At 37.8% G+C, this 144,179-nt stretch overlaps 1 protein-coding gene and 1 pseudogene across 1 annotated transcript; one reads left to right on the top strand and one right to left on the bottom strand.

The window, feature by feature from the left end:
• Positions 1-24,546: 24,546 nt before the first annotated feature.
• LOC105191819 (uncharacterized) lies at positions 24,547-139,222 on the top strand. The gene is made up of 15 exons (XM_025308070.1): positions 24,547-24,775; positions 26,990-27,129; positions 27,233-27,406; positions 27,845-28,144; positions 28,247-28,373; positions 31,812-31,972; positions 45,154-45,381; positions 45,896-46,001; positions 46,060-46,320; positions 46,545-46,701; positions 130,634-130,831; positions 132,249-132,391; positions 132,496-132,717; positions 134,285-134,623; positions 139,127-139,222. Exons 1-15 carry the CDS (start codon positions 24,683-24,685, stop codon positions 139,151-139,153), a joined length of 2,676 nt encoding a protein of 891 aa, XP_025163855.1. The 5' UTR covers positions 24,547-24,682; the 3' UTR covers positions 139,154-139,222.
• Positions 139,223-144,032: 4,810 nt separating this feature from the next.
• Positions 144,033-144,179, bottom strand: part of LOC112590707 (uncharacterized) — a 520-nt pseudogene continuing 373 nt past the window's right edge.

Raw genomic sequence — 144,179 nt, 5'->3', positions numbered from 1 at the left:
TCAAAGTCGACTCTCCAACGTTTGGTAGCCAAATTCGAGACGACCGATTCGGTAAACGATCAGCCAACACCCGTACATCAAAGGAACACCAGATCGGCCGAGAACATCGCCGCTGTAAGTGAAAGTGTGCAGGGGAACCCGAGGCAGTCAATTCCTCGCCGTGCACAAGAACTCGGCCTTTTGCAGACTTCAATTTGGCGAATTTTTCGTCGGGACTTGGGCCTGCACCCGTACAAGATCCAACTGGCCCAGGAGCTCAAAGTTAATGACCATAGACAACGCCGTTTGTTCGCTGACTGGGCTTCGGAGCATTTGGAAGAGGACCACAATTTTGGCCGAAAAATCATCTTTAGCGACGAGGCGCATTTTTGGATGAATGGCTATGTTAACAAGCATAATTGCCGTATATTGCACGACGCCCACACGAGGTTCAACAGGTAGCAATGCATCTACAAAAAGTTACTGTTTAGTGCGGATTTTGGGCCGGCGGCGTCATTGGTCCGTACTTTTTCGAAAACGACGTTGGTGAGGCCATCACCGTCAATGGCGAGCGCTACAGAACGATGATAACCAATTTCTTTTAGCCCAAATTGAACGATATGGACGTGGACGACATGTGGTTCCAGCAGGACGGCGCTACGTGTCACACAGCGGACGCCACGATGGACATTCTGCATGAATGATTTGAGGGTATGGTTATCTCTCGCAGAAGTGACGTGAATTGGCCACCAAGATCGTGCGATTTGACCCCGCTAGACTTTTTCTTGTGGGGTTTTCTGAAGTCTCAGGTCTATGCCAATAAGCCGTAATCGACCGATGCCCTTAAAGTCAACATAACCCAGGCCATCGCTCAAATTCCGCCGGATCTATGCGGCAGAATCATTGAAAATTGGACCACTTGGATCCGTGCCACCGTGAGAAGCCGCGGCGGACATTTGAACGATGTTATATTCCACACATAATGGCATACATGGGCCTTTCAAATAAAAAAAGAATTTCGTTAATACCTCACACACAGCTTGTTTTATTCCATTGCAACATCGACCCGCCCTTATTGAAAAACCCTTTATTATCGTCTCTGTCCACATCGATACGTTTATCACCGAGCATCGCTCCATTGTTACTAAGACGTACGCCGTAAACATAATCTATAGTGTTATCTTTTCCACTACTTAGCACAGCTTCCATATATTTTTGACCCAACGGACCAAAATGATCATGTAAAGTTTATTGTCCTTTGTACGTTCGCAACTGACGTCTAACGGATGTCACTACCGGTTCATCGGGGGTTTCGGAAACATTCTCATCATCATCATCATCATCATCATCAGTGAGATTGTCGATCGATGAATGTTCATGTGACATTCCATGTAGTTCCTCATATTGTAGAGCTCCCGTCGATGTAGGAACTACCAGAGGATTGTTTAATAGTTTCCGTTTCGGTGTAGTCAATGCGACTGGTGAAAGTTTTGCCTTACGCTTTATCTTCTTTTCGGGTTTTAATATTACACTCTTTGTTTTTTCGCTTGTACTCATTGATAGTAGCTCAATTTTACTATTAACGTTACTTTCCACATTAGCGCTGCTTCCAGCGATTTGCTTGAGAGGTTCAATAATAGGTTTAAAGTGTCTCTCCAATGCAGCATTTTCCACCATTTGATGTTGAAGATGTTACCACGTTGAGGTTACAATGACGATTGTGCATCTCACAGCACAGCAAAGTCGTTAAATCCTTTCCTGTGTCGTCCGTCGGTCATTGAGTTGTCCTTATCAATTACTGTGAAACCATATTAATCCTCCCAACATTTACAACACAATGCACTGAAATCCTCATATGACATGTCAGTGTTCACATGATCGTTGTACACATGTTTCAAGTTGGTACCATCCTGTTTAAAGAGAATCAGAAAATTTGCATTGTCCCGTGTAAGATGCTTGGGTATTTTTGCGTACGTCTGATAGAGATAAAAACAGTCAACGCTCGAATGACGATCCATTGCAAAGTATTCTCTTATCGTATCTTGTTTGTCACATGCAACGTCATCGAAGATAAAAATGGATTTTTTGAGCGCTTCGGTCGTTGGAATCACATCGCTGTTATTGGAGAATGTAAAGTATCCAATTTCATTTATCGATTTCAGCAGATTTTCCAGGTAACGATATTTAGGTTGTTGCAACGATTTCGAGTACACGTACAAGTTTTCGAAACGTAGACCGTGCGGACTTTCCAACAAGCTGATGAGAACGTTCGTCTTGCCGCAATTCGATGGACCGCATATGATGCCGCGTATGGTGTTCGGGAGCATGTTTCCATGCCTGTGCGCCTCTTGCTCAAGCATTGATTCCGTTCTATTGTCGAAATTTGTCACGCATATCGACGTCGGTTGCTTCACGAACCGCATGTTTCCCCTGTGAGTCGCAAAATGGATTTCGTTAACGGATCGTTGCTATTTAATTTAAATGTGACGCTTTAACTATATATAAGCGCGTCGATCTTGGAAACAGTTTAGAAAATGTTGCTCCTGTTGACAGATACTCATGATATTCGAGAGCTAACCTCCGAACAACTGAAATATATACCGAAGATTGTTCTGTTACGCGAATTTGCAAATTATATTAACGATTTGTAGGATAGACTCCCGGAACATTTAAGAGTCGATCCAGAGGTTCAGCAATATCGATGTTTGGAACATTATAATCGTCCGTGGCAGCAAACGCATATCGACGGTCCAGCACCGCTGATTAGGGACTGTAGTGAATGTCGTCGACAAAAGTCAAAGTCGGGAGTGGTCTATTGAATCGCGCGATACGTGCACTTTCTATCGAACTGCACATTCCCAGATATCAATTTTGTGGTCCTGGAACTCGCTTGGTAAAACGATTGGCCAGAGGTGACCAAGGCATTAATTCATTGGATGCAGCGTGTCGTGAACACGATATAGCCTATTCGCGCAGCAACAATCTCACCGATCGGCACGCGGCGGGTGAGATTCTCGCTGCGAAAGCGCGGAAACGCATAACTTCGAAAGAATCAACTCTAGGCGAGAAAACTGCTGCTGCAGTCGTTTGGGCTGTTATGAAAGCCAAAACGAAAATCGGCTTGGGCATGGGCACGAAGGAAAAGAAGTCGTCCAAGAAAGAAATCCGAAAATGAGCACTTCCAGTATCAAAACGGGGTGGTATTTTACCAGTTCTACCATTACTGGGAGTTTTCGGATCACTAGTCGGTGGAGCGGCGAGTGTCGCAAAAGCGGTGAATGATGGCAAAGCCGCGCAATGCCAGCTAGAAGAATTAAAACGTCTTCATTGCGCAATGGAAGGTCGTGCTATGAAAGGTCGCGGAAACTATCTTGCTCCGTACAAGCGCGGGAAAGGCGCTGCAAAAAAAAACGTCAAAGGGACGCTAAAATTACACACGGGTGCAATGACTAATGTACAGTTGGAAAGACTAGCGAGACGTATGCATATATCTTTCTTTCGAGGTGTTTTCATGCGTGACGCCTTACCGATAGATGGAGTACGTCAAAACGAGAGTGGTATTGTAAATTTAGGCGACACAGAGGGACCAGGTACTTACTGGGTAGTGTATGCGAAAAGGGGAAATCGCGCTGTATATTTTGATAATTTTGGTAATCTTCGACCGCCCAAGGAATTGATTCGATACCTTGAAAGAGATGTAGTGAAAATTGTGTACAATCGCACGTCTTATCAACATTACAACCAGAGCATTTGCGGACAATTGTGCTTGCAGTTTCTCCAAACAATAGAGGATCAATTTAAATGATGATGATGACATTCCACTAACAGCAGTCAGTATTCGTTCGGCAGTTTGCAAACATGTCGCTAACGCTTACGTTGACTGGCAATAGTAGCATCCTTACAGTGAGCTACTTTCTCGCTATAGATTTGAGCGATGGTAATTACGAGCTCGGTTTAACGGATTTCGAAGCATACAATACGATACCAAACGTAAATTCGTCGAATAATAAATTCTACTATGGTGCTAACGATGAAGAAATTATGATTCCTGAAGGATCGTACGAATTGCGCTCCATATACGAATATCTAAAACGTGCAATTTCACATTCTCCAAAAGCAGTGCATTCCAAAAATAATCCATATAGAGATGACGAGAATGAATATCCTATAATAATTCGTGCCAATAATAATACGATGAAGAGTGAAATAAAATGTGATTATAGAATAAATTTTAACAAACCAAACAACATTGGCTCGCTTTTGGGATTCTTATCGAGTCGTATATTAGAACCGTACCGATGGTACGAATCAGACGCACCGATTAAGATTATCAACGTGAATACCATTTGTATAGAATGCAGCGTTGTCAGTGGTGCGTACAGTAACAGTATGCGTGTACATACGATACATGAATTCTCGCCTAATGTGCCACCAGGATATAAAATATCGGAAACACCGACACATGTCATTTACCTTTCAATCATCGCACGGAACATTACAGATTTAACGGTGCGTGTATCAAGTTGATCAAGAAGAACAATCGCTCGATTTTCGAGGAGAAGAGATTACCGTTAGATTGCACATACGGCGACGATAATAAACGTAATCTATGAAATGCTTGTGATGAATCAAGTGGAATAGGTGAAACAAGCTGGAAATATACTTTTTATGAGACGCGCGTCTCATATAAAATCCCTCGAAAGAAACTCAGCGTGTTGAACGCTGAATTTTTGAAATCTCTGGGATTCATTGTACGAAACGATTGAGAAAGATGATTAACATTTTGAACATTGGAAGTGAACCGGTCTTTGACGACCGCATCGTCAAGATTGAGACATACGTGCAATCCATACGCTAACATAACGTTTGGATATAGCGACGAGATACGAATACCCATATAGCAGCAGGATTTATACATATTACCATGCGAGAGTTATCTCTATGTCGAGAGGAAGGTGACGAAACAAGTTGCAGTCGATGGTGCGACTGTAACGTTGGGATATAATTGCATTGCATTCATGTTTGATGAGATCCGTTATGAACTGGATGGTGTGGAGATTGATCGTAACAGAAACGTGGGAATAACTTCAACGCTCAAAAACCATGTAGCGGTATCTTCAGACAAAATACTATCAAAATACTATCATGAAGAATGCCGCGTGGGATACGACTGACACTATTTCGCCGGACGGATACTTCAACTTTTGTGTTTCAACCACTCAGCGTGTTGTTAGGATTCTGTGAAGACTACAAGCGTATAGTGAATAACGCGCGTCACGAATTGATTCTATTACGATCGTGCAGCGACAACAACAGTCTACTAGGATCTTCAGCGCTGGATCCTAAGATTGAGCTATTCAAGATACAATGGCGAATGCCTCACATAATCTTGAACGATATCAATAAACTTTCCATGCTGAAAACTTTGAAGAACGGACGATACTTGAGTATGAGTTTCCGATCGTGGGATCTGTATGAATTTTCCCTACTGCAAAGCACGACCAAACACTTGTGGACCGTTAAAACTGCTACTAATTTGGAAAAACCTCGATACGTTGTCTTTGCGCTGCAGACTGGCCGGAAGAATGTCATGTCGGAAAATATAACTCATTTCGATGACTGCAAATTGATCAACGTGAAGCTGTATCTGAATTCAGAGTGTTATCCGTACGACGACATGAATTTGGATTTTGCAAAAAATAAATACTCCATACTTTACGATATGTATAGACGTTTTCGTAAGTCGTATTATGGATGCGATAGTGCTGAGGTATGGTTAGGAATTACAGACTTTCGGCGGCTTGGTTCTTTCGTGGTTATCGATTGTTCGCGTCAAAATGAGTCCGTCAAGAGTGCCACTGTGGATGTGCGGATAGAATTTGAGTGTACGGAGAATATACCGGTGAATACTACCGCGTACTGTCTCATCCTGCATGATCGTGTAACTGAAGCCCGCTAACCAACATAATGCGCAAACTCAACTAACTTGAAAAAGTGTGTACAAGAAAAGAATAATACATGAAACAAAGTGCTACAAACGGCATTTCTCTCCCGGACGTGTCAAAAAATGGTTGTTTCACCATGGTTGTGCCGACGTTTGTAGACTTGCAAGGATTCATGGTTGGAAAGAGATTTATTGTAAAAGAAGCGGCGATACTGAAGAATGGAACTATTCTTTCACACTACATCTTCACGAGTCCAATGCTATGGCATCTGCTCACAAATGATCAGACGAATCGAGAGCATACTAGTTAACAGCTAATCATCATGGATTACGATGGGAAGATGGAACCGTCAAATACTGTAGAGCTGAACATTTGATTACTACAGTTGTGGTGGGTGATATGTATGGCGAGCTTGAAGATGTAGCATCTCAACTTGTGTATGTAAAGGGGCATGAGAAGTGGGAATGGTTGTTACACCTTCTGGATGACAATGTGAGAAGCAACGTAATCATTAAGACCGTGGACACCGATTACGATAACATGTCTTCTCTGCAAAAATTGAATAATACTTTTCGATGTAATAATCATATGAAAAATTGTGCCTTACAGAATGTACTAAACATTTTCAATTGGTGGTTTTGGAGAGAATTGTACGACGCTTAATAAAACATTATTTCAAATGTACAGATGTTTTTTCCAACACGTTTATCCCCTTTCACCTCTTAGGATTTTATATGATAATTGTGTTTGATAAAAATACAGTTCTTTATTTGCGGTATGATGATTATTAGACGTCCGATAGACGTTCGAGAGACGTTCGATAGATGTTCGATAGACGTTCGAAAGACGTTCAAAAGACGTTCGACAGACGTTAGAGACGATCGATAGACGTTCGATAGACGTTCGATAGACGTTCGAGAGATGATCGATAGACGTTCGATAGACGTTTGAAGGACGTTCGATGTGGCACAGTAAACGAAGGGTCCGGGGTGTGAGTCTGGCCTAGTTTCGACTTTGTTATTCTTTTGGCGCATCCGTGACGTCATCATACACACTGTAAGAACCTTCACTAGGCGCCTACTGGCAATAGGCAACAATGGTTTAGGAGGTTCGAGCGCTCGATAGCAACCGCGGAGCCCAGGTTCGAGTCTGGCCTACACCGCCGCCATGTTTTTTTTTTACGTATGCGTGACGTCATCACACATACTTTTGAAACAAAAATTGTTTGGTTTCAAAGGACATGTAAGATGATGATCTTTATTTGACCTTGAAAGTTTCTTTCAAGTCCTATGTACGTCTCCAGCGCAATCAAAATAAGAATTCCCCCACTACCTCTTGAAGCGCGGGTGTTGCCTCTGAAATCAGTTCGCGCTGTTCACTTTATTGCTAGCACTGCACTAGTGCGCTGGAGACGTACATAGGACTTATGCTGCCACCGTTTATGTTGATGCGTCCACTGTTCTTGCCTTCATTGGCCGGGATATATTTTAAAATAAGAATTTTTAGCGATATTTTCTTATTTTGATGTTTTTTTTATGATTTCTTATTTTCATATAAGACTCGAATTTTGTTTATAACAATTAGCTTTACGCGCATATATACTGATAATAAATATTATAATTTTATAATAACTTCTTGTATATTTTCTTTATGTTTTCGTGAATTACATTGCTAACAGAATATTCCAAAAATGGAACAAATTAATATGTATAATGTTTTTAAACAGTTACAGGCAAAAATGTATGAATATCCTGAAATAGACTCGCCTTTAATTCAATAAGAAATCGAAATTGCTGATGTTTTATATGAATTTTTTATGGAAGTTGCAAATATGGAAGAAAACTTAATACAGTATACTCTTGATTCTGAAGATGCTGCTGTCGCTGAAGATAACGAACAGAGCTCTTTGAATATTACTGAAGATGCAGTATCACAATATTATGAGTTAAAAAAATTAGGTTATGACATAGCCCACATAGCACCGCAGTATTGCAGAAATATTATAGAAATGTTGCAGGAATATTACTAAAATATTGCATAAATATGACAACAATATTGCAGAAATATTTAATGTCCTAGGCATAAGTCTCGCAGAAATATTGCGGGAATATTGTTATGATGTTGTAGGAATATTGTCACAATATCACAGGACTATTGCCACAATGTTGTTGAAATATCGCCACAATCTTGTAGGAATACCTATGAAATATAGCCATAATATTGCAGTAAAATTGCAAAATATTGCCGAAATATTATTGCAATCGTGCAGGAATGTTGCTACAATATTTCTTAAATGTTGCTGGAATATTGCAGGAATATTACTGAAATATTGTATAAATATCACAGCAATATTGCAAAAATACTTAATGTCATAGGCATAAATCTCGCAAAAATATCTCAAGCGTGGTCTACAATGGCAGTAAGCAGTAAGAAGTAAGCGTAAGCGGTAAGAAATAAACCAATCACAGTCGATTATGACAAAAATAATCAACTGTGGTTGGTCCATTTCTTACTGTGCACGCTTTCTTCTTATTGCTTACGGCCATTATAGACCACGCTTTAGAAACACTGCGTTAAATAAAAAAATGTTTCAGACAAAAGTTGTTTGACTTAAAGGGGGGCATAAGACAGCGATAGCATTTTGTTAATAGATGGCGCCACTTTCAAGATATTCACTGACAATCAATTTTTATAAATGAAAATCCCAACTTTTGATTATATCTTCTTTTTCTACCAATTAACTTGAACAACTTTTGTCTGAAACATTTTTTATTTGCTTAATATTTTTTTGAGATATTTAAGGAAAACTTGGTGAACTTTTCCAACATTTATTTTATGATATTTCGCTAACTATTCGTCCACAGAAAAAATAGTATTAGACTTTTTTACTTTATTTAATATCAAGAATATATTAATAGTGCCCTTAATTAAATAATTTTGAAATTTCCAAAGGTCGATAAGTTAACAAAAGTTAGGGCACTATTATAATAATATATTCTTGATAGTAAGTAAAGTAAAAAAGACTAATACTATTTTTTCTTTCGACGAATAGTTAGCGAGATATCGTAAGTTAAATGTTGAAAAAGTTACCAAGTTTTCCTTAGATATCTCAAAAAATATTAACCAAATAAAAAAATGTTTCAGACAAAAATTGTTCAAATTAATTGATAGAAAAAGAAAATATAATAAAAAATTCGGATTTCCATTTATGAAAATTGATTGTCAGTGAATATCTAAAAAATGGCGCCATTTATAAACAAAATGCTATCGCTTTCTTGTCCTCCTTCAAGCCAAACAACTTTTGTCTGAAATATTTTTTTATTTAACGCAGTGTTTTTGAGATATTTGTGATGTGACATTAAAATGGGACACCCTGTATATAAATTGTTTCACACTGTAGTATTACGGCGATAATCAGAAATATTACGTGGTGGTCTGTCATGCTGGAATATAGCGACAATATTTTTATGATATTGCAATGAGATTTATCATCGCGCAATAATGTTGTAATATTGCCACTATGTTGCCATACAATAGTCACATTGTAACATTGCAGTAATATTCCAGTGATATTGTCTGATATATCGCTCATCTGTTAAGTCAAAACGCAAATATAATCATAGTTTCAGAATCATAAATTTTATAAGATTTGTAAGATGCTATAAACCATAATCGCTAAAAAGTTTTTATTAAAACCAGTATCTTATCATTATCATTTTTATAATAAAAATACAGATGTAATATTAACGTATATATATAAGACAATTTTCAATAATAGAAATATAAATATAATAATAGCATAAAGAATAATGTTTATAGAAGTTCTCAATAAGAACTTTTCGCAAATCGAAAAAATTTTATGTCTTATTCAGTAAAGGATTCTGAAACTGAGTACAGCAACCGTCAACAGCGTGACTATAAACTTTGAGCTAACAGATATTAAAGAAATCGCTAATAATTCTTTTCGGGAATAATTTTTTTAAGAGTTTTCGGGTAAGCTTTTTACAATTTGAACATTTAGATCTAAACAAAACGGCGTATTTTCTTCAGTCTGTCTTTTATGAAAATCATTGATTTCTTAAAAAAAATTGTTATTTTATACCGGAAACTACAAAGATCGCGTTATTAACATTTGTACCTTAAAAATATGTGGGTAGTTTTTTTTCTAAATTTTTTTTCAATATGGCGGACTCAACATTGCAGCCGAAATCATGAATTTCATCTTATATCGATTTTTCTAACGTTTTTTCACTTTATAATGCTGATTTATTCAATCTGTCTGATATATCACTTCGCAACATTGTTATAATATTCCTGCGATATTGTAGATTGATATATCACATTGAAGTGTTACTGCGATATTCAGAAATATTACGTAGCGGTCTATCATGCTGGAATATAGCGGCAATATTCCTGTGATTTGCAATGAGATTTATCATCGCGCAATATTGTTGTAATATTGTCACTATGTTGCCATATAATAGTCACGTTGTAATATTGCAGTAATATTTCACTGATATTGTAATCTGATATATCATTCTGCAATATTGTTATAATATTTCTGCGATATTATAGATTGATATATCACATTGAAGTATTACTACGATATTCAGAAATATTACGTAGCGGTCTATCATGCTGGAATATAGCGGCAATATTCCTGTGATATTGCAATGAGATTTATCATTTCGCAATATTGTTGTAATATTGTCACTATGTTGCTATACGATAGTCACATTGTAACATTGTAGTAATATTCCAGTGATATTGTAATCTGATATATCACTCTGTAATATTGTGATAATATTGCTGGAATATTATATAATAATCTTGTGATTTCGTAATATTGCTACGATATTATAATATTGCTTCAATAGTGCTGCAATATTGCAGTGCTGTGTGGGAGACGAGTTCCTAGAACCTCCAGAATTCGAACTCCCAGATGATATACCATTAAAACGATCTATGTTTTACGTAGATTACGAAAAAAAAGTTAAAGCAGTTAATTACTGGCGAGGAATAAACGAGAGTTCACCTTTAAAGAGAAAAAAATGTCGCACTTTTGAGCAAGTACAAAATAAATTCAAATTTGTCCCAAATCGAATGATATTATATAGATGGGAAAATCAGATAAAGGAAAATGGCTCCAATAATAAAATAGATAAATTGAGAAAAATTTGGGATTATGTTCGCGAAAAGTTTCAAGTAAGTAGAAGTATAAAAAGGATAATCCATGACATAGATTTAAAAAGGTGGGCCATGGAAAAGGCAAAAGAATTGGAGTTTACTGCATTTTCAGCGTCTGATAGTTGGATTTACAAATTTAAATAAACAGAGCGCATTGTAAGTTGCAAAATATTGCATTTTGTTACGTCTAAAGTTACCACTAATGGGCATAACATTATACAAGAAGGTTCGGATTTTGTAAAAAATACTATTTTATCAATAGCGAATGAGAGAATTTCAGATGATTTTGTGTTTAATGCAGATCAAACTGGCATACAAAAAGAAATTCATGCTGGTAGGTCTCTTTCTTACAAAGGAGAAAAAATAGTAAATGCTAAAGTTCAATCACTTCATTTTATGACTCTTTCGGTTACGCTGATGCCTATTATTAATAAAAAAGGAGAGTTACAGAAGCCGATTCTACTTGTTTTAGAGGAACCAAAATGGTCCTTAAACAATTATCTCCAAGAATAATTATATAAGCCAGAAATGTTATTTGTTACTGCAACAACATCTGGCAAGATGGGTAAAAAGGAATTAATACTCTTTCTAAAAAGTTGTTTTTTTCCTAATGTTACAAGCGGAAATAAAAGTGCTTTAATAGTTGATTCTTGGTCGTGCTATAATAATACTGCAAGTATACAAGAAGGTACTCCAGAAGATAAAAATGTAAAAATATATAAAATACCTCCCAAATGTACTGGTATTTACCAACCATTAGATGTATATTTCTTTCGACCTCTTAAAAATTACATTCGTGAAGATAGGATTATCATTGATGATTTAAACTTCGATATATACAAACGAAATAATATAATAAAATTATTTGATGTAATAATGAATCAAGTTGCATCCCCACGATTTAAAAATTTACTTCTTTACGCATGGTACAAAGCCAAATGGTCAAATTATAAACCTGAAAATTTCGAAACATTTGTTCAATTTTGTTTAAGTTCCGATTTAACTAATTGCGAAGTACCTTCTTGTAATATGCCAGTGTTTAATCGTTGTAGTTGGTGCAAATTATTATTATGTGCAAATCATTTTGTAATTGAAGATATTCATATATGTAATAATTATATTGAATAAGAATACACGGGAAATAACTTTTCATCTGATATAATATCTGTTCAAACAAAAATATTCATTTTACTATTGGAACAATAATAAGAGCTTTCTTTATTTTTATTTTTTTTTTCTTTAGTTTTAATTTTCTCTTTACTTTTAGATTTTTCCGTTTTAGTTCAACATATTCCATCAGCTGCATACAATTGGTTACATGAGCAACTGGTGAAATAAGTGGTATAATAGGACTCCGGGTGAAGGATCACTTCAAAAAAACCTAACGCGCCATTAGCGAAACCTCCAAGGTGGTGTGAAAATTCGCTATTGGGTATTTTATTATCCGCTTATATTTCAAGATATATATATATATATATATATGTGTGTGTGTGTGTGTGTGTGTTTTTACTTATCTTTTTCATACAGGATTATGACATAAATAAAATCTCGCGATTCTATCGAAAACGTTTGTAATGACCTCATCATGACCTTGAAAGAGACTCTCAAGGTCAAACAAAGATCATCATCTTACATGTCCTTTGAAACCAAACAATTTTTGTTTCAAAAGTTTCTCCTTAAAATCTCTTGTTTGCGAGAAATATTGTATCATATCTTCCTTATTTTCTTAACTTGCACCTTTTGTATAAATGGTCTAAACAATATTAAGCTAATTTTTTTTGCACATTTTATCTTCTTTTTAACTCCTGAATCAGATTTCAAAAGATGAAAACAATCGGCGTGTAATACTTGGTAAAGGTTACTTGTGAGCCCGACGAATTCTGTCATTATAGCTCCGTTATTTTCGTCTTTCATAAGTCCTGGAACTTTTTTGTCCTTAAGCGGTATACCGTATATGTTATTTTGAGAATAATCGCTCGTATCAAACCTAGCAATGTCACGTCTCATGAGCTCATACATATAGTCGGACATTACATGGTAAATTAAACTATCTGTGTCTGTATACACTTTACAGTATTTTATATTTCTCGCGATACAGAGGTAACATGTACTCATGGTGAAATTCATACAAGCAGGTCTTAGATATGTCGAGAATACACATACTCACATAGATCGGTTTGTTGAATTTCACTTCGAGTTTTCGCAATTCAATTGCAATTAAATTTTCTGAAAAGATGCTCCTGCTATGAAAATTGGGCATTGCGACCATTGCCTCTGCACCGTATCATCCATCCCATTTTGTCAAAAGTTTTACATCGACGTGATTGCGAACATTTTCCATTGTTTTGCCGAATACCGCGTTATTCATCAATTTGTATAAATTTTTCTCAAAATCGTTTGTTGCATATGTTCGAAACTGCGTATTTAATTCTATGTAGTTGCGTAGCCATGAAGATTGTGTGAATTGGAGTATGCGGTGAATCTTTCCAATACGAAGACCATGGTGTATGCACTGCTACAGGTTGCGATAATGAATAATATAACACTGCTTATTATATAAAGTCGCAAGGAGTTTTTCTTGCCGTTTGTTCGGGGGCTTCGTTCGCGTCGGACAGAACGGTAGATCTGCGTGTGCATCATGCAAGTGTTGGGGATACTCCAAATCAACCTCGAGAATATAACCTGTGAGCGAATCTAACGGGATTGATGATACATCAAAATTCGACGTATCATCAACCCACTTAAATTCAGCGTATGGTAACGGTTGACACATTGCCCAGCCATACAAATTATTTATATCAAAGTACATGAGGTATGAGGATGGCTTCGATGGGTCGTACGATTGCATGTATTAGTTATTGGCTTTTGCGTATCTACCGGAACACTGACTCAGACCGCCACGTATACCACGTTCGATAAACATTACCATATCAATATCTGTGAGTTTTCAATCTGTGAGAATTCAAAATTAATTTTTGTATGTTTTAACATTGCGTCCCACGTGAAACCTGGCAATGTGTAATAATGCGCGATGCGGGATCTAGACCATAACTTTTGATACAACTATCGCGGAAATTTTCGAAAATATCAGCCAATAACAAAACATCAGTCTTCAGGTACAAATCGCTATATTCGCTTAAGGTTTGAGTAGAAAACCTTTCCCATACGTTCACGGTGTGCGTGTAATCGCTCTCAGATACTGCACCTGTCAGCGAACTGTAGAATAACTCGCGCGGTGGTAAACATTGATCCTGCAGCTTGTCATTGCAATCCACATATTCGTACGGAAAGACACCTTTTCGCGTTAATAAATCAAAATCTTTGTCGGATAAGTTTTTAAATTCAGATTGAACAATTTTTAATTTTGTCTCTAGTGAGAAACGATGCTAATTTATCGAGACTGGTACTGAGAAATTTATACGAATCGATGAATCGCAATTTAATATGATTTGGCCAGTCTGATGTTTTACTTGTTGTATCTTTAATATGTTTAGTAAATGAAATATATTTTTCTTTCGTTATTATCTAATAATGAAATAATAGTAATAGATCAATGGAGCCCTCGAATGCGGTGGTTACTTCCTTAATAATAAAATGAGCGTCATAACCTGATAAGTTATGAAAAACTATCGGAATATAATAGGAATTTAAATTACAATTTGAATGTGCCGGACCCCTGTATTGTCCGATTAAATGGCAATGATCGCGTACGCGTATATCCCCCACTGCGAATGATTTTTAACATATATGACAGCGTGTCGCACTATAAAATGCTGCACACTGTTCTTGTGATAAAATTTCCATAGGGGTATTATTATGCAAAATAACTTTTATACGATGCGCCAATTGTTTAAGTTCCTCGACGAACCACGAAATGCATTTCGGATCGCGACGATACTGATACGTGGATAATAATTCATCGTAGGAACATCGTATACGTAATAAGCTATACTATGTACTTTATGATGTTGATATACATACGATTTTTTTTCTTCGTTTGGCGTTTTCTCTAAAATGTATTCCAGGTCAGTGTACACCACGAATGGAATCCGTTCCCTTCTGCTGTAATTGGTAAAACTGAGCCACTTGTTGGCCTCTGTTGGCAGGATGACACAGTCATTCAACTTATTGCAATCTATGATATGATTCTCCAGTTTTTCGTTGGAATAAAAATAATGCAAGCAACTGAAAAGAAATGGATATTACGAGTTATTCTTTTATATCATATTTGTTATATTGTATTTATGGTGAATATCTCCTTACCGATCGCATATATATTTCTTGCATTTTTTCTTACTTAGTTGCATGTCCACAAGACGTGACAAATTCTTGATCCACACGAAATGTCCCATGTTCTCTCGTGGATCTTGCACATATAACAAATTTACATGCTTTTCCTTCTTACTGGCGAGACGTATCGGAACGATCGTACATGTTTCTTCTTGCTTCTTTTTATCTTGAATGGTATATATATTGATGGATATGTTGTTTAGCTGTTCAAACTTGGTAATTTGTTTAATCGTCATTGGAAATTCAATATCCTGAAGATTGAATATTTTGGTGTAACGTGGGTACGAAAATTCCCGGTCTCCATGTCTTTCAGCTGGATATAATGCCGCGACCACAGACCATGCAAAACATGCATTGTCTTTAGTTCGTACGTTTATCACTGCTTTCTTTAATTTTATTTCGCGCGGCAACTCAATGTTGCACCCTGCATGCAGTGGTATTTGTTCACATTGACTGTGAGATTAAGTATGCGCAGCAGTGCCCACCCACTATCACGTTCTTGAAATTCTTCCAAAGATGCCAAAATAGGCTCGATGACGCGTTGCTCGTACCATTTTTCCAAATCTAAAGTAGAAAAGAGTTCACTGTTTCTCGTGTTAATGCTTTTGAACGCATGATTGTCGCCTGCGATAAACTCGCCATTGAACACAGTGTTCACCTTAAGATTGCCGTGCCTTTCCATAGCACTTCGCACGTGCTCGAGCACCGTACTCTTCGCATCTTGGAGAAATCGAAGAGGTGCGATATGGTTCACGTTAATAACTGCATCAGTTGATATGCGACTTTCGAACGCTGTATCAATTTCTCTCCATACCAATTCTGCATCTCTTGATGCGTCTCCCGTACCCACATATATGAAGCGTTCTTGCACAGAAATTTTCAGTCCCTCGAGTCGTGCAATACGAGCCACCACTGATTGCGCGGCGCCAATCAACAGTCGCGGTCGTTTTGCTCGACTTTGTTCTTCCAAACATCTGATACACTTGTCGAACTTTTGCACCCACGTGTCGTAAGCTTCTCGCGAATTCAGACGAGTGGATTGCTCCAACAGTTCTCGTTCGGTTTGAATAAAGTCTTCCATTTATTTATTAACTACAGAAAATACTCTGCTCTTTGGAATCCTTTACTTTATATTCTCTCCATTAGAAAACACGTTCGGACATGCGCGAGTCAAATGACAACCGTGAAAGAAGGAGGGTGTATTAGGCAATGGGAGACGCCGTGCGGTCGGAGCCTGCTTCTTATTTCGTTCCGAAGAGAGAAAAAATATCGTAAGCGCGGTAGTCGCAAGACCGGGAATTGAACTCGGGTCTCTCGCTTGCAGGGCGACTGCTCTAAACCCACTGAGCTACTTGACGTTCCATGGTCAAGACACTCTCCTCTCCCCTGATATCATTAAAAGATGTCGTTCAGAAGCGACATCTCTAATGCTATCCCGAGTCTAAACCAAAGATAGCTGTATCTTATTTACTTTCCTGTTTTGAAGAATGTATCTGCGCATGCGCTGCAACTCCGAAGAATAAGAGAAGGGATGCCCTATAGTAGTTATAATATTAGGCTTCGGAAAAAAACTTCTGTCTCTCAGTCGCTCTGTGAACACGTGATTCGTCGGTTGTGTGTCTACATAGTAAAGTTTGGGTGTGTCTACATAGTAAAAAATGTATGCTGCCGGTGCTGAAGTGAACGCTAAACACGCAAATTATTATATGCCTGCTCAACATGAAGACGAGGCTCCACGAGCAAGAAAATGTGCAAGAGGTGAGTGTCATAATGCTGTTTCTTTTAGTTTATCCGTAGTAATTTTTCCAAGATTCAGACATGTAAATTTTCTATATCTTTTCAGCGTTCCACGACCTCCTGCTATGCATATCTTAGGACGCCGATACGCTTTGACTGCAACTGTTTATAAATATTTGAATATCGGAATAAACATAGGAGCTGAGCCCGTCATAGACATAGTCATTGATGATAATCGTAGCAAACAACTGCTATTGCCAATCAAAACTTGGAATGCGCTAATGGGGCAACGTGCTGATATCCAAAGATTTCTGTAGGCCAATTTTTATAAGTCAGCGTCTCCTCCGATGCGTATAGAAGAATTAACAATAACGTCATGTAAGATTTACAACTCACAAATTGTGAAACTTACAATTTTTAATAATTGCTTATATGTAACACCAGATACGTTAAATGTATTATTTACATTTGAAAATTGCATCAATCACATGTATGGATGGTTATCAGAAAATATCTGTATGGTATAGTTAGTATAAAATTCAAAAGTTTTGTAAATATTCTTCGTGAAAAGAAGAATTATATTACTAATATACATACTGCAACAAAAACAATACAAGAAAGCAGCGACTTTGACCGCGAGTCGCTCATTGATTGTGAATTGTTAGCATGCGCTGTAAAAAATATAATGTATGAAGCCGTGAACAAATAAATGATATTCTGGAAAACATAAAATTATGTATAAATTAATTCTATATATCTCCCATTTTACTTCCCTTCCCCCTCCTCAAAACGATGAGGATAATGTCCTGCGCGAGTCGGCATGGTAAAATACTCTTTCGACGAACGTTTCGTATTTCTTCCCAACCTAACCTATGGTGGTCTAAGTAGTAGGACCATCGCACAGTAAACGAAGGGTCCGGGGTTTGAGTCTGGTCTAGTTTCGACTTTGTTTTTCTTTTGGCGCATGCGTGACGCCATCATACACACTGTAAGAACCTTCACTAGGCACCTACTAGCAATAAGCAACAATGGTCTAGGACAGAGCTCGGCAAAATGTGCACGCGACGGCCGATTTTCGACTATCTCCGCCCACCGCTATTCCCTTTACCTCGCCGTTCTGCGCGCTGCCCATAAGCCGCTCGAGCCTCAGAAGCGTGTTTCCAATAGTTTTCACATTACCCATAAGATACTATTGTTGACGCGTTTTTTTTTAAGTGGTATCCCCAGTAGGCCTCTTCATTTTTCAAAAATGAAGTTTATAAAAAATGAGAAGTGTTCTTTTTTAAGCGACGATTCCTTATCACGTCTTATGCGATTCGCTACATGCGATATCCAAATTAACGTTTCCACTCTTACCAATAAAAGACGCCGAAAATCGAACTGAATATTCTTCATTTAACATATTTTATTTCGCTTCTGTTCAATTAGTTACGGGTTGTTACAGTCATCAGTGGATTAGGCTTACTGGGGACACCACTTAAAAAAAGACGCGTTAACAATGGTACTTCATGGGTGATGTAGAAAACTATTGGAAACACGCTCCTGAGACTCGAGCAGCTTGTAGGCAGCGCGATGGGGTAAAGGGAATAGCGGTGGGCGGAGATAGTCGAAAATTGGCCGTCGCGTGCACATTTTGCCGAGCTCTGGTCTAGGAGGTTCGAGCGCTCGATGGCAACCGCGGGGCCCAGGTTCGAGTCTACCTACATCTCGACACGTTTTTTCTCTCGTGACGTCATCATGCACACTGCAAGAACCTTCACTTAGACATCTACTAGCAACAGGCAGCAATAGTAGGAGGTTCGAGAGTCCGATAGCAACTCGCGGCGGGGCCTAGGTTCGAGTCTAGCAACACCCCGGCACGCTTTTTCTTTCGTGACGTCACGGCCGCCATCTTGCTTATAGAATTAAAAATTCTGGGGAGGAGGATGGTATCAATAAAGGGGGGAGTATCAATAAGGGGGGGTATTAATTAAAAAATATTAATTAATAAATGTCTTTTGCATAATTTATTAGCAATTTGGGTTAGAATCTCCCTTGTTTATATACTGTACTCGGCCGTCTCTAGCCTTTACCCGCCGCCCCGAGTCAGGGGTTCGTCCGTCGGCAAACTCCGCTGAGCGTACTCAACCTCTGGGCGATCCGTCTAGCGACCAAGGGCCCGGGACGGTGCGTCCGCCGTCTCCGCTGAGTGTCCGCAGCACTTGATCGCTCTCCGCCACGAACGTGAGGAAAAGGGAAAGTGTGTATGCCTTCTCTGTCGAGAGTCTTCGGCCCCGACGGACGAAATCCTTTCGCATCTTTCGCGACTCGCGTGCGAGCGTTCGACCGAGAGTCGAAATCTCCGGTCCGGCGACCATCTTTGCGCGAGCGATTTCGAGCCGAATATTGAGAAATAATTGTTCGAGACACCCAGCGTTGCGAGGCGAGACTAATCACCGCGCCGTTACCGTCTTTGCCGTCTACACGCGTCGCGCAATAGGCCCTGCCTATCGCGCGGCCTATCCGTCCGTAAACCCGCGTGTACTGCGCATCGCACCGCACCGTACCGTACCTATTAAACGCAATCCGCGACATGACTTCGGAGCCGAACTCTTGTACATCTTTGAATATCAAATGAAACTAACATATTTATATTTATTATTATCAAACGTTTCGCTGCTTTTCTCCTCACTGAACCCGGACTCCGATGAGCCTTATAAAACGCGTAGCGACGACCGAACCGCGGAGTTTGGCCGTTACAATTCTTGTTATATTTTATATAATAAGACAGATATTACTGTATATGTGTGCATTATATTTTTGTCCTATAAAAAATAATAAAAATATTAAAAATATTATAGAAATGTTATAAAATATAGTAATATATAATATTATAAAACAAAAAAAGTTGGCATTGCGAGGACTCGAACATTCCTCGGACGTAGACGATAAAATATTAGCACGCACCTTAGCTTCCGCAACTACCGCGCTTCGCGCTTATTGATTCCAAGTTACTACACTTAACATGTAGCGGTTTTTTAATTGCAAATTTCTCACAAACGAAGGTCCATGCACGCAAACCCTTTTAGGGTTTTTATTACTCAACCTTTTATTACTCAACCCCATTCGAATGAAATATGACTAATTCAGTTATCTATAATATTTTATATGTCTTGCCATCTCCTTGACTGAAATGGCTACTTTTAAACCGTCTAAATCAAAATGCATACACAACGTACGATACAACACCGTCACCAAGAAAGGATCAAACCAATTCGCAGCATTTTTTCCTTGTTGGAATTCGTAAAGAATGCACTGTCGGATATATACCTTATCTGCTTCCATTTTTCACTATACTGAACTGAATAATTTTTGAGGTTGTATTGAGCCTCACGCCATACTGAATGTAATTTTTAATAGCTACGAGGGTAGTTCCAGAAGTACTTGATCTAACAAAGAAAACACAAAAAATTTGGGAAAGAATATCTTTATTTCTCCTTTTAGCTCAATACACTTTTCCCAACGATGTTCAATGGCTTCGATACCCTGTTTATAGTGGGAATCGTCGAGCTCCTCAAAATAGCCATCAATCGCAGACTCCACCTCTTCATTGTTGGCAAATTTTTTACCACCGAGCTATTTTTCAAGTTTGGGAACAGGAAATAATCCGAGGAGGCTAAATCTGGCGAATAGGGTGCGTGAGGAAGCAATTCGAACTTTAACTCATTGATTTTGGCCATCGCAATAACGGATGTGTGAATTGGTGCATTGTCTTGATGAAATAAAACTTTCTTTTTCGCCAAATGCGGCTGTTTTTTCTTGATTTCATCATTCAAACGCTGCAATAAATTCGCATAATACTCGCCGCTGATTGTTTTTCCTTTCTGAAAATAATCAATAAAAATTATCCCATGCGCATCCCAAAAAACTGACGTCATGACCTTGCCTGCAGATGGAACTGTCTTCGCCCTCTTTGGAGCCGATTCTCCCCTTTCAGTCCATTGTTTTGACTGTTCCTTCGTCTCAGGTGTGAAGTGATGGACCCATGTTTCATCCATGGTTATGAATCGATGCAAAAACTCGGCTTTATTGCTACGAAACTTCGCCAAACACTCGATTGAAACATCCTCACGAAGCTGTTTTTGTTCCAATCGCGGCACCCATCTTGCACACAGCTTTCTCATATCCAAATTTTCAGTCAATATGCAATGTACAGCACTTTTTGAAATGCCTACCATGTCTGCTAACTCGCGCACTTTCAGTCGACAGTCATCCAATATCATTTCGTGGATTTTCTTCACCATTTCTGGCGTGGTCACCTCATTTGGTCGACCACTGCGATGTTCGTCTTGGCTGCTCGTACGGCCTTGTTTAAACTCTGCCATCCAATATTTTATTGTTGTAAACGAAGTAGCAGACTCCCCCAGAGTAGAATCTAGCTCCGCTTTGATATTGGTTGGACTGAGGTCTTTCAAATGAAAGTATTATATCACATAACGATGACCAATTTTTTTCATGTTTACAAATTCATTGAGAGCGTTCACTATTGATGGCTGCCAAACAAATACTATATAACGTAGCGTTGTCAAACTTAAGCTTTATAAGGTTGGTACTTTCTACCATAATCATTCTTTTCAAACAACAACCACCACCGTCAGGTCAGGTACTTCTTTTCTTTTACCAGTTTCCCTTTAGGACGGGTACGTCCTAAAGTTTTTTAACCTCTTGCGCTGAAAATTAATGAACATTGCTCAGTTAATTTCTAGTGTAAGAGGTTAAAAACTTTCTCCTTATTTGGTATTATTTACTCCTGCATTTTCTTCGGCTTTTTCTCTGTTATGTCGTTGCTTTGCAAAACGGAACCATTCCGACACAATGTTATTATAGTCTGCCTTTGTTAACGCTGAATATCGCGATGTTGGTTCTCCTTGAAAAAAAAATAATACATGATATTAGTAAAAACATGATAACAATAAATGTAGATTGTGCATTTATTGCCGATTAGACATCCGTTCGAAAAACGAAAAGCTGTTTTGCAAATGACTGTACACATATTTCGCATGTATAAAATTATGATAAAAATAATTTTGTGCATGCAAAATACATATCCTAGATAGCACACAATATTTACAAAATATTTTAGAAACAAAAATATAAATGTTAAATATTTTATAAATAATTTAATGACAGATTTTTTACAGATATAAAAAAGATTATGATAATTACCCAAAAATATTTATGAAAAATATATTACTTATCTGTAGAATAAGACTACTTTTCATTTTTATAAATACTCACTTAATAATAATATGCTGTTAATATGTTGATATATTCCGTAGTACAGTTAAAAAGGAAAGACTACTGCAGTGTTCAAATAGAATGTAACTTATTTCAGATGCAATAAGATGTGTAGTTGTTTTATCCCGTCCTATATATAAACAGATATAAAATATTTATTATATTTGTTTAACATCTTATAGCAGACAAGTTAGAAAGGTATATGACATATTTGTATAATATATTGCTGAAGCGAACAAGTTGAAGAGATATACCATATATGGCATACTTAAGTATATTAATTATATAAATTATAGGAAACAGCAAGAAGACGGGGTAAAACAATTATGCATCACATTACCTCTGGAATAAGTTACATTCTGCAGTGGTCTGTTCTTCTTAGTTGCACTACGGAATTAGTGCAGTAGATTAAAATGAGAAAAATATTGGTCTGTTCTTTTTAGCTGCACTGCGGAACTAGTGCAATAAGTTAGAATGAGACAACTATATTTTTTCTCACTTTAACTTGTTGCACCAGTTCAGTAATGCAGCTAAAAAGAACAGACCATACATTTGTCTCACTCTATTCTATTATACTAGTTCAGTAGTACAGCTAAAATGAACAGACTACAGGTGTCCCCCTTTTATTGGACATTTGACATTGCTTTTATATTAACTCTTTTCTTTTTTATTTCATCAAGTATCAACGGTATAACTCTTTTTCTTTCTCTTTAAGATTCGAATGAAGTTAAGAATGCGGACTCAAATGTATCCATAATAGCTATCATATCCCACGTAATTCAACATTAAATATTTACTCTTTAATAAATATGTTATGAAATATAACTCCTTTGTAATATTTATATATTGTATATAAAAAATGTTAAGTAATATGATAGTTACTTTGATATAATATTTGCTATATAAAACATAACATTTAAATTATATTGCTGTTCCTTTCTTGTAACCAGTAAATAACTGACAATATAACAATTTTATTTTAATATTATATTGCATAAATAAAAGAAAGTTACATAACTTCTACATTAATAAAGTGTAACATGCGTTATATTAAATGTTATTTCTACGTTATACAGTTATTCTGTATTTGTTGGGATAGATATGTTAATTATCTTGCAAGAAGACAGTAAGATAATAAGTCTCTCAAGTGCCTTACAGATAATATTTAAATTATCAACATTAATAAAAGTAATTAATATTAATATTAATTAAAATTTAATAATTATTACATATTTATACACATTTACAATACATATGTGTGTATATGTTCATAATAGACTATAAAAATTATAAAAAATGACCACTTGTAAGCATTATAGTGTCATGACTAGAAGTCATCTGCACGATCACGAAATATCTTTTTCCGAATTGCGAATAGTGCATTATGTAAAAGAAGAGAAAAGGCGGGACAAGAATGTTTGCTTAACGATAAGATCGCCGCTGATTCGCTTCATGTTGGTTACACGGTCCGCTTATTAGTAGTGAGATAAAGACGAGCGCTTGGGCGTTTGTCTGTTTCTAAATAAAGTCAGCGGCATACAGTGCTTGTTTTCGTGCTAGATTGTTTGCTGAATGAAAATACTGCGTTCTGTTTGGTGCATTTCCGAAGATGGATGGAAATGCACCAATCAGAACGCAGTATTTTCATCCAGCAAGTAATCCAGCATGAAAACAAGCACCGTGTGCCGCTGACTTTATTATCTTTATATGGAAGTAGAGTAACCGAGAATCATACATGTTCTGCCGTTATCATCGGGGATAAAATCAGGATATAATTTACATACACTTCCTTAAGGGGTACATTGAGAGAAAGTATCCCTTGAAATCCGGTCTAGTGGCCGTTCTCAGTTCTCTCTCTGCTGGTAGGTATTCACTGAGCAAACGAACAAATATCGAAGTGTAGAAAGAGTCCTAATTCGATACAGCACGATTAGATACAACCAATTAGTGCAATGCTTTATCTAGTGAATTACTAGATCCAACCAATCATCTACTTTATGTCCAATCGTGCTGTGATCGAATCAACACTTCCTCGAAGTGAAGATTTAGTTTTTGATATATCTTTTCATGAGCAGACCGAAAACGAATTGAATGCTGACGAACGTTCAGTTCATTCGTGTTTGTTGTGACGTAAACATTTACTGAATTGACTGTTTATTATCATTATTTGTTCGCTAAATATATACATATCTTTATCCACAATCATTTGGATCATATGCGCGAAACGGTCATTGTTCGTGCTGTGTGAAATATTTTCGTTAATCGCAATGGAACCATCGTTCGAGTTATGTTCAAATGATGTGAACAGCCTACTGCCACACTTGAAGCAGAGGTTACTGTCGAGTACGGGGAGCGCACAGGTGAGTGCGGTTAACTCGTATTTGCGTCTGCCTGTTCGCGCATTATTGCGCCTTGCATTGTCAAAAATAGCTGCTGTACGATGTTTTTCTGGTATATTGAATTTAAGAATGTGCCTCGATCGTTTGAATGCCAAGAAGGATGATCGCGATCTTCCATTTTCATACTCGTGAACAACACCAGCAATTATTTATGACGTCTCAGTGTTTTGTTTCAAGCGAGGAGATTTCTACAAGCGTCATGCTTTTATCTTTTGTTTCATGATTTGGCATCATTATATGATCGTTGTTCAAGCCTATGTTTATTGGTCGCTTCTTGAAAGTTGTCTTATGTGAAACTTGAACTTTAGAATTGAATCAAAGTTTTTTGGTTAGATCGTACAATATATGTAAGACGTGTTGTATCTTGTGATTGCGGTATGACTGAAACATTCATATTCGACTTGAAATTCAGATCAAAGTATCTTTCATAAGACGAATTTTAACGGCCAGGAATAGAAGTCTTAATGTTTGAGAATAATTATTGTTCGGAGTTATGCGGATTGATTTATCTATCGAATATATTAATATGTGTGGCATTTTCGGTTGTGTATTTTTGTAGTCGCAGATGCGGTCGATTTTTAAGAAAAATTTAAAATTATTGATTGCGTTCAGCAGAAAAATGCTTTGCAATTGTTGTAAAATTCGTGAATGTAATTGGCGTATGCTCTTAAATTTGGTTAAATCCAAGAGCATGCACCGATCAAATTCATGAATTTTATAACAGTTGCAAAGCAGCTTTCTTTGCTGAACGTAGCCACTGATATACAATACGTTTTCTTTTTCAATTGAATTGTTCGCGTGCTTTTGTATTGGCTATCTTATTGATCATTTTGCTGGAAATTATGTTTATACGACCATTCTACTTTATTTTCGTAATTGATCTAGTATTATATGACCACTCTACTTTATTTTCGTAATTGATCTGGTGCTATGATGACTTATTATCAAAGCCAGTTAGAACAGAGCTCGGCAAAGTTTGCATACTTCGGCGATTTTTAGTTTGCTTCGTTTAGTGCTATTCTTTTTATGTTTTCCTCCGCGCGCGGCCCATGAGTCGCGTGAGTCTCAGTAAAGGCTATCACACACAAATGAACATAAGCAGTAAGACGTAAGCAGTAAAGAAACTGATCAATTACAATCAATTTCGTAAGTTTTAAAATGGCGTCCTTAAATTTCGATTGTGATTGGTCGATTTGCTTACTGCTTATGTCTTACTGCTTAAGTTCGTTTGTGTGTGATGGCCTTGAAGACCATCATGATTGATCAAAACCTTACTGTTACATCTTACTGAATATGTATATACCAATGGAGTTTTAACGTGTACGACGCATGAACTTATTTTTAATAATTTTTCCAAAACTATTGGAAACAAATTCACGCTTCGTACGCTACTGAGCTTCACGCAACTCAGACTGCGCGCGGAGGAAAATATAAGAGAAATAATATTAGGCGGAGCGAGCTGAAAATTGACGAAATGTGTAGATTTTGTCGAGCTCTAAATTAAAACATTGGCTCAAATTATCTTTGGTAATAAATATATTTTTTACTTTAAAATTATTTTTCCGAATGAAAAGAAACAAAAAATATAATTACATACAATAGCAGGATTATGTTACAAAATATTTATAACTAAATTATAGTTAATTTCTACGTTTTTCTTTAATCTATAATATTTTAAAAGGTTGCAAAATTATAGTCGTGCTGAGTTTTCTAAAATCACAGATTTATTTAAACATATAATTAATAGTTTTTTTTCTACAGTATAATACTGATATTCGATAATTAAAAATAATGAAAGTATATTTTTTTGATGATGTATTGGCTTGCTTCATATTATTTACTCAATGCTAATTCAATTTATTAAGCATAGTTGAATTTTAGTTGGTATAGAAACTTGTATCGTGTGAAGCCAAGCCGACAATACAGCCAATAATACTATTAGTACTATTATCTTCGTAGCAGCAAATACGTAAAACCAGTTAGCAGTCCATTACGAAAAAATGTATAGCAGTGGCTTCAAAAAGAAAATTAATCAGATTTAGTACTGAAAATAATGCAACATAAAAATACTATAAAATTATGAGAGTTAAATAATATATGAAAGTTTCAATATTACTCCCAATATTATTTCATAATTTTAATTTTATTAATTGTTATTTGTTGCAATAATACTAGATGACGATAGAGTTCATATTATCTTTGTTGAAAAATACGACCGAATCTATTCAGGACATTATCGTGGAGAAACTCGTTAATTTCGACGTAATATCCGTTATGTGCGACGTTATGCAAACGTTGGATGACAATTTCGTCAAGTATGCCATCTTTTTGTATTCCGATATAAACATTACACAGTATGTTACATTCAACTTTATTTGTTGAGGGAGGAAAACGTCTTTGCGGCTTTCTTTTTCGCAGAGTCGTTCTCGAATGCTTCGAGCTCGCAAGTACGCACAAGAAATTTTATGAGAATCATGCCGCCATGAACGCTGTAGAATCGATGTTACGACTCACTTATTGTGTAAATAAGTCACTCAAAGACTTAACGTTGTTCGAAAAGCTCGTACAAGGCATTTGTAACGTGCTCGTTAGGTACGTAGACATCTCTTTATGATCCTCGTTTATTGTTAAGATATTAGTTATTATCACTCTTCATTCTTATGTCAATAATTTCGCCCAATAATCATATTCATTTGAGAATTTGTAACATTTAACATAGTATTATATATTTTGGCAATTCGTTATTAAAAGCTAGTGGATATTTCGAGGATTAAAAATTGTCCAAGTTTTCAACATTATATATTTTATTTTTCAATTATTAAGATATATACTGATTGACTAATACAATATAACAGGTTGCTAACACAGTATACATAATTTTGAAATGTCTGAAATATCTGTATTGTGATGTTTATTTGAGATAGTAAAACTTTTATAATCGAAGACTTTAGGAACAAACATTATCGTCTTTTCCGTTTCGAGATAAAGACAACGGTTGTCTATGCTTCATTTCATATTTGTACTTTGCAGATCGTCGGAATTGGCTGTAGATTTCGACGACGTGTGCGTTTCGCAACAAATCTTGCTGCTTGTGAAAAACCTAGATATGAGCGACTTGCAGCGAGACAAGTTGAAGTTTACGGTCGTGACAATACTAAACGTTGTACTGCAGCGCACGGCTTTCGATGAGTTCACCGACGAAAACATGGTCATTGACCTATGTCGAGACGCCCTAAAGTCAATGACGGAAATTGTGAAATATGGCGAGGACGACAACATGATTTTGCTCGCTGCAGTGATACTATGTGGCACTTGTGCCGGCGGCTCCCGGTAGAGATATATCAACCTATTTTTAAACATTGGACTTGTACCCTACTCGCTCAGCGTCAATATTCCGAATTCTTGTTTAACTTGAGCACTTCTGTTTAATAGGTTCTGCTGTGCCAATCTTGCGCGGGATGATCAGATTGATGATAACCTTGTGGTTCGCCAGAAGATGTCCGAGTTATCAGACTCCATTTACCATGTGACGATGACAATAATTATACCCTACGTGAAAGTACGTTTGGAAAGTTGTTAGAAAGAGTTAATTATTAATTATTAATTATTAATGAAGTCAATTATTAATACTTTTTTTCTGAAACGCAATCGAAATGGCAGGATTTTGAAAAAGAATACGTTATACAATGGCAACAGTATTTATTTGTTTCCTCACTACTTTTATTCAACTTTCATTAAAAATATAAAATGCATCGTTATGCGTAATTCGAGTAATTTATTTAAGAAATCAGTTTGACTTTTTCGTTAGTTTTAACGTTGAACGGAAATGCATACAGGATGTCTTAAAAATACCGGAACCGCCGGATAACTTTGCAGGATCAAGTTTTCATGAAAAATTTTAATACAAAAGTTATAGAAAATCGAGTAACGGACTTGATGGTGACCTTGAATTTGATCTCAGCCATGATTTTGAAGGTCATTTTGAGATCAATTTGCGTTTTTTAAATGGGAACCCTTATTTTTTATTACATTGTTTTTTTTTTACCAATTAATTTGAACAACTCTTGTCTAAAACATTTTTTGATTCGCCTAATATTTCTTGAGATATTTGAGGAAAACTTGATAACTTTTTCAATATTTAACTTATGATATCTCGCTAACTATTTGTCGGAAGAAAAAGTGGTGCTAAACTTTTTTGCTTTATTTAGTCTCAAGAATATATTGTTACATTAGTGCCCTGATTTTTGTCCATTTGGTGATTTTGAAATTTCCAGAAGTTAGTAAGTTAACAAAAGTCAGGGCGCTATTGTAACAATATATTCAACAATGTATTCTTGAGACTAAATAAAGCAAGAAAATCTAGTATCACTTTTTCTTCCGACAAATAGTTAACGAGATATCGTAAGTTGAGTATTGAAAAAGTTATCAAGTTTTCCTCAAATATTTAAAAAAATATTAGGCAAATGAAAAAATGTTTTAGACAAAAATTGTTCAAATTAATTGGTAAAAAAATAGTATAATAAAAAGTAAGTATTCCCATTTAAAAAACGCAAGTTGACCTCCAAATGACCTTCAAAGTCATGGCCGAGGTCAAATTCAAGGTCACCATCAAGTCCATTACTCGATTTTCTACAACATTTGTATTTAAAGTTTTTCATAAAAGTTTGACCCTGCAAAGTTATCCGAGGGTTCCAGTATTTTTAAGACACCTTATATACAGAGTGTCCCATTTTAATGTCCTACCTCAACTAACTCTTCAGTATTAAAGTTTCAAAGAAAATGATCTGAATAAAAGTTGTAGGGATTTAAGTGAGTTATCTTATGATGACCTTGACTTTGAACTTAACCTCTATTTTCAAGGTCATTTGAAAGTCAATTTGCGTTTTTTAAAAGGAAACCCTTATTTTTTATTACACTGTTTTTTCTACTAGTTAATTTGAACAACTTTTGTCTAAAATATTTTTTTATTTGTCTAATATTTTTTGAGATATTTGAGGAAAACTTGATAACTTTTTTAATAGTTAATTTACGATATCTCGCTAACTATTTGTCGGAAGAAAAAGTGGTACTAGACTTTCTTGCTTTATTTAGCCTCAAGAATATATTGTTACAATAGCGCCTTGACTTTTGTTAACTTACTGATTTTTGGAAATTTCCAAATCATCAGATTAACAAAACTTACTAATTTTTGGAAATTTCCAAATCATTTGATTAATAAAAATCAGGGCGCTATTGTAACAATATATTCTTGAGACTAAATAGAGCAAGAAAGTCTAGTACCACTTTTTTTCCGACAAATAATTAGCGAAATATCGTAAGTTAAATATTGAAAAAGTTATCAAGTTTTCCTTAAATATTAGGAGTACCAATAAGTTTCCGCCGTTTGATAAAAGATGGCCCCACCAGAAGGTTATGTTGAAATTGTCAGATGTAAAACGTAATATCGTAAGTTTGGACATCTGGTAACAACATAACCTTGAAGTATTAGTGACTCCGTATCAGCATCACATAATATTTTTTGTGCGAAAATGTCAAGTTTTGTGCCGAATAAGCGTCATTTGCGGGAACTTTTGATTTACTTCTTTAATTTGGAGAAATCTGCAACTGAGACGCATCGATTGCTTATAGAAGCATATGATGAGACTGCTTTAAGTGAGAGAAATTGTTGTGAGTGGTTTCAAAAGTTTAAAAACGGTGAGTTTGACGTGGAAGACAAAGAACGTAGTGGAAGGCTGAATATGTACGAAGATACGGAATTGGAAGCATTATTGGAGGAAGATTCGTGCCAAACGTAAGAAGAACTTGCACTTACATTAGAAGTGACTCAACAAGCAATTTTACATCGTTTAAAATCGTTGGAAATGATTCAAAAACAAGGAAATTGTGTTCCGTATGAACTGAAGCCGAGAGACGTTGAACGCCGATTTTGCACGTGTGAAATGCTGCTTGCTAGGCATAAAAGAAAAGGTTTCTTGCATCGTATAGTCACTGGTGATGAAAAATGGATCCACTACGATAACCCAAAGAAGAGAAAATCATGGGGAGCACCTGGCCATGCTTCAACATCGACAGCCAAACCGAATATTCATGGAAAAAAACTCATGCTGTGTATTTGGTGGGATCAGCTTGGTGTCGTATATTATGAGTTGCTAAAACCGAGCGAAACCATTACTGGAGCTCTCTACTGAACACAATTAATGATATTGAGCCGAGCTCTCAAGGAAAAACGCGCCCATTACTACTCCAGACAGGACAAAATTATTCTGCTACATGACAACGCTCGGCCACATGTTGCAAAACCGGTCAAAACCTATTTGGAAACACTTAATTGGGAAGTCCTACCCCACCCGCCGTATTCACCAGACATTGCCCCTTCCGATTATTACTTGTTCCAGTCGATGGCACATAGCCTGTCTAAGCAGCACTTTACATCATATGAAGATACTAAAAATTGGGTCGATTCGTGGATAGCCTCAAAAGATGAAGAGTTCTTCCGACGTGGTATTCGAATACTGCTAGAAAGATGGGAAAAAGTAGTGGCTAGTAATGGACAATACTTTGAATAAAACGTAATGTACCGTTCTTTCACAATAAATTCCTAATTTTTTATAGAAAACGGCGGAAACTTATTTGTACTCCTAATATCTCAAAAAATCTTAGACAAATAAAAAAATATTTTAGGCAGAAGTTGTTCAAATTAACTAGCAGAAGAAACAGTGTAATAAAAAATAAGGATTCCCATTTAAAAAACGCAAGTTGATTTTCAAATGACCTTGAAAATAGAGGTCAAAGTCAAAGTCAAAGTTATCATAAGGTAACTCACTTAAATCCGTACAACTTTTATTTAGATCATTTTCCTTGAAACTTCAATACTGATGAGTTATTTGGAGTGGGACATTAAAAAGGGGGCACCCTATATAATATTATATAACTGTGGAGTTAGACGTGTTTAAACGAATATTCGAAGTACTATTATGACGTATATTTTTTTCGACAGAATGCGGTCTTGTCTCGCATAGACCCGGTCGTATTTCATCGGGACTTCGTTTCCTGCTTGAACAACCTGTATCAGCTGAAAAGCTGCAATCATGACTTGTCGAACCATTTGGCCGCCAATGGTTATCTCAAATATTTCCTGTATTTGACCGTACAGCTGCCGTAAGTTGCGTCAGTTGCGCGTTCTTAATATCGTTTAAGATTAACGAAATTATATATTGCGGTATTTGAAACAACTTATAAGTAGTAGCGTTAACTTAGAGGGAAAGACTAATATCGTAAAAAGATTGTTTAATGACCCTCAAAATGTTTTGAAAGTATTTATTTGTAATTTACATTTGCTTCAATGTCAGATATTTTAGATCTAGAAACTTTGATCATGTTTGCATATACTGGAAAAAAGATTTAGCTGGGAAGCAAGTATTCAATATTTGTAACTATAATTGCATAGTAATGTAATTATCAGTCGGTAAAAACATTTTTGTTACAAATTAGTATTATTGATAATAATCTTATATATAAATTGCCGAATTTACTTTTCTGCTGAAACAACAAAAAAATAATTGTCGCTGGGAAATAATTGTAATTTTGATCAGATTAACTGTTTATATTTTCTCTTGCAAAAAGAAGCGTATGCAGTTTTAATATATTGCATAAATAAGAATATAGATTTCAGCAAATTTTTTATATTCCATGTTTGTCACTACGGAAAAATCTTGAGTGACTTAAAAATGCACGTGAGAAAAATTTTTCCCTTTTGCCTTTCCGCCTTTCATGTATTATTATCTTATCTGAAATATTCGATGCAAAAGTGCCCCGTCTTCTAACAAGGAGAGTGTTACAACTGTCTTTCACCGATTTGAATGGGCTTCGAATATGTTGTAGAGCATAAAAAACTAAGGGATACATATTTTTTTATATCGGCTTCGGAGCATGTTTAGGGGCTGAAACCATCCCTTGAAAAAAATAGCCGTTATCGTTTTTATCAAATATTTTCTAAATTATGAGTCATATGAAAAAAAGTTTCAGACAAAAGTTTTGCAATATTTTATGCTCTTTGCAACCATGTATTCAGTTTTTTAAAATTTCAAATGTTGAACTACCCCCCCTCTCGTTACTCTGGCAAAATTTTTAAGTTTTTGTAAGGACAAAAATTGTCCTTACAAAAACTTAAAAGAGCATTAAATACCAAATCCATCCATATATAATGTTAGAAAATGGTATGTAATATTCTGGACAAAACGCAATGAGAAAACTTCATGGTATATGTGCCGCTCTGTCCGAGTAGATAGATACTGTAGATAGATACGCTGTGATATTTCTCTACAATTGCACTATGCTTCACGACTGCTTGTGCAAATTTTCTTATATTACAATTCATCGTAATGATATGATATATAATATTACACGAAATAAAAATGCTTGATGAAAACGTGAACAATAGAATAATTTGCATATACAGGGTGCACGATTTATCTGAAGACATTGAAATATCTTGAGAACTATGCATTGGATAAAAAAAGTGGTTAATGAAAGTTGTTAGTCTCGAAGGGGGACATCCAATGATACAAAATTCGACCTCCCACCCCACCCCCTGGGGGTGGGGGTTGGGGGCAACTTTGAAATCTTAAATGGAAACTCCAATTTTTTATTGCTGATACTGATTCTACGCCACAAAATATGTAAATTTTGTCCGAAACTTTTTTTTTGATTCGTGATAGATGGCGCTGTAATCGCAAAAAATTATATTTTCCGCAATTCTCCAGAAATGATCATTGGATTGAGAAATAAAAAAATACCTGTTCAATATTTTTAAAAATATTTTTAAAAAACATAATAACAGTTATTCCCCCCCATCCCCTTGGGGTAGGATAGGTGGTAACGGCTATGGGTGTATGGCGAACTACGGCTTATAATAAGCCGTAGTTCGCCATACACCCACAGTGGCGCGTCGAGCAGTTCCCTCTTCGAGTCGGGTTCCCATTTGAGATTTGAACGTTACCACCCACCCTACCCCGAGAGGATGGGGGGGGAATAACTTTTATTATGTTCTTTAAAAATATTGAACAGGTATTTTTTATTTCTCAATCCAATGATCATTTCTGGAGAATTGCGGAAAATATAATTTTTTGCGATTACAGCGCCATCTATCACGAATAAAAAAAAAAGTTTCGGACCAAATTTACGTGTTTTGTGGCGTAGAATCCGTATCTACAATAAAAAATGGGGGTTTCCATTTAAGATTTCAAAGTTGCCCCCAACCCCCATCCCCAGGAGGTTGGGTGGGAGGTCGAGTTTGGTATCATTGGATGTCCCCCTTCGAGACTAACAACTTTCATTAACCACTTTTTTTTATCCAATGCATAGTTCTCGAGATATTTCAATGTCTTCAGATAAATCGTGCACCCTGTATAACAGTAGCAAATGTGTGTGCAGCATCGCTATTTGTACAAAAGCTCCAAATGTATATTTTCTCCATTTAATGTGTAAAATTTATGTTCACTACAATCTGAAAGGTATGTCGATTAAGGATAATTAAAATAATTAAAAAAGTATTTCATGCAATGCACGTGAAATAATGAAACACATTATCATCAGCCTAATTAGAAAACCTCCTAACTTCAATTTTTGACAAAATTAAGATATTTATTTTGTTCGATTTATCTCGTCGACTTTGATCGAATAAAATGAGCCTCATTTTTGTCAAAAATTGGCATTAAGAAGTTTTCTAATTAGGCCGACGTTATGTAACATCTGCAAGCGTGTAGTGTGACAATACAATATATTTTATTAATTGCTGAATGAAACATAACGAAGGGCTTAACAAAAATTATGGAGTAATAATTTATAGGATAGAGAGAAACAATACAATAAATTATAGAAGAATAACACGTTATTATATATATTTCACAATAGTAATAAACAAATCAATACAGTATTTGCATATAAACGAAAAATAAATGTTACATTTATGGCACATATTCGTTGCAAAGGTGGTGATCATGGAAAAAATGTGTGATACAAAGTGATTTTTTGTACCAAGAGCAAATAATTATAGCAGTTTCGCCACAAATATCGCATTTTATTTTAGAATCATTTTGGAAACAAAACTCAATCGGTGTTTCGAATTCGCCTGGCCTACTCTGTAAATATCTACTTTTAAACCACGCATATTTAAATAAATTGTGAAACCTGGGTGACGAGAATTGATAGTGCGTTAGTGACTGCAGTTTTAAAATATTGTTTCTAACATGAAGATCAGTTGCAAGGTCTAATAGCATTATCAGAAAAATCAGAAAAAATCAATATCAGAAAAAAAAGTTTAATAAAATTTTTCCATAATCGAAAGTCATATACATCTAATGGTTGTATTTTTCCCGTTGTACCGGCCGGAATGGTTAGGAAAACAATATCTGATGCAAAATCCGATCTAGTTTCCTGAATTACATTGGGACAATGTCCACTCCATGAATCTAATAATAATACGGATTGTGGCCCGACATTCGAAAAAAATATTTTTCTCAACCAGGTTTTCATATAATCTGATGTCATTTTACCTGATTTGGAAGCCATTACAAAAATATTAGGAGCATTGAATAAATTTTCCTGTACTCGTGGACCGAACGTCCCTGTTGGTTCTTTTAATATAATTAACAGAGGCGACAATAATCTATCATCAGCGGAAATAGTTGGCTGTATGGTATAACTATGCGTAGTTGCTGATACAGGTTGCACTACGGATTCTATTTTCTTTGTACCTTTTTGTACTAAGGTACGACCGGTGTGAAGTTCTAATTGGAACCCACTCTGATCTGAATTGTAGATATTTTCCACCCCGTATCGATCAATATAATATTTGACATTTGTAACAAATGTATCGCATTTATTTTCTAATTCTGATTTGGATAACAAGGATTTTTTCGTGACAAATTTGGTTATTTTTCTAGACACAATATTATGTTTTTTTTTGAATCTTTGTACCCAGCTAGGTGATGCTATGAATCCAAGCATATTTTCCTCTTCTTGTGCTCCATTAGCCCATCGAGCAATGTTAATATCATGAATAATGACTCCTTTTTCAAGTGCTTCAGCAAAACGGTTTAGTGTATATTCAAAAATTGCTTTTAATTTTTCATTTCTGCTACCGCCTGCATTGATGTAGTCCTCCTATTGTCGTAATTGTCGAATTGATGTAACTTTTTTGTACCTTCGTCTAACTCCTTCAATCGTTCTTGGTCTTATTTTACCGCTCTTCCAGAATTCCACAGTTTTCCTTTTATAGTCACTTAATATTTCTGTTTCAATATCAGTACAAATAACTTCTTCTGGAAGATAATCCTCATCTTCTTCATGCTCCAATAAATTAACTCTTTCCGCCTGTGGGATCTCATTTGTATCATAGAAATCAAGTGTTTTCTCCTCTTCTATTAGAATGTCCATTTTATTTTCCATGTCTGTGAGCATATTTAAAATCTTCTCCTTCACTTCCATTTCTTCCGAAGTTACCGGAGTTTGTAGAAGGTTACGAACAATGAATGTTGCGTATAGCAACAGTATAACATTGCATGGGTTAAATGGAATCATTCTACAAAATATTAAAATTTAACTATTGTTTAATGCTGCTCCGGTCTTCCGTATATTATAATATTAATAACTCCACAAAGTGTATATTAGGTGTACAACTTTGCTTCCGCCATTTTCCTATAGATAGCTTTAGCGGTAAGTAATGGTCGAAATAAATAGATCATAGACGTCATGCAATAAACTTGGGCATCTGTCAACATAACCATAGAAACATTAGTCGATTTGTGTCTGTATCATAAAGTTATTCTTGATTGAAAATGTCAGTTTACGAGCTAAATTCTCGTCATTTGCGGGAGGTTTTAATTTTCTGCTTCAATATGAAGAAATATGTGGCTGAGGCTCATCGAATGTTTTCAAATACTTATGGTGAGGCCGCTATTAGTGAAAGAACGTGTCGTGAGTGGTTTCAACGCTTCAAGAACGCTTGAAGGCCGGTTTTCACATCGAAGATCGGCATAGCGGAGGAAGAGAAGGTTTTCGAAGATGCAGAATTGGAGGCATTACTTAATGAAGACTCGTGTCAAAGTCAAGAAGAATTGGCACGATCATTGGGACTGACTCAACAAGCAATTTCAAAACGCCTGTCAAAGACATGGGAATGATTCAGAAGCAAGGAAATTGGGTGTCGTACGAGTTGAAACCGAGAGATGTTGAACGGCGTTTGTTTGCTTGTGAACAGTTGCTTGAAAGGCAAAGACAGAAGGGATTTCTGCATCGCATTGTGACTGGGGACGAAAAATGGGTTCATTACGATAACTCCAAGCGCAGAAAATCATGGGCATATCCCGGCCATGCTTCCACATCGACGGCCAAACCAAATATTCACGGCTCCAAGGTCATGGCTCTATATTTGATGGGACCAGCTCGACGTAGTGCTATTATGAGCTGTTAAAACCGACTGAAACTATCACAAGTGATCGTTATCAAACGCAATTAATGCTTCTGAGCCGAGCATTGAAAGACAAACGGCCGCAATATAACGAGAGACACGATAAAGTGATTTTGCAGCATGACAATGCTCGACCCCATGTTGCGAAAGTGGTCAAGAAATACTTGAAAACGTTGAAATGGGAAGTCCTACCCCACCCGCCGTATTTTCCAGACGTTGCTCCCTCTGACTATCACTTGTTTCGATCAATGGCACACGGCCTGGTTGACCAGCACTTCCGGTCTTATGAGGAAGTAAGAAATTGGATCGATTCGTGGATTGCTTCAAAAGATGACCAGTTTTTTCAACCCGGGATTCATACGCTGCCTGAAAGATGGGAGAAAGTAATGGCCAGCGATGGACAATACTTTGAATCATAAATGTATAACCAGTTTTTTACAATAAAGCCTCGAATTTCGGAAAAAGAAATGGCGGAAGCAAAGTTGTACACCTAATAATAATTTAAATAATATAAATATGAAGAGTGACAAGCGTAAGACAATAATACAATACAATAAATACTTACATAATTTCACAAAATTATAGTCTATAACATACTTCTTTACACTATGAACTCATGAAATGAACTGCCCGTTTTCAAATATTACAGACATTTTTATAGTCTGCATAGTGCGCAACATGATCAGATGAGCCAATTATAGTGCACATGACGATCACATGAGTCTGTTTCATGCGAAACGAAAACAAAATTTATTTATAGAAATAAAGTATAAGTAAATTGTTTTTGATGCACTGCGACATAGTTGACTTTGCTTTGTATACACGGCATTATAAATGCTCAGAAATAAATGTACAACTTATAATTATATATAATTTATAATTATATATAATTATATATAAAATATGTTCGCATATTATTATACATAAAGATATAAAATTATATATAGTCATATATAATTACACATATATATATATAAGATGTTATAATTTATATATGAGATTATATATATAACCATATATAATTATGTCAAATTAAATATTATTTTATTCAATTATATTTAAACAATTTCCCGGATGATAGGGGAACTTGGGGTATAATAAGACCACGGGGCATAATGGAGTATGGTCGAAAACTTTTTACGGAGATGCTGTCATGCAATAAACTTTAAGTTTATTTACTTAAGTTTAAGCAGTAAATTTTTAATTGAAAGATGCTACAAATTGGTTAATACGTTTGCTATGTTCTCCGCATCTCTATTACAATTTGCTACGTATATTTACACAAGTTAAACTATGACAAAATTCTTTTTCGTTTTCGTATGAACATTAACGTTATTAAACCATCTTTTCTCGTCATTTTAATCAAATTCCTGTACAAACATCGATTATCTCTAACGTTTTATATTACATAATCCAAACTTACACATGTTTGGGCATAATGAGATTATACCATTATGTTCTTAAAACATTAAGTTATATTATTTCTGATCGTATGCTTGTTTTATTTTATATAATGAATTATATATATTTTTTATATATTATATATATTGGGTGAAGTAAAAAGTTCTGAGCGTTTTTTCTCTTTATTTCGACAATGAAATTAATAAAGTTAGGATTATCGGGTTTAGATCAAATATGCGCCGTTTTGTTCGATAACTTTTGTCCATTTTGAAGGCAATTTCATAATTCCGCGATTGAAGAAGTCCTCGTCCCTATTGGTAAAAAACTTGACCAGCTCATTTTCACAAGGCTCTCTTGAGGCCAGTTTTGTACCATCAAGAAAATCTTGCAAATGGTTGAAAAGGTGATAATCGCTTGGAGCCAAGTCTGGGCTATACGGCGGGTGCGACATAACCTCCCATCCAAGCTCTCGGAGCTTCTGGCGCGTCGTCAAAGATGTGTGCGGCCTGGCATTGTCTTGATGGAACACAACACCCTTCCTATTGGCCAATTCTGGCCGCTTCTCGTTGATCGCCTGCTTCAATCTGGTCAGTTGTTGACAGTATAGGTCCGAATTGAGTGATTAGCCCGATGGGAGCAGCTCATAGTGGATGATTCCCTTCCAATCCCATCAAACACACAGTAAAACCATCTTGGCCGTTAATCCGGGCTTGGCGATCGTTTGGACCGGCTCACCGCGCTTGGACCACGATCTTTTTCGCCTGTTGTTCGCGTATGTGACCCATTTTTCACCGCCAGTCACCATCCGCTTCAAAAATGGGTCGATTTCGTTACGTTTCAGCAAAGAATCGCAGGCATGAATTCGGTCCAAAAGGTTCTTTTGCGTCAATTCGTGTGGCACCCATACCTCGAGCTTCTTCTTGAGACCAGCCTTATGCAAATGGTTCCAAACGGTTTTCTGGCTAATCTTCAGTTCCTGGGCAATCGAATAAGTGCTCGCATGCCGGTCCGACTCGAAGATTTTCATGATTTTATTGACATTTTCGACGATTGGCCTACCAGAGCGTGTTTCATCTTCGACGTCCATATTACCAGGACGGAATCGTTGGAATCACTGCTTTGCTGTTGCATTCGATACTGTGTTGGGTTCATAAACAGCACAAATTTTTTTGGCCGTCTGCTCCGCTTTTTCCCTTTGGTCGTAGTGGTACTGAAGAATGTATCGAATTTTCTCTTTTTTTACCTCCATTTTGGAACGTTCTAACACACAACTGGCCTCACCAAACACAAAACTGTCAAAGAACTTTTTTTAAAGCGTTATGTCACCTTTAAGTCGCAGTATAGAATGACCAGATGCGACGTATACATCGTAAGATATGACCTCACTAAAGCCATCTAGCGGAAAACGCTGAAAACTTTTTACTTAACCCAATATTTTATATAATGATTACGAAATATAAAAGCTGCACGCTAGCCAGCTGAAAGTTGGACGTTATCCAACTGAAAGCTGGACGCTACCCAGCTGAAAGCTGAAAGTTGGACGCCAGCTAGCTGAAAACTAGAAGCTAGGCGTTTCAAATTTTAGGAGACAATTTTTTTGTTAGTAATTTATTTCTGTCAAATTAATGACCGAATACGTTTTCATACGTATTGATTCAATAATTTTTATTAATATTATATAAAACATTTTTTAGTTTAGTTATACGCGTTTTACAATTGTCGTTAAAATTTTACAGGCCTCTAATTGTATATATAATTGTCAATCTTAAATTTTATAATATATTATTAAATTATATTATGCGCTAAATAGGTGAAATCATATTTGATAACATTTAAGCGATAATATAAAATTCATTCACACACATACATAATAATGTCTTACAATAAACATATTAGTATATCTAGTTAATATTTTTTTAATTTTGTGTTATATTATCATATTCAATGCATTTCATGCATAATACGCTTGCCCTTTTTTATTCACTTTGACTTTTCTGTAAAATTGCAGTATAAACATATATTTCACAAATATGTGATTCAGGAAACAAACGAGAATAAAGACAATTGAGCTAGTACGCTGTTAATCGTGCATCAATTATTTACTTTTAATAATCATAGTTAAAATCTACAAATATCCATACGTATGTTCCAGTCGTAATTTTTTGACTTTTTTCAATAGTAAAATATAAAAATTATAATTCGTGACATTTGTGTGATAGTTCATTCGGGAATCGCGGAGATAACATATTTGATTGTATCATGCATATACAGGGTCATCGAAAAGTACCGGACCCCCTAATGTCTTCAGTTAGAATGCATTTTGGAGAAAATGTCCAATAGCAACGTTGTATGATTTCAAGTGGGGAGTAAGATGATGACCTTGACTTTGACCTTGACCATGTCCTTCAAGGTCATTTCAAGGTCAACCTTATTTTTTTGAATGGAATTCCCAACATTTTATTGCATATTCTTATAGCTTATCTCGAGAGCTTTCCAAAACACTATAATAAAGCGTTTTTTCATTAACTACTTTTTGTTATAAAGGTTTGAAGTTAACAATTTGTTAAGTGGTGTGTGATTCCGGCCAGTTAAGGCAAGAGTGGTGTATGATTCCGACCAGTTAAGGCAAGAGTGGTGTGTGATTCCGACCAGTTAAGGCAAGAGTGGTGTGTGATTTCGGCCAGTTAAGACAAGAGTGGTGTGTGATGCCGGCCAGTTAAGACAAGAGTGGTGTGTGATTCCGGCCAGTTAAGGCGAATTTCATTCCAATTGGTCAGCTTGGGCAAAATATTCAATTGTACCAAACAATTCACAACAAATGTTTAAATTGTTGCCCTTCAACAGCCTGGTAATGTGCCAATCTGTTATAAACAGCTGAAACCGCATTCCGGAACGTTTCCGGCGGTATTAGTTCTATCTCTCGAGTTATCCTCCCTCTTAAATCATTTAAATCTTGAGGCTTGGTGGCATAAACTTTACTTTTCAAGTAACCCCACAAAAAAAAGTCAAGTGGGGTCAAGTCCGGAGACCGAGGTGGCCATTCAATATGACCCCTTTGCCCTATCCACCTGTCCTAAAAGACCTCATTCAAATATTGACGGACAATGACACCATAATGAGGTGGAGCTCCATCCTGTTGGAAATAAATTTCATCCATATTTCCACCAGCTATGTCTCGAAAGCTGGAACAATTTGTTCGCGAAGCATGAATGTGTATACCTGTGCTGTCAAATTGCCTTCAATGAAGAAAGGGCCTACCATTGAAGAACTGGTCTACCATTAAGAATACCAGCCCATACGTTAACTTTTTGTGGATATTGGGTATGATTGTCTCTTTTCCAGTGAGGATTAACGTCGCTCCAGTATCTACAATGGTGTCTATTTACATTTCCAGTCAGTTCAAATGTTGCCTCATCAGAGAAAATAATATTATTAAGTAATAGAGAATCGTCGACAATCATCTCCATCATAAGATCACAAAATTCGATGCGTCTATTAAAATCGTCTTCGGACAACTCTTGGACCAAATGGAATTTGTATGGATGCTATTTATTTAATTTCAGAATTTTACTGACAGATGCATAACCGATTTCGTGTTCTTGTGCAACGCGATTGATGGAAATGTGGGGACTTTCAACGAAAGACTAAAACATCTAATGCCTTATCATTATTTGTTGCTGTTTTATGTCTACCAGATCTTGGGCGGCTTTTAACGCTATCAATATCCTCGAAACGTTGAATAGTACTTACACAGGATTATAGTACTTTTGGAGATCCTATTATTTTCATTCCGAAAATTTTTATTAAATAATCGCGTTATTGTTTTATATCCTCTTTGTTGATCTCCGCATCCTCGCATCATTAATAGTGTTATTCGATCTCTTTCAGAAAGCTCTGTCATTCTTAATTAGAGCAAAGAAGAATTAATCAGGTAAGTGATAGGAAATTGATCTAAATAATTAAGTAGAGAAAAATACTAATTATTAAGTGTTGGCCCAACTATCGATTTGTTTATTTCAACCAGCACTACCAAAAAGCTCGTTGAGCAACTGAAAATCGAATAGATCAATTAATAATATTTACGAAAATATTCTGGGCTATTGGAAACAAAATGAAGATGTTTGGGACAATCAATTGAAGCGCAATGGCTTCTTTTGTTACAGAAAGAATTTTTGGGGCTGTTCGTTTTCATCCACGAGATGACTGCTGCTTGCTAAGAAGAAGACAGCACTGCATCAAAGATTCAAATCAGTGATCCGCATTATTTGCTCAAGAGCTCGTATTACTATTGGTGCCTGCGAGAGAGACAATAAAGATCGGCCCTGCCAACGCTTTCGGGCAGATTCCCGCTAACGCTTTCGGACATCACGCATTCGAGCAGCTTCTCACGATCACCTTCGGGCAGTTTTCCGCCATAGCCTACTAGCATAACCGCTTGAAGCCGTACAACTTTGCTATTGGACATTTTTCCAAAATGCATTCTTACTGAAAATATTAGGGGGAACCGATACTTTTCGATTAATGTATTTTCTTTAAACCAATTAATTGATCTCATTATTTCGCGCACAAAAGTATTAAGGTTATGATTAATGAAAACTAAATAATATTTTACAAGATATTTTATATTTTGTGTCAAAAAATTGTTAACTTCAAACTTTTATAACTCAAAAAGTACGTAATGAAAAAATGTTTTATTATAATGTTTTGGAGAGCTATAGAGATAAGCTATAAGAATATGCAATAAAATGTTGGGGTTCCATTTAAAAAAATAAAGTTGACCTTGAAATGACCTTGAGGAACATGGTCAAGGTCATAATCTTATTCCCCGCTTGAAACCATATAACTTTGCTATTGGACATTTTCTTCAAAATGCATTTTAACTGAAGATATTAGGGGGGTCCGATACTTTTCGATGACCTTGTATGTAAGTTTGTGTTATTCGGAACTTGTCTGTGTAGAGTTCTTATTTGTAACAATGAAGGATTTATAAAATATTCCGTCAGCGAATCCGGTCAACGAAAGTTGAGTGTTTTCATGACTAGATAAACGTTACTCACCAACAGTAAACGCCGAAGCCCCGCTATTTGCAAGTATTATGTGTGAAAAGTCAAAATCCTACAGCGCCCAATGACCTCGATAACAAACGTGATTCACCTGTAGGTTAAACAAAAATAAGGAGCAACGCAGATTCGTCAAGAAAAACAACTTCAACAAAGTAATCGTTCACCAACTGAATCAAACATAGACAATCACAATGAAATCGAACATGTGGTTCAATAATAAACAATAACTATTATTGGCGTGCGATAAGAGATATAATAAACATTGACTATTATTGGCATGCGTCCACGCTCAAAAATCAAGGACGAATGACGAGTACCAGACGGCAGAAAGACTTAAAATATATCTCGAAAACTCTGTTTGTAAACAGGATGGTACATTATAATCTATCGAGTATTACATTTGAAGTACATTTGAGTAATACATTTGAAATTTCTGTACAAATAGCGCGCCCCACACGCATTTGCTACGTTGTTATATATGCGATTTATCTCTGCTCACATGTTTATTTTGTGTAAAGAACTGGTCTCACGATTGTGTTAATAATTTTCTATACGCTAACTTTTATGAAGTTGCATATAGAACATTATATGACAACGTTCATGATTTTGAATTGTTAGTGTTATTGTTTTTGTCGAAATCGTGAAGGTTGCCATGCAGAGCTCCGTGCACAACTTCATAAGTTAACATATAGAAAATCATTAACACAATCGAGCATCGTGAGGCTAATATCATATCATTACGATTAATTATAGCATAAGAAAATATGCACAAGTAGTCGTGAAGCATAGTGCAATTGCAGAGAAATATCACAGCGTACCTACTTACAGTATCTATCTACTCGGGCAGAGCGGCATATATACTAGGAAGTTTTCTCATTGCGTTTTGTCCAAAATATTAAATATCATTTTCTAATATTATATATAGATGGATTTGATATTTAATGCTCTAAAATTTTTGTCCTTACAAAAACTTAAAAATTTTGCCAGAGTAACGAGAGGGGGAGGGAGTAGTTCAACATTAGAAATTTAAAAAAACTGAACACATGGTTGCAAAGAGCATAAAATATTGCAAAACTTTTGTCTGAAACTTTTTTTCATATGACTCATAATTTAGAAAATATTTGATAAAAACGATAACGGCTATTTTTTTCAAGGGGTGATTTCACCCGCTAAATATGCTCCGAAGCCGATATAAAAAAATATGTATCCCTTAGTTTTTTATGCTCTACAACATATCCGAAGCCCATTCAAATCGGTGAGGGACAGTTGTAACACTCTTCTTGTAAGTCCTGCAGCAATGAATTAGTTATTAAAATTTGAGTGTTATTATGGAAAAATAATTGTGCGTCGAAACTAGCGAGAAAGATACAATGAAGGATATGTCGAAATAATATTTTATGTTATAGGGAAAATTTAGGGAGGAACATTTGCATATTGCTATCGCGGATCCTAAACATCCTCGGCAAAAAGATATTCTCCAAAGAAGCGAATATGTTCACGAATATTTTGCGCCAAGGTCTTCTTGAGTTGCCGAAAGATTCCGTGGATCAATGGAATAATGCGATAGCGCGTCACGGGAAAGCTGGAACTGCGCTTTTGATCTTGCTGTACTATCATTTTCACGGCACTCGAGAGTATGATGTTATCTTCTCCTCATTATTATATTTTTCAGTTTGTTTGTTTATTATTTGTTATATCACACGGATCCTTGCTTTACGATAGATAAGGAAAAATATTTATTATTATTTCTGCTTTATCATATTTCTGCATGTCGAAATAATACAACGACCGTTGTCTGATTTTGTCGGTTTTCAAAAATCTCAGAATTTGCAAATGGTTTTAAGAGTCTCCGAATTTATATTACCACAGTATGTTTTGTTGATTCATTTCTGAGTTATTCCGGATATTCCAAAATCTGAAAATTCTCTAAATTTAATTTTGCGAATTTCTTATTCTTCGGTTGTTGAGATATCAGCTGAATGACGTTACTAGTGCACTAGCGATCATTTTTAAATGTTTACGAAATATAAAAGTTTTGCAATTAAGAAACGACAAGAGTGAACACATCATGCTTTTTTTTCCTTAAAATTTTTTGTTAAGATGCAGATTCAAAATCGAATTGATTGCCACTTGCATGCTTCTTTTTAGAAATGACATAGTGTCTCTGCAGTCGTTAATCGCCCGAGTTATGCTACTGTCGCCGTCTAAAGTGATATCAGTCTCTGTTTTAAAACCGTTATGGTTCTTGTTCGCTGTAAGTATAATTCATCACTTGACTATCTGCTATGCTTTAATTGTATTGGATCTCGCAGGTGACGTCTATATCATATCCGTGTCCTAGTTCGGTAAAGTATTATGATAAAGCGGTTGTTCATTTGACGAGAATCCTACATAATTCGCAAATCAACGAATTTTACACTCACCATATTGATCTTCTGCACCATTGTCTCGTATGTCTTGAGTTTCCGCAATATGTGCTGAAACAAGTCTTAGACTTGTGGTTGAAGGAGTCTGACGGTGATATAAAGCCGTTGTTGGCGTTTAATTGCGACAAAGTGGTTCGTCACTTATTGGCAAGTACAAAGCTTATATATTTTCTCTTTTGCAAACGATACCGAGCATGAAATTGAAATTATTGTGTGTCCATGTCATTCGCATTTGACATGAGCGCACTTTGCCGAAAGGAAAAAATTATTTAAGCATTCATCTTTCGTTAAGTGATATTGTAATATTCAACGACTTCGTTAAAAAGTAAGCCGTGATAGGCTCACAGTGATCATTCTTTGCCTGCTAATAGGTCATTGTGCAGGCTGGTCGCCCGCAGAGTCTTATGAACTTAGCTGCGAAAGCACTTCGTCATTTGATTCAGATCAGTGATCGCTATGTCGAACAAATTGCGGATATCGTGTGGCACGTGCTGCCTAATATTCTTTCATCGTACGAGTCAAATACCGGTACGTTAATATTGAGTTATATAATCTTTTTCATTGAATTTTGCGTGAATGATGACGCGTTTGATGACCTTCTATCAGAGAAACTTTAGGGGGTGTTTTTTGTCGAAAGTTAAGAGGGGAATCTTTTATAAATATATATTCTTATATCCTTTATTGATAAATTATACTTCTTCAAAAAAAGGGAATAAAAATTAGGTGTTTATTTTCATCAATTATTATTATATTCCTCAAATGTTGGAATAATAAAAGAAATGAAAATTGTTGAACATTCTCCACTAATAGAAAAATTATTTATTAATATTTTTTAATAAATAGTATTTTCATTAGTGGAAAATTTCTTGTACAATGCTTCTTTTCTAGGAAAAAAAGGTTCCGGCACTCAATTATATGCTATCGGTCACATAATCGGTGAGATAATTAACGACAAAAATTTAATATAATTATATCAACAAAATCATTATATATGCATTATATTTTTTAGTTTTATCAAAAAAAATAAACAGAGTGCACTCACACTTATACACTTATACACTTACAGTGAAATCATTGCCTGAAAAAATCATTATGCTGAATGTTCAGTAAGGAAAGTACCAACGTAATCATCACTCGTCTTTTCGTAGTGTATTATAGTGTATATCTATGGGCATTTTACAATTTTCTCAGAACTATGTAATTTTGAAAAAAGAAATGAACGGCTGAGTCAGCAAAAGGTACCAATATAACGTACCGTTGCGTACCGACAGAAAAAAGTACTGCTTTCGTATCATTAAAAGAAATAAAACTAGTAATCTCCCTCCCCCCGCCTTATTCAGTTTTTTATTAAAACTTTTTAATGGGCCGAAATGTGATCATTTAACAAAGAAAGGTATTCAGCTTCCAGTTGTCTTCACTGATTTGAATGCGCTTTGAACATGTTGTAAAGCATAAAAAATATTTTCTTTTTACACAGGCGTATGTCGAAGTCTAGGAGTTGAAACAACCTTCTGAAGAAAATAACCTTTTTCATTTTTAGCAGATATCTTCTAAAATACGAGGAAGAAATGTTTCAGACAAAAGTTTTGCAGTATTTTATTCTCCTTGAAACGGTGCATTCAATTAAAAAAAAATTGTCAAAAATTGTTTTTTACTCCTCCCTCCCATTCATTACCAAAATTTTTATGTTTGTGTAAGGACAAAAATTATAGACCATTGAATGCCAAATCCATCCACTTATAATATTAGAATGATGATATGATATTTAATATTTCGAAGAAAATTCAATATGAAGGAACTTCATGATAAACATAAATATCGCGCTATCCGAATAAACAGATACCGTGGATATATTATATTATTTCTCTGCAATTGCGCTATGCTTCATGACTGCTTAGGCATATTTTCTTATACTACAAGATTAAAACGAATTCATTGTAATGATATGATATATAACATATTATACAAAATAAACATGTGATCATAGATAAAGAATGGGTGTCAATAAGACCGTTTTTTGAACCCTCTTCGATTAGCTTGATACTGTGCGAAATTATTACTGTTAATGTATCTCATAACCCCTGAAATCCGTTTTTCGATCGGTCAATTAGAATCGAAGATAGAGCAGTTTGAAGATTCTCGATTTGATACACTTAATTCAGAACTCGTTATATTTCTCTAAGTTATTAATCAATTTCGGCCATCAAACTTTTTCAAAACTATGCATACGTATGACGTTGAATATATGTATGTAAAAGTCGTTGACCTAGCCCCTTAGATTAACCTTAAAAATGTCCTCGTTTGAATAAGAGCAGTAATATGATTTTCGCGTACTTTTTTATGTTTCTGGGAATCAAAAGTAGCTTTTCTATTCTGAAATCTTTAGGCGTGGTATGTAATATAAGTACAAAAAAACATTTCTGCATCATCAATTCATACGCTATGAACATGATATCTCAAGATGTGATTTTCATAAAACATAAATAGGATTAACACTTCAGAATGATAGAGCAGTAGCAACAGGATACAAATCAGTTTTATGAATCGTAGCATATTCTTTTTCTGATATTTAATTCTGACTAAATAACTGTCGGTCTTAGCCATTTAGCATTGTAAAGGATGTGGTAGCATTGTAAAGTACGTGTGCTTTTGAACTTCTTTTTGATCGATCCATTCTTAATGTAGATTTTGTGAGAAAAGATAACATAATAGTGTATCCAAACAATTGATAATTACTCGGTGCGAGTGCCGACATTTTGTAGCAAAGTCGAAAAAAAAGCAACAACTGATTTTTCTTCGAAAAAGCACAATAACGAGGCTAATGTAGTACTTACAATGTCAGAATCTTCAGAGTTGCAGGATATTCCGTCCGCATCTGCAAAAGTGATGATAATTATTAGGTTGTTCGGAAAGTTCGTTTCAAATTTTTGAAATAAATTAAGAGCGCAATATTTTACACAAAGAGGAACTTTATTGAAGCAAATATGTACCGTTTTGTTCAACGACCTTGGCTCATCTTTCAGGAAGCTGCATGATGCCTTTGCTCCAAAATAAAGGTTTCTTATTGGCGAAGAATTTATCAAGATGACTTTTGAGGACTTTCAAAGACTCGAATTTCTTGTCTCGAAGAAAATTTTTTAAAGAAAGAAATAGATAGTAGTCAGATGGGGCAAGGTCGGGAGAATATGGAGGAAGAGGAAGAACGTCTCATTCGAAGTCTAACAGCTTCCTACGGATAGACATTGCGACGTGAGGTCTGGCGTTATCATGATGGAAAACAATTCCATGCCTGTTGGCCAATTCAGGGCGCTTCCGTGCGATGGCAGTCTTCAGTTCGTCCAGTTGAAGGCTGTACTTCGCCGCGTTGATGGTTTCGTTTGGTCGAAGAAGCTCATAATATACCACGCCCTTAAAATCCCACCAGATACTCAGAAGAACCTTTTTCGCGTGAAGCCCCGGCTTGGCCACTATTTGCGTAGACGCGTCGCTGGTTCCCCATGACCTCTTGCGGCTAACATAATTGTATAGGATCCAACTTTCATCGCCTGTTATGATCCTCTTCAAGAACGGTTCTTTTTGGTGCCGTTGAAGCAGCATATCGCAGACGTTCACACGTTCCAGCAATTGCCGTTCATTCATTTCGTGTGGCACCCACACATCCAGTCGACTTGAGAATCCTAGCTTCTTCAGATGGTCATGCACGGTGGAAACAGACTTGTGCAGAGTATCGGCGAGTTCTCTAACTGTCACTCGAGGATTTTCGTGCACGAGATCCATAAGAAGCGTTTCATCAACCTCCTGAGGCCGGCCTGAGCGAGCTTGATCTTCCATGTTGAAATCGCCAGCTTCGAATCTTCGATACCATTTTCGAACTGTCTGGTGAGTGACGCAGGCATCTCCATATACTGAGAACATCTCATTCAGGGTCTGCGAAGCCGTGAAGCCACGTTTAAAGCAATATAGCATCACATGACGAAAATGGACTTTTTGGTTCTCCATTTTTCAAACTGATTTCTGACGAAATAGTTGCACTTAGGAAGATCTGTGAAGTTTCCTTAGCGGGCTCATAGATCCGGGAATGTTTGTTGACAAACATAAAATCGTTTAGAGCGCCCTTGTTCTTAATGATTACATAGAAATGTGGAGTGCGCGAAATTTGAAACAAGCTTTCCGAACAACCTAATACATATAAAAAGATGTATTATATCTGAGAAAGAATATATGGTTTGTAAGAAAAATGGCAATTTCGTACGCGTTTCATACTATTATGTTTTCTTTTCTCACAAAATCTACATTAAGAAAGGATCGACCAACAAAAAGTTCAAAAGCACTTTTTACGTACTTACTACATCCTTTACAATGATAAATGACTGAGGTCGACAGTTATTTAGTCAGAGTTATAAATATCAGCAAAAGAATATGCTACGATTAATAAAACTAATTTGTATCCTATTGCTACTGCTTTATCATTCTGAAGTGTTAATTCCATTTATCTTTTATGAAAATCACATCTTGAGATATTATGTCCATAGCGTATAAATTGATGATGCAGAAATGCTTTTTTGTACATTACATTACCATGCCTATAAAGATTTCGGAACAGAACAGCTATTTTTGATTCCCAGAAACGTAAAAAAAGTTCGCGAAAACCATATTACTGGTCTTATTCAAACGAGGACATTTTCAAGATCAGTCTAAGAAGCTAGATCAACGACTTTTACATATATTCAACATCATACGTACGCATAGTTTTGAAAAAGTTTGATGGCCAAAATTGATTAATAACTTAGAGAATGAGTTATATAACTTATGATGAGTTCTGAATTAAAGTGTAGCAAATCGACAATCTTCAAACTGCTCTATCTTCGATTCTAATTGACCGATCGAAAAACGGATTTCAGGGGGTTGTGAGATACGTCAACAGTAATAATTTCTCACAATATCAAGCCAATCGAAGAAGGCTCAAAAAACGGTTTTATTGACATTTATCCTTTTGTGCACATGTTCTATCTAGTGAAAGTTCGGAGAATGAAGAATGTCCTCCGAAAACAAGATCAAAAACGATTGCAAGTATAGAAACAGTAATTGCACTGGTTATATATCTAGAGTTTCCACCAACATCTGACATTATCGGATTACCACCTAATAGTAAAAAAATTATGATAGTTATATATATTTAAATTATAAACAAATATGCACTAAATACGAACTATTATTTTCATATTTTATGTTTCCGCATATATATAGCCCAGTATCAAGCTAAACTGTGTACTGTATAACGTTTACATTTAACCTGATACTGGAACATAAATGTTCCATACATAAATGTTATGTACATACTTTGTGTTATTAGGTAATATACTGTGACCAATTCTTTTTTAGCACATTAGTTTAATGTGCTATTTTTGCTGCATTTTTGTTTGAAATAAAAACAGTGTGGGCTAGATAAAGATAAGAGAGGGACTTTGGATATCTCTCTCTCTCTCTCTCTCTCTCTCTCTCTCTCTCTCTCTCCCTCTCTCTCTCTCTCTCTTTCTCTCTCTCTCTCTCTCCCCTCTCACATCCTCCAAAAGCAAAGTGGCAATGTTCTTTCTGGTTTAGTATATATTTCAGTGAATATATCAAAAGGCATTTATATTACATGTTTGATGTTATTTTGCTTCTTGGAAAATGTATATTATAAATCAAATAAATGAAATTATGTTATTCATTTATATTTAATGATTATCACAGGCAACTAAATTATATTGTCGAGGAAGAAAAAATGTAGAAGATGCTGCGATTAAAATGCGATTAAATTGCTTTGTTTTCGAATTTTTTTGTCAAAATTGAAACATGAGATGGTTTTTATGAGTTTCAAAACATAACTAAAGTCAAATAAGAGCTGTGAACTGCTTTAGCAATATGCAGGATTTACCACGTGGAGGTATAGCCCGCTTAACATCCCTTGGCAGAAATCAGGACTTCACAATTCATCATTCCTGTACTTAGACTCCAAGATTATATGAGGTGTTGTTTATAAACGGCCAATTAATAATGTCCATGAGCTGAGGCAAAAATGTGGCTAATGAATTTGAAAACATTAGGAAAAATCCGGAAATGCTATAAAGAGTTCGAGATTCCTTAGAAATAAAGCTTAAAGTCTGTATTCATGCAGAAGAAAGTCATTTCGAACATATAATTTTTCATTCATATAATCATATAATTCTCACACACACACACACACACACGGTAGAGAGGGTTTGGAGTCACTAAATACTATAGGAGTGATGAATTGTTTAGTCATCTTTCGAGCGGTTTACTTCGGCTTACGGAACACTCTGTATACTAGCAACATATGCAACTGGAAACATTGTGTACAATACGATTTAATGATTTAATTTGTGTACGCAAGACTATGAAATAGAAGTTATGTAAGCGCGAACTTTGGTTGTTGTCGCATTTCTATGCGCTATTTTTAACACTGCTTGATCATGATTTGTACGCTCGGCACTTTGAAATCTGTAAGAGTGCAATTCGATAAGAATATATGAAGAAAAAATTTTAAACATCGGTGGTTCTGTTTCAATTCTTCTTGATGGAGCTACTTGTAACATTGTATTAAAAGCGTGTTTCATATCTATTTAATTATGAAAATACACTTCGGAAAGCTCTAATTAATTATACGAGCAACGTAGGTTTGCCAAGAAAAATGATTTCAATAAATTAAATTAATCGCTCACTAACTGAGTCAAACATAGACAATCATAATCGAATATATGGTTCAACAGAAAACACAGATGACTATTATTTGCATGAGATGAATGATATGTTCAAATTCATATAACAACAACGAATGTGACGAGTATCAGACATAGCGAGTTTAAATATATCTTCTAGTCTAATAACCCAATAAATTTAATAATCTAATAAATCTTTAATCTAGTAAATCTTCTGATCTAATAATCATTTTTCTTGGCAAACTTACGTTGCTCGTATAATTAGTTAGAGCTTTCCGAAGTGTATTTTCATAATTAAATCTAACATTATAAATTTAACAAATTTCGAAAGATCTGATTGTAAACAAAGTGGTATGTTATTATCTATCAAGTATTTCGATAATGGATAGATAATTCAGGACATATATATTTGAAATTTCTATACAAATAGTGCGTCACACACGTATTTGCTACGTCGTTCTACAGGGTATCTGTAAAGTCCGACCCCACCCCTGGATCTCGAAAACGGCTTTAAATATGGAAAAATGTTCCAGACGAAAGTTGTAGGATATTAAGAGGGATATATGATAAAAATATGGACTTGACCTTGAATGACTTTATCAAGGCCAGTTCAATGTGATCGATGTTTTTTTAAATGGAACCTCTTATTTTTTATTGCATATTCTTGTAGCTCTTATCGAAATGTTTTCAAAACACTACCTGTTTTGTTTTTCGCGTAAGTCATTCCCAAGATATGAAGCTTCAAAGTTGACATACCGCCGGCGTTCGCATTACTCAAGGTGTACCGCGTGGAGGTTGCATGATCGGATTTATGCCTCTTGTGTGTACGTGTGTACGTGTGTGTATGTATGTGTGTGTATGTGTGCATGTGTGTGTCACAATAGAGATAAGGACCCCACGGTTCGTCACTCCCGTAGTATTTTTTGACTCATTTTGAGCATCTTCTGCAGTAACGGCAAGAAAATAATGTAAGGGGAAGGAGAAGAAGAATTGTGGAGAGAGACAGTGAGAGAGAGAGAGAGAGAGGGGGGAGAGAACTTTGACTGAAGAAACACATTCACACAAAATTGGTCTTTTTTAGGGTCACAACACATGCACACACACAGTGGAGAGAGTTTGGAGTCAAAAAATACTACTGGAGCGACGAACCGTGAAGTACTTATCTCTACTGTGACACACACACGCATACAGACACACATACACATGCACGCACGCACGCACGCACGCACGCACACGCACACGCACACGCACACGCACATGCAATATGATGATTTTAAAATTTCCAAAATTCAGTAAGTTAACAAAAGTCAGGGCGCTATTGTAACAATATATTCTTGAGATTAAATAAAGCAAGAAAGTCTAGTACCACTTTTTCTTCTGACAAATAGTTAGCGAGATATCGTAAGTTAAATATTGAAAGAGTTATCAAGTTTTCCTCAAATATCTCAAGAAATATTAGGCGAATCAAAAAATGTTTTAGACAAAAGTTGTTCAAATTAAAAAAAGTTGGTAAAAAAAAAACAATGTAATAAAAAATAAGGGTTCCCATTTAAAAAACGCAAGTTGATCTCCAAATGACCTAGAAGATCATGGTCAAGGTTAGATTCAAGGTCACCATCAAGTCCGTTATTCGATTTTCTACAATTTTTATTTCAAACATTTTTTTCTATCGAAAACTATGGTAGTTATTCAGGTGGCCTGTTTTAGATGCCCCACCCTGTATATGTCCATGAAGCTACCACGCGTTTACTCAATACGCATGCGCGACTTTTTCCTATGACTTGTCATCACTGCTCTATATATACCATAAAGTTCTCTCGTTTTGAATTTTCTTCGAAATATTAAATATCATATTCTAATATTATACAGGGTGATCCAGTAACTATTCGCACCTTGAATATTTTCGAAACTATGAGTATCAGAAAAAAATTTGTCCAACAGAAGTTTCATTGTACAGAAAGGGTCATCAGATGGTAGTTAGGATATTTTTGTAAGTGGTGCTTCCAAGATATGAAGCTTATCTTTGTTTTTTTAAATGGAATACTATGTTTTTATGTCTATCATCTGATAGACATTTAAGCGACTGTTAAGATGAATACAACGACTTACAACACAAGGTCATTCAAGATCATTAAGGTCGCTTACGTTTACAGAAGGTGCTTAAAGTGATGACCGTCGGCATCGAGGCAATATTATAGTCTTTCTATCGCCGATTCAGTTACACGTCTTATCACTTAGAACTTATTGAAGTACATGCTGTAATATTAGGAGCGCAAAAAAGTTCTGAGCCTTAGATTTCATACTACTGATACCACAATTTAAATTGCATTAATTTTCCCGCCTTCTTGCGGTTTTAAAGCAGTGACATTTAGTCTTTCGAAACATCGTGCGATTTGGCGTTTAATGCACATAACCTTAAAATCAGCAGTGTTCATGATGGCAATAACAAAAGAGCATATTCGATTTTCCATCCACTTCGCGTTCCATCTGAAGAAAAATGCTGCTGAAGCCACTGAAATGATCTGTGTTGCATATGGAGAGAACGCTGTAAGTTATACTACGTGTAAAAGGTGGTATCAAAAATTTCGCCAAGGAGATTTCAGTCTTGAAGATGAACCGCGTGCTGGACGCCCTCAAAAGATTGAAACGGACGAACTGCAAGCAGTGTTGGATATAAACTCTGCACAAACTGAAAAGGAGCTTGCAGAGCAACTTGGCGTTACGCGACAAGCCATTTCCACACGTTTACATGCAATAAGAAAAGTTCAAAAGGAAGGCAGATGGGTTCCGCATGCACTGTCCGAAGACAACAAAAATCGACGGCGTGACACGGCACTCACTTTGCTTTCAAGGTTCCGGAAAAAGGATTTTTTGCACCAAATCATTACAAGTGATGAAAAGTGGATACTTTATGATAATCCGAAGCGTAAAAAATCATGGGTTGACCCTGGGTTCAACCTTCGACATCGACGCTAAAGACCAATATCCACGCCAAGAAGGTTTTGCTTTGCATATGGTGGGATTGGAAAGGTGTATTGTATTATGAGTTGTTACAGCCGGGTGAAATAGTAACGGCAGATCGCTATCAGCAACAATTGAGCAATTTGAGCGATGCGTTTGAAGAAAAGAGGCCATTTACTGGCAAAGGACGTCGTAAAGTGATACTGCTTCATGACAATACCCGACCACATGTTGCGAAAGTGACTCAGGACCATATCTTTGCGTTAGGCTGGGAACTGCTCCCGCACGCAGCGTATAGCCCAGACATGGCGCCTTCCGATTACTACCTATTTTGATCTCTGCAGCATTTCTTGGCTGATACACATTTTGTGACACTTGAAGAGATACGAAAATGCATTGATGACTTTATCGCCTCGAAGCCGGTGAGCTTCTACCATCAGGGAATTCGCAAGCTGCCCGAAAGATGGCAAAAGGTCATCGATGCAAACAGGGAATATTTCGTTGATTAATATAGTTTTGTTTGTTTTTAAATAAATTTTGAATTTTGCAAAAAAAGGCTCAGAACTTTTTTGCGCTCCTAATAATTTGTTGCCGCATATCTCCAGGTGTAGTTAATGCTTCTTTGTACACAATATCTTTTATGGTTTCCCATAAGAAAAAATTTAAAAGTGTTAGATCCGGGGAACGAGCCAGCCATGGTATAAACCCTCCGCGTCCAATTCAGATTTGGAAACCACATTGTTTGTCGTGCATCTAATGGTAAATTTTCCAGCAAAAGACCTAATATTTCTCGAATAAATGTAACGTACATATTGCCATTTAAATTTCCTTCAATGGAATAAGAACCAATAATTTTATCAGCAATGATTCCACACCATACATTTAGCGACCTTGCCTCTGGTTTTGGACTTGCAGTAGCCATTTAGAATTTTCCACTGACCAGAAATGCATGTTATGTAAATTAACATTACCATGATTCGTAAATGTTGCTTCGTCCGTAAATAATATCGAATGATAGAATAAATTGTTATTCTGTATCTAATGTAGAGTCCAAAATTCTACCCAATTCATAAAATCCATGCCGTTTAATTCTTAATGGAGACTGAGATGGTATGGTTGATGCTTATGACAGCGAAGAATGCAGAAAACACTGCTCTTGCTAATGTCAGACTCAGGTGCTATTTGACGCGAACTAATGTGAGGATTTCGAAACACAGCTGCGAGAATACCGATTTCATTTTTTTCGTTAGTTATTGACTTTTGGCGGTCATCTTTATAAAAGAGGAAATTTCTAGTCTGTCTCAGCTTATTGCATAAATTTTTGAACGTTTGACGTGAAGGATGAGAACGATGAGGATAACGCTCAGCGTATAAAGTTTTAGCTCTCACTGCGTTTTGTTGATATTCTCCATAAATAAGAATCATATCTAATTGCTTTGCGAACGTCGTGCACGATCGATCGATTCATTGATACTAATGTTATTATGATTATCTCGTCATGTGAACTTGTAGTAAATGAATTCTAAGAGATTCCAATATTGGAATCTCTTAGAGGATTCAAACATAAACATAAACATTGCTGTGTTTCAATAAGTTCCGAAGTGATAAGACGTACGACTGAATCGGCGATAGAAAGATTACAATATTGTCTCGATGCCGACGGTCATCACTACCTTCTGAAAACGTAAGCAACCTTAATGACCTTGAATAATCTTGTGTTATTGGTCGTTATATTCGTCTTAACAGCCGCTATCAGATGATAGACATAAAAGCATAGCATTCCATTTAAAAAAACAAAGGTGAGCGTCATATCTTGGAAGCAACTCCACCTATAAAAATATCCTAACTACCATCTGATATCCCTTTCTGTACAATGCAACTTCTGTTGGACAAATTTTTTTCTGACACTTCTAGTTTCGAAAGTATTCAAGGTGCTAATAGCTGTTACTGGATCACTTTGTATATGAATGGATTTGGTATTCAATGGTCTATAATTTCTGTCCTTGCATAAATTTAAAAATTTTGCCAATGTAATGAATGGAGGGAGGCAGGATAGTTAAAAATTTGACATTTCTTTTTTAATTAAATACACCGTTCCAAACAGCATAAAATACTGCAAAACGTTTTGTCTGAAACGTTCTTTCATATACTTCGTATTTTAGAAGATCTAAAAATGAAAAAAGCCATTTTCTTCAAGAAGTTTCAACCTTTAAAACTTCGAGATGTGCTTATGAAAAAGAAAAATATTTTTTGATGCTTTACAACATATCCAAATCGGTGAGGAACGGGGAATACTTTTCCTTATAAGAATATGCATTAGAAAATTTGATTTCGATAGAAAATTTTTTATTTGTTTTATTTGTTTCTATAAAACCAATAATTCAAATAAAAAAATAAAATACATTATCATGCACAGTATCGTTATTCAGCAAAATATATGCAACAGATGTATACATTAATTCGGCTTTTTTCATGAAATGTATAGTTTATTCGCAAAAAAACAAATATTACATATTTAATAGTCGAAATAATCTCCATTATTTTGGATGATTTCACTCCATGTTTCGGGTAATTGACGAATGCTTTCGCGGAAGAAACTTCACAGTTTTGACTCGTTAAAGTCATCAATGTTTTCTCGCATTTCATCAACTATTTTAAAATACTCATCAGCCAGGTGATGTTGAAGTGATTGAAATAGATAGGAGTTCGATGGGGCGAGATCTGGTGAATAAACCGCGTGAGAAAGAACTTTCCAGCCTAATATATAGATATACAGAGTGGTGCGGAACAATCTCTTATCTTTAACATATCATGTTCTTGAACAAATTCTAAGACTATTTTTCTTCTTGCAAAATGTTATTCGATGCTTACTTACTGACAAGGAGATGGCAAGACATGTAAAACGATAATTGAATGAGACATATTTCATTCGAATGGGGGGGGAAGTTGAGTACATAAAAACCCTAAAAGGGTTTGCGTGCATGGGTCTTTGTTTGCGAGAAATCTGCAATTAAAAAAACAGCTACATGTTAAGTATAGTAACTTGGAATCAATAAGCATGAAGTGCGATAGCTGCGAAAGCTAAAGCGCGCGCTAATATTTTGTCGTTTACGTCCGAGGAGTGTTCAAGTCCTCGCAATACCAACTTTTTTTATTTTATAATTTTATGTATTACTATATTTTATAATATTTTTAATATCTTTATTATTTTTTACAGGACAAAAATATAATGCACACATACAGAGGGTCTCATTTTAAAGGACCCACTTAAATATCTCAGAAAGACTGCGTTAAATCGAGAAATGCTAAGGACAAAAGTTGTTTAGCTTGAAAGGAGACATAGCGATAGCATTTTGTTTATAGATGGCGCCATTTTCGAGATATTCACTAATTATCAATTTCTTTAAGTGGAAATTCCAGTTTTTTCTTATATCATATTTTTCTACCAATTAATTTAAACAACTTTTGTCTGAAACATTTTTTTACTTGTTTAATATATTTTGAGATATTTAAGGAAAACTTGGTAACTTTTCCAACATTTACCTTACGATATCTCACTAATCGTCACTATTCTCACTATTCGTCGAAAGAAAAAATAATATTAGACCTTTTTACTTTATTTACTACGTATCAAGAATATATTACTATAATAGTGCCCTAACTTTATTAACTTATCGACCTTTGGAAATTTCAAAATTATTAAATTAATAAAAGTTAGGGCACTACTATAGTAGTATACTCTTGATAGTAAACAAAGTAAAAAAATCTAATATCATTTTTTCTTTCGACAAATAGTTAGCGAGATATCGTAAGGTAAATGTTGGAAAAGTTGCCAAGTTCCTTTAAATAACTCAAAATATATTAAGTAAATAAAAAAATGTTTGAGACAAAAGTTGTTCAAATTAATTGGTAGAAAAAGATGATATAATATAAAATTTGGATTCCCATTTAAGAAAATTGATAATTAATAAATATCTCGAAAATGGAGCCATCTATAAACAAAGTGCTATCCTATGTCCCCCTTCAAGCTAAACAACTTTTGTCTTAAGCATTTTTCGATTTAACGCAGTGTTTCTGAAATACTTGAATGGGTCCTTTAAAATGGGACACCCTATATACAATAATATCTGTCTTATTTATTATATAAAAATGACAAGAAAACGTTTTAATTATTTATTATAAAATTCAGACATTGCCATACAATATTGTGGATAAAAATTCACATAAAAGTATGTAAAGTAATATCTTTTATGCACCTTTAATGTTTACAAAAATATAAAAAATATTTACCTCGAAAATGTGCGATACTGTCATGTTACGTCTTGGAGGAGGAACGCAACTTGACGCTTGCTTTCACAAGCTTCAACGTACTCGCAAGTCTGCGGTGCAGATCAAGGATCGGAATGACCCCTTTATCTGGCGCGGACGTACGTCGGTAGTCCTTTATTTAGGTCAAGGAACTGAATTCTTTTACCTGGGATAGGACCATGAGCGACAGTTGTGGGAAGGGAGAATTTTCTGTTGAGAATAATTAGTTGGAAAACGTAATTGGCTTACAATTACAAACAACTTGTTTTATTGATGATTAAGCGGAAGTTCACAATGAAAGAGAATTTGTAAGATTTATAAATGTGTACGTATACATATATGTATATACAATCACGGTCTGAACAAAATTCCGTGTTCGTTATGCCCGACTGTGATCGAAAAGATTGGGCCATTGGCATCTGATTTAACAATTAAGGCGGAATGCCAAGGGACTAGAAAAAAGGAAGCAAAGGAAAGGAAAAGAAAAGAGAGAAGGAAAGAAGAAAATGAAAAGACAGGGGTCACTCAGGCAAAAGAAAGTATAAATAACTTACTGCTGGATCTATGCTATTTGTCGAAAATGAAGAGTGTAATTAGGCGTGTCGGTGAGGATGGATGATCCAAGTTTGCGCCAAGAATAGGAAGCTGGTTTCCGCTGGATAGCTCACGATGGTCCTAAAAATGCACGAGGTAGTTGCACGGAATAATTAATAACTGGCGAAACTCTGATCTGTCTAAGCCACTAGTAGGCTTGGTTGTGAACTTTACTATGAAGGCAGAAATGTATTAGTTGTGCCATTTTTGTGTTGGAAAAAATACCCACTTTCATAAAAATCCGATTATTTTTATAATTTTGACTCGCCATGTTGGATCCGCCATTTTGAATTTCGAAATTTTGATATCAAATTCGAATTCAGCGACTCCAAAAACATATAGATACCCACCTGTATGCAAAAAATAATAGTTTTACTATTTTTTTCTTCGATGCATGTATACACATCATCTATACTGGTGGCACGACTTTTTCATGCTGCTATACGGATAGCTGATTGGTGTCGATATTCTTCATGGCCATTTCCTAGAATAATATGTAAAGATAATTTTGTAAGATTAATCGAATTTTAGTTTTGGGAATTTAGATTGAAGGAGTATGCAGTTGCCTCCTCTTGTGGGAGAGAAGGATGAAGACGTAGATTTTTAACCTGGTTGGTAGAAGGAGGCTGTAAAGTAATTGCAGGGGGTTGATTAGACTCGACGTTGAATGCTTGTAACTCAGTGGAGTCTTTACTTTGGTTGGCGACCTTCCTTCCGCCAATTAGAAGTAATAATTGTGTCCAAAAATCCTAGAGTGCTCCTATTAAATATGCGGAGCAACCATATACGTTGTGTAGGGCAACTCCCTGTAATACTGTATCCAGTATCAGTTTGATTATTCTGAAAATTACAAATATACCGAATATGCCAGCGCTGATATTACCGAAGGTCAAGAATCGATTCCAGATTCGGTTTCATGTTGAAATAGCTATTTTTTCTATCGATGCTTCGTCTAGGAGATTCGTAATTGAACCGTCGTGGATAGTTGCAGGTTGTCCCATCATTCCTCTTGCAAGGGTGTTAAGAACAGAAGGTCGTTCTGCTGGAAATAAGATATGATCCTTGAATTCGTCCAGATCCGATTGACTAAATTAGAGCTGACGATACCTGGGTACCCTTTCACTATTCGAAATTCACGGGAAATACCCGGGTACCCGGGTACCCGGGTATTACCCGTATTACCCGTATTACTCGTATTATCCATATTACTCGCATCATCTATATTATTTGAATATCCATATTATCCGTATTACTCGAGTGTCTATGTAATAAAAGATTGTCAGAAGAAATGATGCAATCGGACTCAAAGAATGGATAATCACATCCATAAAACGAAGTTGTTGCAAAATATACATAATTTAGAGTGAGGCCACACACTTTACATTTCGCCTGCATTCTATCTTCTGACGGAACAGCATATTTCTATACCCAACTTTTTGGACGCGACATAATTAATAGCAAACGCAGTTATTAAATGCAGGTTATATCTGATTACGAAATTAAATTAACGTATGTCATCGAGACGGTCAGAAGTTTGACATGAAGTAGGCAGATAATGTAGGATTAGGTTTACGAGCATATAAGTAAGTTCGAATAACGCGGCTAAATGCGGCGAGTCGTGGCCAGGGCGGCACCGATAACACAACGTTAGGGTAAGCAGCGCCAGCGAGATGACGCAAGAAGCGGGAATCAGTAGTAGGAAAAAAGAACGCGAAGGAGGAGGAAGCTAGGAAAGAGAGTAGGAAGTGTGTGATTTTGGAAGCCGATTTTTACATCCGCCTCATGTATTCTTATTGTAACCCAACAAAATAAGCTGATACATAATCTAGAAACGAGTAATAAGGAAAGTTTTTCCTACAATAATTTAAACAAACACGAATAACAAAAGTACGGGTAATATGAGCGGGTACCCGGGTACCCGGGTATTTTCAACATATTTCAGATAATGAGCGGGTACTCGGATACCCGGGTAATTCATTATCCGATCCAAATCATCAGTTCTACTGTAAATGCCACTGATGGTTAGTGCTCCCGGACTGGTATATTTCCATTCGGGCTTAGTCATGTGTTTCAAGATAGTTGGTGAGATGGATTCTATCGGATTTGGCATCATTTTGTACCAAGCTTCTCCTAATTGGTACATCACAGGTGTTAAGGGATTGCAGTTGACCTGTGTTCCTTGACGAAGCAGTAAGTGAGTTTGTGGTGCTAAATAATAAGTTTTGTTTCCTCTTGTCACCGGAAGTTGAGTGTAGCAGTTGAGCGTTAGAGCCACTTGAACTTCCACTGGTACACATTTAATGATGTGTATTACCTCTCCGGCTAATATCGAAATGTAACCCGGTGCTTTCATGAAATGATATGCAAATATATTTAGAGATTGAGTTGCTATCGTCAATGCGTTCTGTAACGTTTTTTGCTCGAGATAACATTGCTGATATAATATATTCCTATAAAGCTGGTTTAGTTGTGTGCGGAAATATTTTTCTATATACATAAATTTAGAATTCATGTATGTAAAGATGTCTGTGTTTGCCGGGTTGTGTACCTTTTTAAAGATGCTCAGGTCAGTAAAAGTTTTAAAGATGAATAGTTTCGGATGCTCAGTTTTTACCAAGGGATAACCGTACGACTTTACCTCGCCTCTACTTGCTAGAGCAAAGATAGTATCTTGTGTAGAGATGGAATATATTGTTTGGGATTCGGCGTCATTGCTGTCCTGCATTTTGATTGTATATTCATCAAATAAAACTCCGTAACTGCTTCCTTTGCACGAATCGGGGATGGCATCCCAATAGGTGTTACCTCCCACAATGTCAGTACAGTAACCTGATTTTAGTTCACAGTGAGTTCCTGATCGGAGTATAACTTGATTATTGTTGATCTTCATAGTAGCTAGGTATTCTTGCAGTGTGATTTTTATATTTGCTAATACCACGACGCTTGTCTAGCTTCCATAATCGTCAGTGAAAGTGCTTTCGTAACACGTACGTTTCGTCGTTCTCGACTTTTCCAGCCAAAGTTGCTGGCCTACTTATGGTTTGATTAATTTTCAGTCCTGATATATATGTGGTTTCTATCCTAGCTGTACCATACCAATGAATATGTAAACATGCTTGTCGAGATGTTTCCTGTATATATGCGTATTTGCCATTTGTTACGTCCATAGTATGAGAGTGCATTCCACATCTTTTTACGATACGGTCTATTTCCATCTTGCATTGGCTTACCATTACAAAATGAAAATCATTAGCTTGTAATAGTTGGAGTTTTAACTTGGTGGAATTGACTTTTTGTGGTGGTATGTCACATTCTGCAATGGTTAAAAGTGATACAGTGGTGATGTTTGAAGAAGCAGAGCTACAGTCATATTCGATTATTCCCTTGCCAACCGGAAGATGTAGTAAGTACAGAAAGAAGATGATTGTGCTGAATTTGCGATACATAAAAAAAGTTGTAATTACTTGAGTAATGAATGTTGAAAATTTTCCAGGTGTTTCAACTTGCTTTTGGAGTTAGGGTAATATAAGATACTCGAAGTCTGTTCGGATGTACGATACGACTGTTTTTCTTCAGTTTGAGTTTGATATTGTTTCTATTTACTATTTCTAATACTTCATGCGGTCCCGTGTATTGATCTCCAAATTTCCCAGGTTTGGGGCCTTTTAACAAAAATACCTGATCTCCGGGTTTAAATATCTGGGAATTAATTTTTTTATCGTAACCAATTTTTGGTTTTTCTTTGGCTTCTACTAAATTATTATTTGCTCTTGTTTGAATTTGATGTAATCTAGTAAGTAATTGTATCAGATAATTGTCATATGTCCTAATTTCGTCGTCTTCAAGTAGTGGTTTGAAGGTATTCGTGCAGGTCTTCCGATAACTAATTCGTATGGTGTATGTTTAGTTCCTTCATGTATGCTAGTGTTATAATTTTGGATAGCTAAGTCTACCCATTCGTCCTATTCTTTTTCGTCACTGGCATATTGCTTCAGGTACTCTCCCAATGCGTGATGAGATCTTTCGAGTGAGCCGTTTGATTGAGGATGAAAGGCGGTGGTGTAAAATTTTCGTATTCTGTAGTATCTGGCCAATTTTCTCATTAAATCAATGAAGTTTCTGCCTTGATCTGTAAGTACAGCCTTGGGTGGTCCAAAAATGGTGATAAATCTCTTCACAAATTTGTCGGCTATTGTAGCGGCGGTTTGGTCAGGTAACGGCACAGCTAGGCAGAATTTGCTTAATTGATCTTGCATTGTGAGTATATATTCGTTACCTGTTTTAGTACGAGGCAGCGATCCTACGATGTCCATTGCTATTTTGTCGAATGTTCATCCTGGGGTATCGGTTATTATCATGGGTTTGTTTTGTCTTTACTCGAACCAATTTCTTTAATTGACACTGCAAGCATTGTTGAATGTATCGTCGGATTTCTTCCTTCATGTTCTTCCAGTAGTAATTTTGGCGGATTCGGTTGTAAGACTTGGTTACTTCTCTATGTCCTCCCACTGGAGTGCAATGCATCTCTTGGAGTGTAGCATCTCGTATACCTTTTGGCGAATATTTGATTAGCCCCTTACAGATAATTATTTTTGTGTTGGAGCCTGAAAATGCAATTTGAAATTTTGTTTTAATGTCATTCCAAGGTACATTTAATATGTGTTCATTTATAGCGATACTGATGCTCGCGAGATTCAGTTTTTCAGTTATTTTCTGTAAGTTGATAGCTGCTTTGCTTATGTTGGTTAATATCATTCGGTCCTTCGGTCAGATCTTCGCTGATGGGGAGAATGATGTGATATCGTTTAGTCTTCTTTATTAATTTAGGTACGCTAACCGATAAATCTGCCAATTTCGATATTTCTTGTCTTTCGAATAACTTTTTAGCACCGGCATCGATAAGATTTCCTGAGGTATTCTTAAGGTAAAATATAGCAAATTATCCCTTCGTAAAAAATGGGCATCTCTAGACTCAATTAAATTTTTCCTTTTGGTTTGGAGGTCGGTGTCCTGCAAATTTTTTATAATAATCATTGGCGGTTCAGCGTCACTGTCATCGGTATCCTCAGGTAAAAGCTTCGGCGGTCGTCGCCGCTTTTTTGCGCCTACAAGTTCTTTATCTATGACCCCGGTTTTTTGCTTAGCTCGACTTCGGGTTAGCATAGGCCGAAAGGTTTCAGCGGATTTCTTTTCTAACTCTTGTTCTTCAATTTGTTCCGTAGGCGAATCGGATGCGTGAACTAGTGCGTCAGTTACATGTACACTCGGAGATTCAGCTAACTCTTCAGGCGAGAAGGGTATAGAGTCGGTGGGGGAGTTGTCAGTTTGGTTCTTCGAGCGGATAGGTTTCATACGAATTTCTCGTATGTGGGCTATCAGTTTGTTCGTGCCGTGTGTTTGTGCTTGTCTTCTTTGGTTGTGATTGGTTATCAATTGAATTGGTTTCGTGTATTCCCTCTTCGTTAAAGTTTTCGATTCGAACGTGATCCTCTGACAAGTACGTCATATTGACATCATCCTCGTCTGATTCTTCAGGATTATCATCCTCTTCTAAAAGGCGTCTGATGGCTTCGGCATCTTATGGATTATTCGGATTAAATTTACTTCTAGTGTTAATCACTTTGCAGTCCGTTAGAGATGAGTCTACTGGGTTTCTCGATAAGGCGTCTGCGTTTACATTTGTTTTTCCGGTTTTATAAACTATTTCGTAATCGTATTCGACTAATTCTAGTTTCCATCGAAGTATTCGCATTTTCGCATCCTGAGCATTTTTAAACCACATCAATGGTTTATGGTCCGTTACAAGTGTGAATTTTCTCCCGTATAAATATGGTCTAAAATGTTTAACACAGTATATAATCGCTAAGGCTTCTTTTTCATAAGTGTCGTATTGTACTTCGTAATCGCTCAGGGTACGAGGTGCGTAAGCTATTGGTCGATCTGCGTTGATTTTCCCTTGTGACAATATTCCTCCTAGCCCGAAGCGTTGGTGGTTAAAATAAATGGTTTTGAGAAATTTGGATATTGTAGCACCGGTTCTTTACATAGTTCATTTTTTAATATTTCAAATGACTGTTGTTGCGCATCATTCCATTTGAAAGGCACTTCTAATTTTAATAATTGCGTTAGAGGACTAGCTAATTTAGAAAATTCTTGTATAAATCTCCTGTAATATCCAGCTAATTCCAAAAACTGTTTTATATTCTTAGGTATTTTAGGCGTTGGAATTTCGCGTACGGCTTCTAATTTTCTTTGATCCGGTTTAACACCTTCGCTACTAATTGTATGTCCCAAATAATTGACTTCCTTGCATAAAAAGCGACATTTATCTATCTGTAATTTTAAGTTGGCTTCTTTAAGCTTTTGCATAAGTTTTTTAAATTTGAATTCATGTTCTATTAAAGAAGATGCATATAGCACGATATCATCCAGATAAACAAATACTTCTCGTCCTTGAATTCCAGCTAAAACTATGTCCATTAATCGTTGAAATGTAGCGGGAGCGTTTTTTAATCCGAAAGGCATGCGTGTAAATTCGTAATGTCCGAACGGCGTAGTGAAAGCCGTCTTGTGGCTATCGCGTGGATCCATTTCTATTTGGTGAATTCCCGAAGCTAAGTCAAATACCGAAAAATATCGTGCGCCGCCAAGTTGATCAAGGATGTCACTTATATTCGGTAATGCAGAGCTGGCCACGATCTGCACATTTCGGGCGAAATTCAGTAGGTGACGCCTACCGTCCCTCTCGCACCGCTCCGCGCTCAGCGGTCGGGGCGACAGTCGCGGTACACTCAGGCCCGTCGCTGTATAAGAAATCAGCTGGGACGTCACATTATCGTTAAAATTGTTTCCTCGTTTAATAATTACTTTAAAATATATATGCTTACGTGTTTAATACATACATATATACATATATATATATGCATACATATATACATATATAATGCATAAACATATATATTTTAACGTGATTATTATTAACGTGAATATATTTAACGTGAATATTATCACCTACTGAATTTCGCCCGAAATGTGCAGATCGTGACCAGCTCTGCGGTAATGGGTACGCATCTCCGATAGTTTTGTCGTTAAACATGCGAAAATCCAACATCATACGCCATCGCTTATTACCTTCTGAATCCTCTTTTTTAGGCACTATCCAGACGGGAGTATTATACGGCGAATGTGAGTACAATACCACCATCCAGTAATTCTTGTACTTGTAAATTTATTTCCTGCTTATGAATTTGAGGAAATCTATATTGTTTTGTGTTTATTGGATAGTTGTCAGTTGTCGGTATGCGATGTCGCAATATGTGTGTTGCGGTCAATTGTTCGTCCGGTAAATGGAAGCATTCTTGATATTGTTTTATTAATGCGATTATACTATTGGCTTTAAGTGCGTCTAAATGATTTAAAGCAATTAGATCCAATAGTTTGTTTGATCTATTTTCGTCATAGACAGTTGAATTTACTTGCAAGACGCTCAATTGAGGAGTTGAGTCATTTAAGCAGATAGTAATCGCGTCTGTGACAGTGTCAGGTAGGTTCTTTTCGTCCGGCCGTTGGGCCACGTTTGTGTCGTGTTTGTCAGTAAGAGGTACAATAGCTGTAATTGAATTGTTATTAGTTACTGAATTAAGAGGAATTGAAATATCGTTTTCATTAGAAGAATAATTATAGCTCTAACTGTGTATGTTATTTATATCATTTGATCGCAAGGGACCATTAAAACTTAGGAGATCAATCTCTGACACGCACTCGGTACTTTCAGTCAAATTTTCAATCTCTAATATAGAATTCTCATCATATCCTTTAATTTTAATTTTTTGCGTTTTAATATTTTCATAGGAAACCTTGAATACTCCCTCTTGAGTTTCATTAAATTTTGTACATATCTTTTCAGTTACATTTGAGAAATTATATTCTGGGTAATGCGATTGCATTTTATCGTGTGACTCTTCTTCAATGATATATATATTTTCTTTAGTTTTTAGAGTATTTTCTTTAGAGTTATATTTTTCAAGAGATTTTTCCTCCTGATTACCCACTTTCTCCCTTGGATGAGGAATTTGGAAATTATCCCCTTGGCTGGGAGGATCGTGGTTTGGATAGGAGAATTGAGAATTTTCGCTTGAAATCTTGTTTAAGCCTTTACCTAATCCTACAAGAAGAGTTGATTCGAACTTTTTACGTTGATTAATTTTTTCTTTTTGTTTGATAGGAGCATGGAAGGTCGTTCCTTGTTTTTCATTTTAAGTTTCCGTTATTCGACGGGGAAGTTGAGAGTCATTCCCTTTCCCAAAATTTCTGTCTTCAAAATTTCTTCATTCAACGGAGGTTACGAGATTTTCCTCCGGTGAGTTAATATGTATATGATTGAATGTACCTTGACCGTCGCATGATGCTGCATTTCGTGGTTCTCTTTCTTCGCGGTCAAGAATATGTTTCCCATTATTTTTAGATTTTTCGCAATTGTTATCATTATTATCTTTAATTTTTCCATCTTTAATATCCTTCTCGTTATCCTTTAAAATCGCGGGTCGTATATTAATAGTTGGTATTAGAATTCCTATCTCAGTATCCAAAGAATTAATTACGTTAGTGTAAGCCTTACCGTCGATATATTTTATTAAGCCGGTTGATTCTACGTCTACACCTTTTTCTATAGTTATTTTGGGTAAATATCCCTCTTTAATATGCGGATTTCCAATGCGCACGAAAAACAATGCTTTTGAGAGCGCAGGAATTATTACAGATTTTTATGAATAAAAGGGGATTTTAGTGGTTAAAACTTCTAAGTGACCTTTTGAATAATCAATTTTAGCTTTAATTTGTTGAAAAAAGTCGTTGCCTAATATCCCACATGATTGAATAGGAAAATTATCGGTAATTACATAAAAATCAACAGGAATTCCCAAAATTATCTTGGTAATTTTTCCGATAGTGTATACGGGTGAATTATTGATTCCGTTTAATATATGTGTTGGATCTAAATCTGGAGTTCCCGAAATGCGAGCTTCTTTAATAAGGTTAGGTCCCGATCCCGTATCCAACATAAAAGTTTCAAAATAACTATTTCCGTTTAAACTTAATTGAACAGTAGGAACGCAGCTTTCTTTATTCAAATTAATCTCTACCGGTCGAATTATTGGAGTTCGATTATTGTGTTCTCTGTTAGTGCAGTCATCACTGGGCGTCTCGATCCGTCGGCTTCCCGATTCGCGCTCGCCGTCGGGGACCCTTGAAAGTTTTCCTGATTCCTACTGTTTCTTTCAAGTCATAATACGCAATTCTCTATTAAATGTCCCGTTGCCTTACAACATCTACAGTGATCCGACGTATTCTGTGCAGTCCGATGATTCTGATTATTATTCGATGGCTGATCTTCGTGACAATCATGGGCGTTGTGGCCGGATTTCCCACATACTTGACATATTACTGGTCGCGATTGATTCTTAGCAATTTGTCTTTCGCGATATTGAGATGCTAAGTGTCAGCGTCTATTGCACTATTGACATATTTCTTCACTGAGCGTAATATTATAGTTTGAATTAGCATAGCAATTTCGAGTAATGTGACCCATTTTATTACAATTTCGACAAATCAAAGTATTTATATTTGACGAGTTACTTCTGCATTCTCTAGAGCTATGACCAGGACGTTGACAATTTTGACAAATGATATTTGGTTGATTACGATATAATAGACAATTTTGTGCGGTATGACCGGTTTTGAGACAGATTTGACATGAAATAATATGGCTTTGAACTATTTTCACGGGGTTACGAGTATTTGGGTCTCTAAATCGACATCTATCAGCATTATGTCCGCGTTTTTTACAAATTTGGCAAATTAAAACTTCGTTGCTTAAATTCGGTGTCGTTACGTTGTGCAGAGATGATCGACAATTGTCCTCGGTATATCCGGTCTTTTGGCATGTAGAGCAAAAATTCATAGCAGGTGAAAAGACTGATGGGCTACGAATATTTTTAATTGCTCGTAATTCCTTTTCGATTTCCAACGCGTCTCGTATAGTATGTTCGACATTTAAATTTCTAGAGACACGATGCTCAATTTCAGGTATTAATCCTGTAATATAGCTATGGCATAATTGTTTTTCTAGTGAAGTTGTATATGCCGCATCGGCGGACCCGATGTTAGTGCGATAGGATTCTAAAATTCGTTTCCCCGTGGACTTTACTCGATTTGTGTACGCGATAACGGACTCTCCAGTTCTTTGATGTATGCGTCTTAATTCGCCTTGTAATTCGGGATAACTTTCAAATGATCCGAAAACGTTCTTCAAAAATTTCATTAATTGGCTGACAAGCGAGAAATCTTGATCCTGCATTGCATAACGAGCTTCTCCCATTAGACGCGTGTAGAGCACTCTCGTTAAATATCTTTCTTCCTCGGTCGGCGTCATGGCTTTTGCTAAATTGCATCCTTCTATAAAATGTTCTACTGGAATATTTTGTCCGTCAAAGAAAGGAACGGCACCAACGGGGTAATGCAACATATTATTACTCATTTTTATTAATTTTGATTTATTTTTTCCTGAAACTTCAAAGTTTTTTATAAGAGGAGTCTCGCTTCCTTTATCGCCGCTGGTTCTTTATCGTTTAACGTCTCTGTTTTGCTTATCGATACTATTTCTTTGCTCTTTGAAATTTCTAATCTTTCCGTCGGTGGTTTATCGCTTGACTCTCCTGCGGATTCGGTAACAGCTAAGTGGAAAAAGTACAGAGATTCACCAAGAGGGCGATATAAGATAGGTTGTGCTTCGTTACAGTGCTCTATCAGTGATGTAGTCTGTTCTAGACTTTTATCTGGAATAGGACTAAGAGGGTTATCAAAAGTTCGCGGTTTTAATCCAAATGGAGTTTCTGAAAGCGGACTGTCACTCAAAATTCTCCGAATTTCAGGAGTAGTGGGCTCATATATAGATATAAGGATAGATGCGAGGGGAGCACTTGGAGACTCAGAGGATACAATAGGTACCTAAGGTGTCGATGTACGAAGGTGGTCCGATAAGTACTTAGCCTACAAAAGAAAAACGAAAATTTTAGAAAAGTGGCGATTTATTTCTCAACATAGTCTCCTTTTAACTCGATACACTTGACCCAGCGATGCTCCAACTTCTTTAACCCGTCTGAAAAATACGTTTTCTCGAGGTCTGCAAAGTAGGCCTCCGTGGCGGCGATGACCTCTTCATTCGACTCAAATTTCTGCCCGGCGAGTGACTTTTTCAAATTGAAAACAAAAAGAAGTCGCACGGGGCCAAATCTGGAGAATACGGTGGATGGGGCAGCAGTTCGTAGCCCAATTTGACCAATTTGACCGTGGCGAGGGCGGAGGTGTGAGCCGGTGCGTTGTCATGGTGGAAGAGCACTTTTTTCTTCGCCAAATGGGGCCGTTTTTTCTGCAATTCGGCGTCGAATCGGCCCAATAATTCGGCATAGTACAGCCCTGTGACCGTTTTGCCCTTCTCCAGGTAGTCGATGTAGATCACATCTTGTGAATCCCAGAAAACGGTGGCCATCACCTTTCCGGCCGATAGGACAGTCTTCGCCTTCTTCGGAGCACGTTCGCCGGGTGAAGTCCACTGTTTCGACTGTTCCTTGGTCTCTGGTGTGTACCAATGGATCCATGTTTCGTCGACGGTCACGAAACGACGCAAAAACTCCTTCGGATTGCGCTTAAACAGCGTCAAACACTGCTCTGAAGTGGTCTCACGGTTGCGCTTGTTGTCCGGAGTGAGCAAACGCGGCACCCATCGCGCCGACAGCTTTCTCATGCCCAAAATTTCATGCAGGATATGACCCACGCGGTCTTTTGAGATGCCTACTGTCTCAGCTATCTCGCGCACCTTCAATCGGCGGTCTGCCAATACGAGATCGTGGATTTTTGTCATGTTATCCTCCGTGGTAGCCGTTTTCGGGGCACCTGGGCGTGGCTCATCAAAAACCGACGTGCGACCACGTTGAAACTCGTTAAATCAATTTTTGACGGTCGCCATCGAAGGAGAAGAGTCACCGTACACAGCATCCAAGCGCTCTTTGATTTCGCTGCGCGATTTCTCTTCCAAAAACAAGAATCGAATCACCGATATTGCTCTTTTTCCATTTTTCTAAAATCCGCGGACACGTCCGCTTCCACACGCGGTCAAAACAAAACTACGAGTCCGATTTGGCTGAAATTTCGACAGTAGCCGTCTACGAGAATGTACTACACGATAGTAAATTTCTCTTGCGATAGTGGCGCCATCGGGCGGTGAGGCTAAGTACTTATCGGACCGCCCTCGTATACTGCGGCTCGATTGTTTTAGAAGGTCTAGGCGTTGCTTGTATGACCTGTTAGTATGCCTTTTCAACCTCGGATTTATCTGAATTCGATCGCGTATTCATGCCCTTTTTCCACTATCGCTCAATTCATCTCGGACGAGCCCCCAATTTATATGTTACGGAGGAGGAACGCAACTTGACGCTTGCTTTCACAAGCTTCAACGTATTCGCAAGTCTGCGGTGCAGATCAAGGATCGGAATGATCCCTTTATCTGGCGCGGACGTACGTCGGTGGTCCTTTATTTAGGTCAAGGAACTGAATTCTTTTACTTGGGATAGGACCGTGAGCGACAGTTAAGGGAAACGGGAATTTTTTGTTGAGAATAACTAGTTGGTAAACGTGATTAGCTTACAATTACAAATAACTTGTTTTATTGATGATTAAGCGGAAGTTCACAATGAAAGAGAACTTGTAAGATTTATAAATGTGTACGTATACATATATGTATAAACAATCGCGGTCTGAACAAAATTCCGTGTTCGTTATGTCCGACTGTGATCGAGAAGATTGGGCCACTGGCACCTGATTTAACAATTAAGGCAGAATGCCAAGGGATTAGAAAAAGGGAAGCAAAGGAAAGGAAAAGAAAAGATAGAGAAGAAAAGAAGAAAATGAAAAGACAGGGGTCACTCAGGCAAAAGAAAATATAAATAACTTACTGCTGAATCTATGCTATTTGTCGAAAATGAAGAGTGTAATTATTGCGTGTCGGTGAGGATGGATGACCCAAGTTTGCGCCAAGAATAGGAAGCTGGTTTCCTCTGGATAGCTCACGATGGTCCCAAAAATGCACGAGGTAGTTGCACGGAATAATTAACAACTGGCGAAACTCTGATCTGTTTAAGCCACTAGTAGTAGTAGTAGTAGGCTTGGTTGTTAAGAGACCCTGAAGGAGTACTGAAGAGAAGATTCTGTCCTGGCTGCGGGTCAGCCGAAAGAAGAAGTAGAAGTGACATAGCTTTTTCATTTTACTCAAAACGTCACCTCAGTCGAGAGGGTGGGAGTTGCATCAGGGCTCTAAAGTTTATGTCCAAATATGGGTATAGGATTTTGTTGCAAAATTTTCGAAGGTGGGGTTTTAGGAAAGCCAGAGATAAATATGGTCTATGACAGTAAAAGACTTGAAAGTTTCGTTAGGTTTAGTCAGAGATTGCGCGCAATAAAAATTTATGAATAACGTGGGAAACGCATGAGTTTCCAAAGATCAAAGGCTAGTAGTGACATATGACAGTATGAAAGAGTGTCTGGTCGATCTGTCTTCAAAGAAAATTATTGCTCCGAACAGGAAGTTATTCAAGGTAATTTGGAAAGGAAACATCTGGCTAAACTAACTCGGCGGATCTTTCTGACAGAAATAGTGAAACTTTAGTGATTAAAACAGAGAGAAAGAAAGAGAGATCTGTGTGTGACGTCACTGTGCTCGGAGGGTCGCGGAACATGAACATTTGGTCGTATAATATAAAATTTAATTTGCCTTACTTGATAACGAATTTAGAGTACGCGGAGTCCGCAGGACGTAACAGTCAGTTAAATCTCCTTTTGATATATCAGATCTTGCTAACACTTGAATGTGTTCTATTAATGATGGATCTACATTTGATTCCATTTTTATTGTTAATATATATGATTATACATATTATTAGGTGTACAAATGAATAATCCAAATTATTTTAAGCAGTTATGAAATAAATTTTAAATTGAATAGATTTTCCCGCTCTTTTGTGATTATGCAATGTTGACATATAGCTATTAAAAAGAACATATAGTTTGGCGAAAGGCTCAACATAACCTTCAAAAATATTCAGTTCAATACAGTCGAAAATGGCAACAGATAAGGTGCATATCCGACACTGCATTCTTTACGAATTCCAACAAGGAAAAAATGCTGCAAGAGCGTATGAATCGATTTGTTGCTTTCTCGGCGAAGGTGTTGTATCGTACGATGTGTGCGCATTTTGGTTTAAGCGGTTTAAAAGCGGTAATTTCAGTCTAATCGACAAACACTGCCCTGGAGGTCCTCCGAAGTGTGATAATGATAATTTGGAACAACTGCTCGCTGAGAATTCGGCACAAACACAAAAAGAGCTTGCAGAACAGTTGGGAGTAACGCAGCAAACGATTTCCAAACGCCTACATGAGATGGAAAAGATCCAGAAAGAAGGAAAATGGGTTCCGCATGAACTCACTGAAGCCAACAAAAATCAACGAGTGGCAGCGTGTCTTTCTCTTCTCAATAAGCAGCGTCGAAAGTCTTGCTTGTGGAAAATCGTTACGGGCGATGAGAAATGGATACTCTATGACAATCCGAAATGCAGAAAGTCATGGGTAAATCCTGGCGAATCATCAAAATCGGTCGCAAAACCCAATCGCTTCGGAAAGAAGGTTCTTCTCTGCATTTGGTGGGATATCAAGGGCGCATTTTATTATGAGTTGTTGGAACCGGGTGAAACAGTTACTGCGGATTGCTACCAACGTCAATTAATTTGCTTAAGTCAAGAATTGGAACGAAAACGCCCGTATACTGGCAAAGGAGAACGTCTAATGAAATTGTTGCATGACAACGCCAGGCCACACATTGCTTCTAATACAAAAGATACCATAATGAGTCTTGGCTGGGACGTCTTGCAACCAGCGATGTAAACTTTGGTCCACGAGCAGCATGACGTAGGCGACGGCGCGCGGCGGCAAGCGGCGGCTCGCGGCGGCGCGAGGTAGCGCGCGTGGGGGACTAGACGAGCGCCGACGTATTATCTACTATCTCTTTCTCGCTCGTCTAGCTTGCTGACTGTGTGAGCCGCGAGATTTTTGTCGCTGCGCCTATGCCTCTTTCTCTCTCTCTCTCTCTCTCTCGCTTACTCGCTCGCTCTTCCTCTCTTCTCGCGTTCTTACGGCTTTATATATAATTATATGACATGTATGTAATAATATATATGATGATGAAATATTACATATATATGAAATACTACATGGGCTGAAAAGTCTTTGGCCTGACATATAGATGGCGCCACAAACTAAAAATCCTTATATTTCCTATAGAGTACCAACTTTAACTTAGATGCTGTAAAAATTTCATGATATTTCGTTGACTCGTGTACAAGTTATAGCTTTCGAAGTGACGTTACCTCTGAATTTATCTTTACTATGGAAAAAAGTGAATTTCGTGTTTTGATTAAACATTGCTTCCTGATGGGAAAAAACACTGTTGAAGCAAAGGCATGGCTTGATAAATGTTACGGCACATCTGCCCCACCGAATTCAACCATCAAATATTGGTTTGCTGAGTTTCGTCGTAACCGTACGAGCACAAATGATGCACCACGTTCAGGAGGGCCAAATGAGGCAGTTACTCCAGAAAACATCCAGAAAATCAGTGAAATCGTGTTGAATGACCGCAAAATGAAATTGAATGAGCTAGCTAACATCATAGGCATCTCAAAGAAACGCGTTGGTCATATCATTCATGAATATTTACACATGAAAAAGCTTTGCACGCGTTGGGTGCCGCGTTTTTTGACAATTGAGCAAAAAGCAGAACGTGTTCGACTTTCAAAGCAAAATCTGGCCCTGTTTAACCGCAATAAGAAGGAGTTTTTGCGTCGATTTGTCACAATGGATGAAACATGGATCCATCACTACACACCGGAGTCCAATCGGCAGTCAGCGGAGTGGTTATTGCCTGGTGAAAGCCGTCCGAAGCGCCCAAAGACACAACAGTCAGCCGGCAAGGTTTTGGTCAGTATTTTTTGGGATGCGCATAACATAATATTCATTGATTATCTTGAACATGGTAAAACTATCAATAAAGAATATTACTGTACATTACTGGATCGATTGGACGACGAAGTCAAGGTCAAACGGCCACATTTGGCAAAGAAAAAAATTTTGTTTCACCAAGACAATGCTCCAGCTCACTCGGCTCGCGATACGACCGATAAATTAAAGAAATTGCGCTATGAATTGGTCCCGCATCCCCCGTATTCTCCAGACCTGGCCCCCAGCGACTATTTCCTTTTTCCCCGACTGAAGCAGTGGCTCGCTGGTAAAAGATTTTACTCGAATGAGGAGGTCAAGTTGGAAACAAATGCCTATTTTGAGGGACTTGACACCGAGCACTATAAGACCGGCATCGAAATGTTAGCGGACACTACGTGCACTAAGTGCATTACTATAAATGGAGATTATGTCGAGGAATGAAACACTTTTTTCATTAAAAGAATCGTTTTTTCATTGTTAAGCCAAAGACTTTTCAGCCTATGTAGTATATATAAAAATGATCGACGTATACATATAGTGTATATGTATCTAAAGAATATTTAGCATTACTTCACAAGTAAAGAAGAGAAAGAATTATAATGAGAGATAAATGAGAGATAATGAGAGAGATAATGAGAGATAATGAGAGAGATAATGAGAGAAAGATCGATCGATCGATCTATATTTCAATTACGCCCTGCCAATCCCACCAAACACACAGCCAAACCCTGCCAATACCACCAAACACACAGCAAAACCTTCCTGGCCGTCAATCCTGGCTTGGCCATCGTTTCCGCCGGCTCACCGCGATTCGACCACGACCGTTTTCGCTTGACGTTGTCGTAAGTGATCCACTTTTCATCACCAGTGACCAACCGCTTCAGAAATGGGTCGATTTTGTTGCGATTCAGCAGCGATTCGCAGATGGAAATTCGGTCCATGAGGTTTTTTTGCGTTAACTCGTGTGGCACCCATACATCGAGCTTCTTTTTGTATCCAGCCTTATTCAAATGGTTCCAAACGGTTTTTTGTGCAATCTTTAGCTCTTGGGCAATCGAAACAGTGCTTACATGACGGTCGGACTCGACAATGTCCATGATTTTATCGATATTTTCGACAATTGGCCTTCCAGTGCGTGGTGCATCTTTGACATCGAAATTACCGGAACGGAATCGACGAAACCAAAATTGCGCGTGATTGGCTATTACAGTATCAGGACCATAAACACTATTCACATTTTCAGCCGCCTGACTTGCGTTTTCGCCTTTATCGAAGAAAAACTGTAAAATATAGCATATTTCCTCTTTGCTAGTGTTCATCTTTGACGCGCGCTCAAACAAAACTGAGTCAACTAATCACAAAACTGTCACAAAAGTTTTTTTAGTACGAAATCTCATCTTTCTAACGCAATCTAGTGGAACCCGATCGGACTTATACAACGCGAGATACAGATAATTAAAGCCATCTATTAGAAAAATAATGGATTTCTTTTTACTACACCTGATATTATAATAAAACTAATTTTTTTTATTTGTCTATATTTATTTTTGCTACGAAAATAAAAATGTAGCAGTGGAATATTTTTTCCAAAACAAATGACATTTAATTTAATTTTTAATTTCAATCTATTAGCATAAATAAATTATTATGTCACATATTAATAACAAATCATTTGTTAAAGGACGTATATATTGGCCAAGAGTGGATTTCTATTAACCCTTTATCTCTCATTATAATTCTTTCTCTTCTTTACTTGTGAAATAATGCTAAATATTCTTTAGATACATATACACTATATGTATACGCCGATCATTTTTATATACAGGGTGTTTGATAGCTCATCATGCAGACGAAAGTTGGAGATAGATTGGGTGTAGCCGAGAAGAAAAGTCATGTACCATAATGTCAAACTGGCAATAGTTATCGAGTTATTAATTAAAACATGTGAGCTAACGAGCGCGTAGAGAGCGGAGAGCGACCGCAGTAAGCACATAGACATTTGATACAGGCGGAGTCAGTGAGTGGCGATAGGCGAGCGCGCGCGACGAGGGGCAACGTAAACAACAAGAGGCGAACGCGCGCGACGAGGAGCGAGCGAGCACAAGCGACAAGAGACGAGCGAGCGCGACGAAGAGCGAGCGAGCGCGAACGACGAGGAGCGAGCGAGCTGTAAGGAAAAACCTATAAAGAAAAAGCTCGCTCGCTCCTCATCGTGCGCGATCACCTTTTGTCACTTACGTTGCCCCTCGCCGCGCGCGCTTGCTTACCGACACTCTCTGACTCCGCCTGTATCAAATGTCTACGTGCTTACTGCGGCCGCCCTCCGCTCTCTACGCGCTCGTTGGCTCACATGTTTTAATTAATAACTCGATAACTATTGCCAATTTAACATTATGGTACATGACTTTTCTTCTCGACTACACCCAATCTATCTCCAACTTTCGTCTGCATGATCAGCTATCAAACACCCTGTATATTTCATATACGAGGCCTGTTCAAAAAGTATCGAACCTTATTTTTTCCCGCGTAAACCAAGCGCGGGAGATTTCCTTCAGTGGAGATGTGGGGGGGACAAACATGCGCAGTTGTACATTTTTTCCCGCCCGCAGAAAGCGTCAGTCGCTGCCAGTCGGCCTACAAGTGAAGACGTGTAGTGAGCGATCGTCGGATTTCAGTTTTTAGTAAAATGACAGAACAACAATGACAGAGCAGCGATATTGCATCAAATTTTGCCAAACGCTTGGCGATACCCAAGTGGAAACCATTCGAAAGATTTAGCAGGCTTTCGGGGACGATGCCATGAGCACTTCGCGGATAAAAGAGTGGTACAACCGCTTCAAAGATGGCCGCACATCAATGGACAGCGAACCACGTTCAGGTAAGTCCTCCTCAAACCGAAATGAAAGAATGTCATTGAGCAAGTGCGGACTCTGTTGATACAGGACTGTTGTATCACAGTCCGAGAAGTTGCGAACCAGATAGGAATAAGCATTGGCTCGGTAAATTCCATTGTGACCGAGGATTTGGGCATGAGGAGAGTGTCCGCGAAATTTGCATGCTGAACAATGCCAACAGTGACCCCAACTTTCTGAAGACCGTGATCACAGGCGATTAGACATGGGTTTACGGGTACGACCCAGAAACCAAGATGCAGTCGTCACAGTGGCGACATCCGACATCCCAGGCCAAAAAAAGCACGACAAGTCCGCAGCAACGTCAAGGTCATGTTGACTGTTTTCTTTGACTCCCATGGTGTGGTGCATCATGAATACGCACCACAAGGCCAAACCATCACAAAGGAGTATTACCAGGAGGTATTTCGTCGCCTTCGTGATGCTGTGCGGCGCAAGCAACCGGATCTGTGGGCAGTGAAAACTTGGCGGCTCCATCATGATAACGCACCAGCCCATTCTGTGCATTTGATTCAGGCTTTTCTTGCTAACACAACATTCCTCATGTACATCAGGCTCCCTACTCACCCGACATGGCTCCATGTGACTTTTGGCTATTTCCCAGGCTGAAAATGCCACTGAAAGGGACCCGATTTGAGTCAAGAGAGGGCATCATGCGGAATGCGATGGACCGGCTTCGCACCATTCCAAAATCTGCGTTCCAGATGTGTTTCCAACAATGGCAGAAGCGCTGGGAGAAGTGTGTGCATTACCAAGGAGCCTACTTTGAAAGGGATTAGTGTTTCAGACCTCCAAATCAATAACTGTAATTTTGCCGAACAAAGGTTCGATACTTTTTGAACAGGCCTCGTATATATAATATTTCATCATCATATATATTATTATATCCATGTCATATAATTATATATAAAGCCGTAAGAACGCGAGAAGAGAGGAAGAGCGAGCGAGTGAGCGAGAGAGAGAGAGAGAAAGAGAGAAAGAGGCATAGGCGCAGCGACAAAAATCTCGCGGCTCACACAGTCAGCAAGCTAGACGAGCGAGAAAGAGATAGTAGATAATACGTCGGCGCTCGTCTAGTCCCCCACGCGCTACCTCGCGCCGCCGCGGGCCGCCGCTTGCCGCCGCGCGCCGTCGCCTACGTCATGCTGCTCGGGGACCAAAGTTTGCATCGCTGCTTGCAGCACCCGGCGTATTCACCAGACATTGCTCCATCCGATTATCACTTGTTCCGGTCGATGAAACACGCCTTGTCCGATATGTACTTCCAATCAGTGGATGAGATCCGAAAATGGCTTGATGACTTTATCGTGTCCAAAGACGTAACATTTTTCCGAGATGGAATTCATCAACTGCCTGAAAGATGGCTTAAAGTTATAGAAAGCAATGGCGAATACTTTGATTGAACAATTTAATTTACTTTCTTTTAAAATAAACCTTGAATGTAGCTGAAAAAATTGGATTATTCATTTGTACATGTAATATAACGGTGACTTCCTTATTGCTCAATATTCGAAAGAATATTATTCGAAAGAAACGGTTTCTTGAAATCATAGCAGGCATGTGCGCAAACGAATACCTGTTATAACTATAGAAGATTTTTTAAGGCTTGTAACTTTGCGAAGAAAAATTATAGCGACTCCATTTTTTTTTCAAATGGAAGGGGAAGATTTGAACTTTATGACGTTGCAAACGGTGTCCTCGAAAACAATTGTCCACGTCCGTGCATTCCGTCAAACTTTGCAATTTTCAGTATACCAAACGTGCCCTCAGATATCAGAGGTTATAGAAGTAAGGGTGCATCGCATGCAAAAAATAGAGATACATTCTTAAAGTAGAGATTTCAAGCTTCATTTTGAAAAAAAATCATTAGTCTACAATAATGTTTCGTGAAATAATCGCCAGTCAAAATTGACCAATTTTTGGCAATAAATTATCTATGACATAATTCTTTTGAGCAGTGTATAAATAAAAATGTATGCCAATGTCTGAATTTTATAATAAATAATTAAAACGTTTATTCTTGTTTTTTTTATGTAATAAAACAGATATTGTATATGTGTGCATTATATTTTTGTCCTATAAAAAGTAAAAATATAAATAGTAAAAAAAAGTAAAAATATAAAAAGTAAAAATATTAAAAATATAAAAAAAAGTTGACACTGCGAAAACTCGAACCACTCTTTGGACGTAGACGACAAATTACTAGCACGTGTCTTAACTTTCGCAGCTACCGTGCTTCACGCTTATTGATTTCAAGTTACTATACTTAACACGTAGCTGTTTTTTTAATTGCAAATTTCTCGCAAACAAAGGCCCATGCACGCAAACCTTTTTAGGGTTTTTATGTATTCAACCCCCCATTCGAATGAAATATGACTCAATCAATTATCGATTTTATTTATCTTGCCATCTCCTTGTAAGATTCTTATTCGATGCGATGGACTGAAATTCGGAGCTCATACTGGCGAGACAGTCTCGACTTTTGAAAAATGTCTCATACATTATATGACATGTATTAAAATAACACAACCCCACAAAAAAGTGGTCGGTGCCTAAAACCGGACAAGTATATTTATTAGATTGAACGAACTTACCTGTGAAGTTCGATCCTAATTATGCCTTTGGTCTCGTCCGGATGGAAACTATGTAGTTGTGCTCCTGCACGCACTTCGACAATAGATTTTTAAAGCCCGCTAAAACAAAAGCGAGTTAGCGGCGGCGCCCTCTTCGCGCTTCTTGTGCAATCCATCGCCACTTGGTCCGTGCGCCTCCCTTCCTCAATAGTTCAAATCCTAAGGCTAATCGCTGCCCCCTCGGGTGGGTGACAGAGAAAGAAATAAAAAAGAAGGGTGGGTGTCCATACGGACGAGACCAAAGGCATAATTAGGATCGAACTTCACAGGTAAGTTCGTTCAATCTAATAATTATGCCCAATGTCTCGTCCGGATGGAAACTATGTAGCTGTTCAAAGCTTAGCGATTAGCCGCAAAAAGAATAAAGACTGAGAGAAGAACAATCTATTTGTTTCTGGAAACTATGTTAAAGATAAAACAACAGATCAGGATGGAAGGACTGCATTGCTAAAATCCTCAGGATTTACAATCGGCCTATTATAAAAATCTGCAAACACCCGGGATTCGCCAGTACATCCAGCCGCGCGTTTAATAATATCAAGAGACACCTTTTGACACTGCAGAAGAGGTTGCAGCGTGCCGAGTACTATGACCCGAGAAAATACTAGTATCTACTCCGCATTCTTCTAACCCCCGTTTAATCCATCGACTCACTGTCTGCGCTGAAACCGCTTTGTGCGGCTTACTAAGAGAAATAAAGAGGAAATCGTCCTCAGATGGACGCAAATTCTTAGTTTTCTCTATGTAAAACTCCGTCAGCTGGATAATACAAAGATTATCGTGGTTGAAAAAACAAGAGAAGCAAAAGAAGGGTTGAGACCATCCAGGTGCCGACGTTTTAATTCTGGGATCCTAATTATCAGTTTATCCGATAATGAAATCTGTGATAATCTTATAGCCGCTAGAGTCTGCGCACGCTGGCCTGTCGCTAGGGCAAGCAGAAGTATCAGCTTTCTGGTAATAACGTCTAACGCATATAAATCGTGTGGGAAAATAGATGACAATCTTGCGATTACAGGAGCAGGATCCCAGACGTAATCATATCGAGGTCAAGGAGGCCTAAATGCCACGCCCTTACAAAAACGTCGGATTGCAGGATGACTGCTAATCTCATTTTGAGAAATTAGCGACAGAGCCGACCTCATAGTGTTTAGGCTCGAATATGAAGCCACATTTGCTAAGCTCAGGGCTAGAAACTCTAAGCTTGCGTGACCGATGGGCAAAAGGGAGGAATCCCCTGTTGCTGACAGAACATCCACCAACTACTAACAGGACGAGAATACTGTCTGATGGTGGAATCCGACAACGAGGTGAACATTGCTGGTAATGCCGATTCAGGTATTAGCCGCGCCTTAAACGCTTCCCTGATAACCTCGCGACCCCCAGGGAAAGAGTTCTGTATACCGGATGGTGGTCTCTGAAAGGTGACGAAAGCAGAGTGTAATTAGGGGAAAAAATTATCGGACGTGAGATCAAAAGACGCTGAAACAAAGGAAACCAAGCTTGTGAGGGCCACTAAGGCACTACTAGGGTTCCTATTGCTCCGTCATTTACTATTTTCCTTAATACTCGCGGTAATAAAATGAAGAGCGGAAACGCGTAAAATTTTATATTTTCCCACGAAAGAGTGAAAGCATCTGTAGCGATAGCCCCTGGGTCCGGGAACCAGGAGACATAAGCTTCACACTTCGCATTAATCAAGGATGCGAATAAATCTACTTCGAATGGTCCAAAGAAATCAACAACACAAAGGGAAAACTCCTGAGACAAGGACCATTTTGTATCGGGATCCGCTACTCGAAATTCGGCGTCCGCAATACAGTTATCTAAAGATGATATATAAGAAGCAGAGATGAAAATATTTCTATCTTCGCACCAACGCCAAATTTGTCTCCAGAGTGAAGAGAGTTGTGGAAACTGAATGGATTCAAATTTGTTGATGTAGGCTAAAGCGGTCGTATTGTCAATACGAAGAAGAACGTCGCAATTCTCGAGATCTGCTGCAAAACATCGAAGTGTGTTAAAGGCCGCCTTAAGTTCTAAGGCATTTATGTGAAAATTTTTGTCAGTTTCTGACCACCAACCATGTGTGCGCAACTCACTGCAAGAGGCGCCCCACTCTGCTAAGGAAGCGTCAGAGAAAATTTCCCGAGTGAACTTGCCAGTATGTATTTTATTGCACTGCCGAGAATTCGAAAAATTCTATTCCACCAGATAAAATCCTCATGAAGGTGCGCAAGGATCTCCATGATTGCAGAATAATCCTCCATCCTGAGCAGGGATAGAAATTTTTCTCTTTCGAAACTTTTGGTATATAAGAGTCCATATTTTACTGCCGGACAGACCGAAACAAGTGATCCGATGAAACTAGCAAATTCTCTAATGATGCATGTAGATCTACGAACCATGCTTACTGTTAAACGTAATAGTTTTTCCCGACGCTGAGGAGGAATTGAAATAGATTGCTCCACAGAGTCGTAAACAAAACCTAAATATTTACATCTAGTTGAGGGATTCAATTGCGATTTAGAATGATTAATTACAAAATCCAGCGAGAGAAGGAGCTGTGTGGAAGCATTCACATTGGCACGGCATTCTTCGATAGAAAAACCTATAAGCAGAAAGTCGTCAAGATATATAAGCTCCTTCCTCTGAAATAGGCGACTACGAATGAGTCCCAGATGCGCACAGAATAAAACGGACACAGCAGGTTGAATGAAACAGACACAGTGACAACCAGACACAGTAGGAAACGGACACACGGTGGTTGCAATCGGACACAGTGAGAAACGGACACAGTAAGAATCGGACACAGTGAGAAACAGACACAGTAAGAAACGGATACAGTGACAATCGGACACAGTAACAAACGGACACAGTAGGAAACGGACACACGGTGGTTGCAATCGGACACAGTGAGAAACGGACACAGTGAGAAACGGACACAGTAAGAAACGGACACAGTGACAATCGGACACAGTAACAAACGGACACAGTAGGAAATGGACACACGGTGGTTGCAATCGGACACAGTGAGAAACGGACACAGTAAGAAACGGACACAGTGAGAAACGGACACAGAAAAATGGACACAACATGAAACGGACACAGCAGGAAACGGACACAATGTGGTTGCAATCGGACACAGTGAGAAACGGACACAGTGAGAAACGGACACAGTGAGAAACGGACACAGTAAGAAACGGATACAGTGACAATCGGACACAGTGACAATCGGACACAGTAGGAAACGGACACACGGTGGTTGCAATCGGACACAGTGAGAAACGGACACAGTAAGAAACGGATACAGTGAGAATCGGACACAGAAAAATGGACACAACATGAAACGGACATAGTAGGAAACGGACACACGGTGGTCGCAATCGGACACAGTGAGAAACGGACACAGGAAGAAACGGACGCAATGACAATCGGACACAGTAACAAACGGACACAATAGAAAACGGACACAGTAGGAAACGGACACAATAGGAAACAGGGTGCGAAAAAAGTGAAGAAAAAGTAAAATCTGATCGTACGTGCATTATTTCACTTCGGTCACTTCTGCATTTGTACAGATTGTTCTAGTTAAATCATGCAAGATAGTGATGATGTTAAAACTTGTTCAATTTGCAAAGCATAAATTTCATCGGTGTACAAAATATATATGCCATAAACATGTCTTACTTTTATTTGAAGAGTATAAAAACATTTAGAATTGTCAGCATCTTTCTTAATACATATTCTTTATGACGTTTATCGCACACATTCTAAGACAGTAGATTTGTTGCCAATATAACAGTATTATATATGTTAAGCATTACGTACTGAAATGTGTTGTAGACTAAGGCTGTATGCAAGGTTAGGTTGAAAGTATTTACTGCTAATTTCTCACAATACTTTAAGGTGAATTATATAAAAATTACTTATACCATATGCTAATATTTAGAGTTATTTTCTTTAATAATATGTATTATAAACATTTCCGAAACAATCCGTGTTACATAATTACATAACAATTATATAACAAGCCAACAAAAGAACAGTAGGAAGCACGCATACTAAAATATAACGTATATCTTAAAATATATATGGTTATTTTTATATGCAACGACTGCAAGGTTGACGTGCTTTCCATTTTCGTGTAATCTGGAACGTTATGTAAATGTTTCAATGTGTAAATATTATATCTGTCGATAATGAGTAACGTTTCAATGTATACTTATTTTTGATGGAATAGTGTTTTCAATAAACGCTAATGGTTGCTGACTATTCTTAATATATTTTTCGCAGTCTTGACGTGTGAGCTTTATTAGAGTAATCCTAGGTTCTAATAGATTTATTGGGATATCTTTGGGATCTATAGTAACTTGTATTTTTTCTTCACAATTTTTTCCAGTATTGTCTATCAAAGATATATTTGGAATATTTTCGTTTCCTGAAGCGTGATAAGGCAAGTTAACAAAAATGTAAGTCAGACATACATAATACAGTTAATACTAACTTTGCATATTTATATGTTGTTCATAACAAACAGTTTCAGGTAGTCCGACAAATAATTCCTCTTCATAATTTTTGTCATTTTCATTTTGCAAAGATATGTCTAATACATTTTCCTTCTCTAGAGCATGATAAAGATAGTTATCTTTTTAAAAAATAATTATTAGTAAAATATAAAAATTATTATTAATACTAACCTTGCATATTTACGTGTTCTTGATGTAGAATGTTTTTAGATATTCCGATAAATATTCGCAAAAATTGTTCAATGGGTAACCTTGAAAAATATTTTAATATAACGTTATATATATTTACTTATCGACCTTTGGAAATTTCAAATTATTAAATTAACAAAAGTTAGGGCACTATTATAGTATTATATTCTTGATAGTAAATAAAGTAAAAAGTCTAATACTATTTTTTCTTTCGATGAATAGTTAACGAGATATCGTAAGTTAAATGTTGAAAAAGTTACCTCAAAAAGTTTTCCTCAAATATTTAAAAAAATATTAGGCAAATAAAGAAATGTTTCAGACAGAAGTTGTTAAAATTAATTGGTATAAAAAGAAGTTATAATAAAAAATTGGACTTTCTATTTTAAAAAATTAAGTTGACCTCCAACTGACCTTGAAAATGCCCTCCAAATAAAAAACTGATAATGCCTTTCTCTTTCCCCTCCGAAATCATGGAAAACGTGTTTTAGTTTTTTCAATATCTTTCATAGTTTTCAAAATTTCTTATCTGTTACGTTCGAAATTTAGCATCCTGTATAAGACGAATATTAGGCCCCGTCAAAAAAGAATTATTCTCTAACATTAGTTGAACACACAAGCACACACACATGTATATATATACAGGGTGGACCATTTTAACATTTAATGGAGAATAACTCGACCGGTGAGCGAAATAATGAAAAAAGTTTCATACAAAAGTTGTTGGACAAGGAGGGGGACGTATGACCATATCCTTGAATTTGACCTTGACTTTGACTTTAGGGGTTATTTGAAGGTCAAATAACATTTTTTAAATGGAATTGCCTATTTTCGACCCCGGATTTGGAAAGAGCGGGAAATTTTAGAATAAAATATGGTATGATCGATAAGATCAAATGTCATGTTTTGAGGTCATTTCAAAGTCAAAAGGAACTTGTACGTGTATTCATGCGAAAATCGTATCTGTATACGGGGATTTCTAAATTATCTTCTACACTTAGCATTACCCAGAGACAACGACGTGGACGTGGTAGAATTCTGCCTCTTTCGGGGTGCTTGTTTAGAGTGAGTCCCCTTGCCTCTCACTATGCATACTTTGCTATTGTTAATCTAGCTATTCAAAAGGTTTTCGAAAGTTGCATCGTTAGCATTTATGCAATAATTGAGCCTTCTTTGGAAATGGGCCACTGTGCTGAGCAAGACATTTCGTGGAATCGCTTCGTCTTATGCGATTTTCCATATCTTCTCTTGTTGTTGGTTCTTCTTTGAAAACAACTTCTTTCAAATAGCCCCAGAGATAAAAATCGAGTGACGTCAAATCAGGAGAACGAGGAGGCCATGCAATCGGACGCTCTCGACCAATCCATCGGTTCGGGTACCTTTCATCTAAAAACCTCCTGACTATACGTGCAAAGTGCGGTGGTGCACCATCCTGTTGGAAGAACATCCTTCTCCTGGTTTCCAAGTCTACGTTCTCCAACAAATGAGGCAATTGGTCTGTGAGCAAATCGAGGTACGTATTTGCATTCACAGTACGTTCGAAAAAGAATGGACTGACCAAGTATCCATTAACAATCAACACCGCTGGAGCCTCAATGTCTGGTGCGGGATTGTTAATGGATACTTGGTCGGTCCATTCTTTTTCGAACGTACTGTGAATGCAAATACGTACCTCGATTTGCTCACAGACCAATTGCCTCATTTGTTGGAGAACGTAGACTTGGAAACCAGGAGAAAGATGTTCTTCCAACAGGATGGTGCACCACCGCACTTTGCACGTATAGTCAGGAGGTTTTTAGATGAAAGGTACCCGAACCGATGGATTGGTCGAGAGCGTCCGATTGCATGGCCTCCTCGTTCTCCTGATTTGACGTCACTCGATTTTTATCTCTGGGGCTATTTGAAAGAAGTTGTTTTCAAAGAAGAACCAACAACAAGAGAAGATATGGAAAATCGCATAAGACGAAGCGATTCCACGAAATGTCTTGCTCAGCACAGTGGCCCATTTCCAAAGAAGGCTCAATTATTGCATAAATGCTAACGGTGCAACTTTCGAAAACCTTTTGAATAGCTAGATTAACAATAGCAAAGTATGCATAGTGAGAGGCAAGGGGACTCACTCTAAACAAGCACCCCGAAAGAGGCAGAATTCTACCACGTCCACGTCGTTGTCTCTGGGTAATGCTAAGTGTAGAAGATAATTTAGAAATCCCCGTATACAGATACGATTTTCGCATGAATACACGTACAAGTTCCTTTTGACTTTGAAATGACCTCAAAACATGACATTTGATCTTATCGATCATACCATATTTTATTCTAAAATTTCCCGCTCTTTCCAAATCCGGGGTCGAAAATAGGCAATTCCATTTAAAAAATGTTATTTGACCTTCAAATAACCCCTAAAGTCAAAGTCAAGGTCAAATTCAAGGATATGGTCATACGTCCCCCTCCTTGTCCAACAACTTTTGTATGAAACTTTTTTCATTATTTCGCTCACCGGTCGAGTTATTCTCCATTAAATGTTAAAATGGTCCACCCTGTATATACAGGGTACACGATTTATCTGAAGACATTGAAATATCCCGAGAACTATGCATTGGATAAAAAAAAGTGGTTGATAAAAGTTGTTAGTCTCGAAGGGGGACATCCAATGATACCAAACTCGACCTCCCACTCCATTCCCTGGGGGTGGGGGTTGGGGGCAACTTTGAAATCTTAAATGGAAATCCCCATTTTTTATTGCAGATACGGATTCTACGCCACAAAACACGTAAATTTGGTCCGAAACTTTTTTTTTTATTCGTGATAGATGGCGCTGTAATCGCAAAAAATTATATTTTCCGCAATTCTCCAGAAATGATCATTGGATTGAGAAATAAAAAATACCTGTTCAATATTTTTAAAGAACATAATAAAAGTTATTCCCCCCCATCCTCTCGGTGTAGGGTGGGTGATAACGTTCAAATCTCAAATGGGGACCCACATTTTTCATTACAGAATTAGATTGTACGTGAAATTTTTATTGAAACCATTTTTTTCATTCGTGATAGATAGCGTTGAATTTTTCCGAGAAACTACTTTTAACGTTACACAGGAACAACGACGAGGACGTAGTAGTTTTATGTTCCCTTCGGGTGCTTTTTTAATGTGAGCCCCTTGCCTCTCACAGATCGGGGTGCTTTTTTAATGTGAGTCCCCTTGCCTCTCACTGTTCAATTAATTAGAGTAAGTGTTCGAAATTTTTACCTTCAACTTCAATACACTTATTGATCCTTTTTTCAAATAACTGTACACAGGATAGAAGCATATCTGCGGGAGTTTCAGTGCAAGCGTTTCTTATGCGTTCTACCATGTTTTCACGAGTTGTTGGCATTTGTTGATAAACCTTATCTTTTAGGTTAGGTTGATGAACCTTATCTTTTTAATAACTTTTATTATGTTCTTTAAAAATATTGAACAGGTATTCTTTATTTCTCAATCCAATGATCATTTCTGGAGAATTGCGGAAAATATAATTTTTTGCGATTACAGAGCCATCTATCACGAATCGAAAAAAAAGTTTCGGACAAAATTTACGTATTTTGTGGCGTAGAATTCTCATCTGCAATAAAAAATTGGGATTTCCAATTAAGATTTCAAAGTTGCCCCCAACCCCCACCCCCAAGGGGTGGGGTGGGAGGTCGAGTTTGGTATCATTGGATGTCCCCCTTCGAGACTAACAACTTTCATTAACCACTTTTTTTTATCCAATGCATAGTTCTCGAGATATTTCAATGTCTTCAGATAAATCGTGCACCCTGTATATATAACGTTATATTAAAATATTTTTCAAGGTTACTCATTGAACAATTTTTGCGAATATTTATCGGAATATCTAAAAACATTCTACATCAAGAACACGTAAATATGAAAGGTTAGTATTAATAATAATTTTTATATTTTACTAACAATTATTTTTAAAAAGATAACTATCTTTATCATGCTCTAGAGAAGGAAAATGTATTAGACATATCTTTGCAAAATGAAAATGACAAAAATTATGAAGAGGAATTATTTGTCGGACTACCTGAAACTGTTTGTTATGAACAACATATAAATATGCAAAGTTAGTATTAACTGTATTATGTATGTCTGACTTACATTTTTGTTAACTTGCCTTATCACGCTTCAGGAAACGAAAATATTCCAAATATATCTTTGATAGACAATACTGGAAAAAATTGTGAAGAAAAAATACAAGTTACTATAGATCCCAAAGATATCCCAATAAATCTATTAGAACCTAGGATTACTCTAATAAAGCTCACACGTCAAGACTGCGAAAAATATATTAAGAATAGTCAGCAACCATTAGCGTTTATTGAAAACACTATTCCATCAAAAATAAGTATACATTGAAACGTTACTCATTATCGACAGATATAATATTTACACATTGAAACATTTACATAACGTTCCAGATTACACGAAAATGGAAAGCACGTCAACCTTGCAGTCGTTGCATATAAAAATAACCATATATATTTTAAGATATACGTTATATTTTAGTATGCGTGCTTCCTACTGTTCTTTTGTTGGCTTGTTATATAATTGTTATGTAATTATGTAACACGGATTGTTTCGGAAATGTTTATAATACATATTATTAAAGAAAATAACTCTAAATATTAGCATATGGTATAAGTAATTTTTATATAATTCACCTTAAAGTATTGTGAGAAATTAGCAGTAAATACTTTCAACCTAACCTTGCATACAGCCTTAGTCTACAACACATTTCAGTACGTAATGCTTAACATATATAATACTGTTATATTGGCAACAAATCTACTGTCTTAGAATGTGTGCGATAAACGTCATAAAGAATATGTATTAAGAAAGATGCTGACAATTCTAAATGCTTTTATACTCTTCAAATAAAAGTAAGACATGTTTATGGCATATATATTTTGTACACCGATGAAATTTGTGCTTTGCAAATTGAACAAGTTTTAACATCATCACTATCTTGCATGATTTAACTAGAACAATCTGCACAAGTGCAGAAGTGACTGCACAGTATGAAAAGATGTGTCGATTCAGCAATAATACACATAAATAATGCACGTACGATCAGATTTTACTTTTTCTTCACTTTTTTCGCACCCCGTTTCCTATTGTGTCCGTTTCCTACTGTGTCCGTTTAATATTTTGTCCATTTTTTACTGTGTCCGATTCTCACTGTGTCCGATTCTTACTGTGTCCGTTTGTTACTGTGTCCGGTTGTCACTATGTCCGTTTCTTACTGTGTCCTTTTCTTACTGTGTCCGTTTGTCAGTGTGTCTATTTCATTCAACCTGCTGTGTCCGTTTTATTCTGTGCGTATCTGGGACGCTCCCGCGACTACAGGGCGAAGAATTTTAATAAATCCTCAAGATCAAGATCAAGCATCCTCAAAATCAAGAGTGGCCATAAATGAGCCTGGCAGCATGAGCCTAACAACCGTTCGCCAATCTTCCAATTTAAAATGCAGTGGCTGAATATACGTATTCAAAGGTTTCAGGTTCAATATGAAATGCTTTCCACCCGTTGGCTTATCTACAAGAAAAAATGAAGATAAAAACTGATTCTCGCAACGTTCGACAAGTTTGATAGCTCCCTTAAGCCGCAAGCGTTCTATTTCTAAGTCACAAGCGACTGCCCCGACCTGTGAAAATTTTACTTCTTGAAGGGAAGCTCTTCCCGAAGGAAGTAAAAGGAATGGGATAACCTCGTATAGCCTCTAATACCGCTGCATCGTGGTAATTGCCCATTGGTTATAAAACCTACTTAAGCGTCCAGCAGTTCTTACATTAGTCAAGGTTGCCGTCGACTCCGGGGTCGGGACTGTGATCGTCGGCTCTTGCGGTAAGGAGCTCCTGTCTGGCGAGCCGACCCTGTCCGAGCAGGAGCCTTCTTGTTTCCCTGATCCTGAGTTTTAAACATGGCCTGAGGCTGGATGCGGCATTGGGATGTTTGCCGACGAATTGGCTGCAATTAACTCTTCCCCAACGGCGTCGAAACCTTAGCGGCTTCTCGGCCTGTCTTCTCGCACATCTGTGCTGCCTTCACGTCTCTACGAAGTTCTGGTCGAACAAAAATTCATCGATAGGATCGTATCTGAACTGTTCCTACCAAGGATATTTAACGGCGGTTTAGTGAATGCTCGTCGAGCTAGAGATAAACGGAAGTGATGGTCAGCTAAAATATGTATGACATCTGAAAAAAAGGATAACGCCGATCTCGCCTCATCCGGAAAATTCTGCATAATTCTAGGCTCTAGCAGCATCGAAATGCCGATGCCTAGTATATTGAGGCAGGCTCCCACTTGTGCTTGGGCAAGTGACTGATACTCGCCACGTTTAAGAACGGCAGGTGGTAACGCTGACACAAGCTATTTATTGAGCTTCGGAGGAGCCAGCATTGCTAGTTCACCCTTCACCTCGTGCTTCGCTAATAGTTTAGAGCAGAGCTCGGCAAAATGTGCACGCGACGGCCGATTTTCGACTATCTCCGCCCACCGCTATTCCCTTTACCTGGCCGCTTCGCGCGCTGCCTACAAGCCGCTCGAGTCTCAGGAGCGTGTTTCCAATAGTTTTCCATGTCACCCATGAAGTACCATTGTTAACGCGTCTTTTTTTAAGTGGTGTCCCCAGTAAGCCTAATCCACTGATGACTGTAACAACCCGTAACTAATTGAACAGAAGCGAAATAAAATATGTTAAATGAAGAATATTCAATTCGATTTTCGGCGTCTTTTATTGGTAAGAGTGGAAACGTCAATTTGGATATTGCATGTAGCGAACCGCATAAGACGTGGTAAGGAATCGTCGCTTAAAGAAGAACACTTCTCATTTTTTATAAACTTCATTTTTGAAAAATGAAGAGGCTTACTGGGGATACCACTTAAAAAAAAAACGTGTCAACAATAGTATCTTATGGGTAATGTGAAAACTATTGGAAACACGCTCCTGAGGCTCGAACGGCTTGTAGGCAGCGCGCGGAGCGGCGAGGTAAAGAGAATAGCGATGGGTGGAGATAGTCGAAAATCGGCCGTCGCGTGCACATTTTGCCGATCTCTGGTTTAGAGCGAACCTCCTCGCTGAGACCACTTCGAGTCTCTGTTTGAACCGAGTGCAAGGAGTGCACACTAAGGATTCCAGGAAGTCGTTACCGGCGCCGTCTGAATCTCACCAAAGAATTCTATGGCCAGGGCCGATGGTCCGGAGGTCGCGTCGTGCTCAGGAAGCTCGGTGGGGTCGGTAAATGAAACCGAAGCCAGAGGTGTATTCTTCGCAACGTCCCTAAGGTCTAATGGCATTAGAAAAGGAGGGAGAAGAAACAGTCAGTTATATCCTCTCTTCGCCAGATTTTAAAAGCCATGAACTGGGTCAACAAAAGGACATACCTGGTACAACGCCCCGGTCGTTTAGATCGACCGTCTGTTCTTCTGCCCTTTGTTCTAAAATAGAGAGAGGGGGAGACTGAAGGAATGAGCCTGACATAATGGCGGCCGAGGCTTCCGACAAAGGCAATGCTTCGTGACTGGCCCAGTTACCGCCACCCTGAGAAAAAAACCTGCGTAGTTTCTCTACAAATTCTCTGAAGTATTCCCTGTCCAATGAATTCCTCGCCACCGACTTTCTCAACGAGTACCTTTCTGACGAAGAACGAAGGCTACGTGACTTCTCCCGCCGCCATTCTTCCCTGCGCGAGCGGCTACGCGATCTCCTCTCACGAGCATGATCCCGCGATCGACGGGCCTCGGAAGATCTTCCTTCCCTCAAGTGTCTCGAGGAAGACCTCCTCTTCTTGCTCTTATGCTTTAGCACGACACCTAATATCTGGCCTATTCACACACTCACTAACAAAAACACGCACTAAGAGACTGTTGTCGAAACGAGCGAACAGAACATAATGAGGAAAGGAGGCACACGGCACACCGAGTGGCGATGGGTTGCGCGAGACGCGCGAAGAGGGCGCCGCCGCTAGCTGGCTTTTGTTTTAGCGGGCTTTAAAAATCTGTTGTCGAAGTATGTGCAGGAGCACGACTACATAGTTTCCATCCGGACGAGATATTGAGCATAATCTTATACAGTGCCTACCAAAAGTTCGGGCCACTTAAATAATTTTTGAACGGTTTGAAATATAGGATTGAACTTTGTAAGGATTCAATGGGATAACAAAGTCTGCTATTCAACCACAAAAACACCCACCTCCACACCCCCGGGGGCTGGGGGGAGGGGGGAGCAAAAAAATCTCAAATGGCATGTTGGGTTGAGTGAAGGCTCGTTCGAGAGGGCTTTCCGAGACGAAAACAATGCGAGGTCGCCGAGGTCTCTACGATTTTTTTTCGCAGAGTTATGATCATTTGAACATTAAGATTTTGCGCCCATAGCGACAACAGAAGAAAGGTCAGGCTTCACACGGGTACGCGCGTTCCTGTGTGTTCGTGCGTGCGTGCGTGCGTGCGTGCGTGCGTGCGTGCGTGCGTGCGTGTTCGGCCAACTAAGGCAAGACCGCTAGCGTGTCCGGCCAACTAAGGCAAGATCGAGATAGGAATACTGGCGTATGTGAAGGAATAAAAACACTAATTATTTAATCAAATGTTCAAATTGATGTCCTTCGACAACTTGGCAGTGTCTTAAACGAACGTGAAACGTTTTAATTACGTTAGTTAAAAAATCGGGTGTGATTGAATTTGAAACGTTCACTATTTTTTCCCGCAGCTCTTCTAAATTTTCGGACCTAGTCTCATAGACCTTTGTTTTCAAATACCCCCAGTAAAATAAGTCTAATGGGGTCAGATCTGGCGATCTCGGTGGCCATTCTATTGTGCCTCTTTTACCAATCCATCGATCAGTGAAAACATCATTTAGAATATTGCGAGCTTGCAGAGAAAAATGAGCTGGAGCCCCATCCTGCTGAAATCAAACATTGTGGAAAGCTTCTCCAGCAATATCTTGAATAGCCGGTATCACTTGGTTTCTTAGCAAATTGCAATAATTTTGAAAACAAAGGTCTATGAGACTAGGTCCGAAAATTTAGAAGAGCTGCGGGAAAAAATAGTGAACGTTTCAAATTCAATCACACCCGATTTTTTAACTAACGTAATTGAAACGTTTTACGTTCGTTTAAGACACTGTCAAGTTGTTGAAGGACATCAATTTGAACATTTGATTAAATAATTAGTGTTTTTATTCCTTCACATACGCCAGTGTTCCTATCTTGGTCTTGCCTTAGTTGACCGGACATGCTAGCGGTCTTGCCTTAGTTGGCCGAACACGCACATACACACACACACACACACACACATGCACGCACACGCACGTACCCGCGTGAAGCCTGACCTTTCTTCTGTTGTCGCTGTGGGCGCAAAATCTCAATGTTCAAATGATCATAACTCTGTGAAAAAAAATTGTAGAGACCTCGGCGACCTCGCGTTGTTTTCGTCTCGGAAAGCCCTTTCGAACGAGCCCTCAACCCAACATGCCATTTGAGATTTTTTGGCTCCCCCATTCCCCGGCCCCCGGGGGTGTAGAGGTGGGTGTTTTGTGGTTGAATAGTAGACTTTGTTATCCCATTGAATCCTTACAAAGTTCAATCCTATATTTCAAACCGTTCAAAAATTATTTAAGTGGCCCGAACTTTTGGTAGGCACTGTATATTTTGATCCGCTGAATCCAAATCCAAGGTCAGAATTGGGCAATTGCTAGTTTCATCGTCCCTAACTTCAAAAAACTGATCATAGCATCACTTAATAAAATTAAGGTGTATACGGTTGAATTCAGCTTAAAAAATGCTACAATTCTTGTCATTACAAAAATTGTCAGTTTGCAAAAATTAAGATAGCAGGAGGGGGATATAAAAAAGTGTAATATTTTTAAGAAATCTAACAACACAGTTGTAAGGAGCGTCAAAAACCATACAACTTTTATCTGAAACATTCTTTTGTATCTTTTACAGTTTTTGAAATATACTCTCTCAAAACCAGGTATACCGATATATTTGTAAGGATGATTTTAACTCCTAAATATGAAATTGGGCACGTATAAAAAAATACGTATCTCTTGTTTTTAGCTACCCCACGACATATAATATTTAAAATTCATCAAAATCGGGAGGGGACACTTGGGTCACTTTTCTTGTAAGTAGGGTTTTAGTTTCTTCTTTCACCTTGCGGAACAGTTTATTAGAGCTGCAAAAAAAAGAATTTACTACTTCTGCTTGCATTACCGGGTTCTTTTACTCTCAAAGGATCTGTGCAATGGCATTCACTTACCCTTCGTTTCTTTCCCTTCGGTGATACTTCCCTTTTTAGCATCCAACCAAAGTCGGCCATCATATTTACGTCCCACCTCCCTTGATATCGACGCTCCATTTCTTGAATGCTTGGTGAAATCGTTCTCCCTGTACTTCACCATAATCGCCTAGATTTTTTGGGGAGTAGTCTACATGAGAATCCAAAAATCACGTCGAAAATTTTCTTGGTAATCACAAAAGTCCAATGTACAAAGAAGTAGTGTCTGAAATGGTTAACAACTTTAGAAGAATGGGTTGCTTGATGAATCTAAAATTACATTTTTTGGATTCTCATGTAAACTATTAGGTGCGCAACTAAGTTCCCGCTGTTTTTCAAGAGATGGCTCCAGTAGTAAGTGCTGGTCGATTGTGACATAACCAAAACGTCATGAACCAAGCTTAGACATATGGTAAACAAACCGCTTTGACACATTAGTGATTTTGTTTTTGCGTCATATACTTTTGGTTGTGTGAAAATGTCTGATTTTGTGTCAAATAATCGTCATTTGCGGGAAGTGTTGCTTTTCTTCTTTCATTAGAAGAAAACGGCGGCTGAAGCGCATCGAGAACTCCAAAAAGTTTACGGAGATGCTGCTCTAAGTGAAACAACGTGCCGTGATTGGTTCCGTCGCTTCAAAGACGGTGATTTCGATGTTGACGACCGTTCGCGTGAAGGAAGGCCAAAAACCTTCGAAGACGCTGAATTGGAGGCATTGCTCGATGAGGATCCGTGCCAAACGCAAGAAGAGCTTGCTTCAGCATTAGGAGTTACCCGCCATTTCCAAGTGATTGCATGCGTTGGGAATGATTCAAAAACAAGGAACTTGGGTTCCTTATGATTTAAAGCCAAGAGACGTTGAGCGTCGTTTTTTCGCCTGTGAACAACTGCTTCAGCGGCAAAAAAGGAAGGGTTTTCTTCATCGCATCGTTACGGGTGATGAAAAATAGATTCATTACAGCAACCCAAAGAGAACAAAATCATGGGGACTGCCCGGTTATGCTTCTACGTCGTCGGCTCGGCCGAATATTCACGCTGCGAAGGTTTTGCTGTGTATTTAGTGGGACCAGGGCGGTGTTATTTATTATGAGCTGTTGAAACCGAACGAAACCATCACTGGGGAACGGTATCGAACTCAATTGATGCGATTGAGCCGAGCACTGCGCGAAAAGCGGCCACAATATGAGCAGAGGCACGAAAAAGTGATTCTACAGCATGACAACGCTCGGCCTCACGTTGCCAAACCCGTTAAAATCTACTTAGAAACGCTCAAATGGGAAGTCCTACCCCACCCGCCATATCCCTCAGATATTGCGCCGTCCGATTATTACTTGTTCCGTTCGATGGCACATGGTCTGGCTAATCAGCAGTTCCACTCATATGAAGACATCTCAAAATGGCTTGATTCGTGGATAGCCTCAAAAGACGAACACTTCTGCCGTGACGGTATTCGAGCTCTGCCAGAAAGATGGGAAAAAGTTGTCGCTAACGATGGGCAATATTTTGAATGATTCATTTGTAACCATTTTTTCACAATAAAGTTGCATTTTCATCAAAAAAACAGCGAGAACTTAGTTGCGCACCTAATACTTCCCAGAAAATCTAGGCGATTATAGTAAAGAACAGGGAGAACGATTTCACCAAGACATTCAAGAAATGGAGCATCGATATCAAGTGAGGTGGGACGTAAATATGAAGGCCGAATTTTGTTGAATGCTAAAAAGGGAAGTATCACCGAGGGGAAAGAAACGTAAGAGAATGCCATTGCACAGATCCTTTGAGAGTAAAGGAACCCGGTATAACAAGCAGAAGTAGTAAATTCTTTTTTTTGCAGCTCTAATAAACTGTTCTGCAAGGTGAAAGAAAAAAACTAAAACCCTTACAAGGAAAGTGACCCAAGTGTCCCCTCCCGATTTTGATGAATTTTAAATATTATATGTCGTGGGGTAGCTAAAAATAAGAGATACGTATTTTTTTATATGTGCCCAATTTCATATTTAGGGGTTAAAATCATCCTTACAAATATATCGGTATACCTGGTTTTGAGAGAGTATATTTCAAAAACTATAAAAGATACAAAAGAATGTTTCAGATAAAAGTTGTATGGTTTTTGACGCTCCTTACAACTGTGTAGTTAGATTTCTTAAAAATATTACACTTTTTTATATCCCCCTGCCACTATCTTAATTTTTGCAAACTGATAATTTTTGTAATGACAAGAATTGTAGCATTTTTTAAGCTGAATTCAACCGTATACACTTTAATTTTGTTAAGTGATGTTATGATCAGTTTTTTGAAGTTAGGGACGATGAAACTAGCAATTGCCCAATTCTGACCTCGGATTCGGATTCAGCGGATCAAAATATATAAGAATATACTTGTCCGGTTTTAAGCATCGACCACTTTTTTTTGTGGGGCTGTATAATTAATGAAATTAATATATATATTGTTACGTCCCGTGGAATTTTATTGGGTTCAATAGAATTTATTTGATAACGTAGATATGATTATAAGGAAAGCGCTCCTGTATGGAGAACAATACACGGTTTGCGAAACACGTTGAACGACATAGAGGAAAACAAATATTGTTTTATTAACTTGGATATCGAAAGGTTTACTGTGATCGGATGGCTGGAACGTCACTGTTTAGGCGTCCGACGAAATGGGAGAAGGAGCTCTCGTACGTGCCCGCGTTCCTCCCAGCTGAGATGACGAAACGTCGAACGCTCGCGATATCGCACTCCCGGCTTCCGAAAGTCATGTCTGTCTTTTCTTGTATGAATTAATTAAAAAGATCGAGAAATTGGTTGAAATCACGAATACACTTGATTGCAACAATTGTAATGAGAAAGAACCAGAAAGAAAAAAAAGGAGATATACGAGAATATGAGAGACCGTCACGAGATGATGGAACTTGAAGATTTTCTAAGTACAATAGTTAAGGAGAGACTTGTGAGCACGCGTCCGAAACGTGTGACGGCCTCAACGAGAGTGAAGAAGCGGGCGGTTCCGAGGAGTCCTTCTTCTTTGTGTCGAAGCAAGACGCGAGTTACTCGATACCCGGATGCAACAACGATAAGAACCCCGCCAAAGTATCGCCTAAACAGTTCGGTTATCTTAGAATGAAAACATTTACAATTTTATAGTCAACCGCGGGTGGACAATAATGCGGCAATCGCGAATTTAGGTACGATGCGATACAATGATAGGCCAAGGAAGCGTTCCTGGCAAATTCGGCGCAACAAGTTTAATAATTCTAACGGAGAGCGGCAAACGGGGGTAGTACAATTTTATAGTGATAGGTTTTTACTTCTTTACACTACATTTCTAACGCTTTGATCTAATAACCGGATAATACGTAAGGTTTAGCGAGATGTCAGATGAAAAAACAAGGTGGAGAATTACAACGCGATATGCTTTGTCTTCCATCCGAGATCTCTGAGAGCGAAGCTGGGCCGTGCTGCTGACGCAAAACAGTTATGAGATTCGTAGAATCACAATGCTTATACTGCAGAGTTATAAAGATAACGATTAGAAAAGTTGTTAACGGTTATAACACAACTTTCCTACACTTAGTGCTTATTTTTATTGTTAAGAAGCAAGAGATCGGGAAGCTGCATAGTCTGTCCGCTATGATAAAAATAATTTGGAATAATAGTAAGAAATAATAGCCAAGCCCTCGCGCAACCGGGTTGTTATTCTTGAGACTACGTAAGCAATGATAAAGTATACGCGCGCTGTAGAAAACGATATGTCAAATTAACATAAAACAGAAGTGCCGAGAAGAAAGAAAACAGAAAAGAGTAATACAATTCATATCTTGAGTCTAGCATATAAAATGTATCACCCAAAATCGATATATCAAATTAACACACGCCGGTGTCGGAAATTTAACACAAGGTTTTCCATACACAAAAGAATAGTAAAAGATATTAAAGCTAACGCATTAACTTAAAATAAAATGCTAGTCACAATTACAGGTCGCCGTTACGAATGTTAACATAATATCAGGTGTAGTAAAAAGAAATCCATTATTTTTCTAATAGATGGCTTTAGTTATCTGTATCTCGCGTTGTATAAGTCCGATCGGGTTTCACTAGATAGCGTTAGAAAGATGAGATTTCGTACTAAAAAAACTTTTGTGACAGTTTTGTGATTAATTGACTCAGTTTTGTTTGAGCGCGCGTCAAAGATGGACACTTGCAAAGAGAAAATACGCTATATTTTACAGTTTTTCTTCGATAAAGGCGAAAACGCAAGCCAGACGGCTGAAAATGTGAATAGTGTTTATGGTCCTGATACTGTAACAGCCAACGCGCAATTTTGGTTTCGTCGATTCCATTCCGGTAATTTCGATGTCAAAGATGCACCACGCACTGGAAGGCCAATTGTCGAAAATATCGATAAAATCATGGACATTGTCGAGCCCGACCATCATGTAAGCACTATTTCGATTGCACAAGAGCTAAAGATTGCACAAAAAACCGTTTAGAACCATTTGAATAAGGCTGGATACAAAAAGAAGCTCGGTTAATGGGTGCCACACGAGTTAACGCAAAAAAACCTCATGGACCGAATTTCCATCTGCGAATCGTTGCTGAATCGCAACAAAATCGACCCATTTCTGAAGCGGTTGGTCACTGGTGATGAAAAGTGAATCACTTACGACAACGTCAAGCGAAAACGGTCGTGGTCGAATCGCGGTGAGCCGGCGGAAACGGTGGCCAAGCCAGGATTGACAGCCAGGAAGATTTTGCTGTGTGTTTGGTGGGATTGGCAAGGAATTATCTACTATGAGCTGCTCCTCTACGGCAAAACTCTTAACTCAGAACTGTACTGTCAACCATTGGACCGTCTGAAGGAAGCAATCGCTCAGAAGCAGCCAGCTTTGGCCAATAGGAGAGGAATTGTGTTCCATCAGGACAACGCCAGGCCACACACATCGATAGTGACTCGCTAGAAGCTCCGGGAGCTTAGTTGGGAGGTTCTTGCATCCACCTTATAGTCCGGACCTGGCACCAAATGATTACCATCTGTTCCTGTCCATGGCGAACAATTTTGCTGGTGAAAAATTCGCTTCAAGAGAGGCTTGTGAAAATCGACTGTCTCAATTTTTTGTCAATAGGGACGAGATCTTCTATGAGAGAGGCATAATGAAATTACCTTCAAAATGGCAACAAGTTATCGAACAAAACGGCGCATATTTGACCTAAATCGGATCATTCTAATTATGGTAATTAAAGCCTTCAATTTCATGCAAAAATAATGGATTTCTTTTTACTACATCTGATATAATCCTAGTCCATATCGAACGAGGGAGGGGAGAATCGGAAGTTTAGATTGCAAGATGTACCACTCGATAAGGATATAAAAGAAATAAGGAAAAGGGAGGAAAAATAAGAGCTGAGACGTAACAATATATATATTAATTCATAAAAATAATTAAATCTACTCTTGGTCAATATGTACGTTTTTTCTAATATAAAGTTCTCATTAATCTACCAAAAAATTGTTTAAAAAATGAAATACAAGCGGAATTGCGAGAACTTTACTTTCAGTTATATCAATATTTTTGTCATATAAATTGTTTATAAATATACGAGGTACATATTGTTGCTCGACGGAAACCGCGAAAAGATGGTCCCTTCCATCATTCAGAAAATATAAACAATTGTCATTAATTAATAAGAAAATATACTTAAAAAGAAAAGTTTTACACACAATTATATTGTATATATGGTTGAAGAATAAATTAAAATAGTATTACAACATTATTACAATATAGGGTATCCCATTTTAATGTTCCACCCCAAATAACTCTTCAATATTGAAGTTTCGAGGAAAATGATTTGAATAGAAGTTGTAGGGATTTAAGTGAGCTACCTTATGATGACCTTGACTTTGACCTTGACCTCTATTTTCAAGGTAATTTGAAGGTTAACTTGCGTTTTTTAAATGGGAACCCTTATTTTTTATTACACTGTGTTTTTCTACTAGTTAATTTGAACAACTTTCGTTAAAAAATTTTTTTTATTTGTTTAATATTTTTTGAGATATTTGAGAACTTGATAACTTTTTCAATATTTAACTTATGATATCTCGCTAACTATTTGTCGGAAGAAAAAGTGGTACTAGACTTTCTTGCTTTATTTACTCTTGAGAATATATTGTTACAATAGCGCCTTGACTTTTGTTAACTTACTGGTTTTTGGAAATTTCAAAATCATCAAATTAACAAAAGTCAGGGCGCTATTGCAACAATATATTTTTGAGACTAAATAAAGTAAGAAAGTCTAGTACCACTTTTTCTTCCGACAAATAGTTAGCGAGATATCATACGAGGGTGGTCCGATAAGTACTTAGCCTACAAAAGAAAAACGAAAATTTTGGAAAAGTGGCGATTTATTTCTCAACATAGTCTCCTTTTAGCTCGATACACTTGACTCAGCGATGCTCCAACTTCTTTAACCCGTCTGAAAAATATGTTTTCTCGAGGTCTGCAAAGTAGGCCTCCGTGGCGGCGATGACCTCCTCATTCGACTCAAATTTCTCCCCGGCGAGTGACTTTTTCAAGTTTGGAAACAAAAAGAAGTCGCGCGGGGCCAAATCTGGAGAATACGGTGGATGGGGCAGCAGTTCGTAGCCCAATTCGACCAATTTGACCGTGGCGAGGGCGGAGGTATGAGCCGGTGCGTTGTCATGGTGGAAGAGCACTTTTTTCTTCGCCAAATGGGGCCGTTTTTTCTGCAATTCGGCGTCGAATCGGCCCAATAATTCGGCATAGTACAGCCCTGTGACCGTTTTGCCCTTCTCCAGGTAGTCGATGTAGATCACATCTTGTGAATCCCAGAAAACGGTGGCCATCACCTTTCCGGCCGATAGGACAGTCTTCGCCTTCTTCGGAGCACGTTCGCCGGGTGAAGTCCACTGTTTCGACTGTTCCTTGGTCTCTGGTGTGTACCAGTGGATCCATGTTTCATCGACGGTCACGAAACGACGCAAAAACTCCTTCGGATTGCGCTTAAACAGCGTCAAACACTGCTCTGAAGTGGTCTCACGGTTGCGCTTGTTGTCCGGAGTGAGCAAACGCGGCACCCATCGCGCCGACAGCTTTCTCATGCCCAAAATTTCATGCAGGATATGACCCACGCGGTCTTTTGAGATGCCTACTGTCTCAGCTATCTCGCGCACCTTCAATCGGCGGTCTGCCAATACGAGATCGTGGATTTTTGTCATGTTATCCTCCGTGGTAGCCGTTTTCGGGGCACCTGGGCGTGGCTCATCAAAAACCGACGTGCGACCACGTTGAAACTCGTTAAATCAATTTTTGACGGTCGCCATCGAAGGAGAAGAGTCACCGTACACAGCATCCAAGCGCTCTTTGATTTCGCTGCGCGATTTCTCTTCCAAAAACAAGAATCGAATCACCGACCGATATTGCTCTTTTTCCATTTTTCTAAAATCCGCGGACACGTCCGCTTCCACACGCGGTCAAAACAAAACTACGAGTCCGATTCGGCTGAAATTTCGACAGTAGCCGTCTACGAGAATGTACTACACGATAGTAAATTTCTCTTGCGATAGTGGCGCCATCGGGCGGTGAGGCTAAGTACTTATCGGACCGCCCTCGTAAGTTAAATATTGAAAAACTTATCGAGTTTTCCTCAAATATCTCAAAAAATATTAGGCAAATAAAAAAATGTTTTAGGCAACAGTTATTCAAATTAACTAGTAGAAAAAAACAGTGTAATAAAAAATGAAGGTTCCCATTTAAGAAATGCAAGTTGACCTTCAAATGACCTTGAAAATAGAGGTCAAGGTCAAAGTTAATGTCATCATAAGGTAGCTCATTTAAATCCCTACAACTTTTGTTGAGATCATTTTTCTTGTAACTTCAATACTGAAGATTATTTGGGATGGGAGATTAAAATGGGACACCCTGTATAGCCTGTTTAATAAATTGCTTTTTATCTCTGTCGTTTCCACTAAATGATTTCTATATCAAATATATAAATGTTTCGCTAATGTGCTGCGTAATTTTTAATTTATTTTAAACAAAAGTATATTTTATTTTTAAAATATTATATTACGTGATACATAATAGAGAGCTGGGTATTATATGTAAATAACCACTATTGCTGCACAATTTTTCCTCCTGCTAATAGCAAGAAATATAAACAATTGTTTCTTACATATATTGTAATAATGTTGTAATACTATTTTAATTTATTACTCAACGATATTGGTATACAATGCAATTGTGTATAAAACGTTTCCTTCTAAGTATATTTTTTATTAATTAATGACAATTGTTTATATTTCTTGAATGATGGAAGATACTATCTTCTCGCGGTCTCCGTGGAGCAACAATATGTACGTCGAATATTTATAAATAATTTATACGACAAAAATATGAGCGATCCATTATGAGGAACGAACAAAATATCATATCATTTCCAAAAGATTTTGATCCGTTGAACACGATGCCATCGTTAGTTTCCGTCTAAAATCTAATCCGAGGATCTATCATCCAATAATCGAATAGCCTGGAAAGCATTTATACAGGGTGTCTTATAACTAATCTAGCAGAGCTCGTGGAGACATAGAGCGGGTTAAGACAAATATAAAAGTCCCATACTGTTTTGTGAGATTCGCAATAATTATCGAGTTATTAATGACAGAAATCTGAGGAATGAGTGCACGTCGAGACGTTATGGGAGGAGCATCTAACCGCTCAGGCTAAAGAGCACTGCCCAGTCGACAAAGGAACTGTTGCCGGCGCGCGGCGAGAGGAAGGACGACGCGCCAATGTTTATGTCCTTACCTCGCCGCTCCTACATCCCGCCGCACCGCGTCTAAGCTCGCGCCGATATGGCCGCTGAATATTCGCGATTACAGTTATGAGATTATTTTATGAGGTACTACAGATAGCTCATATTGAATTGTAAAGTTCAAGATTCAAAAGTTTTTTGATCAAGGAAAACATCGAAAAGGAGAAAGCGATAGAGAGCAATGAGATCTACAGAGATTCTCATCGTTTTCTATCGCAATCTATTGTTTTGCTGCATCGGATCCGAAAGAAATGATATCGCGTAAAGATAGAGTACGATGAACACTTTTCATCGTACTCTATTGTACTCTATCGTTAGGAGAATATTTAATTGTTAGAGTATGATAGAATTCGCGTAGAGACTCATCGTGTCCTATTGTTTTATTCAAGTCTGCACGGAAAATATGTTTGGTTGAATGAACCCATTTTCTGACGAAATGAGAGAGAGAGAGAGAGAACGATTACGAAATTTTGATTGAAAAAAGCACAATTTTGTTTAAGTTAACCATAAACGTTGATGAATTAGATTCAGTGTTAATATTTTCAGTTAATATTTCTCTGTATCGTTCATATTTCATTTGCAAGCTGTATCATGGACCAAACATTTTTACCATATATCATGCATAAATTGTTGTCTTATATCGTAATTCTTGTCAGTGGTATATTAACGACAGAAGGAACTGAAAGTTCTGTATCGCACAATTGCAAAAAGAGGACCATCGTTGTCAATGGTGCACCAACGATACTCGGCATAAAATTGATTCCTAGGTATAATCGCGATACAACGCAAATCCGAGTGTGTTATTTTGACACGTTATTTTTATGCGTGTCAAAATAACACACTCGGATTTGCGTTGTATCGCGATTATACCTAGGAATCAATTTTATGCCGAGTATCGTTGGTGCACCATTGACAACGATGGTCCTCTTTTTGCAATTGTACGATACAGAACTTTCAGTTCCTTCTGTCGTTAATATACCACTGACAAGAATTACGATATAAGACAACAATTTATGCATGATATATGGTAAAAATGTTTGGTCCATGATACAGCTTGCAAATGAAATATGAACGATACAGAGAAATATTAACTGAAAATATTAACACTGAATCTAATTCATCAACGTTTATGGTTAACTTAAACAAAATTGTGCTTTTTTCAATCAAAATTTCGTAATCGTTCTCTCTCTCTCTCTCTCATTTCGTCAGAAAATGGGTTCATTCAACCAAACATATTTTCCGTGTAGACTTGAATAAAACGATAGGACACGATGAGTCTCTACGCGAATTCTATCATACTCTAACAATTAAATATTCTCCTAACGATAGAGTACAATAGAGTACGATGAAAAGTGTTCATCGTACTCTATCTTTACGCGATATCATTTCTTTCGGATCCGATGCAGCAAAACAATAGATTGCGATAGAAAACGATGAGAATCTCTGTAGATCTCATTGCTCTCTATCGCTTTCTCCTTTTCGATGTTTTCCTTGATCAAAAAACTTTTGAATCTTGAACTTTACAATTCAATATGAGCTATCTGTGGTACCTCATAAAATAATCTCATAACTGTAATCGCGAATATTCAGCGACCATATCGGCGCGAGCTTAGACGCGGTGCGGCGGGATGTAGGAGCGGCGAGGTAAGGACATAAACATTGGCGCGTCGTCCTTCCTCTCGCCGCGCGCCGGCAACAGTTCCTTTGTCGACTGGGCAGTGCTCTTTAGCCTGAGCGGTTAGATGCTCCTCCCATAACGTCTCGACGTGCACTCATTCCTCAGATTTCTGTCATTAATAACTCGATAATTATTGCGAATCTCACAAAACGGTATGGGACTTTTATATTTGTCTTAACCCGCTCTATGTCTCCACGAGATCTGCCAGATTAGTTATAAGACACCCTGTATAAACTTTGAAGCTATTGCAAACTTGTATAATAGCTAAATTCTGTAATAGTTAAAATCTGAAGACAGTTTAGATTTTTGATTTGATAGAATTATTCTCGATTTAATAGTTGAATAGTGTCCTGTTTTTATACAAAATTTGCTGTAACAAATAATATACACGGTGTCACAGACCACCCATACCACCCGAGTTTTTTGTAAATGCGACAATTTAGAGAAAAATGTTTGGACAAAATTTGTATGGTTTCAAAAGGGACATATAAACAACTATACAACTATATAACTATATAAACTATATAATTACAACTATATAATTTTGTTTACAGATGGCGCCACTTTTGAGATATTCACTGATAATTACTTTTTTTAAATGGAGACCCTAATTTTTTATTACATCGTCAATATTAATTACACCGACTTTTTCTATCAACAAATTTGTACAACTTTTGTTTGAAACATTTATTTGCCTAATATTTTTTGAGATATTTAAGGAAAATTTGGTAACTTTTCCAATATTTAACTTACGATATCTCGGTAACTGTTTGTTGAAAGAAAAACGGTACTAGACTTTCTTACTTTATTTGGTTTCAAGATCCCAGCAAACATAGAATACTACTGTGATCAAAAAGTATACGAACTTCATTTTTAAAAATCAAAATTACAATTCAATCATCAAAATTCTTATAATCTCTTTCAAAGTAGTCTCCATTGCTTGCAGTCCTGGAAACATCGCTCATACGCGGCAGACAGTATGGCCTTCAATTCATGCAGCGATTTTTTTTCGATGTCCTCAATTGATTTGAAACGCTGTCCGCAAAGTAGTTTTTTCAGTAGGGGGAACAGAAAAAAGTCGCAGGGGGCCATGTCTAATGAATACTGTGCTTGCGGAGCGACATTCGTTGAGTTTTTTGTCAGAAATTCACGCACAAATGTCGAGGTATGCGATGGTGCGTTGTCGTGTTGCAAAATCGAGTTGTTTTCCCACAATTCCGGTTGTTTCTTACGGATTGTGTGCTGGTACGATCCAAATCATATTCCAACTTCATCTGCTATCTTTCACACAGTCAATCGACGATTTTGGAGCATCAATTCTTTTACTTTCTCAGTGTGAGCGTCATCCGTTGACGTTGATGGTCTTCCAGAGCGTGGATCGTCTTCAACGGATTGTCGTCCTTCTTGAAACTTCTTAAACCACTCAAACATACTTGTTCTCGATAAACAATCATCGCCATGAGCTTTTTTGCAATATTTTGAATGCGTTTGTGAACGAAATTTTGTTCGCAACACAAAATTTCAAACAAATTCTTTGCTCCATATTTTTCGACATCGTAAAAATCGCCTTGCACAACAATCTTCACTGACATAAACAACTGCCACTTTCAAACGGCTTAAAGGAACGCCATGATTTTTTCACCAAATGTGAAGGACATGTGTACCAATTTAAGAAAGCAAACGGATTTGATTTATAGTTTACCCACAATTTTAAAAAAATAAAGTTGAGAAATTTTTAATCAGAGTAATATATGACAAAGAAGTAACATGTAATATAACATATGTTATACTCTTATATTGAGGTTATATAAGTTGGTTTCATAATTATAATATAATTATAGTGTATGCGTTATGTATTTTTACCGACGGAGTAATTGTGATTCCGATTGACAACAGCGGCGTATCGATGCGACTCGGAACGTGATGTACCACGTAAGCGCAGTTGTTGTTGCTGTTGCGAGCTAGCGTATAAGCACACGACATGCACGCACGTGCCACCCTTGTATAGATTCCCACAATAAACTACACGTAGAAAGTACAAACACAACAGTGGTGTCAGAAGTGGGATTTCCCGGATCTTTCCACGAGTGCACTATTACGACGAGAACATTGACCTGGCATAGAAAATGGCACAGGCAAACATCTCCCCAGACCTGCTGCAGGCTCTGTCCGTCATGATGGCGAATGTCTTACAGGCATCGGTCGCTAATATGGGAGCCGACACAAACGGAACTTCCCCAACTACATGTCGTACACCATCGTTTTTGATGACGGAATTCCGATCGACAGAAGGGACATCCGTCGAAGACTATTTCAAGCGCTTTCAATGGGCTCTTGAATTGAGTAAAATTCCAGAGAATCAATTCGCCAATTATGCCCGAGTGCACATGGGATCAGAGCTCAACACGCATTAAAATTTCTCGTCAGCCCACGACTGCTAGAGGACGTCTCCTACGAGGAACTTCGCACAACACTGATTACACACTTTGATCGAGCAAAGAATAAATATGCGGAAAGTATCAGATTTCGTCTTATCAAGCAGCAGAGAGAGGAATCTATCGCCAGTTTCGCACTACGTCTACGACAAGGAGCAGCGCATTGTGAGTATGAAGAATTTCTTGACAGAATGCTGATAGAACAGTTATTGCATGGCTTCCCAGACAGCACACAGATGTCCATTGGACGTCCGTTATATATCCATTTATTTTACAAAAGACGTCCATAGGACGTACGTTTGTCACAACTTCGGACATAGGACATCCGATGGACGTACATCGGGCGTCCTACAAGTCCGATGTCCAATAAGGACATCCTTATTACGTCCAATTTATGTCCACGGACGTAAATACGGACATAAATTGGACGTGAAATGTACATCCATTGGATCTCTGGTGCTGTCTGGGTTAGGATTTCGTGAGATGTATGACGAGATCGTCGCAAAAAAGCGACGAAAATGCGGACGAAAAAGTCCGCATTCGCTGAAGCCTACGAGATCGCGAATACGCTGGAAGTAACTCATAAGACGACGAACATCGTGAAGAATGCCGAGCTTCCGATACAGGAGAATACGCATAAACTCGGATTTACATCGCCTAAAGTGAGAAAGGACAAGAAGCTGCGTCAACGTTCATCGTCATGAGGTTTGAGATTCCAAGAGGGCCAAGCGTCACCGAGACAATGGAGAGGGAAGGAGTCGAGCGCCGGAAGTACGTGCAGTGACTGTGGAGGGCAGCACGCTAGAAGTTAGTGCCGTTTCCGTAATGTATTAGGTTGTTCGGAAAGTTCGTTTCAAATTTTTGAAATAAATTAAGAGCGCAATATTTTACACAAAGAGGAACTTTATTGAAGCAAATATGTACCGTTTTGTTCAACGACCTTGGCTCATCTTTCAGGAAGCTGCATGATGCCTTTGCTCCAAAATAAAGGTTTCTTATTGGCGAAGAATTTATCAAGATGACTTTTGAGGACTTTCAAAGACTCGAATTTCTTGTCCCGAAGAAAATTTTTTAAAGAAAGAAATAGATAGTAGTCAGATGGGGCAAGGTCGGGAGAATATGGAGGAAGAGGAAGAACGTCCCATTCGAAGTCTAACAGCTTCCTACGGATAGATATTGCGACGTGAGGTCTGGCGTTATCATGATGGAAAACAATTCCATGCCTGTTGGCCAATTCAGGGCGCTTCCGTGCGATGGCAGTCTTCAGTTCGTCCAGTTGAAGGCTGTACTTCGCCGCGTTGATGGTTTCGTTTGGTTGAAGAAGCTCATAATATACCACGCCCTTAAAATCCCACCAGATACTCAGAAGAACCTTTTTCGCGTGAAGCCCCGGCTTGGCCACTATTTGCGTAGACGCGTCGCTGGTTCCCCATGACCTCTTGCGGCTAACATAATTGTATAGGATCCAACTTTCATCGCCTGTTATGATCCTCTTCAAGAACGGTTCTTTTTGGTGCCGTTGAAGCAGCATATCGCAGACGTTCACACGTTCCAGCAATTGCCGTTCATTCATTTCGTGTGGCACCCACACATCCAGTCGACTTGAGAATCCTAGCTTCTTCAGATGGTCATGCACGGTGGAAACAGACTTGTGCAGAGTATCGGCGAGTTCTCTAACTGTCACTCGAGGATTTTCGTGCACGAGATCCATAAGAAGCGTTTCATCAACCTCCTGAGGCCGGCCTGAGCGAGCTTGATCTTCCATGTTGAAATCGCCAGCTTCGAATCTTCGATACCATTTTTGAACTGCCTGGTGAGTGACGCAGGCATCTCCATATACTGAGAACATCTCATTCAGGGTCTGCGAAGCCGTGAAGCCACGTTTAAAGCAATATAGCATCACATGACGAAAATGGACTTTTTGGTTCTCCATTTTTCAAACTGATTTCTGACGAAATAGTTGCACTTAGGGAGATCTGCGAAGTTTCCTTAGCGGGCTCATAGATCCGGGAATGTTTGTTGACAAACATAAAATCGTTTAGAGCGCCCTCGTTCTTACTGATTACATAGAAATGTGGAGCGCGCGAAATTTGAAACGAACTTTCCGAACAACCTAATATAATGTAACACATGTGGAAAGAAAGGACACATCGCGAGAGTATATAAATCGAAAGAACCGCGTACAGAAGCACGAGTAGTGGCGACGTTACAACCGACCGAACATATCGACATGATCCGCATTAGACAACGAGTTAGTTCGGTAAACTCTCTTCAAAAATACATGATAAATGTCTCCGTGGATGGAAACGTTATACAAATGGAAGTCAACTCAGGTGCTCTATGCGACATTATTAGTGTAAATACATTGCGTACGATTAAGCCTAATTATATGCTAGAGAAAACAAACAGACAATTTGTAAGTTATACGGGACATCGCATTCCATGCGTCGGACGCATTAAGGTTAGAGTAACAATTGGTCAAACAATGCGAAGGTTGAATCTTTTCATTGTTAGAGATCGTTTCGATTCTTTATTTGGACGCGAGTAGATTTCAAAGTTTGCACATGAATTAGATTTCAAGCAACTTTTTTCGTTGTCAAACACTGTACATGCGATAAATTCTTCGACACCTCATAACAAGTCAAAAAGCTCAACTCAAACAACTTCTGTCAAAACATGATAGTATTTTTAGTAACATTGCAGATACACTTAGCGGTCCACCAGTATCATTACATTTGAAACCAGAAACAGTACCAGTATTTGCAAAAGCAAGAGAAATTCCAATCGCGCTTAAAGATAAGTACGCTAGCGAAATCGATAAAAAAATTGCGTCTGGATTCTATAAAAGTGTTTTACTCAGATTACTCAGAATGGGCTTCCACAACTCATATCGTTGTCAAAAAGAATGGTCAACTGCGAATTACAGGTAATTATAAACCGACACTTAATCCGCAGATAATAATTGACGAGCATCCTATTCCTAAAGCAGAGCATATATTTAGTCAACTGAAAGGTGCTAAATTCTTTTGTCATCTTGATATTATGGATGCATATTCTCATCTCACTCTAGATAACGAATTCGCACAGGCATTAACATTGAACACCCCTACTCACGGGTTAATTCGTTCAATTCGAGCAGTTTGCGGAGCTGCTAGTATTCCCGTGATTTGGCAGCGAAGGATGGAAACCGTATTACAAGGTCTCTTGAATGTTAAAAATTTGTATGATGTGTTATGTCCTGGAGGAGGAACGCAACTTGACGTTTGCTTTCACAAGCTCCGACGTACTCGCAAGTCTGCGGTGCAGATCAAGGATCGGAATGACCCCTTTATCTGGCGCGGACTTACGTCGGTGGTCCTTTATTTAGGTCAAGGAACTGAATCCTTTTACCTGGGATAGGACCGTGAGCGACAGTTGAGGGAAGGGAGAATATTTTATTGAGAATAATTAGTTGGAAAACGTGATTGGCTTATAATTACAAATAATTTGTTTTATTGATGATTAAGCGGAAGTTCACAATGAAATAAAATTTGTACGGTTTTATAATGTGTACGTATAGGTGTAGTTAACAATCGCGCTCAGAACAATGATTCTCGATTACTCAGAACAATATTCCGATAGAGGAAGGTCTAGTGACGGAGAAGCACAAGGTGAGGGTGAAGATCGCGATGATGATATTTCTGAGGGAGAGGGAGAACGAATAGGTATGAGGCCACAGAGTAAGGCCGCATGGAAGCCACGCATACCCCCTCGTAGAAGAGAGGCTGGAGGGGAAGGTATCGGGGATGGGCTCCAAGGTAGACAGCCTGTGGCAGACCGGTCATCTACAGGACTCAGGGATGTTGGAGAGTAAGAGATAGGAGGAGTTACTGGGGGAGAATCGGGAAGGAATAGGAGAGGAGAACGTGCAGATCTTAAAACATTTGATTCGTTATGACGGATAACGTGATCAGGACGATCTTGTAATACAAATTCTAAAGAGGCGACCTCAAAATCCTCGTGGTTTGCACAATTTTCCGTGGTAGTTATATCTGACTGTGATTGAGAAGATTGAGCCACTGAAATCGGATTTCACAATTAAGGAGACATGCCAAGGGGGATAGAGAAAGGAAGAAAAAGGAAAATAAAGACAGAAAAGAAAAGATGAAAAATAGAAAGAAAGGGTAAAAAGAAGATATCAGTAACTTACTGCTGGTTCCCTGATTTTAGTCGATAATGAAAAGTGTAATTGCTGCGTGTCTGTGAGGATGGATGACTCAAGTTCTGCGCCAAGAACAGGAAGCTGGTTTCGGCAGGATCGCTCGCAATGGCCCAAGAATGCACAAGATCGTTGCACCGAATAATTAACAATTGAAAAAATACTGATCTGTCTAAGCCACTAGTAGGCTAGATTGTTAAGAGACCCTGAAGGGGTATTGGAGAGAAGCTTCTGTCTTGGCTGCGGGTCGGTCGAGAAGTGAGTTGGCCTTTTGGCTTTTCTCAAAATGTCAGCTCGGTTGAGAGAGTGGGGTTTTAGGGAATTGGTCCAGAAAGTTTAAGATAATTTTGTAGGAGATAAGATGCATGTGGCAATAAGAGAATTTCGAGAGTCTTTTGTTTAAAAAAAATGTGGCAGCTATCTTGAGAAATATCGATATTTCTAAGAAGGATGTCGTGATACTGTTATCGTTAACTAAGCGCGTGGGAAACAAGATAGAAGTTGGTTCAAGATTGTTAGTATTTCCGGAGCATCGAAACTTCCAAAGATAGCGTCGTGTGGTAACATGCCTGAGCGCATTCGGCCATATAATAATAAATTCAATTTCTCTTATTTATAAAAGAAATCTAGGGTGCGCGGAGTCCGCAGGACGTAACAGATGATATACTTGTTTTTGCAAGCAATTTTGATGGTTTATTACAGGCATTAGATGAAACTCTAGAACGACTAAAAGAACATGGTTTACGCTTAAACCGGAATAAATATTTGCTTCGTTTTCAGTTGAATTCTTAGGACACAGAGTAGACACACTTGGTATACATAAATTGAATAAGCACATTCAAGCTATCAAAAATGCACCAAAACTAACCACCCCAGAAGAATTGCAGCTTTATTTATTGGGAAAGCTATATATTACAGTGCTTTTATCCCGAATTTATCAACAAAAGATCGCCCATTACGAGACAGCAAGTTTAGATGGACACCGGCTGCAGAAAAAGCATACGAAGATATTAAGAAAACATCAATCTTTCTTCAGGTATTAATGCCGTATGATCCAAATCGACCTTCAGTTCTTTCTACATGCCAGCAAAACAGGCTTGGGAGCAGTCTTATCCCACAGATTATGCGATGGTCAAGAGAGGCCAATTGCTTACGCGAATCGCACACTTACTCCTACAGAACAGAAATACCTACAAATCAACTAAGAAGCATTCGCTATCGTCTGGGCTACCCAAAAATACTTTTATTATTTGTATGCAAGACACTTCACATTGGTTACGGATCATAAGCTTTTGACACAAATATGCATCCAAATTTTGACACAAATTGCATCCAAAAAAATCGTTGCCAACACTCTGTATTAGTCGAATAGTTAATTACGCCGATTATTTATCGCATTTTCATTATGACATAATATTCAAGCCTATACATGCAAATGCGAACGCAGACTATTGTTCACGTATGCACTTACCTACGTCTCAATCGATACAACGAATTTCTTTCATAAAGAAAGAAGAGACAGTAGTAGACGGATTCGATAAATTCGTTTTACATCAAATCGAGCAGTTACCAATCTGCGCAGAGAACATTGCACGAGAAACACGAAAAGATTCTCATTTTGGTAAAATAGTTCAGCAACTGGAATCAGGCCAAGACCTTACTCGACTAGGTTATAAGCCACCAGAAACCAACTACAGACTGAGTAATGGATGCCTAGTATTCGAATACAGAATGAATAATCCCGTCAATTTTCAGAGAAGCAGTCCTGAACGAATTGCACACCATGCATTTCGGTATAGTAAAATGAAAGGAATGGCAAGATCGTTTGTATTTTGGCCCGGCATCGACACCGATATCGAGAGAGTGGCAAAAACGTGTGTAGATTGTGCCAAGAATTCACATGAGCCACCGAAGATTCGTATTCATCATTGGGAATACTCAGGGGCTATAAGCTATAAGGAAAAACCTATAAAGAAAAAGCTCGCTCGCTCCTCGTCACGCGCGATCGCCTCTTGTCGCTTACGTTGCCCCTCGCCGCGCGCGCTTGCCTAACATCACTCACTGACTCCGCCTGTATCAAATGTCTACGTGCTTACTGCGGCCGCCCTCCGCTCTCTACGCGCTCGTTGGCTCACATGTTTTAATTAATAACTCGATAACTATTGCCAATTTGACATTATGGTACATGACTTTTCTTCTCGGCTACACCCAATCGATTTCCAACTTTCGTCTGCATAATCAGCTATCAAACACCCTGTATATTATACAAAACTGACACAGAGAAAAATTTCTTTAGGTTTAATATTCTTGTTTGATTTTAAGTTGTTTCATTAAAATATTATATTATATTTTTACAATATCATTTTTAAAAATAAGAACTATTTCATTGAAGAAAACCATGTTGATGAAAAGTATGATTTGAGATATTTTTCAAAAGTCTTTTTTAGATTTAGTAATTAAAATTTTTTATTTAGACTTCCTTGAATTTGTCTTAAACTATTTTTTGGAGGGTTAACCATTATAATATTCCATTATCAGTAATTTTGAAACAGAGCCTATACTGATATTTGTCACATATCGAATGTTGCGTTATTTTAATTTTTGACAAGAAAGGTTATAATGTTTTGTGAATATTATAAGGATATATTATATAAGTACAAGTCACAAGAACATCGTTGGAGTCATTGGAATCACTGCGTGCAACTCGATGGTCAAGTAAAGTTTAACGTGGTTAGCACACGGATGGGTGGGTGACTGCTTGCACCGCTTGGAATCGAACCTATCGACAGACACAAGACATGAGAAAATTAGGAGTAATTTTTTATACAGGGTGTTCAAAAAGTTCTGGTACGACCGGGTAACTCTTAAAATGTTGATTATCGTAAAAAACTTCGACAAAAGTTGCAGGGAATAAAAAAAGGTATTCAATAATGACCTTGACTTTTAATCTTGAGGTAATCTTCAAAGTCAAATGAAGGTCAACCCTGCTTTTTCAAATAAAAGCATGTGTTTTTGATGGCGGAAATCGAAAGAGCGTAAAAGATTACGTCCAGATGTGTCCTTAGTCATGTTGACCTTTGATCTCTCGAAGTTATTTCAAGGTCATTGAACCTTACACTTCCATAAGTTACGGCACAGCCGGATAAATCTGGAAATATTGGTTATCGTAAAACACTTTTTAGATAAAAGTTGCAGGGAATAAAAAAAGATATTCAAAAGTAACCTTGACCTTTGATCTTGAAATGACTTCTAGTGGTCAAAGGTCAACATGACTAAGGACATACAGTGGCGATCAAAAGTTTCGGGCCAAGTAGATTTTTTCGATATTTTGGGCTTAGGAAAAATGAACAAAAAAAGGATTTATTCTACATAGAATAACATGTTTTGTTATGAATAAAACGTTGTTAATAATAAAATAATAGTTAGAATAATTTTTTTATTTAACATAATGTGAAAGACGCATGATCATAAGTATCGGGCCAGGAACTTTAAGGTACTTTGAATCACAAAATAATAATATTTTTAATATTTAGTAGCCATTCCCTTAGAAATAACGACTGCTGCGCAACAACGTGGCATTGACTCGATTAAATGGATGATTACATCTCGACGGATTTTTTTCCATTCTTCACTCAAAGTTTTGAATAAATCTCGTTTATTCGAATGTTTTTTGACTACTCGGCGACCAAGTTCATCCCAAAGATGCTCAATAGGATTTAAATCCGGAGACTGAGCAGGCCATTCTAAAACTTGCACTTTTTTGGCAGATAAATATTGTGATACGATCTTTGAAGCATGTTTCGGATCATTATCATGTTGGGAGATTCACCCAGGAGGCATATTATCCTTGGCATAAGGAAGCATTTGCTTGTTTAGTATGTCCTTATATACAAAGCGATCCATCACACCTTCAATTTCTATCAACGGACCCACTCCTTCATACGATAAGATTCCCTAGACCATGACTCCACCTCCACCGTGTTTCACTGTTGGTATTTGATATTTATAATCATATCTGGCACCAACAGGGCGTCGAACATACTGTTTTCCGTCACTTCCAAATAATTTAAATTTTCCTTCATCAGTAAATAGTATTTTTTTTCCAGTCCTGCACAGTCCAGTCTTTATGATTCTCGGCAAATTGCAATCGGGCTCTCTGATTCTTTTTACTAATGAGAGGTTTCTTCACACCAATACGACCGAAAAGTCCAACGTCCCTCAGACGTCTCGATACTGTGATACGACTCACATCAGCAAGGTTCTCACCGCGTAATTCCTGAGCAATCATACCGGCAGACTTCCGAACGTCAATTAAATATTTTTTTCTTAATAATCTGTCAACCTGCACTGTTGTTTTCCGGGGTCGACCACTTTGTGGACGATTAGCTACACTTCCTGTAGTCTCAAATTTATTGATAATATTATTCACTGTTGTTTTACCTATTGATAACAACGCCGAAATTTCTTGCGATGTCTTGCCTTCTCTTGAAAGCTTCACAACAATTTTGCACAGCTGTATCGCCGTGTGTGGTGACATGATGTTCACTAGACGAATTGTTGCGTACTAATGTAAGCATTTCAGTGCCACAACACTCTCAATATAAACAAATACATCATTAGAGGTCATAGTTATAACTTGGCCCGATATTTTTGAACATGCAAGTTAATGTATTCCGGGAATAATGAAGTAAATAAATACATTCCTATAGCTTAAACTACATTGATTTACTGCTAAAATTAAATATTTTTATGACAGTCAAGTACTTCTGACTTTGCTGTTATTGTTTCTCGAATATCGTAAAAAAAATATTTGGCCCGAAACTTTTGATCGCCACTGTATCTGGACGTAATTTTTTAAGCTCTTTCAGTTTCCGCTATCAAAAACACATGCTTTTATTTGAAGAAACGGGGTTGATTTTCATTTGACCTTGAAGATTATTTCAAGGTCAAAAGTCAAGGTTACCATTGATTACTTTTTTTTATTCCCTGTATCTTTTGTCGAAGAAACTTTTTACGATAACCAGTATTTCAAGAGTTACCGGCCGTACCAGAACTTTTTGAACACTCTGTATAACAATAATATTATAATTATATAACATTTTAGTAATATGTAATATTTCTGTTATATAACTACAGCTTTCTATGAGTGGGAAATTACAACTAACGTGTATGTTGCTTGTAACATACAGGTTACATTACATGTTATTAGGTTATTAGGTGTACAGGGTGGGGAAAAATTATTGGTCATGCTTTTGCCAGTCGATTCTACTCGTCAAGATCGCCAACATACATTATAAACATGGTGTCGCAAAATTAACTTTCAAGATGATTTTCAATGTCAAATTTTTTTATTGGCTTAGTCGATTCTACGAGCTGAGCAAAAGTCTCAAAGGGACCATATGCCGGAAATCAATATTTCATAGAGAAATCTTCGTTTAAAGTTTTTTTGCCTGAAATTTCCAAAAAATCGATTTTTATGAAGTCAGAAAATAAATCTGATGCTTATAAAGTTCTTAAAATCATGTTCTGAATATCCTGATCATGATTAGCGAAAATCATCCCCTAAAAATGACCCTGAAAAATTTGTTTTCAAGGTCAAAAATCTGCTTAATCCACTCTTAGCGCTGCCCAGGAACAACGACGTGGACGTGGTAGATTTCTGTTCCCTTCAGGGTGACTTGATTATTGTGAGTTCCCCTCGCCTCTCACTTCGGGATGACTTGATTATAGTGAATTCCCCTCGCCTCTCACTTCGGAGTGACTTGATTATAGTGAGTTCCCCTCGCCTCTCACTTCGGAGTGACTTGATTATTGTGAGTTCCCCTTGCCTCTCACTTTATCGTCGTCGACGTTGCCTACGAACAAACAGAACTGATCCATCGGCCCCAATAGCCCTGAGGAGTTGTGCTTGTCTGCCAGCTTCAACGTAACGACCACCGTTATCAATGCAAGCTTGGAGTCTCTTCACCAAATTATTTCGCAATCTACGGAGCACAGCTCGGTTTCGTGCTAAAGTAGCAACCGCCTCTTCAATACGATCTCGTAAATCCTGAGCCGTCCTTAAAGCCCTGCCTGACCCATAAACAATGGCTTTCAGAGCTCCCCAGAAATAAAAGTCCAGAGGGTTCAGGTCAGGTGAACGGGCGGGTCATAAGTGTGGCGCAGGATTACGACCGATCTATCGAGTTCCAAAAGCTCGTTGTAAAAAAGCGGGGACCTGCCTGCCGAAATGCGGTGGAGCACCGTCATGCATAAAAAAAATTCGATTACGGGCATTTCTCGGAACCATACGTCGCAGTCGATTCAGGAGAATATGACGTAGAAACCGCAAATACTCAACGCTTGACAATCGGTTTGAGAGAAACACAGGAGCAATATAATTATTCCTGAGTATCCCTGCCCAAACATTGACTGAAAAACGGCCCTGCTGAACTCTTTGGACCATTGCGTGTGGATTGCGTCTGCGCCAGATGCGAACATTTTGCCGGTTCAAAATGGAAGTGCTGGAAAAACTGGATTCATCAGTGAACACTATATTTTTCAAAAAGTGCCGATTTCTTCGAATCTTGCGAACCATCCACCGACAAAAACGAAGACGAGCGATCACTAGGTCGTACCTCATACACTACCTGCACTTTGTAAGGTCGTAGGCCTTCCTCACGGAGAATGCGCAAAATTGTTTTATGATCAACCCCTACTCGCACGCCAATGCGTCGTGATCCCATGACAGGATAAGTTCAAGCTAGAGCAATCACACGTTCCTCAATTCTCCAAGCACACGAGGACGACCTGCCCTACGGTGGTCAGCACTTGCAAAATTCCTTTGCTCCTGATCATGGGATCGTTCATCGAGTCGTTGAAATTCTCGACGATCAGGCACGGACCTTGGACGTAATGGTCTGCCATTAGCTTGGCGTCGCAACCAACTAGCATAAAGAGCTCGTGTATAATTACCATGAGCACGATCAATTGCTCGAAGCATTAGACGTTGGTCACCCCCATCCCGATACGCCCGATCACGGCCACCACGTCAAGGCATGCTACAGCAACGTTATTCTTAGAAAAAATTTGGTAAAAAATTAAAACAATTTTTTTTTATTTTACACTGAAAATTGATTCAAGATCGGCAGCGGTCTTCTAATAATCACGAAAAAGGTCTGGATATGGATGGAAAACTTCTTAAGCACAAGTAACGAATGTCTTATGGAGCGATTTTTATTCCTCTCTGAGGCAAATGACCGTTGCTTTAAGGAACCAACAGCCTTTGAAATGTTACTGCGTACTAAGATACTCCGAAGGGAACTAAAATCTACCACGCCCACTTCGTTGTTCTTGGATAGCGTTCATAGCAGGTTAAGCAGATTTTACACCCATGACAATTAATTTTACGAAATTTTTTGACTTCTAAAAACTTCAAACGAAGATTTCTCTATGAAATATTGATTTTCGGCATATGGTCCTTTTGAGACTTTTGTTCAGCTCGACGAGTAGAATCGACTAAGCTAATAAAAAAATTTGACATTGAAAATGACCTTGAAAATTAATTTTGCGGCACCTTGTTTATGATGCAATGTTGGCGATCTCGACGAGTAGAATCGACTAGCAAAAGCATGACCAATAATTTTTCCCCACCCTGTACGGTCGCGGACATAAAGGTTGTCATTTTTTTTAATGACTTTCGGGATGCATCCCGACTCTAGAAAGGTGAGAGCTGCTGCTCCGTCTGCGGAACACGCCTGCGCAGTAACTCACAACGAAAGGCGAGGAATGAAATATACGTGGTATGACATAAATATGTCAACAATCATTGAATTCAGCGGAGAAAACCGCTCAGTGAGCGATTAGTGACTATTGGTCCTTACTGTTAGATCCTTACATTCAGACTAATAACGTTGACGAATTATTCAACAGTTGCTCAACCGTTGAGTGTCGTGAACGCACCCAATTCTTACATTTTGAAAAATCAGTAGCGGAGGGATACATAGTGCAAGTCATTCAAATAGGAATGCGTCTTTTGCAAGGTATTGAACAGGTATGTATATTAAATTTTAAGTGAAATCGTATTTACCAGGTCTGTAAATATGAAACCGGAATTTGCCCATAGATGGCTGTCAATGTAGTTACCGTCAAACCGCGTCATTGGCGCCATTTCCATTTGTTGACATCTGACAAAGGTTTTCAACTCACAACAATACAAGTTTCATACAACAGCATAGTTTGTAATAGAGTTGAACATGTCGAATTTTGCGCCTGGAAGCTACGATTTGCGGATAGCATTGATTTTCTGTTACCATTTGAAGAAAACTGCTGCAGAATCGCATCGAATACTTGTCGAAGCTTACAGTGAGCATGCTCTTGGTAAATCACAGTGCTTTGAGTGGTTTAAAAAATTCAAACGTGGCGATTTGACGTGAGAAACGAAGAACGTGGAAGACCACCGAAAAAGTTTGAAAACAGCGAATTTCAAGCATTGTTGGATGAGGATGACGCTCAAACGCAATAATAACTCGCGGATCAATTAAATGTGACACGGGAAGCCGTCTCTATACGTTCGAAAGCCATGGGAAAGATCCAGAAGATGGGAAAATGGGTTCCACATGAACTGAATGAAAGACAGCAGGAAAACCGAAAAACCACTTGCAAAATGCTGCTCGCCAGGTACAAAAGAAAGTCATTTCTCCATCGAATTGCGACTGGCGATGAAAAGTGGATATATTTTGAGAATCCTAAGCGTAAAAGATCATGGGTTACTCCAGGCGAACCATCGACATTGACTGCAAGGCCAAATCGCTATGGACGGAAGACAATGCTCTGTGTTTGGTGGGATCAGAAGGGTGTGAACTATTATGAGCTGCTAAAACCTGGCGAAACCGTTAATACTAAATGCCACCGACAACAAATGATCGATTTGAATCAAGCTTTGCGTGAAAAACGACCAGAATATCAAAAAAGGCAACACAAAGTGATTTTGCTTCATGATAATGCACCATCACACACAGCAAAACTGGTCAAGGAAACGATTGAGGTGTTTAGTTGGGAAATACTTTCGCATGCGGCTTACTCACCAGACTTGGTTCCATCCGATTACTACTTATTTGCATCGATGGGACACGCACTTGCTGAGCAGCGTTTCACTTCTTACGAAAATGTACGAAAATGGCTCGATGACTGGTTTGTCTCAAAAGTTTTTTTGGCGTGGCATCCACAAATTCTCAGACAGGTGGGAAGAATATATAGCTAGCGATGGGCAATACTTCAAATCAAATATTTTTTATCATTTTCATACAATAAACGTGTATTTTCCATACAAAAATTCCGGTTTCATATTATTTACATACCTGGTATTTACTCACTAATCGCTCACTGAGCGGTTTTCTCCGCTGAACGCAATATTATTGACATACTTATGTCATACACGTATATTTCATTTTTCGCTTTTCGTTGTGAGTTACTGTGCAGACGTGCTCCGTAGGCGGAGCAGCAGCTTTCATCTTTCTCGAGTCGGGATACGTCCTGAAAGTCATTAAAAAAAAAGTGACAATCTCTATGTCCGCGACCGTACAAATGAATAATCCAATATTTTCAGCTACGTTCAAGGTTTACTTTAAAAGAAAGTAAATTAAATTATTCAATCAAAGTATTCGCCGTGGCTTTCTATAACTTTAAGCCATGTTTCAGGCAGCTGATGAATTCCATCTCGGAAAAATATTACGTCTTTGGACACGATAAAGTCGTCAAGCCCTTTTCGGATCTCAACTGATTGGAAGTGCATATCGGACAGGCGTGTTGCATCGACCGGAACAAGTGATAATCGGAATAAGTGATAATCGGATGGAGCAATGTCTGGTGAATACGCCGAGTGCTGCAAGACGTCCCAGCCAAGACTCATTATGGTGTCTTTTGTATTGGAAGCAATGTGTGGCCTGGCGCTGTCATGCAATAATTTCACTAGACGTTCTCCTTTGCCAGTATACGGGCGTTTTCGTTCCAATTCTTGACTCAAGCAGATTAATTGACGTTGGTAGCACTCCGCAGTAACTGTTTCACCCGGTTCCAACAACTCATAATAAAGCACGCCCTTGATACCCCACCAAATGCAGAGAAGAACCTTCTTTCCGAAGCGATTGGGTTTTGCGACCGATTTTGATGATTCGCCTAGATTTACCAATGACTTTCTGCGTTTCGAATTGTCATAGAGTATCCATTTCTCATCGCCCGTAACGATTTTTCACAAGAAAGACTTTCGACGCTGCTTATTGAGAAGAGAAAGACACGCTGCCACTCGTTGATTTTTGTTGGTTTCAGTGAGTTCATGCGAAACCCATTTTCCTTCTTTCTGGATCTTTTCCATCTCATGTAGGCGTTTGGAAATCGTTTCCTGCGTTACTCCCAACTGTTCTGCAAGCTCTTTTTGTGTTTGTGCCGAATTCTCAGCGAGCAGTTGTTCCAAATTATCATTATCGCACTTCGGAGGGCCTCCAGGGCAGTGTTTGTCGATTATACTGAAATTACCGCTTTTAAACCGTTTAAACCAAAATGCGCACACATCGTACGATACAACACCTTCGCCGAGAAAGGAACAAATCGGTTCGCACGCTCTTGCAGCATTTTTTCCTTGTTGGAATTCGTAAAGAATGCAGTGTCGGATATACACTTTATCTGTTGCCATTTTCGACTGTACTGAACTGAATACTTTTGAAGGTTATGTTGGGCCTTTCGCCAAACTATGGGCAAGAGCACAGGCTTTTGCATAACATATAATACATAACGCATAAGAGAATAAACCAATCAGTTTTCTTCATTTCCTTCCTCAGGACAGAAATGAAGAACTCTGATTGGTTGGTTCTCTTATGCGTTATGTATTATGCGTTATGCAGAAATCTGTGCTCTGGTCCGAAGGGCCCGAAGGGCCAGAGCACAGATTTCTGCATAACGCATAATACATAACGCATAAGAGAACCAACCAATCAGAGTTCTTCATTTCTGTCCTGAGGAAGGAAATGAAGAAAACTGATTGGTTTATTCTCTTATGCGTTATGTATTATGTGTTATGCAAAAGCCTATGCTCTTGCCCTATATGTTCTTTTTAATAGCTATATGTCAACATTGCATCATCACGAAAGAGCGGGAAAATCTATTCAATTTAAAATTGATTTCATAACTGCTTAAAATAATTTCATTTGTACACCTAATACATTTCGTTACATTACGACAATGTAACTGTTATGTAATTGTGTTTGCTGGGAATATATTACAATTGAACCCTAACTTTTGTTAATTTGATGCTTTTGAAATTTCCAAAGGTTGATAAGCTAACAAAACGTAAGGCATTATTGTAACAATATATATTGAGATTAAACTGAGTAAAAAAGTTTAGTACTATTTTCTCTTTCGACAAATAGTTAGTGAAATATCGTAAGTTAAATATTGAAAAAGTTATCGAGTATTCCTTAAATATTTAAAAAATATTCAGCAAATAAAAAAATGTTTCGGACAATAGTTATTTAAATTAATTCATAAAAAAGGATGATGATAAAAATGATGATAATAAAAAAGGTTTTCGTTTAAAAAAAACAATGATCAGTAAATATGTCGAAAGTGGTACCATCTGTAAGCAAAATGATTTAGTTATTATATGACCCTTTTAAAACCATATAACTTTTGTTCAAACATTTTTCTCTAAAATGTGTTTACGGAAAGGTCAGGTGGTATGGGTGGTCTATGATACCGTGTATATTATTTGTTATATCAAATTTTGTATAAAAACAGAACACTTTTAACTATTATTTAGCTATTTAACTATATATTTAACTGTTATATTAATTATGAACCGAGAATAATTCTATCAAATAAAAAATCTAAATTGTCTTCAGATAATTTAGCTAATACACAAGTTTGCAATAGCTTCAAAATTTATGTAAAGGTTTTCCAGGCCAATCGATTACACAGGCCGACATTTTTAAAACCCTGAGACAAGACTATACTTTCTCGAAGGTTTTCGGTCTGCTGAATCCGAATCCGGCAGCGGAATTGCTCCATCACATCAGGTTTTCGAGATATTCTAATCTGAAAGTGCAAAAAACACAGTTTTTCGCTATATTCGGGGTTATATTACAATGTGAATTAATTTTTCTCTACAAAACTCGTTACAGTATCTGAAAGTACTACTCTTCGCCTTCAAAATGCATTTCGAATTTTTCATATATCTTATTTCTTCTCGGAGATATCGTCCGTTGAAATTTTTTAGTTTGGCGTTTTCGTTACTACCTTACAAAAAAAAAGAGAAGTTAATCCGGCAGGTGAAAGTTGTGTAATTATATGTTTTTTGGGACGCTGAACCCGAATTCGTTGTCGGTTCAACCCCATAACCATCAGGTCATGGTTTGTCCCTAATAATTGATCAAAAAAAGGCGAATTCGAAAATCTTTTTTGAGGTTAGGGACAAACCATGACCTGATGGTCATGGGGTTGAACCGACAACGAATTCGGATTCAGCGTCCCAAAAAACATAATTACACAACTTTCACCTTTTTTTTTGTTCACGCAGGGGAAATCCATCATGGATACCCCCGCCCCCCTTGAAGGGGGGCGGGGGTTATGTCGGGCTCTTACCGACTAAAATCCCTGCGGGATGTCTACTTGTCGGACCGTGAGAAGGGGAGTTAGGGGAACTGCTCCCGCATTCCCTCTCCAACCCCCCGGCCCCAGTTGCCTTCTTGTACCGCACCCCCTTCCTCTTTCGGGGAATTAGTGGGAGGAGCGCGATCTCCGGCGGGTAACCCCGCCGGTTGGCCTTCTGGTATCTCCTAGAAGGAAGGGGACATCCACCCTTCCTCCTTATCCCCCCCTTCCTGAAAGATTCAGGGAGGGGAGGGGATTGGCGAGGTGGGCCGACCCCAATCGGATTGTCCACCTCCCCTTTACACAACTTTCACCTGCCGGATTAACTTCTTTTTTTTTGTAAGGTAGTAACGAAAACGCCAAACTAAAAAATTTCAACGGACGATATCTTCGAGAAGAAATAAGATATATGAAAAATACAAAATGCATTTTGAAGGTGAAGAGTAGTACTTTCAGATACTGTAACGAGTTTTGTAGAGAAAAATTAATTCACGTTGTAATATAACCCCGAATATAGCGAAAAACTGTGTTTTTTGCACTTTCAGATTAGAATATCTCGCAAACCTGATGTGATGGAGCAATTCCGCTGCCGGATTCGGATTCAGCGGACCGAAAACCTTCGGGAAAGTATAGTCTGGTCTCAGGGTCTGGAGTTTCGTAAAATTTTGTCGGCCTGTGTTATTGGAGGATTATTTGTTCCTCGGATTAGAACATGTCCAGGTTTTAAATAGAAACTAACGACGGTATCATGTTCAGCAAGTCAAAATCCTCTGGAAATGATATGTTTTGTCCGTTTCCTACGATGGGCCAAAATTAGCTCTTTTCACCCATTATTCTTTCTCAAAGATGTAGTGACAATTGTTTTGCAATAAATACACATTTTCCTTGAAACTTCTTCATAAGACTCGTATAATAAGAAACGTTTTCAACTGAATTACATTCGATGATTGTGCAAGCCAGTTTAAAGTCATTATGCTATTTTTCTATTTGCACGCTATATATAGACGACTTGATATTTGGGATCGTTGTGTTCATAGAATATTCAATTGGCTGTTCTTTTTCCAAAGCACTTTTTGGCAGCTTTCAACAAATCTCGCTTATCAGAGTCTTTATTATATTGTGCTCTTTGAGATTTTTTGTGAAAAAGGATTAAATCTCCAAGCCTTCGAATATTAAAGAAACTTCAAACATGAATTTCTACTGAATATTTATCAGTGTACATTTATCAGTACATCAACAATCGACGATCATATGCAGATTAAACACACTTCATATGTATCCATGCCTATAAAGAAATTTCAGGAAATATAATTTTGCTCCAATTGCTATCGATGATTGCCCAATTCATTTGTTTTTCAATATATTTTTCATTAAGCAACGTTTTCTCACGTGCACTTTGCTAAATAAATTTCATTTCTTCCAAATAGCGTTTGATGGTCATTAAATCAAATTTTATTCCCTTTTTGGCTAGTTTTTTTTGAGTTTGTCTCAGAGTTAGCAGAGGAATTTGCTCATACATACATTCAAATATTTTATTCTTTTATGATGTCGAGATTCACTCTTTACCGCATCTTGACAGGTCATCGACAGTTCTAGTTCTAGTTCTCCTTATACCGTGTCACCTATTTTTCTACAAGCTATCTTGATCTTTTCATATACTTGGCAGCAGCTATGAAAGACATTTTGGGAACTTTAGTGTGAAAATATAAGAACACAGCTTCATAACACTTTAAATATGCTGCACTCATCTCGAAAGTTGCCTGTAAAGAGTCTAATCTCAAACATAATTGGAATGCGTGCTATATTACGTAGCAAAGGGTATCTTTACTTATCAAATTCTCGAGGTTCCTTCTTTTAAGTACAGAGCTGTAGATATTAATGCTATATGTTTGCAGGACTTCAATATGGAGAAATTTACATAAATTAGAAGACAGTATACTTTTATAATATTGCACCTTAAAAAAATATCCATTAATCTTTCAGATTTGTTTTGCTATTTGCAAAATAAATATAAAATTTAAATTTTGATCCGAGATGATATTTCATAATTTGTTTCTCCTGACTATTTTAAGTAAAAAGATGTTGGCACTGTATACTGATCATAATTGATATATAATAATCAATTGATATATTAGGAGATTGTATTAATTCTAGTCTTACTTTATCAATTCTTTCTTCATCTAAAAAAAATGGTTAAATTTACATCAATCAAAATATTTTTCGTCATTAGCCGTGACTTTTTCTTATCTTTCTGGCAGCGATTCCGCGACGATAGAACGATCTGTCTTTCGAAGCAATCCAGACACCTATTTTTGCACATCCTCGTAATTATTAAAGTGTGTATCTGCCAAAGTTGCATCGATCGGAATAGATGGTAATCAGATGGTGCTAGGTCTGGAGAGTATGCTGAATATGGAAAGATCTCCCATTCGAGTACTAACAATGTTTGTTTAACGATTAAAGCAACATGTGGACGAGTATTCTCGTGCAAAAGAATTATTTTGCATCTATTACTGGCTATCGCTGGCTTTTTTTGCATCAATTCGATTTGTTCAATTGTTATCGCTCCTCCGTAACTGTTTCATTCGGTTTTAGAAGCTCATACATACACATTTTCAATATCCTACCAAGCAAATAAAGCATTGCTTTGCATTGTAACCTTAAATATTAAAGTTTTGATGTCGATGTTGATGATTGTCCTGAATCAACCCATAATTTTTTTCGTTTTGAATTATCAAAATAATTCCACGTTCCATCTGCAGTTACAATTCACCACAACTTTTTTTCTGTCCGGCAAGCAAAAATATGGCGATATTTAAACGATTTGCAGTGGCACTTTCATGTGGAGCCCATTTGTCTTCTTTTTGAATTTTTCCCATGGCATGTAAGCATTAAGAAATTATTCATTTATCGATGTTGAGTTATTCAGCCAATTATTTTTCTGTTTGAACGGTGTTTTCATACAATAATGCTTACAACTCAGAATTTTAGAATTTTCTTGATTGACCAGTACATTTTTTGTCACTCAAATCAAAATCACCACTTTTAAGTCGTTGAAACCAAAATTTACAATTGGAATACGATGGAGCTTGATCATCATAAGTTGTAACAAGCATTTCATAAGCTTCAATTGCCGATTTTTTCAAAACAAACAAAAAAAATAATAAATGTCGAAAACACAATTTTATACGATTCATTTTAGACGCGAATAAACAATGAAACTATCAGGAACAATAGAGCATAAACTATCATATATCATAGAAAAATGTCAAATCTTCTAGTGTTGCCGGATTTCAACATTCGTACTAACCATTAACTTATTACTAAAGCCATCTATTGCTAGGGGCCAGAACTAATTCAATCTCCTAATATAATAATCTCTTGTTAATATAGTCATTGCGGAACGCGCCTTTGACTGAATTTGTGTTTGCAGTTGTGCATGTTGAGGCAGTTTTGGAATTAGCTAATATTACTCAACCGTATACAATACCGATATATCTCATTGAGCGTGGCGCCAATAGTATTACCAACATTGTATTGAAGAAGACTACGAATTTGAAATTTATGACTTCGGTGATAAAGCAAGCGTATATATTTCTAGTGGTTGCTGTGTCACGTAAATCATTCAAAGGTAAGAAGTGAAATATTGGGTCTGGGAAAAAGTTCGTGGCGTTTTTTTAGTAAAATTCAACTGGTTTTCTTATAGTGTGAAAATGAATTTATTTAAACCAAATATGCTTCATTATTATCGAAAATGTTTCGCCATTCTTCGGGTAGAGCCATGATGCTATCGGTGAAGAACTTCTGTAGTTTCTGGTTGAAAAACTGAATCAAGTGGTTTTCACAGGCTTCTTTTGAAACCAGCTTAATTCCATTGAGAGAGTACTGCAGAGATCGGAACAAGTGATAGTCAGAGGGTGCTATGTCTGGACTATACGGTGGATGCATCAAAACTTCCCAACCAAGCTCTCCCAATTCTTGACGGGTTATAAAAGAAGTGTGTGGTCGGGCGTTGTCTTGATGGAAGACAACACCTTTCCTATTATTCAATTCGGGCCGTTTTCTTTCAGTTACCTGGCGTAATCTCTCTAGTTGTCCACAGTAGAGTTGAGAATCAATCGTCTGACCAACTGGAAGTAGCTCATGGTGGACAATTCCCTTCCAGTCCGACCACACAGCATCACCTTTCTCGGCATTAATCCTGGCTCCGCGAACGCTTGTGACGGCTCACCATCCCTTATCCACGATCTTTTACGCTTCCGATTGTCGTACGTGATCCATTTTTCATCATCGGTTATGACACGTTTCAGAAATGGCTCGATTTTATTGCATTTCAGCACCGCATCGCAGATGTGAATTCAGTCTATCATGTTTTTCGCACTCAACTCATGAGGAACCCATACATTGAGCTTCTTTTTGTAGCCAGCTTTGTGTAAATGATTCAAAACAGTTTTGTGGTCAATGCCTAGCTCCATACCAATATCGACACTGCTGATATGCTTATCTTGCTAGACTTTTTCAAGAATTTCATCAGTTTTTTCAATGATTGGACGACCAGAGCGTGACTTATCTTTCATATCAAAATTACCTGAACGAAAGCGAGCGAACCATTTCCGCGCAGCAGATTTTGATAAAGTACCTTCACCGTACACAGCACAAATTTTTTCATAAGCCTGAGCAGCGTTCTTCCCTTTGTTGTAATAATATTGCAAAATATGGCGCAATTTTTCATTACTTTTCTCCATTTTCAAACGCAAACAACTTTCCAACCACTACACCAATTTCGATGTTTATACACTCAAAGTAACGCTCGAAGTGTCACCTTTCCAACGAGTATTCAGTAGTGTCGCTGCGATCTGTGTTTCCTGAGTTATTTGCAATTGACGCCATCTATCGGGAAAAACGCCACGAACTTTTTCCCAGACCCAATATATAAATAAGGGCAATTTTATTGAAACGATTGTAAAGATTATGCATGTTTTTAGCAAAAAATAAAGGCAGTTTTCCAATGTAGAATAATATATTTAGTAGAAACGTTTCTATTATAGTGCTTCGAATCTACTTAAAGAATGCTGCGCTACTAAAGAATCTGTATATTTACGGATTTTCGAAGGAAAGATCGGAATTATCGTCGATCAGCGTGAAGTTGCTTGCGTTCATAGTTCATTGTCAGAAGAGATCCGTGATTAAGGTAACGGCGCTAAAGGATCGCTTGCAAGAGATCCATGCGCGTGAATTATAGTTTTGCAAAAATGTTGAAATATCTTAATTTCAAATATCTTGCATGAATTTCAGTGCAAACAGTCGTTGATCGTCCATGTGAAAAGCTTGGTCGAATTGTTAACGTACACGTCAAAATCGCCATGCTGCGTAATGAATGGAATGCAATTTATATGTGAGCTTTTAACACAGAATTTTGACGGATCGGCTGTTACTTTACAAAAGATTGTGGCTAATACCGAAGATGCGGATATGATTATCAACCTCTATGAACTTCTTCATATCATTCATGCGCAGGTTAATTATATTTAAAATTATCTATCGCGATCTATTGGGTGAGTGCAAAAGTTCGTGCGGAGTTTCAATAGATAGAGTTATAAGCGTCGTAAAGTGTTGTCATTAATACTTCCATCTACATATTATATAACGTTGGAAAGGTGACGTCTTCAGCTATTATTAAAAAAAAAATCATTTGTTTTCATACAAACTGCTTCGAGAAATATCATTTTAAAAATGAATATCAATAAGGTGCATTTACGGCATGTTATGCTTTACGAGTTTCGGAAGGGAATAAACGTTGCCGCAGCCGTAAAAAACATTCAGGATGTTTATCAGGATGAAGCACCAGCTAAACGAACTGTGGAAAAATGGTTTGCTAAATTTCGGCGCGGAGAATTTAACCTTGAAGACGAGCCACGCTCTGGTCGACCTTCTAACATTGATGACGATGTTTTGCGTACTTTAGTGCTCAATAATCCGCGAATTTCAACAGAAGAAGTTGCTACAGCACTAAACGTTGACCGATCAACCGCTTTTCGGCGTTTAAAAAAGATGGGATTCGATTTGAAGCTCGATATATGGGTGCCCCATTTGCTGACCGAGAAGAACAAAATCAAGCGAATTTCTGCAGCCGTTTCTTTACTCGGGCGGCTCAATAATGAGTCGTTTTTGGATCGACTAGTGACGGCCGATGAGAAATGGGTCCTCTACAACAATGTTCAGCGCAAACGGACATGGAAACAATCAGGTGAGCATGGTGACGCAATGCTAAAGGCCAGTTTGCACTCGATGAAGGTGATGCTCTCTGTTTGGTGGGATTGCAAGGGCATAATCTATTTCGAGCTTCTCCCCGCTGGCGAAACGATTGATTCGGACAAGTATTGTCGCCAATTAACCAATCTGAATCGAGAAATAAAAGAGAAACGTCTGATTTTGTCAAATCGCAAGGGAGTCGTCTTTCATCACGACAACGCCAGACCACACGTTTCGAAAAAGACGCTGCACAAACTGAAGAGCCTGAAATGGGATGTCTTAACGCATCCACCGTATTCTCCTGATATCGCACCATCTGACTATCACTTGTTCCGGTCATTGCAAAATTATTTAAATGGAAAAAACTTTGACTCTTTGGAGGCCTTAAAAAACGGCGTCTCTTCGTTCTTCGAATCTAAACCACGCAGTTTTTATGATCGAGGCATCCGTATGCTGCCAGAACGTTGGGAAAAGATTATAGAAAACGATGGAGAATATATCATTGATTGAATAAAGATTTTTATTTGCCTAATCACTGTGTGACTTTTACTCACAAACTCCGCACGAACTTTTGCACTCACCCAATAGAAGCGTACGAGAATATCTCGTATTGCGACGAAAAGTGTATCTTAGGAAAGTTGACGATTCTTTCTTCGCTTAGAGAGAGAGAGAGGGGGGAGAGAGAGAAAGAGAGAGGGAGAGAGAGAAGGAGAGGAAAACAGAGGGAGAGAGGGGGAGAGAGGGGGAGAGGAAAGAGGTTGACATAATTATCTAATAATTTAGAATTGCTTTAATCAGTTGTCTTTAAATTATCGTTTTTTTTTCGTTTTAGAAAGATTCTGCGCAAAGAGACATGACGTATCAATGTTTAACGGCTTTGTTGGACTTTTGCTATACCGAAATGGTGGCGCTGATACCCCATCTCTGCGCAGTAATGAGTAATTATGATCTCGTCTTCAATGTCACGAACACGCGCCACGTGTCATGTCATTTTGTGAAGTTTGCCTCCGCGTGGCTTTGTTATCGCAAGACGAGTTGTAATGATGCATTATGGAACTCCAGATCGTTGTACAGGTCACCTTTTGACGAAGTTTTGGTCTACCTTAAAGAGTATTCCATAATAATTAATACCAAGGGCTTGAAAGACGCTTATCTGGAATTACAGCACGCGGTAAATGTTGTACCCTCCATTCTAACGAACGTTAATTGCAAATCGTACCCTGTACGCAAGATATCCCGCAACTCGTTCCAAGGAATTCATGGAAACATGGAGCAGATTATAGCATATGTAAAAGTCTTGTTTTGTGATATTCGTACTAATTATTGGGTCATTAATTATAGAAATCTGACAAATAATAGTGCGCCGAAATAGTATTGGAGGAATATTTCAACTGCTCATTCTTACAATTAGCGCGACCCAATCGATCTAGTAAACCGCTGGCGGCGTGCGGCGAGACGTAGAAGCGGCGAGATAAGACACGAATAGCGGCGTGTTGTTCTTCCCCTCGCCGCGCGCCGGCAACAGTTGCTATATTCCGTTCATGGAGAGAACGACCAGGCATTTCGTCTAGTTCGGTCAGATCCCGCCTGACGGGACACCTATTGTCCCCTTCCACGCTACCAAGCCAGGTCAGACTCGGCTACAGCTGGAAGGGGAGACTGTGCGTATAAATACGCACTAACATATTTCGAACATTTGAAGGTTAGTCGTTACGTACTGCGGTATGATAGCGCGATGTTCAAATTATTTCAACTATTCTATTTACAGAAAGTTGATTGTGCGCCGGGACCCAAGCGAATGATAATTACATACACAGTATTGAGTAGCGTGCACATAGACATAGTATACCTAGACTGCGCGTTCTCCTAAATTTCAAGGATAGGAGTAAACCTCATGTAGAAAAGAATGCATTCTGTTTTGTCTGTACGTTCTCTCTCACATACTCTCGATGGAAGGGGAATAAGGAAGGGGCAGTTGCTAACCTATACGACAGTGTAGCGGCTGTAACTGTATATACCTCGGGATGAGCTGAAGGCAAGGTGATCTAGGTTGATCATTATATTGGAAAAAAAAAACAGTGCCTCTTTCCTTCCATCAAGAGTATGAAAAAGAGAACGCACAGACAAAACGGAGTGCATTCTTTTCTACGTGAGCTCTATCCCCACTACCCCCACTTGAATACGCAGTCTAGGTATACTATGTCTATGAGTGTGCACGAGTCTCCCCACTCTGCCCACAGCTGCGCGGAGCTAGTCGTTCTCCCCGTGAACGGAGTATAGATCAATTAGGCTGCGTTATAGCTTGAGAGGCTGCAAAGCTTCTTCAATCATACATTTTGACGCATCCCCACTCCTCAGATTTCTGTTATTAATAACGATATCTATTGCGGATATTTGCGCCACTTTCGAGATATTCACTGATCATTACTTTTCTTAAATGGAAACACGAATTTTTCATTATATCTTTTTCTATCAATTAATTTGAACAACTTTTATCTGAAACATTTTTTATTTGCCGAAAATTTTTGAAATATTAAAAAAAACTTGAATACTTGATAACTTTTTCAGTATTTAACTTACGATATCTCGTTAGTTGTCGAACGAAAAAGTGGTACTAGATTTATTATTTCGTGTCAAGAATATATTATTATAAAAACGTCCTGATTTTGGTTAATTTAATAATTTTGAAATTTTCAAATGTCAATAAGTTAACAAAAGCCAGGGCGCTATTATAACAATATATTCTTAAAACTAAATAGAGCAAAAAAGTCTAGTACCACTTTTTTTTCCGACAGATAGTGAGATATGGTACGTTAAATATTGTTAAATATTAAAAAGTTATCAAGTTAATAATAAGGAGGCTAAAAAATGGGAAAGCGATGGGGGGGATGGAATTCCAAATGAGGTGTGGAAGTATGGGGGGGAAGAAGTGGAAGAGTGGATATGGGAGATTTGTGATAGGGTGTGGAAGGGTGAGGAATGGCTGGATTGGAAAGAGGAAGTTATTGTGCCAATATTAAAGAAGGAAGGAAAAGAGAGACCGGAAGATTACAGAGGAGTGACGTTGACGCAGACGGCGTATAAGATATACGTTGCAATTTTGGCAGAAGGCTGAAGGAGGAGATAAAGGAAAAAGAGTTGTTGCCTCCGAGTCAGACGGGCTTCAGAAAAGGGGTGGGAGCCATAGATAACATATATGTACTGAATTATTTAGTGAATAGACAAATAGATAAGCAAGGGAAGATGATGGTGCTATTTATGGGTTTGAAGGCGGTGTTTGACTCAGTGGGTAGGGGGGTACTGATGGAAGCGAGGAAGAGAAGGGGAATATGCGAAGGTATAATCAGAAGATGCGAAGAGTTGTTAAGAGAAACAGTCTGTAGAGTGAGGGTGGGGGAAAGGGAAGGGGAAAGGTTCTGGATGATGAGGGGAGTAAGGCAGGGCTGTCCAATAAGTTCAAATTTGTCTACCTTGTTGGTGGCGGATATGGATGAAAAGTTAGAGAGAGGAGGATGGGGGGGAGTGAGGTTGAAGGATAGGAAGGTGTACTCATTGGCCTATGCGGATGATGTTGCGATGTTGACAGAGGATCAAGAGGGATTAAAGGGAATGATGGCAAGGATGGAGAGATATTTAGATGGGAAAGGATTGGAAGTAAATGTGGATAAAACAAAGGTGATGAAGAAAATAGAGGAGGCAAGGGAGTTTAAGTATTTAGGATACACAATAAAGAATAATGGATCACAGGAGGCACAAGTGAGGGAGAGGATAAAAAGAGGGGCAATACTGGGACAGGTGTGGGGAATAGGAAAGAGGAGATTTGGAGGGGACTGGGGAAGAAGAATTTGGTTGTTCGATAGGCTGATATGGTCGGTGATGAGTTATGGGATAGAAATTTGGGGATGGAAAGAGAGAGAGGGAATAGAAAGGGTGCATGAGAATATTTAAGATGGGTGTTAGGAGTGAAAAGGTGCATGCCAGAGTACATTGTTAGAGAGGAGATGCAGAGAGAGAAAATAAGTGGAAAGGCAGGATTGAGGGCATGGGGATATGAAAAGAAATTGGAGAAAGGGAGGGGAGGGAAGCTAGCAAGGTGTTGGGTAGAAATGAGGGAAGGAATGAAAAAAGGAAGGGCAAGGAAGGGATGGGAGGAAGAGAGGAAGGCGTACATAGAGACAAAAGGGTGGAGGATAGAGGAGGTAGAGGAATTGAGGGAGAGGGGAGAGATGAGAGGGGAAAAATAGTGGAAAGAGAGAGGAAGCAGCAAAGGGAAGAAAGGTGGAAGAAAATTGAGGAGTCAAGATATAATGGATGGTATAGATAGATAAAGGAGGTGGCAGTGCCAAAGTATTTAAAGAAAAGTTGGGGAGAAAGTAGGTGGCAAAGAGTTGCAAGATATAGATTAGGAAATGGAATGAAAGGAGGGAAAACTTGGAGGGGGAGGAAGAAAAGAAGTGTAGGATATGTGGGGTAGAAAAGGAAGTATGGGAGCACGTGTGGGAATGTGTAGGGTTGGGGGAGGAAGGGACATGGCAGGAGATGGCGGGGGAGGTTTTGGGGAAGGAGGGAAGGAGGGGGAGGGAGAGAAATTGTTAAGGGAGTTGGATAGGGTAAGTGGGGAGGGGAAGAGTGAGTGGAAGGATGAGTGTGAGGAGGATGAGATTAGGGAAGATAAACTGTAAACGGGAACGGAAGTCCAGAATAGGAGAGGGAGTTACGTAGAGTGTGTGTGTGTATAGGTAGGGAGAAGGATAGGATAGGATAGAATAAGTAGGTTAAGATAGAGAATAAGAGAAGTGTATGAAATTCGTAACCCTAAGGGGAATCAATAAATTAATATATCATATATTAAAAAGTTATCAAGTTTTCCTTAAATATCTCAAAACATATTAGGCAAATAAAAAAATTGTTCTAGACAAAAGTTGTTCAAATTAATTGATAGAAAAAGATAATATAATAAGAAATTGGTTTTTCATTTAAGAAAAGTAATGATCAGTGAATATCTCGAAAATAGTGACATCTGTAAGCAAACCGATATAGTTGTTTTATGTTCCCTTTGAAACCATACTATTCTCTGAACTATAGTCTGAAATTTTCTCTAAAGTGTCACGTTAAAGTCGGGTGTTTGATACGTATGGACTGGGATACCCTGTATGTATAGGATATCTCAAAACAATGGACATGGGATGTAGAACATGGGATCAAGATAAACAAAAAGTCTGGTACTGTTTTACAATATTCGCAATAATTATTATTATTAATTATAGGATTCTGAGGAGTGAGCGCGAGTCGAGATGGATGATTGGAAAAGCATTGTAGCTATTTGGGTAAGAATGCGGCCAAATCTATCTAGCAACTGTTGCCGGCGCTAGGTGAGCGAAAGAACAACGATTTGTCTTATTTCGTCGCTCTTACGTTCCGCCATATGCCGGAAACAGTTGCTAGATCGATTAAGCAGCGCTGTGTTCCAAGCGGCTGCCACGCTTCTCCAACCATCCATTACGGCGCGCGGTCTTCGGCAGATTTCTGTAATTAATAACTATCGATAACTATCGCAAATATCGCAAAATAGTATGAGACTTTATGTTTATCGTATTCTGCTCTGTCTCCACGAATTACTCGTACCGATTTATGAAACACCTTATATATATATATATTTCTTTCTTCTTTACAGTTGTTGCAGTATTCGAGTGAACAATAATAAAACTTGTAGATCATATTACTTTATATTACAGTACAAATGGTTTATATAAATTTAATAAAGTTACAAAACGCATCTTTTTCCCTCTTTTCTATTTCACACAAATAAAATATTTAAAAAATTTTAATATTTAAATATTTAAATATTAAAAAAATTAAAAACAATTTTTGCTATTTGCCTTCTTGTTAAGATTAATGTAATTTACTTTCAATAAAAGTTCGTGAACTTGAAGTTCAACTTGATTATTTCGGACAAATCAATGCATATAATAAAGTATGCCAATATGGCTTTGAAGTACCGTTATTTATTAAGATTATGTTATCCAAATAATATGCATATCATATAAGATATTCGATTGCGTTATTTGTTTGATTGTGTTATTCAAGTAATATACATATACAGAATGTTTAAAAAGTACCGGGACGGTGAAATATCGCAAAAACTAAACAGTTTAGAAGAAAATATTTCAAATAAAAATTATAAGTTTTCAAAAGATCTATTTACTGACATTATGAATTTTACCTTAAATAGCAAGGTCAGGACAAGATCAACTTGAATTTTTTAAATAGAACTCCCTATTTTTTATTACACGTTCTTGTAGCCCTTCTTCAGACCTTTTCAAAGCATTATAATTTTTTCTACTTCGAGTAAGCCGTTTCGAAGTTATCAAGCTTTTTATGATAAGATGTCCAGTCAACCAAGACAAGATCCAAGAAGTATCCAGCCAGCCAAGACAAGATCAAAGAAGTATCTGACCAGCCAAGGCAAGATCAAAGAAATATCCAATCAGTCAAGGCAAGATCAAAGAAGTATCCAGCCAGCTAAGGCAAGATGATCATAAAGGAGAACTAGCAATTGAAAGCGCGATTAATGTATCAAACGTTCAAATTGTTTACCATTCATTGTTTGATAATGCGCTGATCGATGATAAAAACCTGAAATAGCATCTTCTATGTATTTATTAGGTATAAGTACCGCTTCATCAAGAATCCAATCTCGTAGATCATTTAAATTCCGAGGTTTAGTTTTATATACTTGATCTTTCAGATAACCCCAGAGAAAGTAGTCGAGAGGTGTGAAATTCGGTGACCGAGCTGGTCACTCGATCATGCCTCTCTTCCCTATCCACCATTCAGGAAAAATTGTGTCTAGATAAATACGTTTCGCCCATAATGCGGTGCTGCACCATCCTGTTGAAACCCTGTTGAAAGTTTTCACCAACGATCGCGCTGATTACAGGGACAATTTGTTTTTTCAGTATGTCTTCATATGAATGGGCTGTCAAGTTGTCTTTAATAAAGAATGGTTCTATTAATCTGTTATTTAATATTCCTACCCAAACGTTCAATTTATGTAGATATTATGTTCCCACATCCAATGAGGGTTCGTATCTGATCATAATCTGCAATTATGTCTATTAAAAATACTGTTTTATTGAAACATTGCTTCATCTGAGAAGACTGTTAGATAAAAAAGTTAGGTTCTACATCTATTTTCGCTATAGTCTCACAGAACTGAACACATCGATCAAAATCGTTTTCGTTTAGTTTATGAACAAGTCGTATTTTGTAAGGGCGAAATTTATTCCTTTTTAATATCTTATGCACAGACATAGGATTTATTTCATGTTCTTAAGCAGTTCTGCGGATAGAAGTTTGTGGATTCTTTACGAATGATTGTAACACATCCGGTGCCTTTTCTTCATTTGTTGCTGCGGCAGGCTTTTTTGTTTCAAGACGATTTTTAACGCTCCCTGTTTTTTCAAATCGCCTTACAGTTCTTTCAACAGTTAATTTTGAAATAGGAGTATTCTCATCTTGAGAAGTTACATTAACCCTTTATATCCTGAATTTATTAACCAGCAATTTTTTAATTGTATTTTTGCATCATTAGACAAATTTTGATGCAGAATAACTTTAGGAAAGAGGAAAATACTTTTTACAGTGTTTAATTATATAGTTGGTACTTAGAAGTACCGACAGGAATATGTGCAATATGAAGGGAAAATGAAGTTCAAACAAACACATCAAGAGACACGGTAGTGTCTCGCGCCAAGTGCACGCGAGAGCGAAGTAACGCGCACGGATCGCGAGACCGGCCGTGTCTCTTTACGCGAAGCACTTAGTTGATCCGAGGCAAGATTATCGTACCGCTCAAATGGCTAATCTGATCAAGTTCTAAGTAACTTCAATCGATTCCTTAGGGTCGATTTACATGATAAAACTGTCTTTATTTTTTTCCTACGTACACTATAAGTCGAGAATTTTTAATATAAAATCAGAATCCCTAAATTTTCATTACGAAAGAAACGTCGTTCAAAAAATGCCCAGTTGCATACCTTTCTCCGTTAGATGGCGCTACAAGTAGTAATGCCAGACAATATATATACTGAGTTTGTCAAAAGTGTGGAAACCCTTAAATAATTTTTGTAAAAATGAAAATATCAAAAAACGGTAAAACACGTATTTTGATTTTTCAAAAAAGCTACCCTATGACATGGATACTGATCATTCTCTACCCCCTGGTACGCGGGGATAAAAGGGGGTTGAAAATTTTAAATTGGACTAAGGGTCGAGTGGGGGCTCATTTGAAAGGTCTTTTCATAACAAACATACCCTTAAAATTTTAAGTCGCTATGACCCCCCATTAAAAATGGCGGCAGTTCAAGTTTCGAAATTTCATGCACTTACAAGGGAACGGTCGGGGGCGTCCCTCATCGATTTGAAAGGGCATTGGATATGTTGTAGAGGATAAAAAAATATTAGACACGTATTTTTTTATATGTGCTTATCTCGAGGTTTAGGGGTTGAAATCATCCCTTGAAAAAAACGGACTTTTTAGTTTTTATCAAATATCTTCTAAAATATGGAAGATATGAAAACATAGTAAATATAAGAGTTTTACAGTATTTGATGCTCTTTGCACCTGTTAATTCAAACTTCTCAAAATATCAAATTTACACTCCCCGCTCCCCCATCCACTCATTATTTTCGCAAATTTCAAAAATTTTGTAAGAACAAAAATTAAAAAACATTGAATTCCGTAACCATCCATATATAATAATAGTATGATTCCTCGATTCAAGTTTTAGAAAAACAGTACGATGACATCGTGGTAGGCACTATGCGAGTAGGTAGGTACTGTTACGTGGCGTTCTTTCTCTTCAGTATGCTTAATAACTATCTGTGCATAATTTATCCTACTGCAAGATGGAAACGAATTAATTGTAATATGCCATGTATTATACAAAGAAAAACAGTGAGTACAGATAAATGTGCATATATGGCAACAGTAGCAAATGCGTGTGCAGCGTCGCTATTTGTACAGAAATTTCCAATGTATATTTGTATATTTCTTGAAATAAGTATGTTTATTATAATAGCAAGTCGACACACGATCAAGACGAATTGAAATAAAGTCGTAATACATAAAATAAGGAAACACAGATTCTATTACCACTGCAAGAAAGAGCAAGCGTGCGATATGAAAATATAACACTGTTACGTCAAGAGAAACCACTCGAGATACCGACGCCGGAATTACTGGAGATCGCAGTTTAAGCTCTTCCACCTAGGCGTCGCATATGCAAGAAGAAGCGTACGCACGTCAGAGAAAAAGAGGGAGAGTCCAATCTAGAAGCTTGAGAACTTCTTTTCGAGACGGGTTAGTTCGAGTAAAAATCCGATATGAACTGCGCATTATCTTTACCACTAGATATCAGTTTTAAGAAACCTTCACGTTAATGATTAGACTGTGCGTTATAGATTACTCTTTTTCGTTTATGGTGATATGAATCCTGATCAGGAGGTGTTTGGTTGGATATCGAGATAGAAAGAGGTCGTGAGTCTCTCTTTTGCTATCTCTCTCGGCCATATAGTACTTATCTCACGCATCATGAAAGAGGTTGTGAGTCTCTCTTTCGCTATCTCTCTCGGCCATATAGTACTTATTTCACGCATCACGAAAGAGGTTGTGAGTCTCTCTTTCGCTATCTCTCTCGGCCATATAGTACTTATCTCACGCAACAAGATAGAGGTGAAAGTCTCTATTTTATTCTCTCTCTCTCTCTCTCTCTCTCTCTCTCTCTCTCTCTCTCTCTCTCTCTCTCTCTCTCTCTCTCTCTCTCTCTCTCTCTCTCTCAAGCCTGAGGTACGCCTGTGATCCCTTGCGGGGTCAGGTGGTGAGGACGACAATCAACGTTCCTCTTTCTCTCTCTCTCTCTCTCTCCTCAGGTTCGCCTGTGAACTCCCTACGGGGCGAGGTGGTGAGGACGTTTCACGACGTTTCTCTTTTCTCTCTTTTTTCTCTTAGTGATAACTATCTACTACATCTATTTCTTTGTTTACCTTTAGATATATGTTGTTATATCACTTTGTAAACAATAGCAATATCGATACGTCTGTCAATTGTACCTTTTTTCAATCTTCACTAGCAACATGGCTCTTTTTCGTTTGAGGATTACTCTACTAATAAGGATTAAAATTGTCATACTCAAATTTAACTAAGACTTTTTTCTCTACACTTGCACGTTCGACCAACCTGAATGCAAAATAAACACAGCATTAACAATTACTAAACAATATATAACGAAGAGCTTGATACTAATTACGGAATAATAATGTAGAAGTACAGGATAGAGAGGAATAATATAATAAATTGTGGAAGAATAATACTGGCAATAATATATATTTAACAATATATGTAATAAAGAAACAGTACACAATTTGCATATGAACACGCACGCGAATAATGAATTTGTATTATTTTTATGGTACATATTCGTTGCAAAAGTGATGATAATGGAAAAAATGTGTCATATACAATGATTTTTTATACCAAGAACAAGTAATTATGGTATTTTGGTTACAAATATCGCATTTTATGTTAAATCACTTTGGAAGCAAAATTCAATCGGTGTTTGAAACTCTGTTGGTCTAGTCTGTATATATCCACTTTTAAACCAGGCATATTTAAATAAATTTTGAAATCTGGGCGACGAGAATTGATGATGCGTTAATGATTGCAA

Source organism: Harpegnathos saltator, unplaced genomic scaffold (assembly GCF_003227715.2).
Source record: "Harpegnathos saltator strain DR-91 unplaced genomic scaffold, Hsal_v8.6 scaffold138, whole genome shotgun sequence".
Lineage (NCBI taxonomy): Eukaryota > Metazoa > Arthropoda > Insecta > Hymenoptera > Formicidae > Harpegnathos > Harpegnathos saltator.
The sequence above is the reverse complement of the archived record's forward strand: the minus strand, read 5'-3'. Positions and strand labels throughout refer to the sequence as shown.

What these genes read in the sequence shown, in the direction of transcription:
- LOC105191819 (XM_025308070.1), top strand. Translation starts at nt 24,683, where the DNA reads ATGGAACCATCGTTCGAGTTATGTTCAAATGATGTGAACAGCCTACTG. An exon ending in ATTTGTAACGTGCTCGTTAG is followed by an intron (nt 27,407 to 27,844) that starts GTACGTAGACAT and finishes TGTACTTTGCAG; the next exon opens with ATCGTCGGAATTGGCTGTAG. An exon ending in CATTTTCACGGCACTCGAGA is followed by an intron (nt 45,382 to 45,895) that starts GTATGATGTTAT and finishes GCTTCTTTTTAG; the next exon opens with AAATGACATAGTGTCTCTGC.